General features: G+C 46.7%; 3 protein-coding genes across 3 annotated transcripts; all 3 read right to left on the reverse strand.

Annotated features, from left to right (window-relative positions):
* Positions 1 to 25,249: 25,249 nt before the first annotated feature.
* LOC134624019 (mucin-12-like) lies at positions 25,250 to 50,214 on the reverse strand (the record flags this gene model as incomplete). The annotated part of the gene is made up of 12 exons (XM_065470248.1): positions 25,250 to 25,568; positions 25,909 to 25,970; positions 26,434 to 30,830; positions 31,165 to 32,569; positions 32,611 to 33,298; positions 34,946 to 38,783; positions 39,346 to 39,490; positions 41,323 to 41,674; positions 41,768 to 43,790; positions 43,849 to 44,852; positions 45,216 to 45,545; positions 45,722 to 50,214. Coding segments are annotated over 12 exons (19,056 nt in total), but the record flags the coding sequence as incomplete, so codon positions are not given.
* A 21,430-nt stretch (positions 50,215 to 71,644) lies between these two features.
* On the reverse strand, positions 71,645 to 101,012 carry LOC134624020 (mucin-2-like). The gene is made up of 17 exons (XM_065470249.1): positions 100,702 to 101,012; positions 87,247 to 87,842; positions 84,927 to 86,927; positions 83,586 to 83,813; positions 81,194 to 82,832; positions 80,665 to 81,125; positions 79,303 to 80,588; positions 79,183 to 79,187; positions 78,865 to 79,085; positions 77,407 to 78,720; positions 76,526 to 77,189; positions 75,380 to 76,177; positions 74,923 to 75,323; positions 73,453 to 74,738; positions 72,619 to 72,683; positions 72,380 to 72,528; positions 71,645 to 71,655 (listed from the first exon to the last, which is right to left on the reverse strand). The coding sequence occupies exons 1-17, from the start codon at positions 101,010 to 101,012 to the stop codon at positions 71,645 to 71,647; spliced, it is 11,436 nt and encodes a 3,811-aa protein (XP_065326321.1).
* A 7,648-nt stretch (positions 101,013 to 108,660) lies between these two features.
* LOC134624021 (mucin-2-like) lies at positions 108,661 to 119,719 on the reverse strand. The gene is made up of 11 exons (XM_065470250.1): positions 119,248 to 119,719; positions 118,265 to 119,204; positions 115,818 to 117,826; positions 114,891 to 115,709; positions 113,384 to 114,797; positions 112,856 to 113,116; positions 112,173 to 112,576; positions 110,485 to 112,073; positions 109,642 to 109,706; positions 109,403 to 109,551; positions 108,661 to 108,671 (listed from the first exon to the last, which is right to left on the reverse strand). The coding sequence occupies exons 1-11, from the start codon at positions 119,717 to 119,719 to the stop codon at positions 108,661 to 108,663; spliced, it is 8,133 nt and encodes a 2,710-aa protein (XP_065326322.1).
* Between the last annotated feature and the right edge of the window lie 21,287 nt (positions 119,720 to 141,006).

Below are 141,006 nucleotides of genomic sequence, written 5' to 3' on the forward strand. Positions count from 1 at the left end.
GAGGTGAGAATGAGAGAAGAAGAGGCAGCTGACAGCGCAAAGACAGAATAATTCCAGCTTTGTGTCTTTTTCCATTCTAGCTGAACTACGGGACAAACTGTTCCTTTTCAGCTCAATACGAAACACGTAATATTTTCTCTGAATACGGGACGATTCCATTTTTAACGGGACGGTTGGCAACTCCACTAACTAACCTTATGAATAAAAAAAAGTTCACTATCAGTAACATCATAGCACCCACCCAGCTGTATAGAAACTCCGTCATGCTAGTACGCAGTACAAGTTGTTGTAACTGATTGTAAAAAGTCAGCACAACGAAAATAAACTACACCTAAACTTGGTTTATATCTGACCCAGATAGACTGCAGGTCATAACTTCTTACCTGAAGTTCAGTTCACCTGACACTCGGACCGGCGGCCGCCTCGTGTCTCTCCTCCTCCTGCCTCCACTTTCCCTCATCCACCTGCTGGCCTCTATGGAAGCTCCGCCACAGCCACCACATCGGCCAGCATCTGGCCAATCCACCACCTTTCATTGTTTATACCGTTACAAAACAAACAAACAAACAAACAAAAAAACCATCGGCCCACCGGGCAAATGCCCGGTATATGCCTGGTGGTCAGTCTAGCTATGTTCGTGCCATCAGTTAAACCAGGGTTGCCAACCCCTGTTATATAGGCTCCAAAACAGGCAACATCATGTTCTTTATTAGACGTGAGTAGCTCTGAATTTGAACCTGAAAACAAGGAAATAAAAATAGGGCTAACAACCAATACCAAGAAGTCCGGAGCCTTTACATTAGATTTAATCCCTGACTAGCCAAATCAACAAAACTACAAAGACTAATAGTTATCCTCTGCTCTCATTGAAAAGACTTGATAAAATGAGACTGGCCTCTCATTTTAACCTCCCAGACTAGCTCCTGATGCTAATTTTAAACTGAAAGAATTTAACAGGTCCTTGTTAACGAACAAATTTCCACTAAGATTGTGTCAAGCTCTGTTTCACCTTGGACTGTGTTCTGTCACCCCTTCTTTTATTATGTACACTGACAGCTGAAGGATGTCTTATGAGAACAGATTTATAGTTAGGTTTTCTGATGACACTGTGCTCTTGTCCTTGCTTCAAGGTTCTAAGTCCTTCAATGGTCCTGTTTTACCTGAATTTGTAAAGTGGTCTGATGATAACAATCTGGACTTAAATGTGTCAAAAACAAAGGACCATTGATTTCATACACTGAAACACTGCACTGTTAGACTTTTCATCTCCACTTTACGGTAACATACTGGCGTCACTGTTGCCAGCGTCATACCGTGACGCCGTGTTACGGTAACTTACTGTTCTGCAGGATGATACCGTTTTTTGCTGTTGTGGTATAATACTCTTGGACAAATTATGGTAACGCACTGTAGCCTTTTTACGGTATCCCACTGGCAACAGTGACACCAGTGAGATACCGTTATGTCGTAATGTCGTAATGTCGTAAATTACGTCAACAAAGTAACATCATACTGTGTTTGGTATACTACCGTTTATTCACGTATGTCACTGTAAGCCCGCTGCAAGGTAATAAACTGCAATATATTTACCAGTAACTTGCTGATGATGCGTGATAAAGGTACCAAAAATATTCATCTCTGCTAGAGGATACCGTGTTCGGCCACTACAAACAAAAGGAACAGGTGAAAAGCCGCGGCAGGGAATTAAAAGGAACGGACTTCAGCGTGAACGACCAGTTCCCCAAAGAGATCCTGGAACGACGCAGGGTCCTCTTCCCAATCCGACGCAGCTTTATCCAGAAGGGCTCCCGCGCTGTCATCGCTGTGGACCGGCTGTACGTGGACGGACAGCTCCACCGCAACCCCGACATCACTCCGTGGCTGTATTAACTTCACACCAGATAAGAATCCGCTACACCCTTTCCCCACCCACTCACACTAACTTGCATTAACATCTGTTTAACTTACTAGTATCAAATCACATCTTAGGTGTGATTTCATAGCAGAATTAACACCGTCACTCTCCGTCAATGGTTTGATCGGAATGTTTCTGGATTTTTTTTTTTCTTCTCGTTTTTTGTTCTCTTTTTTCCCCCTCTTGTTTTTATGCTGCTCACCCTTGTCCTTGGTTTCTTTCTTTCTTTTTTCTTTCTTTCACTGCTTCGATTACCTGCTTCCACACTCATCCACAAACAACATCCTTTATTTGGACACATACGCACAGCACGATCACGCACAGCCATGCGCTCAACGGCAGCACATTTACATCAGACAGCGCACACAGTCGTATAGGATACACACACTTAAACCAAGCGTACTCATATTAGTAAATATGCACACACATAGTCAGACTCAGGGAGCATCTCACCACACATTTTTTCTCTCTCCCCCTCTTTTTATTTACAAACAAGTGATGTACTCTCTCCACCTGTCTAAGCGACACACACAGCGCACACCCCTAGTTATACACAGACATCTATGGGTGCACTAAGATTCGTTACATGGAATGTAAATGGAGCTGGCTCCAGAGAAAAGAGGTTAAAAATATTTAACCAACTCAAAAAACTACAGGCAGATGTTGTCCTTTTACAAGAGACCCACAGACCTCTTAGAGGTTCGAATGAACTTAAAACACCTGAGTTTCCTAATGTGTTCTCAGCTTGTTATAATTCTAGACAAAGGGGAGTAGCAATTTTAATACATAAAAAAATTAATTTCACAGTACTCGATACAGTTATAGATCCAGAGGGCAGATTCTTAATCATTAAACTATCTATACCTGATAAAAAGCTATGTATTGTAAGTGTATATGGTCCAAATGTTGATGATCCCTCATTCTTTCACGGTTTTTTCAGTGCACTCTCTGAACACTTAGATGGCACACTTGTTCTTGGAGGCGACCTCAACCTTGGACTAAATGAAGAAATGGATAGGCTCAATACAGCAGGAACTCAGCGTAATTGGCAGTCCATAAATATAATCAAACAGTATATGAGCGACTTTGGTCTTTGCGATGCATGGCGCTCCCTTCACCCCACCAGTAAGGAATATACTTTTTTCTCACATGTCCATCACTCCTACTCCCGTCTGGATTATTTTTTAGTCAGCAGCTCACTGCTGAGGGACATTTCAGACACTGAGATTCACCCTATAGCTGTCAGCGATCATGCTCCTGTATCTTTAACACTAATGCACAAGAATAATACTACGCCTAGTAAAAACTGGAGATTTAATACATCACTGCTTAAAGATGAAGACTTTATTAAATATTTAAAAAAAGAGTGGACTTCATATTTAGACTTTAATGACACTCCCGGAACATCAGCTTCTGTTCTATGGGAAGCAGGGAAAGCTGTGATGAGAGGTAAAATAATTTCTTTCTCATCACATAAAAAGAAAAAAGAAAACAAAAATATTCAGGAATTAGAAAAAACCATCAAATCACTAGAAGAAGCCTATGCGTCCGACCAAGATCAGGAAACATTGAACAAAATACGCAAAACAAAACTAGAATTAAATGAGATAATTGATAAAAAAACAAAATTCTTAGTACAAAGACTACGCTTACAAAATTATGAACATGGTAATAAATCCGGTCAATTTCTAGCAAACCAGCTAAAAATAAATAAAGAAAAAACAACTCTATGTGCTGTTCAAGACTCATCTGGGAACACAGTATATGACCCGAAACAAATAAACAACATCTTCAGGGATTTCTATAAAACGTTGTATTCACCACAAATAAACCCATCTAAAAAGGAAATTGATCAGTTTTTAGACAACATAACTCTCCCAAAATTATTAGACTCTCAAGCAATGGCATTGGATTCGCCACTGACACCAGGTGAACTCCAGGAAGCCCTGATAAGTATGCCCAATAATAAGGCTCCAGGTCCAGACGGCTTTCCTGCAGAATTCTACAAAGAATTCTGGACGATTTTAGCCCCAATTTTTTACAGAACGCTGTTGGAAATCAAAGAAAATGGCAGACTCCCATCAAATATGAATTCTGCAAACATTAATCTCCTGCTAAAACCAGGCAAAGACCCTGTATATCCCTCAAGCTATCGTCCAATATCCCTTATAAATGTAGACCTTAAAATAATCTGCAAAGCTCTCTCAAAGAGATTAGAGAAAATAACCCCCCTCTTAATTCATCCTGACCAAACTGGTTTCATAAAAGGTAGGCACTCATCAACAAATACACGTAGATTACTTAATTTGATAGACTACTCATACAGTAAAAACCTTGAAACTACAATATTTTCTTTAGATGCAGAAAAAGCGTTTGACAGAGTTAACTGGAAATTTCTATTTGCAACTTTACACAAATTTGGTTTTGGATCTTCTTTCATCAACTGGTTAAAAATATTATATAATTCCCCAACAGCTTGTGTCAGAACAAATGACCAGACATCCTCCAGCTTCTGTCTCCTGAGGGGCACCAGGCAGGGATGCCCACTCTCCCCTTCACTGTTTGCAATTTTTATTGAACCACTAGCAGCAGCAATTAGACAGAATTCAGTAATTAAGGGCATAAAATGCAAGAACGTGGAACATAAAATCAGCCTTTATGCGGATGATGTGCTACTCTTTCTCCAAAATTCACAAACCAATATCTCTGGGGTGATTGAATTGATAAACTCTTTTGCAAGAATATCAGATTACTCAATTAACTGGTCAAAATCTACAGTCCTTCCGATTAATTGCTCCTTCCATAATTCCTCTTCTACTCCACTGCAATCGGGAAATATAAAATATTTAGGTATTAATGTTTCTCCCAAGCTTGCAGATCTAACTAAATTAAACTATATCCCACTTTTAAAGAAAGTAGAAGGCGATCTGGCTAGGTGGAAATGTCTACCCATATCACTCATGGGAAGGGTTGCCGCTATAAAAATGATGGTCTTACCAAAAATAAATTATTTATTCTCAATGATCCCAACTAAACCGCCACAAGATTGGTTCAGATCTCTAGATTCTTATATGTCCAAATTCCTTTGGAAAAATAAGCCCCCACGTATAAGCTTAAAAACACTACAAAAGACCAAGGATAAAGGAGGATTAGAACTACCTAACTTCCAGCACTACTTCTTAGCCAACAGGCTCCAATTTATCTCAGGATGGCTAAAACATACCCTCTTAGATGAACCTTGGCTAGATGTAGAACAAGCACTTTGCAATAATCTAGAGATTTCAGATCTACCATTTATCAGCTCAAACATTCAACGACATGAATGCTTCAAAAGCGTCAACATTAGCTCCTCTCTGACAGCATGGTGGGAGTTTCTGAAGTTGACAGAGTCTTCATTAATCCCATGCAAACGTACACCTATCTGGAACAACCCTGACATATTACAAAACAATAATATGATAAACTTTTCAGATTGGAATGGTAAAGGAATCAAATATTTAGAACATATACTAGAAGGAACAGAATTTATTTCATTTGACAGACTAGTTACACAATATGGGATCAACAAGAAAAGATTTTTAGAATATCAACAAATTAAATCCATAGTAAAAAAGAGATTTAAACCGGGTCAAGTTGAACTACAAACACCACCAAGTGTGGTTCAATTTCTTACTCTTAAAACCCCCAAATTACTATCCAAAATATACAGAATGCTTTCTAAAATAGATGAATCAATATCACTTCCTATTGCAAAATGGGAAGCGGATTTATCAGTTAACTTAGACCAAAACTTCTGGTCTCAGATTTGCTTAAAAACCTTTCATCTAATTAGAAATCCCAGTCTTCAATTAATTCAATACAAAATACTACATAGAGTGCACTATACAGGTCATCGGATGTTCAAGATGGGCTTTACGTCTACCAACAACTGCTCACACTGCCAAACCAATTCACCGGACAATTATATCCACGCTCTTTGGTTCTGTCCACCAGTTCAGAAGTTTTGGCATGAGATATGTGAAGACTTATCGAAGTGTCTGAAATGTAACATTCCAACTTCCCCTTTAGTGTGTTTGTTGGGCAGCTTAGATAATGTCACTTCAGAAAAGAATATAGCCCACATGGTTTTCACTGCCTTATGCATAGCCAAGAAAACAGTCCTCATGAACTGGAAAAATAAAAATAATCTTAATTCTAACCAGTATAGAAATTATCTATTAGATTACATTAGTCTTGATACAGCCTCTGCCACCACATCAGATCAATTGCTCTGGGCTCCTTTGATCAGCTCCATCACCTAGTGGGGGTGGGGGGTCATAGTTTGGTCCCACCTTCACTGTTGTGATTGGTGTGGGGGTAGGGACAGGCTTAGGGCGTCAGGGGGTTCCCCAGGAGCATCTTCCTTGGGGGGCTCAACCCGGGGTAGCGGTCATGGCCAATTAAGGGCTCTGTTGGCTCTTAGGTGACGGTTTCCTCGTGGCTGCGTGCAGCGGGGCTAGGGGAGGGTCTGTGCTGACGGACGTGGGTTACTGACCTGGTAGCCTGGCTGCCCCTGGGTGGGTCCGGGACGGGCGTGAGGTTCTGGGGGCGCTCCGTCTCTGGGCTGGGGCCCTGGCCGGGCCTCGGGGGCTCGGGTCCTGGTTGGTGTGTTGCTGGGGTTGTGGGCGGGTGGGTATATGGGGGCCCAGCCCTGGCGCAGGGCGCCGCCAGTGCATCAAGCCACCTGGGGGACTCTTCAACTGGTGGGGGAGGTTGTCACATCTTGCAGGAGCTTTCCTCTCCTCAGGAATTCTCTCTGCAGGAGGGGGAGATATAGGAGAGGTGGAGTAAGATCTCAGCCTGGGCGTCTATTGTCTTGTGTAGTCTGGAAGATGAGTGGATGGTGGGGTGGGTGCAGTTTTCTCTGTAGTGGGGTCGGGTGGGCTGTCCCGGGCTCTGTGGGGCCAGGCGGCGCTGCTGCACTGGGCCCTGGTCCGGATTGGCCTGGGCCCCCTTTCCCTGGCGGGTTGCAGAGTATGGGGGTGCCTACTGGGGTCAGCGGGGGAGCTGGCCCCAGGGAGGGGTCACTTGCCCCTCCCTTCCTTCCCTCCCCATCTCCAGCTGCCTCCCTCTTCCCGCTCCACCACAATCACCCACACATGCAGGGCCTTGGGGTAGGGGTGTGTCACCAGGGTGCAGAGGAGGCATCCCCCCCCTCTGTCCCCTTCTGGCTGCCTCTGCCTCAATTTCATCTCACAACTTAGACATTCACATTACTCACACTCTCATAACACATACATATAGGATCTTGGGGGTGGGCTCACAACACGGACTCCAAATTACCATCAGGGTGTACACCTCACCCCTGGCGTCGTTGCCCACCTCTCAATTTTAAATACACGTAGACATTGAGGGCTAGCAGGAGGGGCTATGCGCTTACCTGCTGCTCTCTGGCAGGTAGCTCCATGCCCTCCTGGGTTTTAATTGCACCTTAGAACACATATACATCAACACTACATATGAGCGGGTAGAGGGAGGTTTGGAGTCTTCTCACACCCCCGGTCTCTGCGTCCTGCTGGAGCGGGGGGGGGGGGCTAGGAGGAGGAGTTGGCCGTCCGACTGGGGTCTGGAATGTGGGGCCTCCCTGCTGCTGTGGAGTCGGGGCAGTCTGCTTCTCCCCACTGCAGGGAAAAGGGTAACACCACCTGGGTCTGCGTGCAGTTTCCCCCTCCAGGGGCAAGGGTACCTAGACCCGGTTCTTAGAGTACGCTTGGGGAGTGTGATTGTGCGTACAGCGTCTCTTTATGTCTGTCTCCACGTTGGTTGAGTGTGGAGTAATTGCCTATGAGAGCATGAGGGTGGGAATGGATGTTTGTATCTGTGTGTGCCTGTATGTCTGTGTCTATATGTCAGGTTGGGTATCAGACGCCACCTCTCTGGGGACATCTCAGGCCCTCCAAGGTTTGGAGGCCTATCTCCCCCCACCACTTCCCCTGCCGGTGGCAGGCGCCCTCAGACATCGGTGCGTTGGTGGTTCCTTGTGTCCGGGGGTGGGCGTCCGGGTACACACCGGCTCACTCCTTGGTGGCTGCTTATCGGGGCCTGGAGCCTGGGGCTCGCTCGGGCCACTTCGGGGGTGGGGTGCCCTCGGCCTCTCGGCCTGGGGCTCGGTCACTCAGGCACAGCTGGCTGCCGGCGGAGCTCACGGGCACGTCACTGCAACCCCCCCTGGCTTCTGCTCCGCGGCTGCTGAGTGACCCCTCATCTGGGACTCTCCTCAGCTCTTTCTGGGATAGTGGCGCGGCTGCCCCTCTGTTGGTCTTCCTTGGTCTCTTGTGTTCTGGGGGCCTCTGGATGTCTGGAGTTTTGATCTCCTCCATACCTGCTTCATGCCCTGGAGGATGGGACTGTGGCCCCCCACACCCTCTAGCAGATCATTACATTAAGGAACCTTTTAAATACAAGCGCGCTCATGCTCACAGGTGTACACACGGGTGATCACACACACAAACTACACCCTTTTTGGCTCCTACCTCAAAGCACACTGTGCGCTGTCGATCTTACGTGCTGCACAATAATGTTTAATATTTAGTATTTACTGCCATTTTCCCATATATCATTGTGATGTTGCTTATTCTATTACTCTCGTTTTCTTCTGCTTGTTTTCTTTTTTCTTTCTCAACAGGTGACCCAGGTGATCGATATATGTATTTTTTGTCTGCTTATTTTGTTGGTTTTTGTTTTTTGCCCTTTATCCCCGTCCCTCTTCTCCGATGTTTTTTTTTTCTTTTTTTTTCCCCCTCTTTCTTTCTCCCTTTTCTTTTCCCCTGTCCCGTATCTAGCAAGTAAAAAAAAAAATAAAATAAAATAAAATAAAATAAACAATAAAAGGTAAATCAAATGGACCATTACGGCAAGGCTGGGATGGTCCATTTGGTAAAGTAAATCCGTTGGGCATCTTTCTTCGCCTTTAGACAATAATTCTGATGGCAAAAGAACCAAACGGGACAGGCAAAAAAAAAGAAAAAAAAAGAAAAAAAAAAAAAGAGGATACCGTGTTCCTACATATAAAATATATATATATATATATATATATATATATATATATATATATATATATATATATATATATATATATATATACACACACACACACACACACACACACACACACATATATATATATGTATATGTATATATATATATATATATAAATTCACTTCTGATTTTCCTCTGCAGAAATGCACATTTCCAAAAGCAAAAACTGAAAAAAATGAAAACATATTTGATTGAGGAAGCACTTGTTTTTACTAAACCATTTAACCCATGTATTTTCTCAGATGGTTGTACAAACAATAACGATATTATGTCATATCCATATCATAACGGACAACATATGCTCAAGTGATGAGTTTTCTTAGTTATATTTTGTAGGGTCTTAAACCTACACCGTGAAGTGCTTTGGCATTCATTTTGTTGGCACCATACAAATAAACTGAATTGAAATGAATAGAATATCAAGCCCCACACTTCTGCCTCTATATACACTTTGTCCAAAATACTGGCTCACACCACCAAATCAATGCACAAAGCAGGGTCCACAAGGACATGGATGAGCATGTGTGGTGTGAAGGAACTTGACTGACCTGCACTGAACCCTGACCTTGCTTTGTGGACTGAGTTCATTGAGTTGTAGGGTGAGCCAATACATGTGACAATAAAAGCGTAAGTACCTGAAATAAATTTTAACAAATGGGTAAAAGAAGGGGGGAAAAAAAATCAAAACTGTTGCACTCAAAAAACCTATTGGACAGAGAGAGCTTCTTGCAAGATGGCGAAAGAGCTTGTCTTCATTAATGTTTGCCTCGTGTAAATGTCCAGAAAGCATGGGCCATGGATCGTCTGTGGAGACACAGGTAACAACACATTGTTCACTTAAATTATACAAGAAATTCACTATGAATGGCAACAACAGTTACCTAATTTGAAGTTTTCCACTCAAATTCAGTAAGCCGCTGGAGGAAAGTTGTGACATGAGGGTTAATGTTAACAACCTTTCGCTTCACAGTGGTCCCAGTCTTTCTGCTTGTCCCAACCTTGGAGGTACATTTTGTTTCCTCTTCAGGGTTTATCCTTACAAAAACCTTAAAGCATGCCACAATAAATAGTAACATACAGTAACATTAAGTTGTGATGTGACTTTGTCCTTAAATGTATAGGGGCAACATTGTCATTATGCAACATAAATTAATTTCAATACTTCACTTCTTCACACTGTCTAGATAATCATAAAGGAAATAGCTACGTACAGTTAATTATTAATGGCCTCATGTAGTCCGTGTTAATATATTATAATTGTACATAATTGGGAATTATTCTGCACATTAAACACACCTGACAAAGAGTCAGCCCAATTAAATTACCGGAGTTCCATCAACTGTATGGTTATTTTGGAGTTTATAGTTTGTGCTGCTGTTAAACTTTACAGTATTGACTTCAGTATTTCTGCTGTTATTGTAGCTAGACTACCATGTTGATCAGTAATATGTAATGGGAAATTTGATATTGTTACTTTGCTGGATTCACTGAGACACATGTCCAACAACCTTGGTTAATAAAGGAAATTACAGAAATGTGAGCTAAATAAACAGAGACTGGATACCTGTCTCCACGAAAAGCTCCTGTGCCAAACAGAAATTGTAATATGGTCTAATCAGCTCTATTTCATAAATGACTTCTTACCAAGCATAATCAGCCTTGGGGTGATTGGCAGGTTGCTCTCTGCTTCAGCGGACATCCTGGTAGATGTTTCCTGCCAGATAAAGGACCAGGACATTTTACGTAATGTAAAAAGCAGGACAGCAAGCAACAGCATTAAACCTAGAGCTATATGAAAGAAGCTTACATCTGCTAAGACAAAGAGGGAGTCTTCATTTTCCTTGTAATACTTCATCATGAGAATTATGGCTGCTGTGCCAACCTTGTTGTTGGTCAAAACTTCCTCACTTTCTATCTGCTGGAGAAGTGTCCTTATACCAAGATTCATTTGAGCTTCTGGCTGGAAAAATAGTTAACAATCCTTCTGCCTTTGGTTATGAGGGCCTGACTTAAGTGCTCACTGATATCAATACCTGTGAGTTTGTGAAAGTGGTTCGAAAGATCTTTCCGAGTAAACAAGAATGGCCACTGCTCCTGAATTTCAGCTACTGAAAGTGAGGGGCAACTGTTGATAAGGTGCCGCTGAGAAATATATGTGAGGTACATGTAGTCATCCACATCAGGTCTCTCCACAGCTCCAGGTTCTTGTGAATTAAAATTTTTTAACAGGATGTCTTTCTTTTCCTCTAAAGAAGCTGGCGTTTCCCCCTCAGGAAGTTCAACTGGCTGCCAATTATTACAACCATAGCTATCAACAAGGCATCTAACTTTTTTAGGTGAGGTTGCATTACTGTTGGGACTGCAATCTTCCTCATTCCTGGTTCTCTTTGTTTGATGAAGTCTATGTGTTGTATTATCTCGATTAACATGTTCAACTCTAGATTTAATGCTTCTTAGTAGTGAATAATGTCCACAACCCAGTCTTTCTCCCTTTTCAGTAAAATCTGCAAATGTTTGAGGGTATCTGTTTACAATGATCTTAGCAACCTCTTCACAAGATGCACGTTTTAGGGTTTCTGCAGAGAACTTGCATGGCCTCCACAACAATTCTAACCATACTTCTCCTGTCCTCTGGATAAGCTCTGTCTCCTCTTGTGATTGCATGATTTACATGATCAAAATTATTCACAAAAGGCTTCAATGAACAGAAAATGTGTGCCGACAAAAAGCACAGTAAAGACAAGTGAGCAGTGCACAAAAATGAAAAGATATTTGAGCTCGACGCTTAAACGGGTTTAGCTTGACTAAGTCAGCACCCCATACCGTACAGGTAGTACAAGCACACCTAAAAACACTGACCAGCTAGCAGCTTTAAGCATTCGGGCGCAACCTCGGTAGTTCACCGATTCACCTGTTGCAAATGTCCAAGTTTCTATCAAGTCTCATAAATCTATCGGCAACTATTAACTAACTAGTCTTTTGAGTCTCCACATTCATAGCTATTGACATTTTGTCATAGCATTTGAATGAAAATAACCTAATAAGAACGCATTTCTGACTTCTCTTGAATAAGTGAAAAAACAATTACCTTCAGACTGATTAGCTGGTGTCAATCCAACTTTAATGTGTCCCATGTCAGTCAGTTTTAGGGAAAAGTGTTAAGTTTAGATGCTTCATTTACTTTTGAGATACTCCCACATGGACGAGAAATTTGGAGTCTAGCAGAGTTGTCAAAAATAGCATACAATCTTCAGATATAATCTAATCAACCGTGCATTTAACCTGACTGAACTCCATCCAGTTACCTCTGACTACTTCTAAGTTGCACATGTTAACGGTCCGTAAATTGTCTCTGTTGTTCTTCCACCATCTCATCATCACTCTGTGCTGCAGCGAACTGGATCTGTGGCACAGAATAGTTGATGGTCCTGCTTTGCATCTTTGTTTGAGTCTGAATTGCGTCTTAAACGTGCAAAACTAATAAAAGTAGATCAATATTTTCTTCTTCTTTAATGGTGATTGGCAACCAGCGAAAGGAGCATTAAACGCCTCGATCAATATTTTCTATCCCCCATTGTTGTTTTGAAAGTGAATACACGACGCGTGCGTCATACGTCACGTTGTAGTCAGGTGAAGGTGTGGTGTGGGTATCGCTCTCCCATTGAGATGTGTAACAAGTGCTACACACACCTGTCGCATAAAAACGCTTTAAAAACGTAACATTCGCTTTAAAAACACAACCCAACGCGCTAAACATGAACAAACATGAACACCCGTGTTACATTATCATGTAAATCAAGGACATCTCTTCTGAACCAAGACGAAGTGGTGCTACAAAGGAATTATTTCTTTAGGATAGTGCATTTAATAGCAGTCTGGCCTGCCACAAAATGTACCGCTAAAAATACAGTTTCTGCTTGTCCCAGAATTTATTAATTTTGAGAGTGGAGTTGTAGGACTGATGTGACACCTGAACTTGTGTAAAATGACCACCAGAGCATATTCCGAGACTTTTGGTTAGTTCACTGTAGTTAGGCAGAGGTGTCTTAAAAAGTACCACCTTATACAAAACAAATGAAGTTCCAGTATAAGAAAGAATAAGAAGAGAAAAAAGCAATACCCTGCTAAATGAAGTTATTTTAAACATTACTCTAAATATAACAATTAGTCTTTGTTGCTAGCCATACAAAAAATAAGTATACTTTAAGTTCATATCATGAAGTATACTTCAAGTATATTTCCCAAGTATACGTTACCTAGTACGTATACTAATAATGCTTCTTGGGACTATATTGGCCCCCGTTTTAGTACATAAAAGTATACTTGAAATTAACTTTTAGATGTACTTTTTGTTCACCATAAATGTACTAGCAAAATGTCCTTTCCAGTCTATAAGAGTATACTTAAAATATACTCTACTCTAACACAGTACTAACCTTACAAGTATACTATTAATTTACTTTTTAGTTTATATTCGAGTTACTTCTGATTGAAACAGTAATTAAAATGCAGTTGAAACTTATTTTTCACATGTAACAAATCCCTTCATTCCCCAGACAGTCAGATAACAGTTCCAACTATTGGAAGGCTTCCTTTGCAGACAACTACACTCATAGCTGAAGTACCAGAATTATATTGTAAACAGGTGAGAAAAAGTCTTTTAACATTTTCTTTTATCTGCCGGTTTAGAGTTTTGTCTATTAAGGATAGAAACTTCCTCAGCAGTATTGTTAATGCTTACTCCAAAATCATGGGGGTCAAGCAGAGAAATTTGTGTTCACTTCGGGAAAATCAGGTGATAAAGAAAGCAAAACAACATCATTATCCATCCCGAACATGTTTTGTCATCTGAGTTCATGAAGCTTCTCTCAGGTCGCTGTTACCTTTTACCTCAGTGTAGAACAGATACTTAAAATCTTTCATTCCCTTGGCTTTTAGATCACTTAACGCTGACAGGGGTCATTTAGATTAATCTTTCTGTGATTGTTCATTTTTAGACATTTTCCCTGTTATTCTACTTTTATTTTACTTTTTATTTATTTATTTTTACCTTATTGTTTGTTGATCTCTGCCCTGATGTGTAACAGTGTTTGTGATTAGTGGTTAAATACTGTAGATTGTGTGAGTTTGACTGTGGGAGTAGGTTGTGTAGGTAAACACACTAATTTAGAAGATCATTGTTTAGCAAGTTTGCTGCTTTATAAAAAAAAACATCTGCAAAGCTAGAACATCTTACTATTCATCAGAGATTGAAGAAAATATGAGCAGCCCTAGGTTTCTTTTCAACACTGTAGCCAGGCTGACAGAAGTCAGAGCTCTGTTGAGCCAAGGATTCCTTTAATGTTAACTAGTAATGACTTAATGAATTTCTTACTATTAGAGAAACAATTACCCGCAACCATCTCACTGATATAACATTATGTATAGCGACTATGGATGTGCAATACCACTGATTTCCTTTTCGATCTGATTCCAAGGCTGGTATTGATGATATTATCCAATACAGATACTTTGTATAAAATCTCAATGTGTTTGGAAAATCAAAATCAAAAGTAATGCATTTCAAATTATACCTCAGAATTATGCTGAAAAACTATGCATTTATTACTTATAAGCCTAACTATGGGAGGCAGAGCCTTCAGCTTTCAGGTCCCTCTTCTGTGGAATCAGCTTCCAGTTTGGATTTGGGAGACAAACTGGAAGCTCTCTACTTTTAAGATCAGGGTTAAAATTTTCATTTTTTGATGAAGCATATAGTTTGGGCTTGATCACTTAGTTACGCTGCAATAGGTCTAGGCTGCTGTGGCATTCACATGATGCATTGAGTATTTCATCTTCCGTTTCACTCACCCTGTATTTATGCACTGTAGAGATTAGGAAATTATTTTGCTGTTACTATTCATGTTGCATTAGTTATCATTTCATCAGAGCATTTTTTGAAGCTGTTGATGTTACATTAAAGTCTGTATTTCAGGGGTTGTCATAATCACATGATGATCTTTCATTGCAGGTGCAACTGTAATCATGTTATCTATATTGCATTTTGTGCTTATTAGAGAGTTGAAGCTGGGTTAGGTCAATTAAGGGTCTGAAGCTACGGGCAGCGTGAGGTCTGGCCGATCAATGGAGAAAGTTAAGGTGACCCAAGCTACTAAAGGATTCCATATCTGCTTAGAATACAACACATCACATATAATAAAATCACAGCATACAGCATGGAGATCTGTGGGCCCAGTAATCTGCTGCGGTGTGGAGTCTGCCCGGCAGGGTCAGGAGAGTAAGACACACATGGTGGGGCCTGTACATACACACACAGTTTCTCAACTTGTTTTGCTCAAAACTGCTACGTGACTTGTCCGGTGTACGTGACCGTTTAGCAATAACAGAGAACATCTGGAGTAGGGAGTAAAGGGTGTCAAGGGTCCGATGTACTGGAGTGTTCTTAGATTACGAGAATTGATACTTAGATTTCCAGTAAATCCAACTGCTTTGACGCATAATGCTCGTCATCAACTGTTATAAATACAACTGTTCATCTGTTGTTCTGGGGAGATCGGCTTTGGATGTGTGATGATGCTCATCTTCCCCACATGTATATGTGTTTAATAAAATCACTATTTTGACATCTACTGGGACCTCCAGTCGTTTGTCTCTTCCTCAAAATACGAACCATGACAGCACCTCTCTTAATTCAGTCATTAGTTATTATCATCTCTGGCTCTCCTCTACAGCATATCTTTGTACTGTCTTCCTCCCCTCACCCCCAACAAGTTCTGGAAGATGACCGCTGCTTGCTGAGGCTGTTACTGCTGGAGGTTTCTTCTTGTTAAAAGGGAGGTTTTCTTTCCCACTGTTGCCAAAGTGCTTGCTTATAGGGGCTCATGTGAAAGCTGTGTTTTTCTCTGTTTTGTACCTTACAATATAAAGTGCCTTGAGGCAACTGCTGTTGTTATTGTTGCATCCTGCAACATCTTGACCGTCCGGGAACTCATGCTAGGATCCTGTTTGTGGACTTTAGTTCGGCTTTTAACACCATTGTGCCTGAAGTCCTCTCCTCCAAACTCTCCAACCTCAGCGTGTCACCAGCTACCTGTCAGTGGATCACCAGCTTCCTGACAGACAGGAAGCAGCAAGTGAGGCTGGGAGAGATCACTTCTGAAACACGGTCCCCCAGTATTGGTGCCCCTCAACGATGTGTCCTCTCACCACTATTGTTCTCCCTCTACACCAATGACTGCACCTCCAAGAACTCGGCTGTTAAACTCCTGAAGTTTGCAGATGACACCACCGTCATTGGCCTCATTCAGAATGTTGACGAGTCTGCATACCGGCAGGAAGTTGAGCGGCTGGTACTCTGGTGCAGTCAGCACAACCTGGAGCTGAACATGCTTAAGACTGAAGAGATGAAAGTGGACTTCAGGAAAAATCCCTCAACAGTGCTCCCCCTCACCATATCAGACAATCTGTTGTCTACTGTGGAGATCTTCAAGTTCTTGGGTACCACAATCTCCCAGGACCTGAAGTGGGAGACCAACATCTCCTCCATCTTCAAAAAGACCCAGCAGAGGATGTACTTCCTGAGACAACTGGGGAAGTACAGTCTTTCACAGGAGCTGCTGATCCAGTTCTACACTGCAGTCATTGAGTCTGTCCTGTGCTCCTCCATCACAGTCTGGTATGGAGCAGTTACTAAACAGGACAAGAGCAGACTGCAGCGGACTGTATGGGCTGCAGAAAAGATCATTGGGCCCCCCCTGCATTCCATCCAGGACCTGTACCCCTCAAGAACCAGGAAACGGGCAGGGAAAATCATCACAGACCCCTAACACCCACAGTTTTTTTGACCTGCTGCCCTCTGGCAGACAGTATAGAAGCCTGCAGACCAGGACCACCCGGCACAGGAACAGTTTCTTTCCCCTCGCCATCTCACTCCTAAACAGTTGAACTGTCACACTGCCTCACACTGCTAACTTGCAACTGCACTTTATTTACACTCTGGGGTATTCATTCATTCTGTAATCCTGTATTTTTCTGTATATAAGATTTAGATTGTTTATTATATTGTTAGTCTATATGTGGATGTATGTGTGCATATGTGCATGTGTATATTTGTCTATATATTAGTGCTGTCAACGTTAATCTCGTTAAAATGACGTTAATGCCAGAACCACGTGTATAGGAATTTCTTTTATTTATGTATTAATCAAATTATTTTATTGTATGATGCCTTGGTGCTACTGGATTTTACCATGTCTCACACTCATACAGTAAGACAGATGGTGGGGGTCTAGTAAGGAAGTTGGGGGAAGCAGACAACTCCACAAGAAGAATCTTTTGTCTCTTTGAGGACTCTGGGAGGTAGCAAGGGAGTGTGAACCTTAGTGTGTGAAACAGCTGTGTACTGCCTTTTGTTCCTGAAGAAGGTATTTAACTGAGAGCCATGTTAGGCTCAGGGGAGACTCTGCTGGCCGTTTGCCCCGCGATCATGCAGGCTCCACCAAGCTTGGTCATTCTGTTCTTGTCTGTTTTGATTAAAGAATGTTAGCTACCGCTCACTGCTCGTCTGCAGGCTTTATTTAATGGAAAACTTCCACAACACACGTTAACTCGGCAAATATCCGTTAGCGAGTTAACGTAGATCGCCCCATGCGCGGGGCTGCACAGCACCAATGCGTTAGTGCGGTTAGCTCATTTAGCTTGTTAACGCGTTAGCACTGTCCACTGTGGTGGTGGTAGGAGGGGCAGTGGTCGTTGTTGTCAGAGGAGCTGTGGTGGTGGTAGTTGTTGTTGTTGTGGTGGTTGTTGTTGTTCTGGTGGTGGTGGTAGTATGGGGAGTTGTGGTTGTTGTCAGAGGAGCCATGGTGGTTGTTGTCGGAGATACCATGGTGGTGGTGGTAGGAGGGGCAGTGGTGGTGGTGATTATAGGAGGGGTAGTGGTGGTTGTTGTTGGAGGAGCAGTTGGTGGGGCAGTGGTTGTTGTTGTCAGAGGAGTCGTGGTGATTGTTGTCGGACACACCGTGGTGGTGGTGGTAGGAGGGGCAGTGGTGGTGGTGACGATAGGAGGGGCAGTGGTGGTTGTTGTAGGAGGATTCGAGGTGGTGGCTGGTGGGGCAGTTGTGGTTGTTGTCAGAGGAGTCGTGGTGGTGGTTGTCAAGGAGCATTGGTGACAGTAGTTGGTGGTGCAGTGGTAGTGGTTGGTGGTAGGAGGGGCAGTGGTGGTTGTTATCGGAAGAGGTGTAGTGGTTGTTGTCGGAGGAGCCGTAGCGGTGGTAGTAGGAGGGGCAGTGGTGGTTGTGGTCAGTGGGGCAGGGGGGGGAAATACAGTACAATGTACTGTATAAATGTGAAGGAATTTTCTGTAGGAGTCATTTACAGGTAGATTTCTGTATTTCTTAACTACTGCAATGCATTGTAGGAGCAAGAACTCCAAAAGGAGGGAAGATTAAGCAAGTGCAGCGATTACAATTCTTTCAGGCTTCATTTGGATTCTGGACTTTGGAGCTGGCAAAACTGCCTTCATATTTCTGTTGCAAATGTTAAATCTTATAATTTTTTTATTAAAGTAATGTTTTTCAAAAGATTTATTGATTTATTTAGACAGAATTGTTAATTTATTTGTGAACTGGTGTGTATCCAGATAAGTTAGGAATATTTTGCTGACTTATTTTAAAAATAATCGTCATTTAGGTTTAAGATGATGTTTTGTTAATATTAAAATTATTTTTCGCTGATAACACCAAATTTGCCCTACAGTGGCTGGACCAGTTTTCATAAATACTATAGTTAGCTGTCTGCTTCTCTCCCCACATAGCAAAATTGGTATGGCCCGGATCTGGCCCACACAGTGTGCTTACACATGGCCCACATACCGCAAAGAATGACAGCCCTTCGGTGGCCCACACATGAACCAGCACAAGGCCAGTTGCAGACACACTGGTGGTCCTGTGCTGGCCCATGTTTGGACTATATTTAATGAAGCTGTGCAATTATTCACTCTTCATTATATGACTCAAAGTATAGGTGTGGGTCACAGATTTCTATTATTCAATTCCTTGTCCATGAAAATTGTCATGATCTGGGTGAGCGGCTGGAATTTTCCATCAGCTCCTGGGCGTCCTTGGATCCACCCATGGGCAGGGCCACCATAGCTCCACTCACCTGGGGCGCAATGAAGCAATCAGGACAGGAGGATTTTAGCTCCATGCTGACAGCGGATGTAGCGTGGGCGCCGTGTTGGAACAGCGCGTCTCCGGCGTCTGGCAACCCCTTGCCTTTTTCAGTTGCACGCTCCGAGATGCTCAGCGCAAGTACGGTGTTTTTGACAGAGAGTTGTTGGCTCTGCATCTCGCGACGCGACATTTTCGATTTTGTCCTCGAGGGCTGCAATTTTACCACGTACGTTGACCATAAGCCTCTGACTTTTGCCATGTCCAAGGTTCCCGATCCTTGGAGCGTGCGTCAGCGGCGTCAGTTGGCAGCCATATCAGAGTTTACTACAGACATTCAGCAAATGACTGGTAAGTCCAACCAGGTCGCTGATTACCTGTCCCGCGCGCTGGTCTCCTCAGTGTATGTTGATGTCGACTACGCTGCCATGACTGCAGAGCAGAGCGCCGACCCGGACGTCCTCTCCCTTCGGTCCTCGCAGACGGGCCTCATGCTGGAAGGCACACCAGTGTGGGATGGTGGTCCGTGTTTACTGTGCAACGTGTCTATTGTTCACCCGTGCCTGGTCGTTATGACCCCAGGAGAGCACTTCACTCTCAGACTGCAGGCTTACTTGTTGTTCCTGGAGTATTTAAAAGTAGAATGGGGGGAAAGCCATCATCTTCTGTAGAACCAGCTTCCAGTTTGGATTTGGGAGACAAACTGCAAGCTATCTACTTTTAAGATTAGGATTAAAACATTCCTTTTTGATAAAGCATATAGATGGGGCTGGATCCCTTTGTTACGCTGCAACAGGTCTAGGCTGCTGTTGAATTCCCATGATATTGAGTATTTCTTCTTCAGTTTCACTCATTCTGTGGTTATAAGACTCTCTGAAGTCAGCCATTAGTTATTATTATCTCTCGCTCTCTTCTACAGCACGTTGTTGTTCTGTCTCCCTCCAGTCACCCCAACAGATCATGGCAGATGACCGCTGCTTGCTGAGCCTCTTACTGCTGGAGGTTCTTGTTAAAAAGGAGTTTTTCCTTCCCACTGTTGCCAAAGCACTTGCTCATAGGGGCTCATGTGAAATCTGGGGTTTTCTCTGTTTTCTTTCTATTATTAAGGGTTTTACCTTACAATATAAAGTGCCTTGAGGAAACTGCTGTTGTGACTTGGCGCTACATGAATAAAATGGAATTGAAATTTAATTTAATTTAATTGAGAGACCAATCTGCAAACCTTGCCTTTTTTTAATTAAAGCTCCTGACCTCAAAGTTTCTTGATCAACTTTCTCTTTACCCACCCAAACCGTTAAACATCACAGGAGATGGTTTTAATGTCTCATAAATTTTGTATTCTGTTCATTATGACTTTTCTTACAGAAAATGTGCAAAAAAAGAAAGAAAAAAAGAAAATAAATCTCGCAGAATATAGAAATGGAAAATTATAAAAATACACTTTGTATAAATAAGAAAAGTGACTGTGCTTTTTTGGGACACCTGTAGATCTACTTTTTACACTATTACATATAATATGTGATATATACTGTGTATTATATATATATATATGTATGTGTGTGTGTGTGTGTGTGTGTGTGTGCGCGCGCGCGTGTGTGTGTGTGTATATAAACCCAGCTTTACAAGCATTTAGAAAATAATGGATGAGTTTGACCTTTTTTTCCAGTACGAAAGAGGAACAGTTAACAGACATGAAGGCAGAGACACACTTACAGGCAAGTGACCTGGACTTAAACAGGCCAGTGTTTTCTCTGTATTATTGTAGGGTCCTTACAATAAAAGTACCTTAACATTACAACATAAAGCACCTTGAGGTGACTATTGTTGTAACTTGGCACTATATAATGAGCTCAACTGCGTAAAGTTCTAAGCCTCTACACTATAGGCCCACCCACAGGATATATTTAAAGCTTTTGTTCATGCATTCTTAGGTCAGATTTGCTGTTGATGATTAAATTAACTGGGTGGTTAAAGTCTGTGTCATTCTTTTCAGGCCAGAGTCATTCCATATTGACAAACATACCAAACAGACTATTTCCAGTGTGTTGCATTTGATCATAAGTTCATCTGAAGCCAAACAACCCTTAAGATAATCACATGGCTTGGATTTCTAATGTCATTATTTTCTTTTTCTTTTTTTTAAAATTCATTTCAGTTAAAGAGTTTGTGTTCTGCTGGCCATTCACATGGAAACCAGCACAGATGCTATTGCTGGTTTGACAGAAGCCATAACAAGAGCACCAGGGGGGAAACAGTGCTGGGATTGATCTTGTGGCATGCTCCACTTGAAGCTGTAGTTGTAGATACAGCAGTTGTAGTTGTGGAAGCTGTAGGTGCAGCAGTAGTGGAATTGGCAGTAGTTGGTGCAACAGTCGTGGCATTGACGAGAACTATAAAATATTTTTCAGAAGTAGATTAATATGTATTTGTGTACAGACTAAAATAATTTCTTTATCCTTGATTAATTCCAAAATAAATTTTGGTTACATTTTCAAATACTCACCAGAAGTTACTGATATTGTGTCAGGAACTATGGCAATGCTGAAATTGCTGCTGGAACTGTTAATAGCCTGTTTCAAAGTTTGAACAATAGTAGTATCATTTGGGACTTGTGCATTGGGCGCTGTTTGATTGAACACAAGCTCCACCTCTGCCTCAGTTCTATCCACTCGTGTTTGGACTCTAACAAGACTGTGCCATGAAAGAAAGTGAGTCAGATGTTAGATAATGATTGCAGATTATTGAATGGTTTAACTATGTTACATGGTACTTTTAACATTCAAAATTAAATTAAAATAATAATTTAGAGGAAAGTAACATAATCACTGTTAAAATTTTTTTTTTACCTGAACCGAATGACAATGGCACGGATGAAGAAAGGAAATATTGGTTTGTAGATTTTATCACACTGCAAAAAATTAACACAAAAAGAAAATGTAAACATGGTGAAACAACTTCAAAATTACATTGTCTAAAAATGCCTATTTAAATGAAATAAAATGTATGATTTCAGATTTGTTCTTTAGATAAAGTGTCAGTCAATAAAAGATATATTAAGTTGAAATATTACTCACCGTCTCTTCAACTCGTCTTTTGCGATCTTGATATACACTGCTGGTGGGGTCTGTGAGTTCAGGTACATATTGTTCAAGGAACTGTAGAAACAGAAAAACTTGGACAGGTGCAGTCGGAGCTTTTGTAGTTGTGGTAGTTGTTGGAGCAGATGTTGTTGTTGCAGCAGATGTAGTAGTTGATGGTGTTGTGTTTGTTGTTGGGGTAACTGTGGTAGTTGTTGGGATCACTGTGGTAGATTTAAAATGAGGACAAAATGGACATAAAACATTTAACTAAGTCCCTCTAAAACCTTTGAGACTTTTTGATCAAACATCACGAAATGTTACTCACATGTGTCACTGACAGTGATGGAGGCCCTTTCGATGTCAAAGCCTGTCACGTTTGAGGCTTGACTGATCAAAACACTTCTAATCTCAGTGTCATTTGGAACAGATGAGTTTACAAAATGAAGTTCTATGGTGTTAATGACTGATCCTTGACTGTAAATGCAGACACAAAAATGATAGTTTTGAATATTTAGGGCATTAGGTCAGTGCTCTTAACATTATATGTCAAAATACTGAAATTACCTGAAGCTCACAACGGCCAAGGAGAAAAAGGAAGAAGGGAACGAGTTTTTGTAAGCAGGTTCAATCTGCAGACACAAAGCAGATTTTCTTAAAATCACATTTATCTGTTTGTGTACCTGATGTATATTATATGTTAAAATACATTAACAGAAGACTATTTAAAGGAAAAAGCTGAGGTCTTGTCCCCTAAAGAGAGTAGCTCTGGTAGATCACAGAGCTAACACAGACAGAGACTGACAACCATTCACACTCATATTCACAAATGTCATGGCAAAGACTGTCAATAAAGTTTTGTAATGTGTGTAGAATTAGGAGGTGAAAATGAATATAATCCATTTTGGAATAAGGCGGTAAAATGACAAATAAAATGGAACAAGTCAAGCGCTGTGAATAATTTCAAGATGCACAGTATGGGCAATTCAGAATCACCAGTTAATTTAATTGCACTAACATGTCTTTGGTCTGTGGGAGGATGCCAGAGCACCTGGAGAAAACTCATGTTAAAATGGAGAGAACATGCAATTTCCATACAGAAAGACCTAAGATTCAAACTCAGGACCTTTTTGCCGTGAAATTGTTAGGGTCCCTTGGTCGTCGACCCAGTGTTTTGTGTTTTGGGTTCTTTGATTTTTGTTATTTCATTATATTTTAGCTTTGCTTTATGGGTTTCTGGTTTCCTGTCTGTGTTCCATGTTTGCTGTATCCCCACGTCCAGTCAGTGTCTGTGTCTGCCCTGGTCCCACGTCTCTGTTCCCTCTGGTGTAGTGCCTGCATGTGAGTCTGTGTCTTTTGTTCAGTCTGTGTTATGTGTTTCCTGTTTTACTTTGTAGGTCTCTGTCTTATCTCAGTGTGTTCAGTTTACGCTTCCTTGTCTCGTCAGTTCTGATTTGCCCCAGCTGTGTTTCCCTCCTGTTACTCATTCCCTGATTGTTCCCTCTGTGTATTTAAGCCCTGTGTTTTTCTGTGTCCGTGTCGCGATCTACCATCATTCATGCTGTGGTTTCTGTCTGTCGGCCTGCCTGTGTAAGTTTATTTTGTATTTTTCCGTTTTTTTGTTACGTTTTTGCCTTCTAGCAATAAAGCTGAGTTTTGGAAGTACACTTTTGCCTGTCGAGGAGTCTGCATTTTGGGTCCTTTTCCTGCCTTCACACAGCCGTTACATGACAGAAATAACAGTGCTTACCACCAAGCTCCTATTTTAAATTTAAGTTGTTAAATTACTGCATGCAGTTTTGCAGTGATTCTTCCTTATTCAGTGAGATAAATGTAGTGTGTTCGGTGTTGAATAAGTGCTATAAACTCAGGTTCAATGCATGAGGGGAAGATGCGAAAGACAGTAGACAGGTGAGTGAAAGAGAATCTGTATCTGGATTCATTAAACTTCATCATTGAAAATCTTTGTTCAAATATGAAGACATATTCAGTGAGAGCAAGCCTTAAGGCCACTCTTAACCAAGTTTAAGAGCTTGTCTCCTTTGAGAGAAGAAAAAAAATCCAGCAATAATACTGACTTCAAGTAAAACAGACTGTAGGTAAATGAGCTAACCACCACTGGATGAATTATCCATCCCTGGATGTGTAAAGCTTGGCAAAAAGGTTTTCCAAGTTTTATAACCTTGCTAGCAAAGGTTCTCTTGACTTGTTCCTGCTCTTAATCAGTCAAATTCTTGTACTTGTTTGAGTACTTAGGGGTTTTTTTTCAATGTGAACTATATTCTTTAAACAGACTTCTTTCTGCCTTTTATTAGGCAAGAACACGACTTTGCCTCCAACTTCAGTGACAAATGCTTAGAAGTCCAAATAATGCACATTCTGCATTGTTCTTCCTTTTTTAGTGAGAGCTGACAATGATAGCTGTGTTTGAAGTGTTTCATAAATACAACACTTTTCTGCTGGAGCTGCATGTGCCTTAAAAAACAAACACCTGCATTCAACAATAAATTTGAAAGCATATTGAATTACTTTTAGCACCATATGGTGTCCTGGTGCCTTGCATCAATTTGTCACGTAGCTGTAGTTTGAACTTCTCATTTATTCATTCAGGACAGTTGTCCTGGCACGTAGTTCTCATGGGAATTTTTGCATTTTCCCCTAAGACTTTGCACTTATTCTATATAGATTAAGTTATAACTTTTTTTTCACCACCTTCATGTGAAAAAAAAAAAAAATGAGAAGAAATTAGTATTTGAATATTTGCATTACCTTAATGATCAGATAAACTCTTGTACATTAACCTTACAGATTTGGGGGGAAATGAAAGACTTACCTGTTTCTTTATTGATGAAGATCGATTTTTAAAAGCTTCAGATGATGAATTCAACAAGTCTGCTGTAAAATTGCTTTGAATGGATCTGAAAACAACATATCTAATTGTCAGAGGTCCGGTGGTTGTGGCTACAGATGTGGTTGTTTTTCCTGCTGTTGTGATTGTTAGAGCAGATGTGGGACTACTTAAAGCAATAGTAGTGGTTGTTGGAGGTGCTTTGGTAGTTGTTGGAGCAGATGTTGTTTTTGTGGGCACTACTGTGGCAGTTGTTGTAGCTGTCATGGTAGTTGTGGGAGCAGATGTTGTTGTTGGAGCTGTGGTGGTAGTTGTGGGAGCAGATGTTGTTGTTGTTGGAGCTGTGGTGGTAGTTGTGGTGGTAGTTGTTGGAGCAGATGTTGTTGTGGGTACTACTGTGGTAGTTGTTGTAGCTGTGGTGGTAGTTGTGGGAGGAGATGTTGTTGTTGTTGTTGTTGGAGACACCGTGGTAGTTGTTGGGATCACTGTGGTAGATTTAAAATGAGGACAAAATGGACATAAAACATTTAACTAAGTCCCTCTAAAACCTTTGAGACTTTTTGATCAAACATCATGAAATGTTACTCACATGTGTCACTGACAGTGACGGACGTCGTTTCAATATCAAAGCCTGTCACATTTGAGGCTTGACTGATCAAAACATTCCTAATCATAGTGTCATTTGGAACATATGAGTTAAACTGAAGTTCTATGGTGTTGATAACTGATCCTTGCCTGTAAATGCAGACACAAAAATGATAGTTTTGAATAGTTAGGGCGTTAGGTCAGTGCTCTTACCATTATATGTCAAAATACTGAAATTACCTGAAGCTCACAATGGCCAAGGAGAAAAAGGAAGGGAACGAGTTTTTGTAAGCAGGTTCAATCTGCAGACACAAAGCAGATTTCGTTAAAACAATGTCTGTTTCTTAATGTACACAAACAGATGAATTTTATATAAATTGTAAACTTTACAGTAAGACAGAAGACTAATTAAAGGGCAAATCAAAGAACATGACCTAGAGGTCTTGTTCCATCATTGCTACTCACTATCTATAGTGAGTAGCAATGATGGTTCAGTACAAAAAAAAGTACTTGCTCTATCAATTTTTTATATTCCTGATGTTTAATGTTTTCACCTCTCTCTCTAGATAAGCAATCTGCAATTAATTTTTTTTAAACATTTATTTCACTGAGTATTTGGTGTTTTAATGTCTATTCTGTTTACACAGCACACAGCATTCATACTGCTTTCCACATAGAGGGGAGCAGATTTGCCTCGGACGATGGAAAAAAACTAATTACATGCCTAATAAATACTATGTATTAGTGGGAAAAGTAAAAGATTACCTGTGTCTTTATAGATAAAGATCGGTCTTTAAAAGCATCAGATGATGAATTCGACAAGTCCTTGGTAAAACTGCTTTGAAGGGATCTGAAAACAACATATCTGGTGGTTGTTGTTGCTGAAGGAGCCGTTGTGGTGATTGTTGTCAGAGGAACCGTGGTGGTGGTGGTGGTGGTCGGTTGGCCAGTGGTGGTGGTTGTAGGAGGAGCCGTGGTGGTGGTCGGTGGGGCAGTGGTGGTTGTTGTAGGAGGAGCCGTGGTGGTGGTCGGTGGGGCAGTGGTGGTTGTTGTAGGAGGAGCCGTGGTCGTGGTGGTTGTCGGTTGGGCAGTGGTGGTTGTTGTAGGAGGAGCCGTGCTGGTGGTTGGTGGGGCAGTGGTGGTCGTGGGAGGTGCCGTTGTGGTCGTTGGGGTAGTGGTGATTGTTGTCAGAGGAACCGTGGTGGTCGTTGGGGCAGTGGTGGTTGTTGTCAGAGGAACCGTGGTGGTGGTGGTCGGTTGGGCAGTGGTGGTGGTTGTTGTAGGAGGAGCCATGGTGGTTGTGGTCGGTGGGGCAGTGGTGGTTGTTGTAGGAGGAGCCATGGTGGTTGTGGTCGGTGGGGCAGTGGTGTTTGTTGTAGGAGGAGCCATGGTGGTTGTGGTCGGTGGGGCAGTGGTGTTTGTTGTAGGAGGAGCCATGGTGGTTGTGGTCGTTGGGGCAGTGGTGTTTATTGTAGTAGGACCTGTGGTGGTCGGTGGGGTAGGGGTGGTGGTTGTCAGTCGAGCCGTGGTGGTGGTGGTGGTGGTCGGTGGGGCAGTGGTGGTGGTGGTCGGAGGAGCCGTGGTGGTGGTGTTTGTCGGTGGGGCAGTGGTGGTTGTTGTTGGAGAAGGCGTGGTGGGTTGTGGGGCAGTGGTGGTTGTTGTCGGAGGAGCCGTGGTGGTGGTCGGTGGGGCAGGGTTTGTTGTTGTAGGAGGAGCCGTGGTGGTTGGTGGGGTACTGGTGGTTGTTGTAGGAGCAGCCGTGGTGGTGGTCGGTGGGGAAGTGGTGGTTGTAGTTGGTGCCGTTGTGGTGGTGGTTGTTGGGGCAGTGGTGGTTGTTGTCGGAGCAGCCGTGCTGGTCGGTGGGGAAGTGGTGGTTGTAGTTGGTGCCGTTGTGGTGGTGGTCGGTGGGGCAGTGGTGGTTGTTGTCAGAGGACCCGTGGTGGTGGTGGTGGTGGTGGTCGGTGGGGTAGTGGTGGTAGTCGCTGGGGCAGGGGTGGTTGTTGTCAGAGGAGCCGTGGTGGTGGTTGTCGGTTGGGCAGTGGTGGTTGTTGTAGGAGGAGCCGTGCTGGTGGTCGGTGGGGCAGTGGTGGTTGTTGTAGGAGGAGCCGTGGTGGTGGTCGGTGGGGCAGTGGTGGTTGTTGTAGGAGGAGCCGTGGTCGTGGTGGTTGTCGGTTGGGCAGTGGTGGTTGTTGTAGGAGGAGCCATGGTGGTTGTGGTCGGTGGGGCAGTGGTGTTTGTTGTAGGAGGAGCCATGGTGGTTGTGGTCGGTGGGGCAGTGGTGTTTGTTGTAGGAGGAGCCATGGTGGTTGTGGTCGTTGGGGCAGTGGTGTTTATTGTAGTAGGACCTGTGGTGGTCGGTGGGGTAGGGGTGGTGGTTGTCAGTCGAGCCGTGGTGGTGGTGGTGGTGGTCGGTGGGGCAGTGGTGGTGGTTGTCGGAGGAGCCGTGGTGGTGGTGTTTGTCGGTGGGGCAGTGGTGGTTGTTGTTGGAGAAGGCGTGGTGGGTTGTGGGGCAGTGGTGGTTGTTGTCGGAGGAGCCGTGGTGGTGGTCGGTGGGGCAGGGTTTGTTGTTGTAGGAGGAGCCGTGGTGGTTGGTGGGGTACTGGTGGTTGTTGTAGGAGCAGCCGTGGTGGTGGTCGGTGGGGAAGTGGTGGTTGTAGTTGGTGCCGTTGTGGTGGTGGTTGTTGGGGCAGTGGTGGTTGTTGTCGGAGCAGCCGTGCTGGTCGGTGGGGAAGTGGTGGTTGTAGTTGGTGCCGTTGTGGTGGTGGTCGGTGGGGCAGTGGTGGTTGTTGTCAGAGGACCCGTGGTGGTGGTGGTGGTGGTGGTCGGTGGGGTAGTGGTGGTAGTCGCTGGGGCAGGGGTGGTTGTTGTCAGAGGAGCCGTGGTGGTGGTTGTCGGTTGGGCAGTGGTGGTTGTTGTAGGAGGAGCCGTGCTGGTGGTCGGTGGGGCAGTGGTGGTTGTTGTAGGAGGAGCCGTGGTGGTGGTCGGTTGGGAAGTGGTGGTTGTTGTCAGAGGAACCGTGGGGGTGGTGGTCGTTGGGACTGTGGTGGTTGTTGTCAGAGGAACCGTGGTGGTGGTAGTGGTCGTCGGTTGGGCAGTGGTGGTTGTTGTCGGAGCAGCTGTTGTGGTTGTGGTCATTGGGGCAGTGGTGGTTGTTGTCAGAGGAGCCGAGGAGGTGGTCGTTGGGGCAGTGGTGGTTGTTGTCAGAGGAGCCGTGGTGGTGGTGGTCGGTTGAGCAGTGGTGGTTGTTGTAGGAGGAGCCGTGCTGGTGGTCGGTGGGGCAGTGGTGGTTGTTGTCAGTGGAGCCGTGGTGGTGGTGGTGGTCGGTTGTGCAGTGGTTGTTGTTGTAGGAGGAGCCGTGGTGGTGGTCGGTGGGGCAGGGGTGGTTGTTGTCGGAGCAGCTGTTGTGGTGGTGGTCGCTGGGGCAGTGGTGGTTTTTGTCAGAGCAACCGTGGTGGTGGTGGTGGTGGTCGTGGGAGGTGCCGTTGTGGTAGTGGTCGGTGGGGTAGTGGTGGTTGTTGTAGTCGGAGCCGTGGTGGTGGTTGGCGGGGCAGTGGTGGTTGTTGTCAGAGGAGCCGCGGTGGTGGTGGTCGTTGGTTGGGCAGTGGTGGTTGTTGTAGGAGGAGCCGTGGTGGTGGGGGTCGGTGGGGCAGGTGTGGTTGTTGTCGGAGGAGCCGTGGTGGTGGTGGTGGTCGGTTGGGCAGTGGTGGTTGTTGTAGGAGGAGCCGTGGTCGTGGTGGTTGTCGGTTGGGCAGTGGTGGTTGTTGTAGGAGGAGCCGTGCTGGTGGTTGGTGGGGCAGTGGTGGTCGTGGGAGGTGCCGTTGTGGTCGTTGGGGTAGTGGTGATTGTTGTCAGAGGAACCGTGGTGGTCGTTGGGGCAGTGGTGGTTGTTGTCAGAGGAACCGTGGTGGTGGTGGTCGGTTGGGCAGTGGTGGTGGTTGTTGTAGGAGGAGCCATGGTGGTGGTCGGTGGGGCAGTGGTGGTTGTTGTAGGAGGAGCCATGGTGGTTGTGGTCGGTGGGGCAGTGGTGTTTGTTGTAGGAGGAGCCATGGTGGTTGTGGTCGTTGGGGCAGTGGTGTTTATTGTAGTAGGACCTGTGGTGGTCGGTGGGGTAGGGGTGGTGGTTGTCAGTCGAGCCGTGGTGGTGGTGGTGGTGGTCGGTGGGGCAGTGGTGGTGGTTGTCGGAGGAGCCGTGGTGGTGGTGTTTGTCGGTGGGGCAGTGGTGGTTGTTGTTGGAGAAGGCGTGGTGGGTTGTGGGGCAGTGGTGGTTGTTGTCGGAGGAGCCGTGGTGGTGGTCGGTGGGGCAGGGTTTGTTGTTGTAGGAGGAGCCGTGGTGGTTGGTGGGGTACTGGTGGTTGTTGTAGGAGCAGCCGTGGTGGTGGTCGGTGGGGAAGTGGTGGTTGTAGTTGGTGCCGTTGTGGTGGTGGTTGTTGGGGCAGTGGTGGTTGTTGTCGGAGCAGCCGTGCTGGTCGGTGGGGAAGTGGTGGTTGTAGTTGGTGCCGTTGTGGTGGTGGTCGGTGGGGCAGTGGTGGTTGTTGTCAGAGGACCCGTGGTGGTGGTGGTGGTGGTGGTCGGTGGGGTAGTGGTGGTAGTCGCTGGGGCAGGGGTGGTTGTTGTCAGAGGAGCCGTGGTGGTGGTTGTCGGTTGGGCAGTGGTGGTTGTTGTAGGAGGAGCCGTGCTGGTGGTCGGTGGGGCAGTGGTGGTTGTTGTAGGAGGAGCCGTGGTGGTGGTCGGTTGGGAAGTGGTGGTTGTTGTCAGAGGAACCGTGGGGGTGGTGGTCGTTGGGACTGTGGTGGTTGTTGTCAGAGGAACCGTGGTGGTGGTAGTGGTCGTCGGTTGGGCAGTGGTGGTTGTTGTCGGAGCAGCTGTTGTGGTTGTGGTCATTGGGGCAGTGGTGGTTGTTGTCAGAGGAGCCGAGGAGGTGGTCGTTGGGGCAGTGGTGGTTGTTGTCAGAGGAGCCGTGGTGGTGGTGGTCGGTTGAGCAGTGGTGGTTGTTGTAGGAGGAGCCGTGCTGGTGGTCGGTGGGGCAGTGGTGGTTGTTGTCAGTGGAGCCGTGGTGGTGGTGGTGGTCGGTTGTGCAGTGGTTGTTGTTGTAGGAGGAGCCGTGGTGGTGGTTGGTGGGGCAGGGGTGGTTGTTGTCGGAGCAGCTGTTGTGGTGGTGGTCGCTGGGGCAGTGGTGGTTTTTGTCAGAGCAACCGTGGTGGTGGTGGTGGTGGTCGTGGGAGGTGCCGTTGTGGTAGTGGTGGTTGTTGTAGTCGGAGCCGTGGTGGTGGTTGGCGGGGCAGTGGTGGTTGTTGTCAGAGGAGCCGCGGTGGTGGTGGTCGTTGGTTGGGCAGTGGTGGTTGTTGTAGGAGGAGCCGTGGTGGTGGGGGTCGGTGGGGCAGGTGTGGTTGTTGTCGGAGGAGCCGTGGTGGTGGTGGTGGTCGGTTGGGCAGTGGTGGTTGTTGGAGGAGCCGTGGTGGTGGTCGGTTGAGCAGTGGTGGTTGTTGTAGGAGGAGCCGTGGTGGTGGTCGGTGGGGCAGTGGTGGTTGTTGTAGGAGGAGCCGTGGTGGTGGGGGTCGGTGGGGCAGGTGTGGTTGTTGTCGGAGGAGCCGTTGTGGTGGTGGTGGTCGGTTGAGCAGTGGTGGTTGTTGTAGGAGGAGAAATGGTGGTGGTGGTGGTCGGTGGGGCAGTGGTGGTTGTTGTCAGAGCAGCTGTCGTGGTGGTGGTCATTTGGGCAGTGGTAATTGTTGTAGGAGGAGCCGTGGTGGTGATGGTGGTCAGTGGGGCAGTGGTGGTTGTTGTCGGAGGAGCCGTTGTGGTGGTGGTCGGTGGGGCAGTGTTGGTTGTTGTCGGAGGAGCCGTGGTGGTGGTGATCGGTGGGGCAGTTGTTGTCGTGGGAGGTGCCGTTGTGGTAGTGGTCGGTGGGGCAGTGGTGGTTGTTGTAGGAGGAGCCATGGTGGTGGTCGCTGGGGCAGGGATGGTTGTTGTCGGAGCACCTGTTGTGGTGGTCTGTGGGGCAGGGGTAGTTGTTGTAGGAGGAGTCGTGGTGGTCGGTGGGGCAGTGGTGGTTGTAATCGGAGGAGCCGTGGTGGTGGTGGTCGGTGGGGCAGTGGTGGTTGTTGTAGGAGGAGCCGTGCTGGTGGTCGGTGGGGCAGTGGTGGTTGTTGTCAGTGGAGCCGTGGTCGTGGTGGTGGTCGGTTGTGCAGTGGTTGTTGTTGTAGGAGGAGCCGTGGTGGTGGTCGGTGGGGCAGGGGTGGTTGTTGTCGGAGCAGCTGTTGTGGTGGTGGTAGCTGGGGCAGTGGTGGTTGTTGTAGGAGGAGCCGTGGTGGTTGTGGTCGTTGGGGCAGTGGTGGTTGTTGTCAGAGGAGCTGTGGTGGTGGTGGTCGGTTGGGCAGTGGTGGTTGTTGTAGGAGGAGCCGTGGTGGTGGCCGGTGGGGCAGTGGTAGTTGTTGTCACAGGAGCCGTGGTGGTGGTGGTGATGGTGGTCTGTTGGGCAGTGGTGGATGTTGTAAGAGGAACCGTGTTGGTGGTGGTGATGGTGGTCGGTTGGGCAGTGGTGGTTGTTGTAGGAGGAGCCGTGGTGGTGGTGGTTGGTGGGGCAGTGGTGGTTGTTGTAGGAGGAGCCGTGGTGGTAGTCGCTGGGGCAGGGGTGGTTGTTGTCGGAGCAGCTGTTGTGGTGGTGGTCGGTGGGGCAGTGGTAGTTGTTGTTACAGGAGCCGTGGTGGTGGTGGTGATGGTGGTTTGTTGGGCAGTGGTTGTTGTAGGAGTCGTCGTGGTGTTGGTGGTTGGTGGGGCAGTGGTGGTTGTTGTAAGAGGAGCCGTGGTGGTGGTGGTTGGTGGGGCAGTGGTGGTTGTTGTCAGAGGAGCCGTGGTGGTGGTGGTTGTCGGTTGGGCAGTGGTGGTTGTTGTAGGACGAGCCGTGCTGGTGGTCGGTTGGGCAGTGGTGGTTGTTGTAGGAGGAGCCGTGGTGGTGGTCGATTGGGCTGTGGTGGTTGTTGTCGGAGCAGCCGTGGTGGTGGTCGTTTGGGCAGGGGTGGTTGTTGTCGGAGCAGCTGTTGTGGTGGTGGTCGCTGGGGCTGTGGTGGTTGTTGTAGGAGGAGCCGTGGTGGTGGCGGTCGGTTGGGAAGTGGTGGTCGTGGGAGGTGCCGTTGTGGTAGTGGTCGGTGGGGTAGTGGTGGTTGTTGTCAGAGGAACCGTGGGGGTGGTGGTCGCTGGGACTGTGGTGGTTATTGTCAGAGGAACGGTGGTGGTGGTAGTGGTGGTCGGTGGGGCAGTGGGGGTTGTTGTAGGAGGAGCCGTGGTGGTGGTTGTCGGTTGGGTAGTGGTGGTTGTTGTCGGAGCAGCTGTTGTGGTGGTGGTCGCTCGGGCTGTGGTGGTTGTTGTAGGAGGAGCCGTGGTGGTGGTCGGTGGTGCAGTGGTGGTTGTTGTCAGTGGAGCCGTGGTGGTGGTCGGTTGTGCAGTGGTTGTTGTTGTAGGAGGAGCCGTGGTGGTGGTCGGTGGGGCAGGGGTGGTTGTTGTCGGAGCAGCTGTTGTGGTGGTGGTCGCTGGGGCAGTGGTGGTTGTTGTAGGAGGAGCCGTGGTGGTGGTGGTCGTTGGGGCAGTGGTGGTTGTTGTCGGAGGAGCCGTGGTGGTGGTGGTGGTGGTGGTCGGTTGGGCAGTGGTGTTTGTTGTAGGAGGAGCCGTGGTGGTGGCCGGTGGGGCAGTGGTAGTTGATGTCACAGGAGCCATGGTGGTGGTGGTGATGGTGGTCTGTTGGGCAGTGGTGGTTGTTGTAGGAGGCGCCGTGGTGGTGGTGGTGATGGTGGTCGGTTGGGCAGTGGTGGCTGTTGTCAGAGGAGCCATGGTGGTGGTCCGTGGGGCAGTGGTGGTTGTTGTCAGAGGAGCCGTGGTGGTGGTGGTGGTGGTAGTCGGTTGAGCAGTGGTGGTTGTTGTAGGAGGAGCCGTGGTGGTGGTGGTCGGTGGGGCAGTGGTGGTCGTGGGAGGTGCCGTTGTGAAAGTGGTCGGTTTGGTAGTGGTGGTTGTTGTAGGAGGAGCCGTGGTTATAGTCGTTGGGGCAGGGGTGGTTGATGTCGGAGCAGCTGTTGTGGTGGTGGTCGGTGGGGCAGTGGTAGTTGTTGTCACAGGAGCCGTGGTGGTGGTGGTTATGGTGGTTTGTTGGGCAGTGGTGGTTGTTGTAGGAGGAGCCGTGGTGGTGGTGGTGATGGTGGTCGGTTGGGCAGTGGTGGTTGTTGTAGGAGGAGTCGTGGTGGTGGTGGTCGGTGGGGCAGTGGTAGTTGTTGTCAGAGGAGCCGTGGTGGTTGTCGGTTGGGCAGTGGTGGTTGTTGTAGGAGGAGCCGTGCTGGTGGTGGTGATGGTGGTCGGTTGGGCAGTGGTGGTTGTTGTAGGAGGACCCGTGGTGGTGGTGGTCGGTGGGGCAGTGGTGGTCGTGGGAGGTGCCGTTGTGGTAGTGGTAGGTGGGGTAGTGGTGGTTGTTGTATGAGCCGTGGTGGTAGTCGCTGGGGCAGGGGTGGTTGTTGTCGGAGCAGCTGTTGTGGTGGTGGTCGGTGGGGTAAGGGTGGTTGTTGTAGGAGTCGTGGTGGTGGTGGTGGTCGGTGGGGCAGTGGTGGTTGTTGTAAGAGGAGCCGTGGTGGTGGTGGTTGGTGGGGCAGTGGTGGTTGTTGTCAGAGGAGCCGTGGTGGTGGTTGTCGGTTGGGCAGTGGTGGTTGTTGTAGGAGGAGCCGTGCTGGTGGTCGGTGGGGCAGTGGTGGTTGTTGTAGGAGGAGCCGTGGTGGTGGTGGTCGGTTGGGCAATGGTGGTTGTTGTCGGAGCAGCCGTGGTGGTGGTCGGTTGGGCAGTGGTGGTTGTTGTAGGAGGAGCCGTGGTGGTTGTCGGTGGGGCAGTGGTGGTTGTTGTCGGAGGAGCCGTGGTGGTGGTGGTGGCGGTTGGTTGGGCAGTGGTGGTTGTTGTAGGAGGAGCCGTGATGGTGGTCGGTGGGGTAGGGGTGATTGTTGTAGGTGCCATTGTTGCAGTGGTCATTGGGGCAGTGGTGGTTGTTGTCGGAGGAGCCGTGGTCGTGGTGGTCGGTGTGGCAGTGGTGGTTGTTGTCAGAGGAGCCGTGGTGGTGGTGGTGGTCGTCGCTTGGGGAGCGGTGGTTGTTGTAGGAGGAGCCGTGGTGGTGGCCGGTGTGGCAGGGGTGGTTGTTGTCGGAACAGCTGTTGTGGTGGCGGTCTTTGGGGCAGTGGTGGTTGTTGTCAGAGGAACCGTGGGGGTGGTGGTCGCTGGGACTGTGGTGGTTATTGTCAGAGGAACGGTGGTGGTGGTAGTGGTGGTCGGTGGGGCAGTGGTGGTTGTTGTAGGAGGAGCCGTGGTGGTGGTTGTCGGTTGGGTAGTGGTGGTTGTTGTCGGAGCAGCTGTTGTGGTGGTGGTCGCTCGGGCTGTGGTGGTTGTTGTAGGAGGAGCCGTGGTGGTGGTCGGTGGTGCAGTGGTGGTTGTTGGCAGTGGAGCCGTGGTGGTGGTCGGTTGTGCAGTGGTTGTTGTTGTAGGAGGAGCCGTGGTGGTGGTCGGTGGGGCAGGGGTGGTTGTTGTCGGAGCAGCTGTTGTGGTGGTGGTCGCTGGGGCAGTGGTGGTTGTTGTAGGAGGAGCCGTGGTGGTGATCGTGGGAGGTGCCGTTGTGGTAGTGGTCGGTGGGGTAGTGGTGGTTGTTGTCAGAGGAACCGTGCGGTTGGTGGTCGTTGGGACTGTGGTGGTTGTTGTCAGAGGAACCGTGGTGGTGGTAGTGGTGGTCGGTGGGCCAGTGGTGGTTGTTGTAGGAGGAGCCGTGGTGGTGGTGGTGGTTGTCGGTTGGGTAGTGGTGGTTGTTGTCGGAGCAGCTGTTGTGGTGGTGGTCGCTCGGGCTGTGGTGGTTGTTGTCGGAGGAGCCGTGGTGGTGGTGGTGGTGGTCGGTTGGGCAGTGGTGTTTGTTGTAGGAGGATTCGTGGTGGTCGGTGGGGCAGTGGTGGTTGTTGTCAGAGGACCCGTGGTGGTGGTGGTCGGTGGGGCAGTGGTGGTCGTGGGAGGTGCCGTTGTGGTAGTGGTAGGTGGGGTAGTGGTGGTTGTTGTAGGAGCCGTGGTGGTAGTCGCTGGGGCAGGGGTGGTTGTTGTCGGAGCAGCTGTTGTGGTGGTGGTCGTTGGGGTAAGGGTGGTTGTTGTAGGAGTCGTGGTGGTGGTGGTGGTCGGTGGGGCAGTGGTGGTTGTTGTAAGAGGAGCCGTGGTGGTGGTGGTGGTGGTTGTCGGTTGGGCAATGGTGGTTGTTGTTGGAGCAGCCGTGGTGGTGGTCGGTTGGGCAGGGGTGGTTGTTGTCGGAGCAGCTGTTGTGGTGGTGGTCGCTGGGGCTGTGGTGGTTGTTGTAGGAGGAGCCGTGGTGGTGGTGGTCGGTGGGGAAGTGGTGGTCGTGGGAGGTGCCGTTGTGGTAGTCGTCGGTGGGGTAGTGGTGGTTGTTGTCAGAGGAACCGTGGGGGTGGTGGTCGTTGGGATTGTGGTGGCTGTTGTCAGAGGAACCGTGGTGGTTGTAGTGGTGGTCGGTTGGGCAGTGGTGGTTGTTGTCGGAGCAGCTGTTGTGGTTGTGGTCGTTGGGGCAGTGGTGGTTGTTGTCAGAGGAGCCGTGGTGGTGGTCGGTGGGGCAGTGGTGGTTGTTGTAAGAGGAGCCGTGGTGGTGGTGGTGGTAGTCGGTTGAGCAGTGGTGGTTGTTGTAGGAGGAGCCGTGGTGGTGGTCGGTGGGGCAGTGGTGGTTGTTGTCGGAGGAGCCGTGGTCGTGGTGGTCGGTGGGGCAGTGGTGGTTGTTGTAGGAGGAGAAATGGTGGTCGTTGGGGCTCTGGTGGTTGTTGTCCTAGGACCCGTCGTGGTGGTGGTCGGTGGGGCAGTGGTGGTTGTTGTCAGAGGAGCCGTGGTGGTGGTGGTGGTTGTCGGTTGGGCAGTGGTGGTTGTTGTAGGAGGAGCCGTGCTGGTGGTCGGTTGGGCAGTGGTGGTTGTTGTAGGAGGAGCCGTGGTGGTAGTCGCTGGGGCAGGGGTGGTTGTTGTCGGAGCAGCTGTTGTGGTGGTGGTCAGTGGGGCAGTGGTAGTTGTTGTCACAGCAGCCGTGGTGGTGGTGGTGATGGTGGTTTGTTGGGCAGTGGTGGTTGTTGTAGGAGGAGCCGTGGTGGTGATGGTGGTCGGTTGGGCAGTGGTGGTTGTTGTAGGAGGAGTCGTGGTGGTGGTGGTCGGTGGGGCAGTGGTAGTTGTTGTCAGAGGAGCCGTGGTGGTGGTCGTGGTTGTCGGTTGGGCAGTGGTGGTTGTTGTAGGAGGAGCCGTGGTGGTGGTGGTGGTCGGTTGGGCAATGGTGGTTGTTGTCGGAGCAGCCGTGGTGGTGGTCGGTTGGGCAGTGGTGGTTGTTGTCGGAGCAGATGTTGTTGTGGTGGTCGCTGGGGCTGTGGTGGTTGTTGTAGGAGGAGCCGTGGTGGTGGTCGGTGGGGCAGGGGTGGTTGTTGTCGGAGCAGCTGTTGTGGTGGTGGTAGCTGGGGCAGTGGTGGTTGTTGTAGGAGGAGCCGTGGTGGTCGTTGGGGCAGTGGTGGTTGTTGTCAGAGGAGCCGTGGTGGTGGTGGTCATTGGGGCTCTGGTTGTTGTTGTCAGAGGAGCCGTGGTGGTGGTGGTGGTTGTCGGTTGGGCAGTGGTGGTTGTTGTAGGAGGAGCCGTGCTCGTGGTCGGTGGGGCAGTGGTCGTTGTTGTAGGAGGAGCCGTGGTGGTGGTCGGTTGGGCAGTGGTGGTTGTTGTCAGAGGAACCGTGGGGGTGGTGGTCGTTGGGACTGTGGTGGCTGTTGTCAGAGGAGCCGTGGTGGTGGCCGGTGGGGCAGTGGTAGTTGTTGTCACAGGAGCCGTGGTGGTGGTCGGTGGGGCAGTGGTGGTTGTTGTCAGAGGAGCCGTGGAGGTGGTGGTGGTGGTGGTAGTCGGTTGAGTAGTGGTGGTTGTTGTAGGAGGAGCCGTGGTGGTGGTGGTCGGTGGGGCAGTGGTGGTCGTGGGAGGTGCCGTTGTGGTAGTGGTCGGTGGGGTAGTGGTGGTTGTTGTAGGAGGAGCCGTGGTGGTAGTCGCTGGGGCAGGGGTGGTTGTTGTCGGAGCAGCTGTTGTGGTGGTGGTCGGTGGGGCAGTGGTAGTTGTTGTCACAGGAGCCGTGGTGGTGGTGGTGATGGTGGTTTGTTGGGCAGTGGTGGTTGTTGTAGGAGGAGCCGTGGTGGTGATGGTGGTCGGTTGGGCAGTGGTGGTTGATGTAGGAGGAGTTGTGGTGGTGGTGGTCGGTGGGGCAGTGGTAGTTGTTGTCAGAGGAGCCGTGGTGGTGGTGGTGGTTGTCGGTTGGGCAGTGGTGGTTGTTGTAGGAGGAGCCGTGGTGGTGGTCGGTTGGGCAATGGTGGTTGTTGTCGGAGCAGCCGTGGTGGTGGTGGAAGCTGGGGCAGTGGTGGTTGCTGTAGGAGCAGCTGTTGTGGTGGTGGTCGGTGGGGTAGGGGTGGTTGTTGTAGGAGTCGTCGTGGTGGTGGTGGTCGGTGGGGCAGTGGTGGTAGTTGTAGGAGGAGCCGTGCTGGTGGTCGGTGGGGCAGTGGTGGTTGTTGTAGGAGGAGCCATGGTGGTGGTGGTGGTGGTCGGTTGGGCAATGGTGGTTGTTGGCGGAGCAGCCGTGGTGGTGGTCGGTTGGGCGGGGGTGGTTGTTGTAGGAGGAGTCGTGGTGGTGGTGGTGGTTGTCGGTGGGGCAGTGGTGGTTGTTGTCAGAGGACCCGTGGTGGTGGTGGTCGGTGGGGCAGTGGTGGTCGTGGGAGGTGCCGCTGTGGTAGTGGTCGGTGGGGTAGTGGTGGCTGTTGTAGGAGGAGCCGTGGTGGTAGTCGCTGGGGCAGGGGTGGTTGTTGTCGGAGCAGCTATTGTGGTGGTGGTCGGTGGGGTAGGTGTGGTCGTTGTAGGAGTCGTCGTGGTGGTGGTGGTCGGTGGGGCAGTGGTGGTTGTTGTAAGAGGAGCCGTGGTGGTGGTGGTCGGTGGGGCAGTGGTGGTTGTTGTCAGAGGAGCCGTGGTGGTGGTGGTGGTGGTTGTCGGTTGGGCAATGGTGGTTGTTGTCGGAGCAGCCGTGGTGGTGGTCGGTTGGGCAGTGGTGGTTGTTGTCGGAGCAGCTGTTGTGGTGGTGGTCGCTGGGGCAGTGGTGGTTGTTGTAGGAGGAGCCGTGCTGGTGGTCGGTGGGGCAGTGGTGGTTGTTGTAGGAGGAGCCGTGGTGGTGGTGGTGGTGGTGGTCGGTTGGGCAGTGGTGGTTGTTGTCGGAGCAGCCGTGGTGGTGGTCGGTTGGGCAGGGGTGGTTGTTGTCGGAGCAGCTGTTGTGGTGGTGGTCGCTGGGGCTGTGGTGGTTGTTGTAGGAGGAGCCGTGGTGGTGGTGGTTGGTGGGGAAGTGGTGGTCGTGGGAGGTGCCGTTGTGGTAGTCGTCGGTGGGGTAGTGGTGGTTGTTGTCAGAGGAACCGTGGGGGTGGTGGTCGTTGGGACTGTGGTGGCTGTTGTCAGAGGAACCGAGGTGGTTGTAGTGGTGGTCGGTTGGGCAGTGGTGGTTGTTGTCGGAGCAGCTGTTGTGGTTGTGGTCGTTGGGGCAGTGGTGGTTGTTGTCAGAGGAGCCGTGGTGGTGGTCGGTGGGGCAGTGGTGGTTGTTGTCAGAGGAGCCGTGGTGGTGGTGGTGGTAGTCGGTTGAGCAGTGGTGGTTGTTGTAGGAGGAGCCGTGGTGGTGGTCGGTGGGGCAGTGGTGGTTGTTGTCGGAGGAGCCGTGGTCGTGGTGGTCGGTGGGGCAGTGGTGGTTGTTGTAGGAGGAGAAATGGTGGTCGTGGTGGTCGTTGGGGCTCTGGTGGTTGTTTTCGGAGGACCCGTTGTGGTGGTGGTCGGTGGGGCAGTGGTGGTTGTTGTCAGAGGAGCCGTGGTGGTGGTGGTGGTTGTCGGTTGGGCAGTGGTGGTTGTTGTAGGAGGAGCCGTGCTGGTGGTCGGTTGGGCAGTGGTGGTTGTTGTAGGAGGAGCCGTGGTGGTAGTCGCTGGGGCAGGGGTGGTTGTTGTCGGAGCAGCTGTTGTGGTGGTGGTCAGTGGGGCAGTGGTAGTTGTTGTCACAGGAGCCGTGGTGGTGGTGGTGATGGTGGTTTGTTGGGCAGTGGTGGTTGTTGTAGGAGGAGCCGTGGTGGTGATGGTGGTCGGTTGGGCAGTGGTGGTTGTTGTAGGAGGAGTCGTGGTGGTGGTGGTCGGTGGGGCAGTGGTAGTTGTTGTCAGAGGAGCCGTGGTGGTGGTCGTGGTTGTCGGTTGGGCAGTGGTGGTTGTTGTCGGAGCAGATGTTGTTGTGGTGGTCGCTGGGGCTGTGGTGGTTGTTGTAGGAGGAGCCGTGGTGGTGGTCGGTGGGGCAGGGGTGGTTGTTGTCAGAGCAGCTGTTGTGGTGGTGGTATCTGGGGCAGTGGTGGTTGTTGTAGGAGGAGCCGTGGTGGTCGTTGGGGCAGTGGTGGTTGTTGTCAGAGGAGCCGTGGTGGTGGTGGTCGTTGGGGCTCTGGTTGTTGTTGTCAGAGGAGCCGTGGTGGTGGTGGTGGTTGTCGGTTGGGCAGTGGTGGTTGTTGTAGGAGGAGCCGTGCTCGTGGTCGGTGGGGCAGTGGTCGTTGTTGTAGGAGGAGCCGTGGTGGTGGTGGTGGTGGTCGGTTGGGCAGTGGTGGTTGTGGTCAGAGGAACCGTGGGGGTGGTGGTCGTTGGGACTGTGGTGGCTGTTGTCAGAGGAGCCGTGGTGGTGGCCGGTGGGGCAGTGGTAGTTGTTGTCACAGGAGCCGTGGTGGTGGTCGGTGGGGCAGTGGTGGTTGTTGTCAGAGGAGCCGTGGAGGTGGTGGTGGTGGTGGTGGTGGTAGTCGGTTGAGCAGTGGTGGTTGTTGTCGGAGGAGCCGTGGTGGTGGTGGTCGGTGGGGCAGTGGTGGTCGTGGGAGGTGCCGTTGTGGTAGTGGTCGGTGGGGTAGTGGTGGTTGTTGTAGGAGGAGCCGTGGTGGTAGTCGCTGGGGCAGGGGTGGTTGTTGTCGGAGCAGCTGTTGTGGTGGTGGTCGGTGGGGCAGTGGTAGTTGTTGTCACAGGAGCCGTGGTGGTGGTGGTGATGGTGGTTTGTTGGGCAGTGGTTGTTGTTGTAGGAGGAGCCGTGGTGGTGGTGGTGATGGTGGTCGGTTGGGCAGTGGTGGTTGATGTAGGAGGAGTCGTGGTGGTGGTGGTCGGTGGGGCAGTGGTAGTTGTTGTCAGAGGAGCCGTGGTGGTGGTTGTCGGTTGGGCAGTGGTGGTTGTTGTAGGAGGAGCCGTGGTGGTGGTCGGTTGGGCAATGGTGGTTGTTGTCGGAGCAGCCGTGGTGGTGGTCGGTTGGGCAGGGGTGGTTGCTGTCGGAGCAGCTGTTGTGGTGGTGGTCGCTGGGGCTGTGGTGGTTGTTGTAGGAGGAGCCGTGGTGGTGGTCGGTGGGGCAGTGGTGGTTGTTGTCAGTGGAGCCGTGGTGGTGGTGGTGGTCGGTTGTGCAGTGGTTGTTGTTGTAGGAGGAGCCGTGGTGGTGGTCGGTGGGGCAGGGGTGGTTGTTGTCGGAGCAGCTGTTGTGGTGGTGGTAGCTGGGGCAGTGGTGGTTGCTGTAGGAGGAGCCGTGGTGGTGGTGGTCGTTGGGGCTGTGGTGGTTGTTGTCAGAGGAGCCGTGGTGGTGGTGGTCGGTGGGGCAGTGGTGGTTGTTGTCAGAGGAGCCCTGGTGGTGGTGGTGGTTGTCGGTTGGGCAGTGGTTGTTTGTGTAGGAGGAGCCGTGCTGGTGGTCGGTTTGGCAGTGGTGGTTGTTGTAGGAGGAGCCGTGGTGGTGGTGGTGGTTGGTTGGGCAGTGGTGGTTGTTGTCAGAGGAACCGTGGGTGTGGTCGTCGTTGGGACTGTGGTGGCTGTTGTCAGAGGAGCCGTGGTGGTGGCCGGTGGGGCAGTGGTAGTTGTTGTCACAGGAGCCGTGGTGGTGGTGGTGATGGTGGTTTGTTGGGCAGTGGTGGTTGTTGTAGGAGGAGCCGTGCTGGTGGTGGTGATGGTGGTCGGTTGGGCAGTGGTGGTTGTTGTAGGAGGAGTCGTGGTGGTCGGTGGGGCAGTGGTGGTTGTTGTCAGAGGACCCGTGGTGGTGGTGGTCGGTGGGGTAGGGGTGGTTGTTGTAGGAGTCGTCGTGGTGGTGGTGGTGGTTGTCGGTTGGGCAGTGGTGGTCGTGGGAGGTGCCGTTGTGGTAGTGGTCGGTGGGGTAGTTGTGGTTGTTGTAGGAGGAGCCGTGGTGGTAGTCGCTGGGGCAGGGGTGGTTGTTGTCGGAGCAGCTGTTGTGGTGGTGGTCGGTGGGGTAGGGGTGGTTGTTGTAGGAGTCGTGGTGGTGGTGGTGGTCGGTGGGGCAGTGGTGGTTGTTGTAAGAGGAGCCGTGGTGGTGGTGGTCGGTGGGGCAGTGGTGGTTGTTGTCAGAGGAGCCGTGGTGGTGGTTGTCTGTTGGGCAGTGGTGGTTGTTGTAGGAGGAGCCGTGCTGGTGGTCGGTGGGGCAGTGGTGGTTGTTGTAGGAGGAGCCGTGGTGGTGGTGGTCGGTTGGGCAATGGTGGTTGTTGGCGGAGTAGCCGTGGTGGTGGTCGGTTGGGCAGGGGTGGTTGTTGTAGGAGGAGTCGTGGTGGTGGTTGTCGGTGGGGCAGTGGTGGTTGTTGTCAGAGGACCCGTGGTGGTTGTGGTCGGTGGGGCAGTGGTGGTCGTGAGAGGTGTCGTTGTGGTAGTGGTCGGTGGGGTAGTGGTGGCTGTTGTAGGAGGAGCCGTGGTGGTAGTCGCTGGGGCAGGGGTGGTTGTTGTCGGAGCAGCTGTTGTGGTGTTGGTCGGTGGGGTAGGTGTGGTCGTTGTAGGAGTCGTCGTGGTGGTGGTGGTCGGTGGGGCAGTGGTGGTTGTTGTAAGAGGAGCCGTGGTGGTGGTGGTCGGTGGGGCAGTGGTGGTTGTTGTCAGAGGAGCCGTGGTGGTGGTGGTTGTCGGTTGGGCAGTGGTGGTTGTTGTAGGAGGAGCCGTGCTGGTGGTCGATGGGGCAGTGGTGGTTGTTGTAGGAGGAGCCGTGGTGGTGGTGGTGGTTATCGGTTGGGCAATGGTGGTTGTTGTCGGAGCAGCCGTGGTGGTGGTCGGTTGGGCAGGGGTGGTTGTTGTCGGAGCAGCTGTTGTGGTGGTGGTCGCTGGGGCTGTGGTGGTTGTTGTAGGAGGAGCCGTGGTGGTGGTGGTCGGTTGGGAAGTGGTGGTCGTGGGAGGTGCCGTTGTGGTAGTCGTCGGTGGGGTAGTGGTGGTTGTTGTCAGAGGAACCGTGGGGGTGGTGGTCGTTGGGACTGTGGTGGCTGTTGTCAGAGGAACCGTGGTGGTGGTAGTGGTGGTCGGTTGGGCAGTGGTGGTTGTAGTCGGAGCAGCTGTTGTGGTTGTGGTCGTTGGGGCAGTGGTGGTTGTTGTCAGAGGAGCCGTGGTGGTGGTCGGTGGGGCAGTGGTGGTTGTTGTCAGAGGAGCCGTGGTGGTGGTGGTGGTAGTCGGTTGAGCAGTGGTGGTTGTTGTAGGTGGAGTCGTGGTGGTGGTCGGTGGGGCAGTGGTGGTTGTTGTCGGAGCAGCTGTTGTGGTGGTGGTCGCTGGGGCTGTGGTGGTTGTTTTAGGAGGAGCCGTGGTGGTGGTGGTGGTTGTCGGTTGGGTAGTGGTGCTTGTTGTAGGAGGAGCCGTGGTGGTGGTCGGTGGGGCAGTGGTGGTTGTTGTCAGTGGAGCCGTGGTGGTGGTGGTCGGTTGTGCAGTGGTTGTTGTTGTAGGAGTAGCCGTGGTGGTGGTCGGTGGGGCAGGGGTGGTTGTTGTCGGAGCAGCTGTTGTGGTGGTGGTAGCTGGGGCAGTGGTGGTTGTTGTAGGAGGAGCCGTGGTGGTGGTGGTCGTTGGGGCAGTGGTGGTTGTTGTCACAGGAGCCGTGGTGGGGGTGGTGATGGTGGTTTGTTGGGCAGTGGTCGTTGTTGTAGGAGGAGCCGTGGTGGTGGTGGTGATGGTGGTTTGTTGGGCAGTGGTCGTTGTTGTAGGAGGAGCCGTGGTGGTGGTGGTGATGGTGGTCGGTTGGGCAGTGGTGGTTGGTGTCGGAGGAGTCGTGGTGGTGGTCGGTGGGGCAGTGGTGGTTGTTGTCAGAGGACCCGTGGTGGTGGTCGGTGGAGCAGTGGTGGTTGTTGTCGGAGGAGCCGTGGTGGTGGTCGGCGGGGCAGTGGTGGTTGTTGTTAGAGGAGCCGTGGTGGTGGTGGTGGTCGTCGGTTGGGGAGTGGTGGTTGTTGTAGGAGGAGCCGTGGTGGTGGCGGTCGGTGGTGCAGGCGTGGTTGTTGTTGGAGGAGCCGTGGTGGTGGTGGTTGGTTGGGCCGTGGTGGTTGTTGTTGTAGGAGGAGCCGTGATGGTGGTCGGTGGGGTAGGGGTGATTGTTGTAGGTGCCGTTGTTGCAGTGGTGATTGGGGCAGTGGTGGTTGTTGTCGGAGGAGCCGTGGTGGTGGTGGTCGGTGGGGCAGTGGTGGTTGTTGTCAGAGGAGCCGTGGTGGTGGTGGTCGGTTGGGGAGTGGTGGTTGTTGTAGGAGGAGCCGTGGTGGTGGCCGGTGGGGCAGGGGTGGTTGTTGTCGGAACAGCTGTTGTGGTGGCGGTCGGTGGGGCAGTGGTGGTTGTTGTCGGAGGACCCGTCGTGGTGGTGGTCGGTGGGGCAGTGGTGGTTGTTGTCAGAGCAGCTGTCGTGGTGGTGGTCGTTTGGGCAGTGGTAATTGTTGTTGGAGGAGCCGTGGTGGTGGTGGTCATGGTGGTCAGTGGGGCAGTAGTGGTTGTTGTCGGAGGAGCCGTTGTGGTGGTGGTCGGTGGGGCAGTGGTGGTCGAGGGAGGTGCCATTGTGGTAGTGGTCGGTGGCGCAGTGGTGGTTGTTATAGGATGAGCCATGGTGGTGGTCGCTGGGGCAGGGGTGCTTGTTGTCGGAGCAGCTGTTGTGGTGGTGGTCGGTGGGGCAGGGGTAGTTGTTGAAGGAGGAGTCGTGGTGGTCGGTGGGGCAGTGGTTGTTGTTGTCGGAGGAGCCGTGCTGGTGGTGGTCGGTGGGGCAGTGGTGGTTGTTGTAGGAGGAGCCGTGGTGGTGGTGGTGGTTGTCGGTTGGGTAGTGGTGGTTGTTGTAGGAGGAGCCGTGCTGGTGGTCGGTGGGGCAGTGGTGGTTGTTGTCGGAGGAGCTGTGGTCGTGGTGGTCGGTGGGTCAGTGGTAGTTGTTGTCAGAGGAGCCGTGGTGGTGGTGGTGGTGGAGGTGGTCGGTGGGGCAGTGGTGGTTGTTGCAGGAGGAGCCGTGGTGGTGGTCGGTGGGGTAGTGGTGGTTGTTGTCGGAGCAGCTGTTGTGGTGGTGGTCGTTTGGGCAGTGGTAATTGTTGTAGGAGGAGCCGTGGTGGTGGTGGTGATGGTGGTCAGTGGGGCAGTGGTGGTTGTTGTCGGAGGAGCCGTGGTGGTGGTGGTCGGTGGGGCAGTGGTGGTTGTTGTAGGAGGAGCCGTGGTGGTGGTGGTTGTCGGTTGGGCAGTGGTGGTTGTTGTAGGAGGAGCCGTGCTGGTGGTCGGTGGGGCAGTGGTGGTCGTGGGAGGTGCCGTTGTGGTAGTGGTCGGTGGGGCAGTGGTGGTTGTTGTAGGAGGAGCCATGGTGGTGGTCGGTGGGGCTGGGGTAGTTGTTGTAGGAGGAGTCGTGGTGGTCGGTGGGGCAGTGGTGGTTGTGGTGGTTGTTGTCGGAGGAGCCGCGGTGGTGGTGGTTGTTGGGGCAGTAGTGGTTGTTGTCGGAGAAGCCGTGGTCGGTGGGGCAGTGGTGGTTGTTGCAGGAGGAGCCATGGTGGTGGTCGGTGGGGCAGTGGTGGTTGTTGTCGGAGCAGCTGTTGTGTTGGTGGTCGCTGTGTCAGTGGTGGTTGTTGTCAGAGGAGCCGTGGTGGTGGTGGTGGTCGGTTGGGCAGTGGTGGTTGTTGTCGGAGCAGCTGTTGTGGTGGTGGTCGCTGGGTCAGTGGTGGTTGTTGTCAGAGGAGCCGTGGTGGTGGTCGGTTGGGCAGTGGTGGTTGTTGTAGGAGGAGGCGTAGTGGTGGTCGGTGGGGCAGTGGTGGTTGTTGTAAGAGGAGCCGTGGTGATGGTGGTGGTGGTCGGTTGGGCAGTGGTGGTTGTTGTAGTAGGATCTGTGGTGGTGGTGGTCGGTGGGGCAGTGGTGGTTGTTGTCGGAGGAGCCGTGGTGTTGGTGGTCGGTTGGGCAGTGGTGGTTGTTGTCAGAGGAGCCGTGGTGGTGGTGGTGGTGGTCGTTTGGGGAGTGGTGGTTGTTGTAAGAGGAGCCGTGGTGGTGGCCGGTGGGGCAGGGGTGGTTGTTGTCGGAACAGCTGTTGTGGTGGCGGTCGGTCGGGCAGTGGTGGTTGTTGTCGGAGGACCCGTCATGTTGGTGGTCGGTGGGGCAGTGGTGGTTGTTGTCAGAGCAGCTGTCGTGGTGGTGGTCGTTTGGGCAGTGGTAATTGTTGTAGGAGGAGCCGTGGTGGTGGTGGTCATGGTGGTCAGTTGGGCAGTGGTGGTTGTTGTCGGAGGAGCCGTTGTGGTGGTGGTCGGTGGGGCAGTGGTGGTCGTGGGAGGTGCCGTTGTGGTAGTGGTCGGTGGGGCAGTGGTGGTTGTTATAGGAGGAGCCATGGTGGTGGTCGCTGGGGCAGGGGTGGTTGTTGTCGGAGCAGCTGTTGTGGTGGTGGTTGGTGGGGCAGGGGTAGTTGTTGAAGGAGGAGTCGTGGTGGTCGGTGGGGCAGTGGTGGTTGTTGTCGGAGGAGCCGTGGTGGTGGTGGTCGGTGGGGCAGTGGTGGTTGTTGTCGGAGCAGCTGTTGTGGTGGTGGTTGCTGGATCAGTGGTGGTTGTTGTCGGAGTAGCCGTGGTGGTGGTGGTCGGTGGGGCAGTGGTGGTTGTTGTAGGAGGAGCCGTGGTGGTGGTAGTGGTTGTCGGTTGGGTAGTGGTGGTTGTTGTAGGAGGAGCCGTGCTGGTGGTCGGTGGGGCAGTGGTGGTTGTTGTCGGAGGAGCCGTGGTCGTGGTGGTAGGTGGGTCAGTGGTAGTTGTTGTCAGAGGAGCCGTGGTGGTGGTGGTGGTGGAGGTGGTCGGTGGGGCAGTGGTGGTTGTTGCAGGAGGAGCCGTGGTGGTGGTCGGTGGGGTAGTGGTGGTTGTTGTCGGAGCAGCTGTTGTGGTGGTGGTCGTTTGGGCAGTGGTAATTGTTGTAGGAGGAGCCGTGGTGGTGGTGGTAATGGTGGTCAGTGGGGCAGTGGTGGTTGTTGTCGGAGGAGCCGTGGTGGTGGTGGTCGGTGGGGCAGTGGTGGTTGTTGTAGGAGGAGCCGTGGTGGTGGTGGTTGTCGGTTGGGTAGTGGTGGTTGTTGTAGGAGGAGCCGTGCTGGTGGTCGGTGGGGCAGTGGTGGTCGTGGGAGGTGCCGTTGTGGTAGTGGTCGGTGGGTCAGTGGTGGTTGTTGTAGGAGGAGCCATGGTGGTGGTCGGTGGGGCAGGGGTAGTTGTTGTAGGAGGAGTCGTGGTGGTCGGTGGGGCAGTGGTGGTTGTGGTGGTTGTTGTCGGAGGAGCCGCGGTGGTGGTGGTTGTTGGGGCAGTAGTGGTTGTTGTCGGAGGAGCCGTGGTCGTGGTGGTCGGTGGGGCAGTGGTGGTTGTTGTCAGAGGAGCCGTGGTGGTGGTGGTGGTCGGTTGGGCAGTGGTGGTTGTTGTCGGAGCAGCTGTTGTGGTGGTGGTCGCTGGGTCAGTGGTGGTTGTTGTCAGAGGAGCCGTGGTGGTGGTGGTGGTCGGTTGGGCAGTGGTGGTTGTTGTAGGAGGAGCCGTAGTGGTGGTCGGTGGGGCAGTGGTGGTTGTTGTAAGAGGAGCCGTGGTGATGGTGGTGGTGGTCGGTTGGGCAGTGGTGGTTGTTGTAGTAGGATCTGTGGTGGTGGTGGTCGGTGGGGCAGTGGTGGTTGTTGTCGGAGGAGCCGTGGTGGTGGTGGTCGGTTGGGCAGTGGTGGTTGTTGTAGTAGGATCTGTGGCGGTGGTGCTCGGTGGGGCAGTGGTGGTTGTTGTCGGAGGAGCCGTGGTGGTGGTGGTCGGTTGGGCAGTGGTGGTTGTTGTAGGAGGAGCCGTGGTGGTGGTCGGTAGGGCAGTGGTGGTTGTTGTAGGAGGAGCCGTGGTGGTGGTGGTTGTTGGGGCAGTGGTGGTTGTTGTCGGAGGAGCCGTGGTCGTGGTGGTCGGTGGGGCAGTGGTGGTTGTTGTCAGAGGAGCCGTGGTCGTGGTGGTGGTGGAGGTGGTCGGTTGGGCAGTGGTGGTTTTTGTCAGAGGAGCCGTGGTGGTGGTCGGTGGGGCAGTGGTGGTTGTTGTCGGAGCAGCTGTTGTGGTGGTGGTCGCTGGGTCAGTGGTGGTTGTTGTCAGAGGAGCCGTGGTGGTGGTGGTGGTCGGTTGGGCAGTGGTTGTTGTAGGAGGAGCCGTAGTGGTGGTCGGTGGGGCAGTGGTGGTTGTTGTCGGAGGAGCCGTGGTGGTGGTGGTTGGTTGTGCCGTGGTGGTTGTTGTAGTAGGATCTGTGGTGGTGATGGTCGTTGGGGCAGTGGTGGTTGTTGTCGGAGGAGCCGTGGTGGTGGTGGTTGTCGGTTGGGCAGTGGTGGTTGTTGTAGTAGGATCTGTGGTGGTGGTGGTCGGTGGGGCAGTGGTGGTTGTTGTAGGAGGAGCCGTGGTGGTGGTCGGTGGGGCAGGGGTGATTGTTGTAGGAGGAGCCGTGGAGGCGGTGGTCGGTGGGTCAGTGGTGGTTGTTGTCGGAGCAGCCGTTGTGGTGGTGGTCGGTGGGGCAGTGGTGGTTGTTGTCGGAGCAGCCGTTGTGGTGGTTGTCGGTTGGGTAGTGGTGGTTGTTGTAGGAGGAGCCGTGCTGGTGGTCGGTGGGGCAGTGGTGGTTGTTGTCGGAGGAGCCGTTGTCGTGGTGGTAGGTGGGTCAGTGGTAGTTGTTGTCAGAGTAGCCGTGGTGGTGGTGGTGGTGGAGGTGGTCGGTGGGGCAGTGGTGGTTGTTGCAGGAGGAGCCGTGGTGGTGGTCGGTGGGGTAGTGGTGGTTGTTGTCGGAGCAGCTCTTGTGGTGGTGGTCGTTTGGGCAGTGGTAATTGTTGTAGGAGGAGCCGTGGTGGTGGTGGTGATGGTGGTCAGTGGGGCAGTGGTGGTTGTTGTCGGAGGAGCCGTGGTGGTGGTGGTCGGTGGGGCAGTGGTGGTTGTTGTAGGAGGAGCCGTGGTGGTGGTGGTTGTCGGTTGGGTAGTGGTGGTTGTTGTAGGAGGAGCCGTGCTGGTGGTCGGTGGGGCAGTGGTGGTCGTGGGAGGTGCCGTTGTGGTAGTGGTCGGTGGGGCAGTGGTGGTTGTTGTAGGAGGAGCCATGGTGGTGGTCGGTGGGGCAGGGGTAGTTGTTGTAGGAGGAGTCGTGGTGGTCGGTGGGGCAGTGGTGGTTGTGGTGGTTGTTGTCGGAGGAGCCGCGGTGGTGGTGGTTGTTGGGGCAGTAGTGGTTGTTGTCAGTGGAGCCGTGGTCGTGGTGGTCGGTGGGGCAGTGGTTGTTGTTGTTAGAGGAGCCGTGGTCGTGGTGGAGGTGGTCGGTTGGGCAGTGGTGGTTGTTGCAGGAGGAGCCGTGGTGGTGGTCGGTGGGGCAGTGGTGGTTGTTGTCGGAGCAGCTGTTGTGGTGGTGGTCACTGTGTCAGTGGTGGTTCTTGTCAGAGGAGCCGTGGTGGTGGTGGTGGTCGGTTGGGCAGTGGTGGTTGTTGTCGGAGCAGCTGTTGTGGTGGTGGTCGCTGGGTCAGTGGTGGTTGTTGTCAGAGGAGCCGTGGTGGTGGTGGTGGTCGGTTGGGCAGTGGTGTTTGTTGTAGGAGGAGCCGTAGTGGTGGTCGGTGGGGCAGTGGTGGTTGTTGTAAGAGGAGCCGTGGTGATGGTGGTGGTGGTCGTTTGGGCAGTGGTGGTTGTTGTAGTAGGATCTGTGGTGGTGGTGGTCGGTGGGGCAGTGCTGGTTGTTGTCGGAGGAGCCGTGGTGGTGGTGGTCGGTTGGGCAGTGGTGGTTGTTGTAGTAGGATCTGTGGTGGTGGTGCTCGGTGGGGCAGTGGTGGTTGTTGTCGGAGGAGCCGTGGTGGTGGTGGTGGTGGTCGGTTGGGCAGTGGTGGTTGTTGTCGGAGCAGCTGTTGTGGTGGTGGTCGCTGGGTCAGTGGTGGTTGTTGTCAGAGGAGCCGTGGTGGTGGTGGTGGTCGGTTGGGCAGTGGTGGTTGTTGTAGGAGGAGCCGTAGTGGTGGTCGGTGGGGCAGTGGTGGTTGTTGTAAGAGGTGCCGTGGTGATGGTGGTGGTGGTCGGTTGGGCAGTGGTGGTTGTTGTAGTAGGATCTGTGGTGGTGGTGGTTGGTGGGGCAGTGCTGGTTGTTGTCGGAGGAGCCGTGGTGGTGGTGGTCGGTTGGGCAGTGGTGGTTGTTGTAGTAGGATCTGTGGTGGTGGTGCTCGGTGGGGCAGTGGTGGTTGTTGTCGGAGGAGCCGTGGTGGTGGTGGTGGTGGTCGGTTGGGCAGTGGTGGTTGTTGTAGGAGGAGCCGTGGTGGTGGTCGGTAGGGCAGTGGTGGTTGTTGTAGGAGGAGCCGTGGTGGTGGTGGTTGTTGGGGCAGTGGTGGTTGTTGTCGGAGGAGCCGTGGTCGTGGTGGTCGGTGGGGCAGTGGTGGTTGTTGTCAGAGGAGCCGTGGTCGTGGTGGTGGTGGAGGTGGTCGGTTGGGCAGTGGTGGTTGTTGCAGGAGGAGCCGTGGTGGTGGTCGGTGGGGCAGTGGTGGTTGTTGTCGGAGCAGCTGTTGTGGTGGTGGTCGCTGGGTCAGTGGTGGTTGTTGTCAGAGGAGCCGTGGTGGTGGTGGTGGTCGGTTGGGCAGTGGTGGTTGTTGTAGGAGGAGCCGTAGTGGTGGTCGGTGGGGCAGTGGTGGTTGTTGTCGGAGGAGCCGTGGTGGTGGTGGTTGGTTGGGCCGTGGTGGTTGTTGTAGTAGGATCTGTGGTGGTGATGGTCGTTGGGGCAGTGGTGGTTGTTGTCGGAGGAGCCGTGGTGGTGGTGGTTGTCGGTTGGGCAGTGGTGGTTGTTGTAGTAGGATCTGTGGTGGTGGTGGTCGGTGGGGCAGTGGTGGTTGTTGTAGGAGGAGCCGTGGTGGTGGTCGGTGGGGCAGGGGTGATTGTTGTAGGAGGAGCCATGGAGGCGGTGGTCGGTGGGTCAGTGGTGGTTGTTGTCGGAGCAGCCGTTGTGGTGGTGGTCGGTGGGGCAGTGGTGGTTGTTGTCGGAGCAGCCGTTGTGGTGGTGGTTGGTGGAGCAGTGGTGGTTGTTGTCGGAGGAGGCGTGCTGGTCGTTGCTCCTGTCAGTGCCGTTTGTATCCCTGTAGATGTAGGAGATAAGTTCACATACTCTTAAATATGAACATATGTAACGTAATGTATGTATTAAGTACAATTTTTAAATTCATAAAACCTTTTTCATTACCATTCCCAAATGAATCCTTAATGTACTATAACTTCCTAATGCAAAAATGCCAAAAATTAATTCCAACTTCAGTTTTTGCAACAATTTTCACCCTTACTGTAGTACATCAATATAATTTATAGAGTAGAACATTTTTGGTTTGATGGTGTTTTTAGTAGACAAGTTGAATGGCTTAGACACAAATTGAGCTGCAGTTTGGGGAAAGCCTAGGAGGGGATTGATCCCCATGTATTAATGAGAAGTGAAGAAGTGAAAGCTGTAACGGTCTGGAGGTTCAGCTGCTCGCTGATCAGCTGTTTCTCTCTCTATCTCTCTATATCTCTCTCTCTCTCTCTCGCCAGGGCGGAACTCATTATGGGTTCACGCCCTTGGCCCACACCCTCGGAGGAAGAAACAGCTGTGCCTCATTAGTGTGACAGGCATTTGAGCCAGGAAGCAACGGTTATTCTCCGCTGGATCGTTGTGTGAATCGCGTCAGTGAAAGTCGAGCATCTAGCAAGTGTTTTTCCGTATAGTTGTGTGTTTGAAACTTACAAGCGTTTCTTTGTGCACAGACCCTCTGGACTGTTTTCCCTAGTTTTTCCTGAGCGGCGAGTGTTCGAAGAGAGAGACTGGATTCGTGTGTGGATTGCTTGGAGAAAGACGTGAACTCGTGTGTGGATTGTTTGGAGAGAAATGAGAGTGTTCCCCTGTATTTCTCCCGGAGCCCTGCCCCTCTCACCTTTTGTATATAGCACTGCCCCGCACCTTTTGTATATACACTTGTTGGACATTGTACGTTAATAAATTCTCTTGTGTGCATCAATCCCCAGAGTCCAGCGCGTGAGTCCACCTTGTACACCGTGACAAAAGCATTACAAAAGGGGAGGGAGGGTGGGGCACTAAAAGGAGAACAAAGTGCTTGTAGAACTGGGGAATCATGTATAGATAAAAACTGGAAAGATTGTGTTTGGAGGCATGGGCCCGCTCCTGAAATTCAGATACTTTATCCCCAACAAAAGCATCCATGAGCAGTCAGGCTGGATCCTTCATATCTGTTCATGTCTTTTCAGTATAATCACTGTGGCAATTGCCACTCTTTGTGCTGGTTTTTATTTTGCTTTGCATTTATACATAAATGATGAAAAATATATCACGTGTTCTCATTAGGATAGTGATTTGGTTGGTGTGTGGGAATAGAGCCTATAGGTTTATATTGTTAAATGTTATCTTACAACATATGTTTCAGGTCATTATACAGAGAAATTCAAAAGTAATGTAAAGAGTAGTGCAACAAAATACTTCCTCCTTGGAGTAATTAAGTGATGTACTGCATTAAGTATGTTACTTAAGTACTTAATAAATTTAGTACTTAAAGTATGCTTTTAAGTAAAATGTTCTGTGTAATATACTTAACACATTACTCTTTTTTTAAATAATGAACCCAACACTGATAGGGACAAGAATTGATAATAATTTTGCAATTTCGATTCCATTATCATGATCATTTATTGATTATGTAGTAATTTTTCCCGGCTCCACTTTGTTGTCAGGTCTGCAGACCTGGTGGAATAGTGGACCCAAATGCAGACAAAATGTAGCGTGGAAACAAATTTCATTTAACCTAGCCTAACCCAAACTGAAAAAGAGCCGTTTTATTTGAGGCTGAGCAAACCAATAACAAACAGTAAATGTGAAGTCTACTGAGGCAGATGATGTGGAGCGGAGAGTGTGCGGACCCAAATGCAGATAGAGTGAAATATTAACCAAAAAAATGGGCCTTTATTTTGTATTGAACAAAACACACAAAAACCAAAGGTGAAGCAAGACTAAAATAAACTAACAAAACTAAACTGGGAAAAGCTAAAACACAAAACACTAAGAAAAAACAGTTAACTGTCATAAACCATATGAGGATCTATCAAAATTAAACAGGAAACATGAGACAGACTAAGACGCAGACTTCACACTGAGACATGACTGACTGGGGAGCCAGAGGGAACATGGAATACAGAACAAAGAGTGACTAAACTAGAAACATGGAACACAAGGAACACAGGGAAACAGAACCATGAACAACAGAAAAATCAAAGGCACAAGGTGAACAGATGTCCTGACAATGAACAGAGAGAAACTAACACAATAAATATACGAGGGAAATGAGAACACATGGGGAACAAAGCAGGGTGTAACATAAAGATGCAGACTAACTAACACAGTTTGGCATAGGAGCTGGGTGAAACACGGAAACAATTAAGGCAGACGAGACAAAGAGAGAGAGGGTGATGGACACGGAGGGAGAGAGAACAAGAAAGAGCGAGAGAAGAAGAGGGAGATGACGAGCTGGGGAGAACATACGTGAACACATGGCAAACAGGGAAGACACAGAGTGAAACAAAAGGAGGGAATATGTAAGCAGGAAAGGGTATATAAGACACAACAACACAGAGGACATCACAGCCTCGGGCAGGGAATGAGACAGCGGCAAGAAAACATGAAACACAAATTACCTCAGAAAACAAAAGAGAACTAAAACTCAGTGCTGAATAATAGAAAACTAAAACATTACAACATAAAGCAATAAAAACCCCCACAATAAACTCAACATGCTGGGTGAAATGACCCAGAACCATGGCATTTTGAGAGTCACCACTATCTCTAAGCAGCATAACAAAGACATTACATCAATGCAAATTAAGTACATGCTGCATGGTCAAATGTTTTACATGTTGGAGGTATTTCCTCTCTTTATTGTGATCAGTGTTGGGTCATTATTCCAAAAAAGTAAAGTAAGAAAAAACTGTAAAACGATCTGAAACACACTTTCTCATAATTACCAATTACCAACTTAAACCTACAGGCTACAGCCCCACACACAAACACAAATCCCTACCTAATGAGAACACGTGATATTTCTCTTAGTGTTTAGGCATGAACACAAAGCTGACAGCACAAATCAAAGATGAAAACCAGCACAAAGACAGTGTAAAGCGATCGTCACAGTGATTCTACTGTAGAAACATAAACAGGTAGAAACGGAGGCTGCAGTCTGACTGCTCATTGGTTTGCTACCTGTTGAAGCAGCTTTACTGCAAATGACGGGTCACTTTATCATGTTGCTGAGCTGGAATCAGCATTTACACAGCTTTAATATCACTCTGAGTTCTTGGCTAGTTTAGCGTTAGCATGCTTTCTGTACAGGTACTTGCAAAGAGTCAAAGTTGTGTTAACAGTATAATGCAGTTGTTTATGTCCTGGAGAAATATCCACTTTACCATCGCACTCTCATCCTTTTGTGCATTAAAAATAGAAGTAATGTCCACCACGAATGAATGGGAATTGATAAGGAATTGAACCGATAAGTGAAATTGATAATGGAATGGAAATCATAAAATTCTTATCAATTCCCGTCCCTGATTGTGCTTCTTATTAAAGTTTTTTTTAATTGATTTGATTTGTTCCTTGAGTTAGGTATTTAGTTTGTTTCTTTGAACTGCTTACTTTTGAGTTAAAGTAACTAATAAACCAACTGATTGTTTATTTTCCTTTGTTATTTAATTGTTTGCTCAACTCGGTGTCTGGATTGGTCTGATAAGCCAGTATTTAAGCTCCTGGTTTGTCAAATTTGGAATATTTTCTTTTTTATTTTAATGTTCTGTTTCACTTTGTTTGAGTGGCCAGTTTTATTTGTATGCTACCAAATAAAAAAGCTTCATAAAAAAGCAGTATAATTATGAGTTTTATTTAAAAAGGAATGACTACAGTTAAGCATGTCAAATGTTTCCGTTGTTGAAACATGCATTATGTAGAGCAGGGGTGTCGAACTCCAGGCCTCGAGGGCCGGTGTCCTGCAGGTTTTAGATGTTTCCTTGATCCAACACAGTTGATTCAAATGGCTAAATTACCTCCTCAACATGTCTTGAAGTTCTCCAGAGGCCTGGTAACGAACTAATCATTTCATTCAGGTGTGTTGACCCAGGGTGAGATCTAAAACCTGCAGGACACCGGCCCTCGAGGCCTGGAGTTTGACACCCCTGATGTAGAGACTTGATTTTGAATCTTTCAGATTGATGTCTGTGTTGTTCATTGTTGAAAGACTGATGACAAATTTCTGTTGACAGAAATGTTAAAGATAAAGGATCGATGACAAACTATATGAATCTTTGTGACCAGTGACCAGTGGTGGTTATATATACCATAAATTCTGTATATTTAATTATATGACTCAAAGTATAGGTGTGGGTCACAGATTTTGCTTGTTTAATTCCTTTTCCATGGAATTATTTAACACCCTTATATTTAAATATCAAAATCTAAAGTCAAAATTTAATTTTTGTTTAGCACATTATTTTCCTATAACCAATACAAGTTTTAATATCGTAAGATATTCCATAGTTCTAAACGCAAAACTGCACAACGTTGATCTATAGCAGGGGTCCCCAATCCCAGTCCACGTCCACGAGGGCCGGTGTCCCGGCAGGTTTTAGATCTCACCCTGGGTCAACACACCTGAATCACATGATTAGTTCATTATCAGGCCTCTGGAGAACTTCAAGACATGTTGAGAAGGTAATTTATCCATTTAAATCAGCTGTGATGGATCAAGGACACATCTAAAACCACGGGAGACAGAGACAGAGCTAACGTCACCGAAAGACCAGAGGGTGAAAAGAGTCCTCGCCGCACTGCATGTGACCTCCACAAGTGAGAAGCCACCTCCACCCACCCAGCCTCCACAGCCTTCGGGGGATATGGAGATCGAGGTCATGGACCTCACACAGGGGGAATCCACCGCCACCAAAACCGAGGGAGGCAGAACAACGACGGTGCCCAAACCTCCGAAGGCTTCTGCCACGCATTAACCCTCTCAGGCTCAAATTAAGTTTTAGTTGCTAATGCACAACCAAGTCCTGCAGTGGTACTTCTGAGTAAAAAAACCTCATAAAATATGTATGTGGGGTAATCAGGTTGTTAGTGTTTTAACTGTTGCAAATCTGCAATGCCTGCCTTGAGAGGGTTAATCTGGATAGACTGAAGTCCTGCGTGCAGACCCGCCTCCAAACGAGGAGAGCTGAGGAATCCTCCTCTTCTTCCTCGTCTCCTCCGGCTTCACCAGCGTCACCGGTTCAACAAGCGCACGCTCCCATGAGACACCCGAACACGCACAGGAAGCTACAAGACTGGAATCTTCACATGAAGGAAACATTGTTTATCGTTGGTGATTCCAATGTAAGCAAACTACCATCCTTTTCGGCATGTGGCATGCAAATCGACAGTTTTCCAGGTGCAAAATGGTGTCATGCACAGACCCTGCTGGAAAAAGCAACCTGCGATGTACCAGTGGAACAGCTGGTGTTATCCTTCGGCCTAAATAACAGGTCACAAAGGGACAAGAACATGCCAGTCATGGAGCTGAAAAAGGCGTTGAAGACAGCCCAGGAAAAGTTTCTGGATGCTGACATCCGTATTCCGGTTGTTAACTTTTCCTCAGCCCTGCCCCAGAATGAGCAGGAGACATTGCTGCACTTGAACACTTTCATTTCAGGTTTGGACAATCACATCCCTGCTCTTCCTGCCTCAATGTTCAACACGGAGAAGGACAATATCCACTGGACTGATAAGACAGCAATGTGTATGTTGAGACACTGGAGTGATTATGTAAATGGGGAGTCCCCATAAGCGCGGCAAAAAGGGAAGGTAAAAGTAGTGGTGTCATTAACCTGTCAAACTTTCAGCCTTCCACTGCTCAGCGGACCCTATTGAATAGGGGCCTCAATTTTATTCCAACAAAAGGTTATAATAAAAATTTCTTGTTGCAATGCAAAAATGATATCCAACAATACCACAGAAGAGTCAAATTGGCTATACATTATGGGGAAAAGTCTGACACAGAACCCCAGCCTTTCACTCCCAAATCTGACTGGTCTCCTCCCATGGGTCAGCTTCCACCTGAGGTATCCACCTTGGTGAAAGCTGATTATGAATATTTTCAAAATCATTTTCATATTGATGGCATCAAACCTAATTTGATGGGAGAAGAAACCAAAGCTCTAAAAGAACTAAGAGAAAACAAACAAATATATTATAAAGGGAGTGCTGTTGTCATCCTAGACAGAGATCAGTATCTCCAGGAGGGCTACATACAACTGAATGATGCAACATATTATTCAAAATTAAAGAAACCCATTTATTTAGAAACTTTGCCTATGGTGGAGAAAATAATTAATAACTTGTATCAAAAGAAATTCATTAATATGAAGCAAAAAAAACCCTATTTATTAGGCTCCTCTGAGCCCAGAGGAAGGCTGTTTTATCTTTTACCCAGAATCCATAAAGATCCAGCTAAGTGGTCTGTGCCATTCCAAGTGCCCCCCAGGCGTCCCATCGTGTCTGACTGTGAAAGTGAAACTTACCACACAGCAGAATATTTGGACTTTTTCTTAAATCCTTTGTCCACAAAACATGACAGCTACATTAAAGACACCTATGATTTTGTGGAAAAGGTGAAACAAATAGAAGTACCCGCTGAATCATTTCTTTTCTCAATTGACATTGACAGCCTTTATACTAACATTGATATTAAGGAAGGAATTAATTCAATCAGGAATATTTTCCATAAGTATCCAGACAAGAAAAGGCCAGAAAAAGAATTATTACAATTATTAGAAATTAATCTCACCAGAAACAATTTTGAATTCAATGGGGACTTCTTTTTGCAAATAAAAGGGATGGCCATGGGCAAGAAATTTGCCCCTGCATATGCCAACATATTCATGGCTGAATGGGAAACTGCAGCCCTGGCAAAATGTGTCAAAAAACCATTACATTACTACAGGTTTTTAGATGATATCTGGGGAGTGTGGCAACATTCTGAACAGGATTTTGAAATGTTTCTGAGCACTCTGAATAACCACAATGCTTCATTCAAACTCAAATCTACAATTAACAAAAGCACAATTGACTTCTTGGATACAACCACCTTCAAAGGCCCAAATTTCTCACAAACCCATAAATTGGACATTAAAGTATTCTTTAAACCCACGGACACACATGCTCTGTTATATAAAACAAGCTTTCATCCAAAACACACGTTTGCTGGTTTAATTAAGTCCCAGTTATTAAGGTTTCATAAAATTTGCACCCAGCAAACTGACTTCAGAGCAGCGACCAAAATTCTATTTCCAGCTCTCGCCACTAGAGGGTATTGTCTTTCCTTAGGAAATGCCTTAACTCATTCCTAAAGACCAAACCCATTGATTTAGCTCCTATTCTGCCAGCGGTTGTCACATATGCCCCATCAACATGCAAATTGGTCAGAGTGATTAAGAACCACTTTCAAAATCTTGTCCAGAAAACCCAAATGATGGGAGACTATAAGGTAATTGCTGCCTTTAGAAGGAACAGAAACCTGAGGGATTTCCTCATCAAGGCAAAAGTTTCACCTCTCTCTGAGCCCAAACTCAGGGACCAGGGGCAATTTTTTCAGCACCAAAAATGGTTGCGCAGCTTTTCAAATGGCAATGTGTTCCTCTCACAGTGTAATGGTACTCCACGCTCTAAGAACTGTGTTAATTTGATTACCTACAGTAAATGTGGTATCCAGTATGTTGGTGAGACAGGTACACACTCCTGACCAGATTCACCCAGCACAGATATAATGTGTTAAGAAGAAAGAACACACACACATATCTGTTAAAACACTTCCTATCACATGGCTGGCTGGCTCTCTCTTTTTACACAGACAATGATATTGTTTCTTGCAAAAAAAAATTAAATTTATTTCAGTAATTAACAGAGCCCAAATAGATTTTCTAAGCCTTGAAAAAGTCACAAGACTATCCTATAGTGTAATGTTATGAGGGGTCAAAAGCATTGGACAAAAATAAGATTTATTGAAAAGTGCACAATATCAGCCTAGTACTTGCATTTTAAGTTCCAGATAGTTTTAAAGTATGAAGGTAATCTTTTGCATGGCTTCATTTAATATGTTAAAGTTATATAAAAGCTGATTATGAGGAGGTTAAGTGGAAACCTTTCAACCTTTTTCAGAAATGAGTGCTTTTAAAGGGAATGATCTATGTGTGCTGTGACACTGAGTATGAGGAAAACCAAATGCTTCAGCCTCAAGAAGGAAAGAGACAGTTTTTCAAAGCAAAACTATCCCCATGTATGCAAAATTTCCTCATCTCAGCCAAACTCAAAGTTGCTCAAACCCACATTTTGTAGAAATTAAAATATTTTAGAATTTTGGCTTCATCTTGCATCATTAGGTACAACTCACCTAGATTTACTTCACTCAAGTTAATATGTGCATAACCATTAAAGTATTATAGCATTCATCATTAATACAGTCTACATATTTTCTATAACAATTATTCATGACATTATATACAGCTATGCAAAAGCAGTTCATTTATTTTATATCACTAGTAAGATTGGCATCACTTAGCTTACCTGTTAGAAGCAAGGAAATTGATATCATCAGTCCAATCCCCATTGTTTAATCAATTAAATCTGTAAAAGAAACATATGTCAAAGCTATACACGACGATTAAAACAAAAACTTGAAAAACGAGTTAAAAACCCAGTAAAATAAAATGTGACAAAAATGCAAAATAATTATTATTAACTGTACTCATCATTATACTTTTTATATGTGAACATTTTGAAATAATATGGGTAAAATACTTAATTAGCATTAGTTTAATAAGTAAGTGAAAGAAACAAAAAGTCATATTCACAGTACATAAAATCGGTTTTGTACATTGTACTTACAAAAACTGAGATCAGATGAAAATGTATTAATTCTCCCCCTTTTTAATCCTTTTTTTAGATATTTTATTTAAATGATTATGTTTTAAACAGTGCAGTTCACCTCTTCACTCTGTTAAATCTTATGTTCACACCTCTTGTGGCCTTATATATTTCAGAAGAGTGAGGGCTAATGACGTATGTAAAAGAAGATAGAGGAGTCTGTGACATCCTGAGGAACAAAGTCACATCACAGGACTCACAGGTTTGTCAAGCGATCAACCTGAAAGTTTCCTGGCTCAGGATAACAGCCTCTCCCTTCTTTTTGCTTGTGACCTGAGTTATTTGTAGACATCAAGGCAGGCAAACAAATAATGAATTCCAGTAGAGTGAAAAACATTTGGGAAATATGTCGCATGATATACTGTATGAGTTTTCAAAGATTTTTCACTGTACCATGTAATACAGAACTAAGTGATACATTCTAATAATAATAATAAAATGTTGTGAACTCACAGCATTGCAGTTAATATTCCTCCTGTTTTTCCAAGTAACTGAAAGCTTATGAAGTCAATATTATCTGGTGCAAAATGATGATATTTAAAAAATGGGACATCTCTGCACTGTGCTTTTAGTCAAATTTTGGCAAAAATACATTAAATACCACACTGCTTCCATTCATTCACTATCTTGTCTCTGTTTACTGCATTGAGCTGACATGGTATTATTTTTGAATACTGGTTCAATTCTCGTCACTTTTTCCCTCAAGCCAAGACAAGGAAGCTTTGTAAATCTGGCATTGAGGAGCCATGGACTAGAAATTAATCTAGCTGTGTATGTGTCTTACATCAAGACCTTAGTTGGATCATTTTGGGAATATTTTTCCTGTTGTTTTTTTTTTTTTTCACTATGCATTTTCTGCAGCTTATCTGCCCAACAATGGAGAATGATGATGTATTCATATGCTTCCTCATATTTTCAAATTACAGTTCTGCTGAAGAGTTAAAAAATAAGGATAAACAAACAAAGAAATATAAACAAGATTTCAAGAATATTGGCCCAGCTTAACATTTTGTTTCTTCTAAATGTATTTTCTCCACTGCTACATAAACTCAATAAGCAGCCTACTTACTTAATCACTAAGTAGGCTGCAGGTGTAGTGCTACTGTCATAAAAAATAGTAACCATTGTCCATTGTCTCCATTTGCTTTTTTTTAAAGTCTATTTTGACAGAAGAAATGTACTGCAATCTTGTACTGTGGCATGTTAAAACATTTTTCTGCGTATTGATTTGTATTTTCTATGTAGTCTTCACATAGACACAATGTATAACCTGCATATTCTGGTGCTTTCCAGACTCAAGGAAACAAAAAAGTAGTATTTTGTACACTAAAGTAAATGCCAAAATATTAGGTCTACCTTGTACCTGCCTGGAAGTGTACAGTTTCTTATATACTCATATAAAACCTACATGAGCCTACAAGAACAGCTTGGTCTGGAAATTTTTGCCACCAGCTCCTGGTGCATTGTTTTTTGTGTTAATGTTTATTCAAAAGAAGATTTGGAAATGTAGTTATTGAGTCAGCAGAGCCTTTGAGACCTTCGTGCACTATGTTTCAACATTAGACAACTGCACTCTGTAACTTTACATGATCTGCCACTTTGTAGCTGAATTCCTGTGGTTCCTAAACACTTCCACTTTGCCATAATACCACTTACAGTTGATCATGTGATATCTAGGACAGAAGAAATTTCACAAACTGGCTTGTTGCAAAGGTGGCATTGTACATTTGAACTGATGTTGGCAAACAGCGAAATCAGTTGATCTGCAAAGATTGCAGCTGAGTCTCTCTGCCAGACCTGCCGGAAATAACTCTGTTCTTGATTGGTGGCTTCAGTACGTTATGGAATCTGTTCCACTTTTGCAGACTGAGTTACTGAACCTCATTATGTGGGTTTGAATCAGCCAAGGAATGGACAAATTATGGTGTTGCCAATCAAAGCTTGCATAAACTGCCTAACAATAAGGTTCAGGACTGATTTAATACCATAAACACTTGAACAAACATAAAGAAAGGCCTTTTGTCTGGATAAAAGTAATCATCCTTTATTAACAAGCATTATTTATCCATGAATGCTGTTTGAGATCTAGTATGTTATGTAACCAGATCTTTTCACATTTATTTTTAGAATCGAGCAGGTACATGTGCGTCACTTTCAATATTGTTTATAACAAGGTGGGGTTCTTTCTTGTGAAACAGCTTCATGCCAGTGAACAATCATGTAGACAAATGGCATCTATCACATTGTTTTTACATTTCTAATCCACTCAGGTTAATTCTGACCCTTTAGTGATTTAAGTACATCTAACTTACACTGGTAGATGTGATGACATTTTCTACAAAGAAAAATCCAACTTAATTAGAAATATAGATACCTGTAATACATGTAGCACTTGGTACACTTTAATTAAATCCTCTCAAGTGCTGAAATGGAGAATATTTTAAGTCAAAGTGCAGCAAATCACAGAATATGAAAGAAAAAGAAATCTGCAGACAAGGATACATTTTAACATAAATGAAAAGTCTAAGATTAAATCAGTTTAAATCAGTTATTTTTCAAATCAGGTGAACAAAACAAAGGCAACAAAGAGAACAAAAGAATTATTGTAAAATCTTAAAAATATGAGGGAAATTTTATTGAAAAGTAACTATAAACATTAATAATAACTTTTGGGTAAATGAACAAATATTAATATGAATATTAATATTTTTTGTGGTAACAAAAACATAAATGCTTTAAAGGTCATTGTCTACGTCAGCTACATGCCATTGATGCCACATTCTCAGACTATTTTTCAGAGCAGCTTCAGTAAAAGCTAAACTAATAATGAAACAGGAAGCCTCCATCAGTACATATCGTTCTCAAATGAAAAATGCACGGGGAGTGTCCAGCACACCCACACATTTTCACCAAGTATATGATGGACATTGTTTAATCTGTGACATTAAAGGTAATAAAGTTATTGCTGTATTATCTGCATATATGACAAAATGTAACTTTTTCACTTTTTAATGGGCATGCTGCAGAATTTCTCCAATCAAATATTAACATGTTAATAACTTTTCAACAAGACAGCTTGAGATTGCTGACATGAAACAAAATGTTTCACATATACAAAACCAAACCTAATAAATTATACTTAGAAGCTTACAGCTGCAATTTGTTTGAAGTTTGTTTGAAGTTTTTCCTTTTATCATTTAACAGGACCTTTTGAATCATTAAATGTAAAAATAAAATTGACACAAAAGAAACTGAACTGCCCAGACTACCAAGATTACTGAAGAGGAAGAAGACTAGGGGAATGTTTTGCTGCAACCATGGTGAAAAAACAAAAGCAAAAACATTTAACATACTTGGCCTTTCTCATTTAGACATAATGAAACACACACATACACACAAACACTTGATCTGTGGTGCTTCAGTCATTAATCTTGTACAAACACAGACAGAACACTAACAAAAATATAAATGCTATAAAGTTCATTGTCTTTGTCACTGCACATTTGATTGATGTCTCATTGTCAGACTGTGTTCCAACGCTACAGATTATACAATAGGTTTATTAATCTGAGCTGTTTAATGTTGATGGACATCAATTAGCCTATGACTTTTAACTTGTGACTATTGTGTTTTCTACAGAATGTATGATAAAAACGATAAAAATAAATTACATTTTTGCTGCACACTTTTCAGAATCAAATAGCTATAGGTATATAGCACCTTGCTGCTTTGTCATCTTGAAGTGGTCATGTTTACCACGGCTACTTTAATCTTCCTCAGCCAAACAGCAGCACTCATGCGATTGTTTTGCCCTTTTGCCCCAGGTGTTGTGCCAAAAAGTGATCGTCTGCCAGAAAGTGATTGCCGACCGTGGGAGCGCGGGCAGCTGCACAAAGCTGTAGCACCCAGATTACTTATGTAGACAGCTACTTCGGTGCAACTGATATAAGGTGTGGTAAGCTGAAGACAGCTTCAACCATTTGTTGAAAAATAGTACCGTGACCGCCCCGCATTTTCTTGTTAGTAATGGTAACCGCATTGTAACGATAGAAATAGTAATTAATTTGAAGATTACTCGTTACTGAAAAAAGTAACGCTGTTACTTATAACGCTGTTATTCCCATCACTTTACATAAATAGCGCAATAACAGATAGTTAATAGTTAGAGTTTATTCCTGGTGCTCCAGCTCACCCTGCTGGATACTACATCACTTGTCCAATGCACATTTACAATCACACTGACTGTATTCATCCATCAGTATTTTTTTCAGTGTTCTTTGGATATGTGTGGTAGCCTTGGTGTGTGTGTGTGTGTGTGTGTGTGTGTGTGTGTGTGTGTGTGTGTGTGTGTGTGTGTGTGTGTGTGTGTGTGTGACCTAACAGATATTTCTCGTGCGGTGGCGGGTAGGATTTTCTCACAAGGACATTAACAGCTTATGCAAGATAAGGGAGGAGCAAACTTATAAAAGCTTCCATTACCCCCTTCTATTTAAATCATTAGTCTTGGTGCACTGTGTACTCTGCAATCTGTATGCTCCCTAAAAAAAATTCCTCTGGGAACAGATTTACTGTCAATGAAATTTTGGCACAAGTCTTTGACAGTGAAAGTGACATAGAGGCGAATGTGTTTGAGACAGAGGATTGTGTTGAGGAGGACGCTGATTTTGCCGGACTAGAGCATCACCCCCCCGCCCACACACACACAAACACACACACACACCCTCTCACATCATCCATAAGTGACTGAGACAGGACCCTCTTCCAGACACTCTAAACCCACCGGCACAATGTACATTTCAAATTCCTTTAATTTTAAATATGTTTATATTGTCTATTCTGTAAAATAGTCAGATTGTCTGTTCTTATTTAATTCACTTAATGTACAGAGTTCACCTGCTTGCTGCATACATGCTACTACTGCACATTCACCTAATGATATATTATATATATAATGTTCCTCCTCTACTCCCCCCCCCCCCCCCCCTTTGCACAAGTCGAGGAGCGTATCAGGTTACATTTCACTGTGTGTTATACTTATATAACTATGCTTGTGACAAATAAAGAACCTTGAACCTTGAATGATAGTGTTAACCCTCCTGTTGTCTCTCAACCACGGCAGACACAATCCCTTCCAAAAGTAGAAAGATAATATGGTCCCTATCCCAAATCCAACTACAGGGAAGACTTATTGCTGCCAATTATTATCAAAATGGTTCCAGTCACCACCAGATACACAGTCAGCCATCTCTTCAAAAGATGGGGCAGGGTTCAGCAACCTTAAACACCCAAAGAGCCTTTTGGAACTGGTTTCCACAGAAAAGAAAACACTGGGAGCCGCAAATACTTTTTGACATCTAAAATGAAGATAACACTGTATATGTTGTTTTTGTTTTTGTTTTTTTTACCTTTATGCTTTGTATAAACAACTATAGTGTGTTGTTTATGAAACACATGAAGTGTTACAGAGAAAATTACATTTTATTTATGTAATGAACATATTTTGAACATTTTGAACTCTTAAACAAATAATAACAAAAAGGAAAAACACCCAGAGTTGGAGGTCTGTTTCAAATGAATTGAAAAGCTGAACTTAAATTATCCATGTAGCAGACAAAAAATGTAGTGAGCCGTCATCCTTATATTTCCTGTGGGCTTTTGGAGCATATAGCGGAGCCTTGACCTGAACTTAAAAAATAAATTGGAAAAAGCACTATGTCACTAAATACTGAAAATAATATTTGTAAAATATCTGCATAAATATTTATTTTACCTGGTTAATGGGACTTCTGCTCCTGAACCTCTGCGCACAGCGTCTGCAAATCGGGGCTGTACAAAGTCACTTTCATCTTTACGCAGGACTGTAAACTGTCGTCTGTGAGGCGTGAGCGGTGTTTGTTTTTAACATAGTTCATGGTGAAAAATAGCTGCTCACATACATTGTTAGATTTGTATTGTTGGTTGTCATTTATGCTTAGAAATATCTACTCATATATGCTTAGAGTTGTATAATCAATGTCATGTTGGTAGAGGGTTGATCCTTAATAGTCTGCAAAGAATTTGTGTGCATTCCAGAGTGTTCTGGCATTCACACCCGCATCCTGGGAGCATGGGAGAGGGCATACCTTCTCTTATTGTTTTATGGTAGGATAAACGTATCTATGTCTGTTTTAGTCTAAGTGCCTTTTGTTTAGATGAACTGCTGGACTTCCAGACCAGCAGGGTTAGGGAAGTTGTTTATGGGGTCACATTCTGACCCACACACACACACACACACACACACACACACGCATGCTTGCACACACACAGACAGTACTCTTTGTTCACGTGTATACCTATGTAAGACGTCATATGTTAATGAACCTATGCATATTCATGTAACCTCAATAAAAGATCAGTGTTACGGGGGAGCGGACGAGAGCAACTGGTGTCAAGCGAAGGAACGGCGTTTGTCCAGTTCTCTCCCGTGCACGAGAAACATAAAGAACTTTGCCTACTAGTGTCTTGCTTTTGTTGTGTAGTTGAATTGTCTTGAACATTCCAGCGAATAGGTTTATGCTACAAACCTATCATACGTATGTGGATCCGAAGATCGACAGGACTCCAAATGCATATTTCTTCATGTTTATGTAGGTGTTGGGGATGGCATTCCATGTTTCAAATACAAGTTTGTCCGGTCGTTGAAGGTTCTCAATATCACTCCATTTGTGATTCTGAATGGTAGTCAGGTCAGGGGAGTGACGGGGGAAGGATAATGTGGTTTTTTTTTCTCTTCTCTGATCACAAATGATGCTTGCATTGTGATGACTGCAGACTGCAAATTCTCCAAATTTATCACCTCTGATCTCCCTTAAAAGAGGGGAAGTGAGACAGTGTGCCTCCCTGTAAATGGCTAAAACTGTCAGTTTGTGCTCAGACACTAACACCTCCTCCAGCATGTGTAGCGCTGTGCCTCCTCTCCCCTGAAGAGTTGTATTCAGCTTGTTCAGGCTCGCTGTCATGTCCACCATGAACTGCAGCTTTTCCAGCCACTCTGGCTGTTCCAGCTCAGAAAAGGTGAGCCTTTTGGTGCTCACCTGCTCATGAAAGTTTTCATGAGCAGCAAAGGGCATGCAGCAAAGCATTTCAGCACCTCTCCTCTGGACAGCCACAGGACTCTGTTATACAGGAGGAGATCAGAGTACGTGCTCTCCACCTCATCCAGCAAACCTTTTGCCATTATTTTATAGATAATCTGAATGACAACATTTATGGCCTCTGTGCATTCTGGAGGAAAGGTTTGCGCGAACAAAGCCTTTTGGTGCAGGATGCAGTGAAACTGCCATTTTTATGGTTCTGTCTTTGACAGTCTTCACAGAGAGAGGCGTCTCGCTGATTTTCTGTACAATTTCACTCTTGTTTTTAAAGTCCGTGAATAGGTGTTCTAAAATCTTAATGAATGATTCCTTCATATATTCTCTGTCCGTGAATGGATTCCCATGCCTGACTGCCTGGCAACAAAACTTGCATATGTAGTTGAATTTGCAGACTTCATCCACTTCTTGAATTGATTTTTCCTCAGATCAGCCTTCCTCATTAGTCCCAAAATGCCTTTTTTCCCCTCTCTTCTCCCCCCGGATATTTTTCAGCAAAGGCTGTGTGTTTATTTTGGAAATGTCTTGCGATATTTGACCTTTTATTGTTAGCCAGTCCCTCTCCACAAATTAGGCATACTGGTAGGCCACTCTCGTCAGAAGTAAATGCAAATGAATCTGCCCAGGCATCATTAAATGTTCTATTTTCTTCAGATATTATTCTTTTCTTACATTTCTCCATACTTGGCCTACCCGGGGTTGAAAGACTCGATAAATGCATGGCATTTTGGCGGGTATACTGGCTTCCGCGAGTGTGATGCTCATTTTGAGCGATGAAATAAATAAAATATAATTTTATTTTAATATTTCAAGATCACAATAATCTTCCAATTTAGAACTACAATTTTAAAAAAGAACTAAAACAAATAAAATACACTTCAATTAAATCCTAATTTATTTTCCCAAGCCAGGTGGAGCCACAGGATGAAAGAGCCGCATGTGGCTCCGGAGCCCCGGGTTGCCAACCTCTGGTTCAGGGTTACAATAATCAGAAGGATTCATTCTAAAGGGCATGGATGTGCACCAAAAAATTAGAAAAGAATTGGATGAAAGAGTTTGAAGATACAATAAATCTAAAATTGAAAATTTGACCTGATGGTGGCGCTAGAGAAAAGGTCATGTCATCACCAAAAAATAGGGTTCATCCTTGTCATCATTAATGTTGTCAGTAATTTTAAAAAGATTTGAATTCAAACTTTTCAAGATACATTTATTCTAAATTAAAAGTTTTGCCTGACTAGCCTTATTAAGGGGCTATTTATGTATTCAATAAATAAACAAAGTGCCCGACACAACAATTGTTGGTCAACACTTGTATGTAAACCTTTTTCTTGTGGAAAATATTACCAAGAGTAAAATGTGTTAGTAATATTTGAGAAGAATAGGGGGGTTAAAGGTAAAAGCAGTAAAGTTACTGTCAGAATGGCTGTTTGGTTCATCAACTGACATTCTGGGCAAGATGCACACCACAAAAACCTGTATAATGAATAACCTATACTTACCATTCATCTTGGACATACAACATAATAGCAGTTTATCAGAAAATAACCTCCCCAACAATTCCCAGTCCAACTGAAAATTGTTGCTATGGATCTCCCTAGCCAACATGCCGATTTCAAACTTTCTCACCGAAAGAATTTAAGATGTCCTTCTTAATGAACAAATAATCCAGTAGGACTGTGTCAAGCTTTGGTTCTCCTCAGGACTGTGTTCTGTCACCCCTTCTTTTTATTATGTACACCGAAAGCTAGAGGACATCTTATGAGAACAGATTTATAGTTACGTTTTCTGATGACACTGTACTCTTGTCGTAGCTTCAAGGTTCTGAGTCTGTCCATGGTCCTCTTTTACCTGAATTTGTGAAATGGTATGACAATAACTATCTGGACTTAAATGATTAAAGGAAGTGATTATTGACTTCAGACACTGAAAAACTGAGTATAAAGCCAGAGTTACTCAAAACACTGATGTCCAGATTTAAAAGACTGCACTATCTTTGACCATCAACTCAAGTTTGATGTGAAGACAGATTTCATCGTAAAATAGAGTCAATAAAGAATATATTTGTATAGGAGACTGAACTCTTGTAATAAGAAAAATTTTTATTGTTCATTTGTTGAAAGTCTTTTAACATTTTCTTTTATTTGCAGTGTTTTGTCTAGTAAGGCAGTAAGGATACAAACTCCCTCAGCAGTATTGTTAACACCTGGTCCAAAATCACAGGGGTCAGGCAGACAGATAATGAATGACAGAAAATCAGGTGATAAAGAAGGCAAAAAACATCATTATCCATCCTGAACATGTTTTGTCATCTGAGTTCATGACTTCCTTCTCACAGCTAGAGAGGCAACCACGTGAAGATGAGAGAAGTGGACCCAAATGCAGACAAAGGAGATGAAGGTGGATGTTTAACTGAACATAAGCCTTTATTTGTGGCTGAAATGAAACACTACAAAACAACTAGTTAAAACCTAAACTGGGGACAGCTAAACAAGAAACTGGAAACATAGAACTAAACAACCTGAAACCTGGAAACATAGCTGGTAAGACCCTGGGTAAGAAGAATAGAATGATGAAACACCAGGGATGATACAGAGATGCTCCGATGAAGAACAGAGGTAAACACAAACCAAATATACACACAAAGTAATGAGGTGAATGCACAACAGGAGGAAGACATGGCTGATCCTAATAGACATGACGAGACAGGGAGGAAGCAAAATAGAATACAATGACATAGGACACGGACTTTGCTTTTTTAGAAAGGATCGAATCAGAAGAACTTCCTGGTATAACTCTGAAATGCACCCCTTGAAGCAGAAAACTGGTAAGCTGGACAGGAAATGGCATCTCACTAATTTAGACAATCCTCACTTGGCTTGGAAAAGTTGGCTGCTTTATTCAAAAAAAGCCATCTGTGAAACTAAAACATCTCACTATTCATCACAGACTGAAGAAAATAAGAACAATCCTATGTTTCTCTTCAGCACTGTAGCAAGGCTGAATTTTAGCATGTATATTTTCCTTTCCATCCAAAGATACAAAATCATATGAGACAAAAGGTGCATGCATCTCATCAATACAAGCAGGTGGCTATATACTGTTGGCAGTTGTACCGTTGACTTCACATACACAGAGGAATCTACAGATATGCAGGGAAGCTTAATTAATGGACATTCGTCTTCTCAATGTCTGTTACTGATACAGCAGTGACTGATTTTAGTAGGATCAAACTTTCCAGTCATTTCACCAGAACATCTTGCAGCAATGAGTAGACTCACAGGACCCCTGAAGATCTATTACATGTACACCTAAAATTCTCCTTTTGCTTCCATTCTGGGTGCTATTTTCTCATCATTTGTCAAAAAATATTAATTGATCATAACAGAAGCTGTGTTCACCATACTTTCTTTAATATAAGTGAAGCAGGTGAGCAGGCAGAGTCCCCATGCAAAATACACCATGGACAACACATAAAAAACAAACAGCCTTGGAAAAAAAGAAAAAAGAAAAACCAGCAACTATTGCTTATGAAATAATTGCTGTTATTACTTGTCGGCAAACACAACAATTTGCCCGCCAGACAGAAAAAGATGCAAAACTATCACCAGTGCTGTATAATGAATAACCAATTTATTCATTATAAACTGAAAAAAGAACAAAAGAACAAGTTGAGTCTTTACATTAGATTCAATCACAGAAGTCCACCTTTATACAGTCTAGGTGTTGAAAACTAGCCATGACATCTGTTCTCATAGCTTGGTGAATTCAACTGGCTAAATCCACAAAGAAAAGCAGCACAGGTCAGATGATCAGGACTGAGCCGAGCAGCATGGAACTGAAAAGCTACCGATCTAAATCACTATAACTCAAACATGCAATCTTCCATAACGCTGCCTGTGTAGCCCCTTTGTATCAATGTGGTGCCAAAACCCAGGCTTGGCATGACAGATCATTTGACTAGAGTGCACAGGGCAGTGCCCTTACACACCATTTCTGCAAATAATGAGATGCAGATGCACATGCACAGCAGATGAACATGTTTCAGGTAATCTTCCAAGTTGGCATCTCGAAAAAGATACTGACTGAGTAGGGCACATTATTTATGTCTTACTCTTTAAAGAAGCTGTACAGGTGACTAGGCATCAAGACTCTTCTGACTCTAGGGTTTAGTCAGAAATTGTATACCTTTAGGTTATTTCAACCTTATCTTTACCTACTCAAACAGCAAAACATCACAGGAGACAGTGTAAATTTCTTATACATTCTATATTCTGGTTATTGTGACTTTCTTACAGAAAATGTAAAAATTAAAATACATTTCACAGAATATAAATCTTTTTATAAACATACAATTGGTATAAATAAGAAAAGTGCCAGTGCTTTTTTTTGGGGTGGGGGGGGGAAGAGAGACCACATGTAGATCCACTCTTTGCACTTTATTATACATTTTTTGTGATATATATACTGTGTATGCTCTATATGAAGGGAGACCCAAAACATTTAATTTACAAGCATTTAAGAAATATAAGAAGAGCTGATGGGGATAATGTTGTTACAAAGTTAAGAAGTTGTTTCTATATATTTTTAATGTTTAGTCTTTTTCTGTATAAAAGAGGAACAGTTAACAGACATGTAGGCAGAGACACACTTAAAAGCAAGAGGGTCTTTGTAGGGTCTTTACCTTAACAATTTAAAGCACCTCGAGGTGACTGTTAGTGTGGTTTGGTGCCATATAAATAAACTTGAATTGAATTAAACTGAACAGCATAAACTACTAAGCCTCTAAGATAAAGCACCCATTTTGTTTTATCTTTTGCCTGTGTGTCGTTAGTTCAGTTTTTCTATTTATAATTCAATTAACCGCATGCATAAAAGAAGTCTGTGTCATTCTGTTCACTGCAGGGTCATTCCCACCAAGAAATATTTTCATATTGACAAACATAGCAATTCTACTCTTTCCGATGTGTCCAATAAATAAAGAGCTGCAGTGAAAGAGATCATCTGCTGCTTGTCTTTCACATGAAAACCAGCACAGATGCTATTGCTGGCTTGATAGAAGCCATAACAGCAGCACCAGGGGGAAAACAGTGCTGGAATTAATATTGTGGCATACTCCACTTGAAGCTGTAGTTGCAGTAGTTGTAGATGTTGTTACAATAGCTTTAGTAGTTGATGTAGTAGTTGTTGCACTAGGTGTAGTTGTTGGTACAACAGTTGTAGTAGTTGATGCAGCAGCTGTGGTAGAAAAAATGTACAAAACATTTTTAACCAAGTCACTCTAAAACATTTGAGACTTTTTGATCAAACATAACGAAATGTTACTCACCTGTGTCATTGACAGCGATGGAGGCCCTTTCAATGTCAAAGCCTGTAACGTTTGAGGCTGTACTGTTCAAAACATTTCCAATCTCAGTGTTGTTTGGTACAGATGTGTTTACAAACTGAAGTTCTATCGTGTTGATGACTGATCCCTGCCTGTAAATGCAGAGACAAAAATTATAGATTGGAATATTTAGGGCTTTAGGTGAGTGCTCTTTACATTATATGTCAAAATACTGAAATTACCTGAAGCTCACAACATTCAAGGAGACAAAAGAAGAAGGGAACGCCAATCTGTAAGGAGGTTCAATCTGCAGACACAAAGGAGAATTTTCTTAAAATTCAAGCTCAAAACCATCCTGCTGTGAGGCAACAGCGATAACTCACTAACTAAAAAAACTGGGGAAAACTTCCACAGATTTTAAATTGATGCAGTTTAATTACTTTATACAGTGTTATCGTAAGTATATTATCCATCTTCTAGTGAGAGAAATGCAGTGCTTTTTGTCATGAATATGTCCCGTAAAGTCAGGTTCAATGCATGAGTTGGAGATGAGAAAGACAGTAGACAAGCGAAAGAAAGAGAATCTGTATCTGTATTTGTTAAAGTGAAAAGGTTTGTTCAAATATGAAGTGAGAACCAACATCTTAAGAGCTTGTCTCCTTTGAGACAAGAATAAACATCCAGCAATAATACTGACTTAAAGTGCTTTGCCACAAGTACAAAAGACTGCGGATCAATAGCTCAAAAGCACATGTGTAAATCTTGGGACAAAGTGTTCCAATGTTTTTAACAGTGCAAGCAAAGCTCCAAAAGTTGATTCTGTTCATCTGGATGTAGCGTTTTGGATGAGTGACGAAACGTTTCTCCCACAAAACGCTACATCCAGATGAACAGAATCAACTTTTGGAGATTTACTTACCTGGATGATTGAGCATTCATCAAAATGCAAGCAAAGATTCTATAGTTGACTTGTTCCTGCTGTAATTCAGTGAAATGCTGTATTGAGCATTTAGTACTTTAATGGCTGTTCTTTAGACACATCGTTCATTCTACTTTCCACAAAGTAAAACACTTACCTGTGCCTTTATAGATGCAGCTCGCGTTTTGAAAGCTTCAGATGATGAATTCAACAAGTCAGTTGTAAAATTGCTTTGAATGGATCTGAATACAACAAATATGGGGGTGGTGGAGGACGTCGCTGACGTGGAGGTCAGGGCTAAGGTGGTGGTGGCAACTGTAATTGAGGTAGTGGCGGGGGCCGAGGTGGTGGTAGAAGCCGTAGTTGATGTAGTGACTGGGGCTGTGGTGGTGGTGGCAGCTGTGGATGTCGTGGCTGCCGTCGTTGATGCAGTTGTTGGGGCTGTGGTGGTAGTGGCTGTCGTCGTTGTTGTTGTGGTTGGGGCTGTGGTGGTGGTGGCTGCCGTCGCTGATGTAGCGGCTAGGGCTGTGGTGGTGGTGGCTGCCGTCGTTGTTGTAGTTGTTGGGGCTGTGGTGGTGCTGGCAGCAGTCGTTGTTGTAGTTGTTGGGGTTGTGGTGGTGGTGGCTGCCGTCGTTGTTGTAGTGGTTGGGGCTGTGGTGGTCGTTGCTGCCGTGGTGGTGGTGGAAGCCGTCGTTGTTGTAGACGCTGGGGCTGTGGTGGTGGTGGCAGCCGTCGTTGTTGTAGTTGTTAGGGCTGTGGTTGTGGTGGCAGCTGTCCTTGTTGTAGTGGCTGGGGCTGTGGTGGTGGTGGCTGCTGTGGTGGTGGCAGCCGTCGTTGTTGTTGTGGTTGGGGCTGTGGTGGTAGTGGCTGCCGTCGTTGTAGTGGCTGGTGCTGTGGTGGTGGTGGAAGTTGTAGTGGTAGTGGCAGCCGTCGTTGTTGTAGTCATTGGGGTTGTGGTGGTCGTCGCTGCAGTCGTTGTTGTTGTGGCTGTCGTGGTGGTGGCTGCCGTCGTTGTTGTAGTTGTAGGGGCTGTGGTTGTGGTTGTGGTTGCAGCCGTCGTTGTTGTAGTGGCTAGGGCTGTGGTGGTGGTGGCAGCCGTGGTGGTGGTGGCAGCAGTCGTTGTTGTGGCTGGGGTTGTGGTGGTCGTGGCTACTGTCGTTGTTGTAGTGGCTGGGGCTGTGGTGATGGTGACTGCTGTCGTTGTTGTATTGGCTGGGGCTGTGGTGGTGGCTGCTGTGGTGGTGGTGGGAGCAGTCGTTGTTGTAGTGGCTGGGCTTGTGGTGGAGATGGCTGCTGTCGTTGTTGCAGTGGCAGGGGCTGTGGTGGTGATGGCTGCCGTCGTTGTTGTAATGACTGGGGCTGTGGTGCTGGTGGCTGCTGTCGTTGTTGTAGTGGAAGGGGCTTTGGTTGTGGTGGCAGCCGTCGTTGTTGTAGTGGCTGGGGCTGTGGTGGTGGTGGCAGCCGTCGTTGTTGTAGTGGCTGGGGCTGTGGTGGTGGTGGCTGCCGTCGTTGTTGTAGTTGCTGGGGCTGTGGTTGTGGTGGCAGCCGTCGTTGTTGTAGTTGCTGGGGCTGTGGTGGTGGTGGTAGCCGTCGTTGTTGTAGTTGTTGGGGCTGTGGTGGTGGTGGCAGCGGTCGTTGTTGTAGTGGCTGGGGCTGTGGTGGCGGTGGCAGTTGTTGTTGTTGTTGTGGCTGCCGTTGTTGATGTAGTTGCTGGAGCTGTGGTGGTGGTGGGAGCCGTCGTTGTTGTAGTGACTGGGGCTGTGGTGGTGGTGGCTGCCGTCGTTGTTGCAGTGGCTGGGGCTGTGGTTGTGGTGGCAGCCGTCGTTGTTGTAGTTGCTGGGGCTGTGGTTGTGGTGGCAGCCGTCTTTGTTGTAGTTGCTGGGGCTGTGGCGGTGGTGGGAGCCGTCGTTGTTGTAGTTGCTGGGGCTGTGGTGGTGGTGGGAGCCGTCGTTGTTGTAGTGACTGGGGCTGTGGTGGTGGTGGCTGCTGTGGTGGTTGCTGCAGCTGTCGTTGTTGTAGTTGCTGGGGCTGTGGTGGTGGTGGGAGCTGTCGTTGTTGTGGGTGCTGGGGCTGTGGTGGCAGACGTCGTTGTTGTAATGACAGCGGATGTGGTTGTTGTGGCAGCCGTCGTTGTTGTAGTTGCTGGGGCTGTGGCGGTTGTGGTAGCCGTCGTTGTTGTAGTTGTTGGGGCTGTGGTGGTGGTGGCAGCTGTCATTGTTGTAGTTGTTGGGGCTGTGGTGGTGGTGGCAGCCGTCGTTGTTGTAGTGGCTGGGGCTGTGGTGGTTGTGGCTGCTGAAGTGGTGGTGGTAGGAGCTGTCGTTGTTGTAGTGGCTGGGGCTGTGGTGGTGGTGGGAGCTGTCGTTGTTGTAGTTGCTGGGGCTGTGGTGGTGGTGGGAGCCTTCGTTGTTGTAGTTGCTGGGGCTGTGGCGGTGGTGGTAGCCGTCGTTGTTGTAGTTGTTGGGGCTGTGGTGGTGGTGGCAGCCGTTGTTGTTGTAGTGGCTGGGGCTGTGGTGGTTGTGGCTGCTGAAGTGGTGGTGGTAGGAGCTGTCGTTGTTGTAGTGGCTGGGGCTGTGGTGGTGGTGGGAGCTGTCGTTGTTGTAGTTGCTGGGGCTGTGGTGGCAGCCGTCGTTGTTGTAGTGACTGGGGCTGTGGTGGTGGTGGCTGCTGTGGTGGTGGTGGTAGCTGTCGTTGTTGTAGTTGTTGGGGCTGTGGTGGTGGTGGGAGCCGTCGTTGTTGTAGTGACTGGGGCTGTGGTGGTGGTGGGAGCCGTCGTTGTTGTAGTTGCTGGGGCTGTGGTGGTGGTGGCAGCCGTCCTTGTTGTAGTGACTGGGGCTGTGGTGGTGGTGGCTGTGGTGGTGGTTGTTGCAGCTGTCGTTGTTGTAGTTGCTGGGGCTGTGATGGTGGTTGGAGCTGTCGTTGTTGTAGTTGCTGGGGCTGTGGTGGCAGCCGTCGTTGTTGTAGTTGCTGGGGCGGTGGTGTGAGCCGTCGTTGTTGTAGTTGCTGGGGCTGTGGTGGTGGTGGGAGCCGTCGTTGTTGTAGTTGCTGGGGCTGTGGTGGTGGTGGCAGCCGTCGTTGTTGTAGTGACTGGGGCTGTGGTGGTGGTGGCTGTGGTGGTGGTTGTTGCAGCTGTCGTTGTTGTAGTTGCTGGGGCTGTGGTGGTGGTGGGAGCTGTCGTTATTGTGGGTGCTGGGGCTGTGGTGGCAGCCGTCGTTGTTGTAATGACAGGGGATGTGGTTGTGGTGGCAGCCGTCGTTGTTGTAGTTGCTGGGGCTGTGGCGGTGGTAGTAGCCGTCGTTGTTGTAGTTGTTGGGGCTGTGGTGGTGGTGGTAGCCGTCGTTGTTGTAGTTGTTGGGGCTGTGGTGGTGGTGGCAGCCGTCGTTGTTGTAGTGGCTGGGGCTGTGGTGGTTGTGGCTGCTGAAGTGGTGGTGGTAGGAGCTGTCGTTGTTGTAGTGGCTGGGGCTGTGGTGGTGGTGGGAGCTGTCGTTGTTGTAGTGGCTGGGGCTGTGGTGGCGGTGGGAGCTGTCGTTGTTGTAGTTGCTGGGGCTGTGATGGTGGTGGGAGCTGTCGTTGTTGTAGTTGCTGGGGCTGTGGTGGCAGCCGTCGTTGTTGTAATGACAGGGGATGTGGTTGTGGTGGCAGTCGTCGTTGTTGTAGTTGCTGGGGCTGTGGCGGTGGTAGTAGCCGTCGTTGTTGTAGTTGTTGGGGCTGTGGTGGTGGTGGTAGCCGTCGTTGTTGTAGTTGTTGGGGCTGTGGTGGTGGTGGCAGCCGTTGTTGTTGTAGTGGCTGGGGCTGTGGTGGTTGTGGCTGCTGAAGTGGTGGTGGTAGGAGCTGTTGTTGTTGTAGTGGCTGGGGCTGTGGTGGTGGTGGGAGCTGTCGTTGTTGTAGTTGCTGGGGCTGTGGTGGCAGCCGTCGTTGTTGTAGTGACTGGGGCTGTGGTGGTGGTGGCTGCTGTGGTGGTGGTGGTAGCTGTCGTTGTTGTAGTTGTTGGGGCTGTGGTGGTGGTGGGAGCCGTCGTTGTTGTAGTGACTGGGGCTGTGGTGGTGGTGGGAGCCGTCGTTGTTGTAGTTGCTGGGGCTGTGGTGGTGGTGGCAGCCGTCGTTGTTGTAGTGACTGGGGCTGTGGTGGTGGTGGCTGTGGTGGTGGTTGTTGCAGCTGTCGTTGTTGTAGTTGCTGGGGCTGTGATGGTGGTGGGAGCTGTCGTTGTTGTAGTTGCTGGGGCTGTGGTGGCAGCCGTCGTTGTTGTAATGACTGGGGCTGTGGTTGTGGTGGCAGCCGTCGCTGTTGTAGTTGCTGGGGCGGTGGTGGGAGCCGTCGTTGTTGTAGTTGCTGGGGCTGTGGTGGTGGTGGGAGCCGTCGTTGTTGTAGTTGCTGGGGCTGTGGTGGTGGTGGCAGCCGTCGTTGTTGTAGTGACTGGGGCTGTGGTGGTGGTGGCTGTGGTGGTGGTGGGAGCTGTCGTTGTTGTGGGTGCTGGGGCTGTGGTGGCAGCCGTCGTTGTTGTAATGACAGGGGATGTGGTTGTGGTGGCAGCCGTCGTTGTTGTAGTTGCTGGGGCTGTGGCGGTGGTAGTAGCCGTCGTTGTTGTAGTTGCTGGGGCTGTGGTGGTGGTGGGAGCCGTCGTTGTTGTAGTTGCTGGGGCTGTGGTGGTGGTGGCAGCCGTCGTTGTTGTAGTTGCTGGGGCTGTGGCGGTGGTGGTAGCCGTCGTTGTTGTGGTTGCTGGGGCTGTGGTGGTGGTGGGAGCCGTCGTTGTTGTAGTGACTGGGGCTGTGGTGGTGGTGGCTGCTGTGGTGGTGGTGGTGGGAGCTGTCGTTGTTGTAATGACTGGGGCTGTGGTTGTGGTGGCAGCCGTCGTTGTTGTAGTTGCTGGGGCTGTGGCGGTTGTGGTAGCCGTCGTTGTTGTAGTTGTTGGGGCTGTGGTGGTGGTGGCAGCTGTCGTTGTTGTATTTGTTGGGGCTGTGGTGGTGGTGGCAGCCGTCGTTGTTGTAGTGGCTGGGGCTGTGGTGGTTGTGGCTGCTGAAGTGGTGGTGGTAGGAGCTGTCGTTGTTGTAGTGGCTGGGGCTGTGGTGGTGGTGGGAGCTGTCGTTGTTGTAGTTGCTGGGGCTGTGGTGGTGGTGGGAGCCTTCGTTGTTGTAGTTGCTGGGGCTGTGGCGGTGGTGGTAGCCGTCGTTGTTGTAGTTGTTGGGGCTGTGGTGGTGGTGGCAGCCGTTGTTGTTGTAGTGGCTGGGGCTGTGGTGGTTGTGGCTGCTGAAGTGGTGGTGGTAGGAGCTGTCGTTGTTGTAGTGGCTGGGGCTGTGGTGGTGGTGGGAGCTGTCGTTGTTGTAGTTGCTGGGGCTGTGGTGGCAGCCGTCGTTGTTGTAGTGACTGGGACTGTGGTGGTGGTGGCTGCTGTGGTGGTGGTGGTAGCTGGGGCTGTGGTGGTGGTGGGAGCCTTCGTTGTTGTAGTTGTTGGGGCTGTGGTGGTGGTGGGAGCCGTCGTTGTTGTAGTGACTGGGGCTGTGGTGGTGGTGGGAGCCGTCGTTGTTGTAGTTGCTGGGGCTGTGGTGGTGGTGGCAGCCGTCGTTGTTGTAGTGACTGGGGCTGTGGTGGTGGTGGCTGTGGTGGTGGTTGTTGCAGCTGTCGTTGTTGTAGTTGCTGGGGCTGTGATGGTGGTTGGAGCTGTCGTTGTTGTAGTTGCTGGGGCTGTGGTGGCAGCCGTCGTTGTTGTAGTTGCTGGGGCGGTGGTGGGAGCCGTCGTTGTTGTAGTTGCTGGGGCTGTGGTGGTGGTGGGAGCCGTCGTTGTTGTAGTTGCTGGGGCTGTGGTGGTGGTGGCAGCCGTCGTTGTTGTAGTGACTGGGGCTGTGGTGGTGGTGGCTGTGGTGGTGGTTGTTGCAGCTGTCGTTGTTGTAGTTGCTGGGGCTGTGGTGGTGGTGGGAGCTGTCGTTATTGTGGGTGCTGGGGCTGTGGTGGCAGCCGTCGTTGTTGTAATGACAGGGGATGTGGTTGTGGTGGCAGCCGTCGTTGTTGTAGTTGCTGGGGCTGTGGCGGTGGTAGTAGCCGTCGTTGTTGTAGTTGTTGGGGCTGTGGTGGTGGTGGTAGCCGTCGTTGTTGTAGTTGTTGGGGCTGTGGTGGTGGTGGCAGCCGTTGTTGTTGTAGTGGCTGGGGCTGTGGTGGTTGTGGCTGCTGAAGTGGTGGTGGTAGGAGCTGTCGTTGTTGTAGTGGCTGGGGCTGTGGTGGTGGTGGGAGCTGTCGTTGTTGTAGTGGCTGGGGCTGTGGTGGCGGTGGGAGCTGTCGTTGTTGTAGTTGCTGGGGCTGTGGTGGTGGTGGGAGCCGTCGTTGTTGTAGTGGCTGGGGCTGTGGTGGTTGTGGCTGCTGAAGTGGTGGTGGTAGGAGCTGTCGTTGTTGTAATGACTGGGGCTGTGGTTGTGGTGGCAGCCGTCGCTGTTGTAGTTGCTGGGGCGGTGGTGGGAGCCGTCGTTGTTGTAGTTGCTGGGGCTGTGGTGGTGGTAGGAGCTGTTGTTGTTGTAGTGGCTGGGGCTGTGGTGGTGGTGGGAGCTGTCGTTGTTGTAGTTGCTGGGGCTGTGGTGGCAGCCGTCGTTGTTGTAGTGACTGGGGCTGTGGTGGTGGTGGCTGCTGTGGTGGTGGTGGTAGCTGTCGTTGTTGTAGTTGTTGGGGCTGTGGTGGTGGTGGGAGCCGTCGTTGTTGTAGTGACTGGGGCTGTGGTGGTGGTGGGAGCCGTCGTTGTTGTAGTTGCTGGGGCTGTGGTGGTGGTGGCAGCCGTCGTTGTTGTAGTGACTGGGGCTGTGGTGGTGGTGGCTGTGGTGGTGGCTGTTGCAGCTGTCGTTGTTGTAGTTGCTGGGGCTGTGATGGTGGTGGGAGCTGTCGTTGTTGTAGTTGCTGGGGCTGTGGTGGCAGCCGTCGTTGTTGTAATGACTGGGGCTGTGGTTGTGGTGGCAGCCGTCGCTGTTGTAGTTGCTGGGGCGGTGGTGGGAGCCGTCGTTGTTGTAGTTGCTGGGGCTGTGGTGGTGGTGGGAGCCGTCGTTGTTGTAGTTGCTGGGGCTGTGGTGGTGGTGGCAGCCGTCGTTGTTGTAGTGACTGGGGCTGTGGTGGTGGTGGCTGTGGTGGTGGTGGGAGCTGTCGTTGTTGTGGGTGCTGGGGCTGTGGTGGCAGCCGTCGTTGTTGTAATGACAGGGGATGTGGTTGTGGTGGCAGCCGTCGTTGTTGTAGTTGCTGGGGCTGTGGCGGTGGTAGTAGCCGTCGTTGTTGTAGTTGCTGGGGCTGTGGTGGTGGTGGGAGCCGTCGTTGTTGTAGTTGCTGGGGCTGTGGTGGTGGTGGCAGCCGTCGTTGTTGTAGTGACTGGGGCTGTGGTGGTGGTGGCTGTGGTGGTGGTTGTTGCAGCTGTCGTTGTTGTAGTTGCTGGGGCTGTGGTGGTGGTGGGAGCTGTCGTTATTGTGGGTGCTGGGGCTGTGGTGGCAGCCGTCGTTGTTGTAATGACAGGGGATGTGGTTGTGGTGGCAGCCGTCGTTGTTGTAGTTGCTGGGGCTGTGGCGGTGGTAGTAGCCGTCGTTGTTGTAGTTGTTGGGGCTGTGGCGGTGGTGGTAGCCGTCGTTGTTGTAGTTGTTGGGGCTGTGGTGGTGGTGGCAGCCGTTGTTGTTGTAGTGGCTGGGGCTGTGGTGGTTGTGGCTGCTGAAGTGGTGGTGGTAGGAGCTGTCGTTGTTGTAGTGGCTGGGGCTGTGGTGGTGGTGGGAGCTGTCGTTGTTGTAGTGGCTGGGGCTGTGGTGGCGGTGGGAGCTGTCGTTGTTGTAGTTGCTGGGGCTGTGATGGTGGTGGGAGCTGTCGTTGTTGTAGTTGCTGGGGCTGTGGTGGCAGTCGTCGTTGTTGTAATGACAGGGGATGTGGTTGTGGTGGCAGCCGTCGTTGTTGTAGTTGCTGGGGCTGTGGCGGTGGTAGTAGCCGTCGTTGTTGTAGTTGTTGGGGCTGTGGTGGTGGTGGTAGCCGTCGTTGTTGTAGTTGTTGGGGCTGTGGTGGTGGTGGCAGCCGTTGTTGTTGTAGTGGCTGGGGCTGTGGTGGTTGTGGCTGCTGAAGTGGTGGTGGTAGGAGCTGTTGTTGTTGTAGTGGCTGGGGCTGTGGTGGTGGTGGGAGCTGTCGTTGTTGTAGTTGCTGGGGCTGTGGTGGCAGCCGTCGTTGTTGTAGTGACTGGGGCTGTGGTGGTGGTGGCTGCTGTGGTGGTGGTGGTAGCTGTCGTTGTTGTAGTTGTTGGGGCTGTGGTGGTGGTGGGAGCCGTCGTTGTTGTAGTGACTGGGGCTGTGGTGGTGGTGGGAGCCGTCGTTGTTGTAGTTGCTGGGGCTGTGGTGGTGGTGGCAGCCGTCGTTGTTGTAGTGACTGGGGCTGTGGTGGTGGTGGCTGTGGTGGTGGTTGTTGCAGCTGTCGTTGTTGTAGTTGCTGGGGCTGTGATGGTGGTGGGAGCTGTCGTTGTTGTAGTTGCTGGGGCTGTGGTGGCAGCCGTCGTTGTTGTAATGACTGGGGCTGTGGTTGTGGTGGCAGCCGTCGCTGTTGTAGTTGCTGGGGCGGTGGTGGGAGCCGTCGTTGTTGTAGTTGCTGGGGCTGTGGTGGTGGTGGGAGCCGTCGTTGTTGTAGTTGCTGGGGCTGTGGTGGTGGTGGCAGCCGTCGTTGTTGTAGTGACTGGGGCTGTGGTGGTGGTGGCTGTGGTGGTGGTGGGAGCTGTCGTTGTTGTGGGTGCTGGGGCTGTGGTGGCAGCCGTCGTTGTTGTAATGACAGGGGATGTGGTTGTGGTGGCAGCCGTCGTTGTTGTAGTTGCTGGGGCTGTGGCGGTGGTAGTAGCCGTCGTTGTTGTAGTTGCTGGGGCTGTGGTGGTGGTGGGAGCCGTCGTTGTTGTAGTTGCTGGGGCTGTGGTGGTGGTGGCAGCCGTCGTTGTTGTAGTTGCTGGGGCTGTGGCGGTGGTGGTAGCCGTCGTTGTTGTGGTTGCTGGGGCTGTGGTGGTGGTGGGAGCCGTCGTTGTTGTAGTGACTGGGGCTGTGGTGGTGGTGGCTGCAGTGGTGGTGGTGGTGGGAGCTGTCGTTGTTGTAATGACTGGGGCTGTGGTTGTGGTGGCAGCCGTCGTTGTTGTAGTTGCTGGGGCTGTGGCGGTGGTGGTAGTCGTCATTGTTGTGGTTGCTGGGGCTGTGGTGGTTGTGGCTGCTGTGGTGGTGGTGGTAGGGGCTGTCGTTGTTGTAGTGACTGGGGTTGTGGTGGTGGTGGCTGCTGTGGTGGTATCCGTCGTTGTTGTAGTGGCTGGGGCTGTGGTGGTGGTGGCAGCCGTCGTTGTTGCAGTTGCTGGGGCTGTGGTGGTGGTGGAAGCTGTTGTTGTTGTCGTTGTGGCTGACGTTGTTGTTGTAGTGGCTGGGGCTGTGGTGGTGGTGGCAGCCGTCGTTGTTGTAGTGGCTGGGGCTGTGGTGGTTGTGGCTGCTGTGGTGGTGGTGGTAGGGGCTGTCGTTGTTGTAGTGACTGGGGTTGTGGTGGTGGTGGCTGCTGTGGTGGTTGTTGTAGCCGTCGTTGTTGTAGTTGCTGGGTCTGTGGTAGTGTTGGGAGCTGTCGTTGTTGTAGTTGCTGGGGCTGTGGTTGTGGTGGCAGCCGTCGTTGTTGTAGTTGCTGGGGCTGTGGTGGTGGTGGGAGCCGTCGTTGTTGTAGTGACTGGGGCTGTGGTGGTGGTGGCAGCTGTAGTGGTTGTTGCAGCTGTCGTTGTTGTAGTTGCTGGGGCTGTGGTGGTGGTGGGAGCTGTCGTTGTTGTGGGTGCTGGGGCTGTGGTGGCAGCCGTCGTTGTTGTAATGACAGGGGATGTGGTTGTGGTGGCAGCCGTCGTTGTTGTAGTTGCTGGGGCTGTGGCGGTGGTGGTAGCCGTCGTTGTTGTAGTTGCTGGGGCTGTGGTGGTGGTGGGAGCCGTCGTTGTTGTAGTTGCTGGGGCTGTGGTGGTGGTGGCAGCCGTCGTTGTTGTAGTGGCAGTGGCTGTGGTGGTTGTGGCCGCTGTGGTGGTGGTGGTGGGAGCTGTCGTTGTTGTAATGACTGGGGCTGTGGTTGTGGTGGCAGCCGTCGTTGTTGTAGTTGCTGGGGCTGTGGCGGTGGTGGTAGCCGTCGTTGTTGTGGGTGCTGCGGCTGTGGTGGTGGTGGGAGCCTTCGTTGTTGTAGTTGCTGGGGCTGTGGTGGTGGTGGCTGCCGTCGTTGGTGTAGTGGCTGGGTCTGTGGTGGTGGTGGCTGCTGTTGGTGTTGTTGTGGCTGCTGTTGTTGCTGTAGTTGCTGGGGCTGTGGCGGTGGTGGGAGCCGTCGTTGTTGCAGTTGCTGGGGCTGTGGTGGTGGTGGAAGCTGTTGTTGTTGTCGTTGTGGCTGACGTTGTTGTTGTAGTGGCTGGGGCTGTGGTGGTGGTGGCAGCCGTCGTTGTTGTAGTGGCTGGGGCTGTGGTGGTTGTGGCTGCTGTGGTGGTGGTGGTAGGGGCTGTCGTTGTTGTAGTGGCTGGGGCTGTGGTGGTGGTGGCAGTTGTTGTTGTTGTTGTGGCTGCCGTTGTTGATGTAGTTGCTGGGGCTGTGGTGGTGGTGGGAGCCGTCGTTGTTGTAGTGACTGGGGCTGTGGTGGTGGTGGCTGCTGTGGAGGTTGTTGTAGCCGTCGTTGTTGTAGTTGCTGGGTCTGTGGTAGTGGTGGGAGCTGTCGTTGTTGTAGTTGCTGGGGCTGTGGTTGTGGTGGCAGCCGTCGTTGTTGTAGTTGCTGGGGCTGTGGTGGTGGTGGGAGCCGTCGTTGTCGTAGTGACTGGGGCTGTGGTGGTGGTGGCTGCTGTGGTGGTTGTTGCAGCTGTCGTTGTTGTAGTTGCTGGGGCTGTGGTGGTGGTGGGAGCTGTCGTTGTTGTGGGTGCTGGGGCTGTGGTGGCAGCCGTCGTTGTTGTAATGACAGGGGATGTGGTTGTGGTGGCAGCCGTCGTTGTTGTAGTTGCTGGGGCTGTGGCGGTGGTGGGAGCCGTCGTTGTTGTAGTTGCTGGGGCTGTGGTGGTGGTGGAAGCTGTTGTTGTTGTCGTTGTGGCTGACGTTGTTGTTGTAGTGGCTGGGGCTGTGGTGGTGGTGGCAGCCGACGTTGTTGTAATGAGTGGGGATGTGGTTGTGGTGGCAGCCGTCGTTGTTGTAGTTGCAGGGGCTGTGGCGGTGGTGGTAGCCGTCGTTGTTGTAGTTGCTGGGGCTGTGGCTGTGGTGGGAGCCGTCGTTGTTGTAGTTGCTGGGGCTGTGGTGGTGGTGGAAGCCGTTGTTGTTGTCGTTGTGGCTGACGTTGTTGTTGTAGTGACTGGGGCTGTGGTGGTGGTGGCAGCCGTCGTTGTTGTAGTGGCAGGGGCTGTGGTGGTTGTGGCTGCTGTGGTGGTGGTGGTGGGAGCTGTCGTTGTTGTAATGACTGGGGCTGTGGTTGTGGTGGCAGCCGTTGTTGTTGTAGTTGCTGGGGCTGTGGCGGTGGTGGTAGCCGTCGTTGTTGTAGTTGCTGGGGCTGTGGTGGTGGTGGGAGCCGTCATTGTTGTAATGACTGGGGCTGTGGTGGTCGTGGCTGCTGTGGTGGTGGTGGCAGCTGTCGTTGTTGTAGTGGCTGGGGCTGTGGTGGTGGTGGCTTCCGTCGTTGTTGTAATGACTGGGGCTGTGGTGGTGGTGGCTGCTGTGGTGGTGGTGGTAGCTGTCGTTGTTGTAGTGGCTGGGGCTGTGGTGGTGGTGGCAGCTGTTGTTGTTGTTGTGGCTGCCGTTGTTGTTGTAGTTGCTGGGGCTGTGGTGGTGGTGGTGGGAGCCGTCGTTGTTGTAGTGGTAGGGGTTGTGGTGGTTGTGGCTGCTGTGGTGGTGGTGGTGGGAGCTGTCGTTGTTGTAGTTGCTGGGGCTGTGGCGGTGGTGGTAGCCGTCGTTGTTGTAGTTGCTGGGGCTGTGGTGGTGGTGGGAGCCGTCGTTGTTGTAGTTGCTGGGGCTGTGGTGGTGGTGGCTGCCGTCGTTGTTGTAGTGGCTGGGGCTGTGGTGGTGGTGGCAGCTGTTGTTGTTGTTGTGGCTGCCGTTGTTGTTGTAGTTGCTGGGGCTGTGGTGGTGGTGGGAGCCGTCGTTGTTGTAGTTGCTGGGGCTGTGGTGGTAGTGGCTGCCGTCGTTGTTGTAGTTGCTGGGGCTGTGGTGGTGGTGGGTGCCGTCGTTGTTGTAGTGGCAGGGGCTGTGGTGGTTGTGCCTGCTGTGGTGGTGGTGGTTTGAGCTGTCGTTGTTATAATGACTGGGGCTGTGGTTGTGGTGGCAGCCGTCATTGTTGTAGTTGCTGGGGCTGTGGCGGTGGTGGTAGCCGTCGTTGTTGTGGTTGCTGGGGCTGTGGCGGTGGTGGTAGCCGTCGTTGTTGTGGTTGCTGGGGCTGTGGCGGTGGTGGGAGCCGTCGTTGTTGTAGTTGCTGGGGCTGTGGTGGTGGTGGCTGCTGTCGTTGGTGTAGTGGCTGGGTCTGTGGTGGTGGTGGCTGCTGTAGTTGTTGTTGTGGCTGCTGTTGTTGCTGTAGTGGCTGGGGCTGTGGTGGTGGTAGGAGCCGTCGTTGTTGTGGTTGCTGGGGCTGTGGTGTCAGCTGTCGTTGTTGTAGTGGCTGGGGCTGTGGTGATGGTGGCAGCCGTCATGGTTGTAGTGGCTGGGGCTGTGGTGGTGGTGGCTGCCGTCGTTGTTGTAGTGGCTGGGGCTGTGGTGGTGCTGGCTGCTGTGGTGGTGGTGGTGGGAGCTGTTGTTGTTGTTGTGGCTGCCGTTGTTGTTGTAGTTTCTGGGGCTGTGGCGGTGGTGGTAGCCGTCATTGTTGTAGTTGCTGGGGCTGTGGCGGTGGTGGTAGCCGTCGTTGTTGTAATGACTGGGGCTGTGGTGGTGGTGGCTGCTGTGGTGGTTGTTGGAGCTGTCGTTGTTGTAGTTGCTGGGGTTGTGGTAGTGGTGGGAGCTGTCGTTGTTGTGGTTACTGGGGCTGTGGTGGCAGCCGACGTTGTTGTAGTGGCTGGGGCTGTGGTGGTGGTGGCTTCCGTCGTTGTTGTAATGACTGGGGCTGTGGTGGTGGTGGCTGCTGTGGTGGTTGTTGCAGCTGTCGTTGTTGTAGTTGCTGGGGCTGTGGTAGTGGTGGGAGCTGTCGTTGTTGTGGTTGCTGCGGCTGCTGTGGCTGTGGTGGCAGCCGACGTTGTTGTAATGACTGGGGATGTGGTTGTGGTGGCAGCCGTCGTTGTTGTAGTTGCTGGGGCTGTGGCGGTGGTGGTAGCCGTCGTTGTTGTAGTTGCTGGGGCTGTGGCTGTGGTGGGAGCCGTCGTTGTTGTAGTTGCTGGGGCTGTGGTGGTGGTGGAAGCTGTTGTTGTTGTCGTTGTGGCTGACGTTGTTGTTGTAGTGGCTGGGGCTGTGGTGGTGGTGGCAGCCGTCGTTGTTGTAGTGGCAGGGGCTGCGGTGGTTGTGGCTGCTGTGGTGGTGGTGGTGGGAGCTGTCGTTGTTGTAATGACTGGGGCTGTGGTTGTGGTGGCAGCTGTCGTTGTTGTAGTTGCTGGGGCTGTGGCGGTGGTGGTAGCCGTCGTTGTTGTAGTTGCTGGGGCTGTGGCGGTGGTGGGAGCCGTCGTTGTTGTAGTTGCTGGGGCTGTGGTGGTGGTGGCTGCCGTCGTTGTTGTAGTGGCTGGGGCTGTGGTGGTGGTGGCAGCTGTTGTTGTTGTTGTGGCTGCCGTTGTTGTTGTAGTTGCTGGGGCTGTGGTGGTGGTGGCAGCCGTCGTTGTTGTAGTGGCTGGGGCTGTGGTGGTGGTGGCTTCCGTCGTTGTTGTAATGACTGGGGCTGTGGTGGTGGTGGCTGCTGTGGTGGTGGTGGTGGTAGCTGTCGTTGTTGTAGTGGCTGGGGCTGTGGTGGTGGTGGCAGCTGTTGTTGTTGTTGTGGCTGCCGTTGTTGTTGTAGTTGCTGGGGCTGTGGTGGTGGTGGTGGGAGCCGTCGTTGTTGTAGTGGCAGGGGCTGTGGTGGTTGTGGCTGCTGTGGTGGTGGTGGCTGCTGTCGTTGTTGTAGTTGCTGGGGCTGTGGCGGTGGTGGTAGCCGTCGTTGTTGTAGTTGCTGGGGCTGTGGCGGGAGCCGTCGTTGTTGTAGTTGCTGGGGCTGTGGTGGTGGTGGCAGCCGTCGTTGTTGTAGTGGCAGGGTCTGTGGTGGTGGTGGCTGCTGTAGTTGTTGTTGTGGCTGCTGTGGTTGCTGTAGTGGCTGGGGCTGTGGTGGTGGTGGGAGCCGTCGTTGTTGTAGTTGCTGGGGCTGTGGTGGTAGTGGCTGCCGTCATTGTTGTACTTGCTGGGGCTGTGGTGGTGGTGGCTGCCGTCGTTGGTGTAGTGGCTGGGTCTGTGGTCGTGGTGGCTGTTGTGGTGGTGGTGGCAGCCGTCGTTGTTGTAGTTGCTGGGGCTGTGGTGGTGGTGGCAGCCGTCATTGTTGTTGTAGTTGCTGGGGCTGTGGTGGTGGTGGCAGCCGTCGTTGTAGTTGCTGGGACTGTGGTCGTGGGCGCTGCCGTCGTTGTTGTAGTGGCAGGGGCTGTGGTGGTGGTAGCAGCCGTCGTTGTTGTTGTGGCTGGGGCTGTGGTGGTGGTGGCTGCTGTGGTGGTATCCGTCGTTGTTGTAGTGGCTGGGGCTGTGGTGGTGGTGGCAGCCGTCGTTGTTGTAGTTGCTGGGGCTGTGGTGGTGGTCGCTGCCGTCGTTGTTGTAGTGGCAGGGGCTGTGGTGGTGGTGGCATCCGTCGTTGTTGTTGTGGCTGGGGCTGTGGTGGTCGTGGCTGCTGTGGTGGTATCCGTCGTTGTTGTAGTGGCTGGGGCTGTGGCGGTGGTGGCAGCCGTCGTTGTTGTAGTTGCTGGGGCTGTGGTTGTGGTGGCTGCCGTCGTTGTTGTAGTTGCTGGGGCTGTGGTGGTGGTGGAAGCTGTTGTTGTTGTTGTGGCTGCCGTTGTTGTTGTAGTGGCTGGGGCTGTGATGGTGGTGGCTGCTATGGTCGTGGTGACATCCGTCGTTGTTGTAGTTGCTGGGGCTGTGGTGGTGGTGGCAGCCGTGGTTGTTGTAGTGGCTGGGGCTGTGGTTGTGGTGGCAGCCGTCGTTGTTGTAGTTGCTGGGGCTGTGGTTGTGGTGGCAGCCGTCGTTGTTGTAGTGGCTGGGGCTGTGGTGGTGGTGGCAGCCGTGGTTGTTGTAGTGGCTGGGGCCGTGGTGGTGGGAGCTGTCGTTGTTGTAGTTGCTGGGGCTGTGGTGGTGGTGGCTGCTATGGTCGTGGTGACATCCGTCGTTGTTGTAGTGGCTGGGGCTGTGGTGGTGGTGGCAGCCGTCGTTGTTGTAGTGGCTGGGGCTGTGGTCGTAGTGTCCGCCGTTGTTGTTGTAGTTGCTGGGGCTGTGGTAGTGGTGGCTGCCGTCGTTGTTGTTGTGGCTGGGGCTGTGGTGGTGGTGGCTGCTGTTGTTGTTGTAGTGGCTGGTGCTGTGGTGGTGGTGGCAGCTGTGGTGGTAGTGGCTGCCGTCGTTGTTGTTGTGTCTGGGGCTGTGGTGGTGGTGGCAGCCGTCGTTGTTGTAGTGGCTGGGGCTGTGGTGGTGGTGGTGTCAGCCGTCGTTGTGGTTGGGCCTGTGGTTGTAGTGACAGCATTTACATGTAGTCATACAAATTTAAATTAATCTATTCTGAGTCACTATTCCCAGATCAGTCCGTAATATGTTTATGTCTTCCCAATTCAATTATCATGTCATGAAATCATTGCAACAGTTAACACAAGAAGTTTTAGCAATGCTTGTGTTTCATATAAATTGCCCACTCAAGTAATCTAAGATAACCTGTAGATCTAAATCATTTGTACAGTAGAACCAATACTGCTGTTAAAAATGAGTGAATGCTGACCCAAAGCCAGCAGCCACACCCTGTGCTTCAACACGTAACAACAGCAGCCATGCGCACTCAGGCCTTTCCATGTTTTTTCAGTAGAATTACTGTGGCAATTGTTTTGAAGTCTCTTTGTGTTGCTTTTTATTTTTGTTTTGTCATATTGGTTTTGTGTTTATACATAAATAATAAGAGATCATACGTGTTCTCATTAGGATAAGGATTTGGTTGTTGTGTGGGAACATCGCCTATAGTTTTATATTGTTAAATGTTATGTTACAATGTGTTTTAAGTCATTTTACAGAGAAACGCAAAAGTAATGTAAAGAGTAGTGCAACAAATACTTCCTCCTTGGAGTAATTAAGTGACATACTGCATTAAATACATTACATAATGCCTTTTAGTACTTAATATATCAAGTATGCTTTTAAGTAAAATGTTCTGTGTAATATATGTAATGCATTACTCTTTTTTCAGTAATTACGCAACACTGATACGGGCGGGAATTGATAAGAATTTTGCAATTGTGATTCTATTATTGTTATCACTTATCGATTCCTTATTCATTCCCTCTGGCTCCACTTCACGATCTGCAGACCATGTGGAATGGAGAATAGTGGACCCAAACGCAGACAAAACAAAGTGTGGAAACAAACTTCATTTAACCTAGCCTAACCCAAACTGAAAAAGAGCTGTTTTATTTGATGCTGAGCAAACCAATATCAAACAGTAAATGTCAAGTCTACTGAGGCAGCATGGGTCAGAGAGAGTGTGGAGCCAATTGCAGTTGATATCATATGGTTTCTCGTCTACTAAAGAATCAAGAGGCGGTTTTTGCTGCTTTAGACAAACTAAGGCACGAGCTAGTCATTTTAACTCCATTAGAGCTGGTACAACTCCAAAAGCTGGGGGCTGTCCTTGACCCATGCAGATATTTTTTAACTTATTGGTACTGTTTCTCCAAAAAGCTCTGTAGTTGACAATTATTGCGTAGATTAATAATTACTTTCTTGAACTGTCTACTACAGGTTTGTGACTGAGCTTCTTGGAGGTGAGACATGTGTCTCATGTTCAGTGGTTTTACCTGCTTTCTGCCACCTGCATCACACCATCGAGGTCTCCTTTGATGACTTAAACTACATGGTGAAATTTAAGACTGCCTTCACAAAGGACCTATCCCAATGTGTAGCTACACTCAACCATCAGTGGCTCAAGATAGCTACTGTGCTTGACCCATGCTTTAAAGATTTAAAGTGACTTGCAAGGGGAAGAGGTTTGGACCAGCCTTGAGGCCCTGCTGCAGGAACAGTGTAAAGATGCCACCACAAAGGAGCCAGCAAAGGCAAAGAGCCTCCTCCTCTCTTCATTGTCTTCAGACTCTCATTCAGATGAGGAAGCCCTGTGTAACAGGGCCCTGAGTTTGTACAGAACAGAATCCACCATTAGCAAGAAAGACTGCCCGCTGCAGTGGTGGTCCAGTCGAGCAGGGACCCACCCACAGCTGTCTGTCCTGGCCCACAAGTATTTGATTAGTCCTGCCACTTCTGTCCCATGTGAGAGACTGTTCTCACTTGCAGGTCACATAGTAACAAAAAAGAGAGGTGCCTTGAGAAAATGTGAACAGACTGGTTTGTCTAAGTAACTGGCTGAAATAGACAGTAAATAAGCATGGACGTACTGTGAGTCCAATGGGTTTGCTATTTTTTGTCACGGACCCGGTTCCAGGGACTCGGGGTCCGTGAGCAGTGTGGACTATGATTATTATTATTATTATTATTATTATTATTATTATTATTATTATTATTATATGGGTGTGTTCTGCTCTGCTGCTTTTCCTGCGCTCCATGTTTGTGTTGTAGCAGGTGTGTGTGCGTGTGTGTTTGTGGGCGCGCGGTCGTGACAGGCACCTTCAGGCCTGGTGGGTGTGGCCCTGCCAGTTGAGCGGTCACACCCAAGGATCTCCACACACACCTGGCGCCGATCAAGCCTCGTCAGAGGAGCTACAAAGCAGTGTGGCTGAGAGCTCCTCAACGCTGGATTGTTGAGTAACTACCCGTCAGTGTTTCCAGCAAAGTCAGTGCATGCTAAGTCTATCGCTGTTGAGTTGTGGGTTAACGGCTGCCTTTGTGGTTTTCCAGCAGGAGTGCGGGAACGAGAGAGCAGCGAGCACAAGTTTCACGGGAGCGGAGACACGGAGCATGGGCACTGAGAAGGAGACACGGCACGGGAGTTGGGGACGCATGGGGAATTTATTGTGTACTATGTACTTCACTGTAAATAAACGCACTGTTTGCATCGCAGAGTCCTGCATCTTGGGTCCTCCTTCCCCACACACCCACACTGTCTGCCACACAGACCGCGACATTTTTTGCACTAAAATGTTCGATGATCACACTGTTTTAGCCTAATGTACAAAATAATTTTGGCTAAGGTTACTCAGAGTTTAAAGGTGAAGCTGTCCAAATACCCTTTTATGTTTCTGGCTTATTTTGTTTAAAAAGAAAAACTGCACTTTATGTTGACAGTTTTTCATTATTATTTAAAGACAATACCATTTTGAAAATGTACTTAAACTACTTAAAATAGCACTTTATTTTTAAGTCTGCCCAATTTTGGCCAGGGATATTATTTTTGTTTCTCTGTTTTGCAGTTTAAATATTTTTCCCCATAAATTAAAAGAGCTTGAGTTTACAATATTCATGTCCATATCTATTATTTGATTCTGTCGCGCACTAAATCCCTTTTAAATTAAAAAAAAAAACATTTGCGCTTTGGGGCAAATTTTCTTGTGCGATTAAATGCGATTAATCATGGTTAATTAATTACAACAACTTCTATAAAGTAGAGTAAGAGAAATATGGTACCCTAAATATTATTATCGGCTCTCTGACAATTCACTGCGTTAGAAAGTCATAAAGTGAAGTTTGGTTAAACTTTCAAGGGTCATATCACATTGTGGCATAGATAGCTTGTCACGGACCCGGCTCTGGAGGACTCGGGGTCCGTGAGCAGGATGGACCTTTATTGTTATTATTATTATTATTATTATTATTGTTATGGTTATTATTTGGGGATGTGTGTTTGTCTGCACAATGCTGTGTTATTCTGTGGTCCACTCGTTATATGTATAGGCAGGGTGTGGATGTATAGGTGTGGCTGTAGGATGGAGGACAGCCACCTGCAGGCCTGATGGGTGTGGCCCTGCTGGAGGACTGGCCACACCTGAAGTCCCTGCCACACACCTGCTGCTGATCAGGGCTCGTCGGGGGAGCTATTTAGGAGAGTGTTGGAGCTCCCACCGGCGCGGGATCATTAAGCTAGACTTCAAGTCAGTGTGTGTAGCATTTGGAAGTACGGATCGTGTGTACGCGCGGGGTCAGTGTTAACGGCTGCTTCTGTCCTGCAGGTGGAACGAGGGACCAGAAGGGCAGCACGCACAGGGTGTGCAGAAACACAACTGCCGAGAGCACGAGCACGGACGTCAGAGGGGAACACACACGGGAGTCTAGGGAGCAAAGGGGGTTTATTGTGCATCTGTTACAGCCTTCACTGTAAATAAAGTGCACTGTTTGCACCGCAGAGTCTGCGTTTTGGGTCCTCCTTTCCCCACATCCCCACGGTCTGCCATGCCGAACCGTGACATAGCTGGCCAAAATTCATTGTACTACATGAAAGGTCTCACTTCTATCCACATTTTCATGGAAAGCAACCTTTACCTGTTATTCCTTCTGTAACACTCTAAAATAATCTCTTAATATAATTACTTTTACACTGAATTATATTGTTTCTTAAAATTGTAAAATAATAATAAGAAATTAATTAATTGATTACAGTAATTAACAGAGCCGAAATGGATTTTTTCAGCCTTGAAATTGTTACAAGGTTTTATTTTATAGCTCAATGTTATGAGAGCTCAAAAACATTGGACAAAAATAGGAAATTTCAGCCTAGTACTTACATTTTAAGTTGTGGTAACTCCAAATACTTTAAAAGTATGAAGGCAATATTTTGTACTGCTTCATTGAATATGATAAGGCTGTATCAAAGCCTTATGAGGGGGCTTAGTGGGAACCTCTTAACCTTTTTCAGAAATGGAATGATCTATGTGTGCTGTGGTACTGCATACTGCATACTGAGTATGAGGGACACCACTCAAGAGAGAGTAGCTTTCTCTCTTGTCTCTCACAGACAAGAGCGAAAGAGACAGACAGAGAAACTACACTGTTTTTTTTTAAAGCAAAACTTTCAACAAGTATGCAAAATGTCCACATCTCATCTATACCACACTCAAAGTTGTTACTAAACCCACTTTTTGTAGAAATAAAAAAAAAAGTACAATTCACCTAGATTGTACACATTGCACTCAAGGTAATAAGTGCCTAACCATTAAAGTATTATAACAATCAGTGTTAATACAGTCTACATATTGTCTGTAGCAATTATTCATGAGGGTATATATAGATATGCTAAAGCAGTTCATTTATTTTGTATCAACAGTAAGTTTAGCATCAATTAACTTACCTATAAGAAGCAACAAAATTGATATCATCAGTCCAACACCCATTGTTTAATCAGTTAAATCTGTAAAAGAAACATATGTCAAGGTTATGCGCACAGATTAATAAACAAATTTTAAAAAAATGAGTTAAAAACTCAGGATAACAGAATTTTACAAAAATACAAAAGGTTTTGATCATTAACTCATCATAACACGTCTTAATAAAAAAACTATGTATGACAATTTTAAAATAAGATATGTAAAATAATTCATTAGGATTAGTTTAACAACGTAGTGAAAAAAATGAAAAGTCATATTCACAGTACATGAAATCAATTTTGTATATTGTACTTACCAAAACTGAGATCAGATGAAAATGTATTAATTCTCTTTTTTTATCTCCTGTAGATGTTTTAAAAACTATTACGTTTTAAACAGTGCAGTTCACCTCTTTGCTCTGTTAAACCTTATGTTCACACCTCTTGTGGCCTTATATATTTCAGAAGAGTGAGGGCTAATGACGTATGTGAGAGATGATAGAAGAGTCTGTGACATATTGAGGAACAACGTCACATCACAGGATTCACAAGTTTGTCAAGTGATCAACCTGAAAGTTTCTTGGCTCAGGATCACAGCCTCTCCCTTCTTTTTGTTAGTGACTTCAGTTACTCATAGATGTCAAGGCAGACAAACATGTAATGAAATCCAGTAGAGCGAAAAGCAGTTGGAAGAAATGTAACATAATCAAAGTAAGCAGACATCTTTGTTTATTATAGAGTATGAGTTTTCAAAATGTTTTCGCTGTACCTTGTAATATGAAACTTTTTTTTTTAAATGGCCTCTTTCTGGCTTTATTTGATATATGCAGTGAAGAGTGACAGGAAAGCAGACAGAGAGAGGAAAACGAATTTCCACAGGTCAGATTCAAACCCAGCCTGCTCGCTCTCAACCATGTGGCAGCCTGCTCATCCCAGTAAGCTAAACCAGCAACCCAATACAGAACTTTTAAACAAAGTGATATAAGTCTGATAATATGTTGTGAGCTCAAAACATCACAGGTAAATTTCCTCATATTTTTCCAAGTAACTGAAAACTTATGAAGTCAATATTATCAAGTGCAAAATTATAATATTTAACAAACTGGATGGCCGGTACTTTGCTTTTAGTCTGTATAGTGAAAAAAACAGCATTTTTATATTTCCATTCTAATAGTGTTTTTACTATTAGAAATATTTGTCTCAAAAGTTGCCTCAGCTATACATATATACCACACTCATTTGCCCAAAAATGAGGACTGATAATGCATTCAAATTTAACTCCTTTCTCATATTTTCAAACGACATTTTTCTTGAAGAGTTAAAAAATGAGGATAAAATATACAAAGAAACAAGAACAAGACATTCAGAATATTGGTCCAGCCTAACAATTGTTTGTTTTTTCATGTATTTTCTCTATCGCTACATCAACTCAATAAGCAGTTTACTTATTAAATCATTAAGTAGGCTAAAGGTTCAGTGTTATTGTCATCTAAAAAAAATAAAAAAAAAAACAAACCCCAAAAAAACCAGTAAATCTTTTCTTGAAATTCCATTGTCTCCAGTTAAGCCTTTAAAGTACTAATGCATCATTAAAAAAAATAGTGGAAATATTTGAGTTATGTGTAGTCTTCACATAGACAAAATGTATACCCTGCTTACTCTGGTGCATTCCACACTCAAAGAAACAAAAAGGCAGTATTTTGTACAATAAAATAAATACCAAATTATTAGGTCTACCTTGTACCTTGACTGCCTTTTTTTTAATGCATTGGCACATGGCTCACAATATCTCAAACTCTAACATGCAGTATAAAAATTATATATATCTTCCAAAAGACTGTAACTACTCCAGAACATCATTTGTCAAAGATAGGTTTTCGTATTCATAAGTAAGCCATTGCTACTATAATGACACATTCATTCAAACTGGGGTGGAAGTGAAACACTTTCTTACATACTCATATAAAACCTACATGAGCCTACAGGAACAGCTTAGTCATGGAAATCTTTGCCATGAAGCTCCTGGTGCATTTTTTGTGTTAATGTTTATGCAAAAGAAAGTTTGGAAATGTGGTTATTGAGTCAGCAGAGCATTTGTGACCTTCGTGCACTATGTCTCAGCAGTAAACAACCACTCTCTGAAAATTTAAATGATCTGTCACTTTGTAGCTGAATATGTGTGGTTCCTAAACACTTCCATTTTGCCATAACACCACTTACAGTTGATCATGTAATATCTAGAAAGCAGGAAATTTCACAAACTGACTTGAGATCAGTTGATCTGCAAAGATTGCAGCTGAGTCTGTCTGCCAGACCTGCCGGCTTCAGTACGTTATGGAATCTGTTCCACTTTTTGCAGACTGAGTTACTGAACCTCATTAGGTGGGTTTGAATCAGCCAAGGAATGGACAAATTATGGTGTCGCCAATCAAAGCTTGCATAAACTACCTAACAATAAGGTTCAGGACTGATTTAATACCATAAACACTTGAACAAACATAAAGAAAGGCCTTTTGTCTGGATAAAAGTAATCATCCTTTATTAACAAGCATTATTTATCCATGAATGCTGTTTGAGATCTAGTATGTTATGTAACCAGCTCTTTTCACATTTATTTTTAGAATCGAGCAGGTACATGTGCGTCACTTTCAATATTGTTTATAACAAGGTGGGGTTCTTTCTTGTGAAACAGCTTCATGCCAGTGAACAATCATGTAGACAAATGGCATCTATCACATTGTTTTTACATTTCTAATCCACTCAGGTTAATTCTGACCCTTTAGTGATTTAAGTACATCTAACTTACACTGGTAGATGTGATGACATTTTCTACAAAGAAAAATCCAACTTAATTAGAAATATAGACACCTGTAATACATGTAGCACTTGGTACACTTTAATTAAATCCTCTCAAGTGCTGGAATGGAGAATATTTTAAGTCAAAGTGCAGCAAATCACAGAATATGAAAGAAAAAGAAATCTGCAGACAAGGATACATTTTAACATAAATGAAAAGTCTAAGATTAAATCAGTTTAAATCAGTTATTTTTCAAATCAGGTGAACAAAACAAAGGCAACAAAGAGAACAAAAGAATTATTGTAAAATCTTAAAAATATGAGGGAAATTTTATTGAAAAGTAACTATAAACATTAATAATAACTTTTGGGTAAATGAACAAATATTAATATGAATATTAATATTTTTTGTGGTAACAGAAACATAAATGCTTTAAAGGTCATTGTCTACGTCAGCTACATGCCATTGATGCCACATTCTCAGACTATTTTTCAGAGCAGCTTCAGTAAAAGCTAAACTAATAATGAAACAGGAAGCCTCCATCAGTACATATCTTTCTCAAATGAAAAATGCACGGGGAGTGTCCAGCACACCCACACATTTTCACCAAGTATATTTTGAAGGGGAACAAAGGGGGAAATGTCGTCACACCAAACTGTGATTGTTGGGGTGATTAGAATTTCAGTAGACTGACAGTCTGTTGACAGTCAGACAGTCATACCACTCAGTAATCCTCATGCACTACTGAGTTTATTAATCTTAATACATATTGATGGACATTGTTCAATCTGTGACATTAAAGGTAATAAAATTATTGCTGTATTACCTGCATATATGACAAAATGTATAAAAAAATAAACTTTTTCACTTTTTAATGGGCATGCTGCAGAATTTCTCCAATCAAATATTAACATGTTAATAACTTTTCAACAAGACAGCTTGAGATTGCTGACATGAAACAAAATGTTTCACATATACAAAACCAAACCTAATAAATTATACTTAGAAGCTTACAGCTGCAATTTGTTTGAAGTTTGTTTGAAGTTTTTCCTTTTATCATTTAACAGGATCTTTTGAATCATTAAATGTAAAAATAAAATTGACACAAAAGAAACTGAACTGCCCAGACTACCAAGATTACTGAAGAGGAAGAAGACTAGGGGAATGTTTTGCTGCAACCATGGTGAAAAAACAAAAGCAAAAACATTTAACATACTTGGCCTTTCTCATTTAGACATAATGAAACACACACATACACACAAACACTTGATCTGTGGTGCTTCAGCCATTAATCTTGTACAAACACAGACAGAACACTAACAAAAACATAAATGCTATAAAGTTCATTGTCTTTGTCACTGCACATTTGATTGATGTCTCATTGTCAGACTGTGTTCCAACGCTACAGATTATACAATAGGTTTATTAATCTGAGCTGTTTAATGTTGATGGACATCAATTAGCCTATGACTTTTAACTTGTGACTACTGTGTTTTCTACAGAATGTATGATAAAAAGATAAATTACATTTTTGCTGCACACTTTTCAGAACCAAATAGCTATAGGTATATAGCACCTTGTTGCTTTGTCATCTTGAAGTGGTCATGTTTACCACGGCTACTTTATTCTTCCTCAGCCAAACAGCAGCACTCATGTGATTGTTTTGCCCCTTTAGCCCCAGGTGTTGTGCCAAAAAGTGATCGTCTGCCAGAAAGTGATTGCCGACCGTGGGAGCGCGGGCAGCTGCACAAAGCTGTAGCACCCAGATTACTTATGTAGACAGCTACTTCGGTGCAACTGATATAAGGTGTGGTAAGCTGAAGACAGCTTCAACCCTCTGTTTGTTAATAAATAGTAACGTGACCGCCCCGCATTTTCTTGTTAATAACGCTAACGGCGTTGTAACGATAGATATAGTAATTAATTAGAAGATTACTCGTTACTGAAAAAAGTAACGCCGTTACTTCTAACGCTGTTATTCCCATCACTTTACATAAATAGCGCAATAACAGATAGTTAATAGCTAGAGTTTATTCCTGGTGCTTCAGTCACCCTGCTGGATACTACATCACTTGTCCAATGCACATTTACAATCACACTGACTGTATTCATCCATCAGTATTTTTTTCAGTGTTCTTTGGATATGTGTGGTAGCCTTGGTCAAGGATCAAATAATTATGGGGACAAATGCCCATCCCCATGTGTTTGAAGGCATTTTTGAGGCTCAAAATGTGGTTTTAATGTCAGGGTTACAATTAGGTTAAGGTTAGATATAGGCTAAGGGTTAGGGAAAGCCATTCAATTTTGATGGTTAGGGTTAGGGTAAACAGCTAGGGAAAGGATTATGTCAGTTATATGCCCTGACTAAGATATGAAAATGCGCGTGTGTGTGTGTGTGTGTGTGTGTGTGTGTGTGTGTGTGTGTGTGACCTAACAGATATTTCTCGTGCGGTGGCGGGTAGGATTTTCTCACAAGGACATTAACAGCTTATGCAAGATAAGGGAGGAGCAAACTTAAAAAAAATTCCTCTGGGAACAGATTTACTGTCAATGAAACTCTTTGACAGTGAAAGTCACATAGAGGAGAATGTGTTTGAAACAGAGGATTGTGTTGAGGAGGACACTGATTTTGAGGAATTCTCATCTGATGAGAATTCCTCAAAATTCTGCAATCCTGCAGCAGAATGCCGCTGCAGGATTGATCTCCCCCCGCTGTATAGGACACCTACACCAGGAGATGCCGGACTAGAGCAGTGCAGATACTGAAGGACCCGTCCCATCCTGGCAACACACTGTTCCAACTTCTGCAATCCGGTAGAAGGTTCCGCATCATCCGGGCAAGGACAGAGAGACTCAAGAGGAGCTTCTATCCCCAAGCCATCCGGGCCCTAACCCCATCCGAGTTGAAGGTCTGTTTCAAATGAATTGAAAAGCTGAACTTAAATTATCCATGTAGCAAACAAAAAATGTAGTGAGCCGTCATCCTTATATTGCCTGTGGGCTTTTGGAGCATATAGCAGAGCCTTGACCTGAACTTAAAAAATAAATTGGAAAAAAGCACTATGTCACTAAATAATGAAAAATAAATATTTGTAAAATATCTGCATAAATATTTATTTTACCTGGTTAATGGGACTTCTGCTCCTGAACCTCTGCGCACAGCGTCTGCAAATCGGGGCTGTACAAAGTCACTTTCATCTTTACGCAGGACTGTAAACTGTCGTCTGTGAGGCGTGAGCGGTGTTTGTTTTTAACATAGTTCATGGTGAAAAATAGCTGCTCACATACGTATGTGGATCTGAAGATCGACAGGACTCCAAATGCGTATTTCTTCACCTTTACGTAGATGTCGGGGACGGTATTCCATGTGTTACGTTCTCAGTCTAGGCGTGTATGAACGCAACAAGAAGTTGGCCCACTCACGCTCCACCAAAGCAAAAACACAAACAACAATGTCTTCTAAAATGCTAAGCAGCCATTTATTAGCTTCAGCAGTGAGCAGTGCCAAAAATAACAAACAAAACTCCCTACTGGTCCCTGTGCTTTCCTACACAAAAATAAACACCAACCAAAAGACAATCCACTTACCTAACTATCTAACAAAAAACAGGAGAAAACTTAATCAACAAAAATGGCTTCTCACGCCTACTAGGCTGCTGCAGTGAAGAATATGTACAAGGTGAACAAAATACAGACTATTTACAAAACTAAAACACTAACACCAGACACACAAGTGGACCATGGTGGATACCCAGACAGACCTGCCCCCCACAACAAAGACAGAGGACGCGACTTAAATACACACAGGGAAACACAGGGAGATTGCACACAGGTGGGGAACACAGCTGGGAATAATCAACAAGACGAGACAGAGGTAAAACTGAACACACTCACATGAGACGCAGACCTTCACAATAAAACAGGAAACGAGAACAAATCCTTAAACATAACATAAAACAAAACACTGACAACATTAAACCGTAACACATGTTTCAAATACGAGTTTGTGTGGTCTTTGAAGGTTCTCAATATCACTCCATTTGTGATTCTGAATGGTAGTCAGGTCAGGGGAGTGACGGGGGAAGGATAATGTGTTTTTTTTTTCCTCTCTGATCACAAATGATGCTTGCATTGTGATGACTGCAGACTGCAAATTCTCCAAATTTATCACCTCTGATCTCCCTTAAAAGAGGGGAAGTGAGACAGTGTGCCTCCCTGTAAATGGCTAAAACTGTCAGTTTGCGCTCAGACACTAACACCTCCTCCAGCATGTGTAGCGCTGTGCCTCCTCTCCCCTGAAGAGTTGTATTCAGCTTGTTCAGGTTCGCTGTCATGTCCACCATGAAGTGCAGCTTTTCCAGCCACTCTGGCTGTTCCAGCTCAGAAAAGGTGAGCCTTTTGGTGCTCATGAAGGTTTTCATGAGCAGCAAAGGGCATGCAGCAAAGCATTTCAGCGCCTCTCCTCTGGACAGCCACAGGACTCTGTTATACAGGAGGAGATCAGAGTATGTGCTCTCCACCTCATCCAGTAAAGAATGGAACTTACGGTGATTTAAACCTTTTGCCATTATTCCATAGATAATCTGAATGACAACATTTATGGCCTCTGTGCATTCTGGAGGAAAGGTTTGCGCGAACAAAGCCTTTTGGTGCAGGATGCAGTGAAACTGCCATTTTTATGGTTCTGTCTTTGACAGTCTTCACAGAGAGAGGGGTCTCGCTGATTTTCTGTACAATTTCACTCTTGTTTTTAAAGTCTGTGAATAGGTGTTCTAAAATCTTAATGAATGATTCCTTCATATATTCTCTGTCCGTGAATGGATTCCCATGCCTGACTGCCTGGCAACAAAACTTGCATATGTAGTTGAATTTGCAGACTTCATCCACTTCTTGAATTGATTTTTCCTCAGATCAGCCTTCCTCATTAGTCCCAAAATGCCTTTTTTCCCCTCTCTTCTCCCTCCGGATATTTTTCAGCAAAGGCTGTGTGTTTATTTTAGAAATGTCTTGCGATATTTGACCTTTTATTGTTAGCCAGTCCCTCTCCACAAATTAGGCATACTGGTAGGCCACTCTCGTCAGAAGTAAATGCAAATGAATCTGCCCAGGCATCATTAAATGTTCTATTTTCTTCAGATATTATTCTTTTCTTACATTTCTCCATACTTGGCCTACCCGGGGTTGAAAGACTCGATAAATGCATGGCATTTTGGCAGGTATACTGGCTTCCATGAGTGTGATGCTTATTTTGAGCAATGAAATAAATAAAATATAATTTTATTTTAATATTTCAAGATCACAATAATCTTCCAATTTAGAACTACAATTTAAAAAAGAACTAACACAAATAAAATACACTTCACTTTTAAATACTAACTTATTTTCCCAAGCCAGGTGGAGCCACAGGATGAAAGAGCCGCATGTGGCTCCGGAGCCCCGGGTTGCCAACCTCTGGTTCAGGGTTACAATAATCAGAAGGATTCATTCTAAAGGGCATGGATGTGCACCAAAAAATTAGAAAAGAATTGGATGAAAGAGTTTGAAGATACAATAAATCTAAAATTGAAAATTTGACCTGATGGTGGCGCTAGAGAAAAGGTCATGTCATCACCAAAAAATAGGGTTCATCCTTGTCATCATTAATTCAATTCAATTCAATTCAATTCAATTTTATTTATATAGCGCCAAATCACAACAAAAGTCGCCTCAAGGCGCTTTATATTGTACAGTAGATCGCACAATAATAAATACAGAGAAAAACCCAACAATCATATCATATGACCCCCTATGAGCAAGCACTTTGGCGACAGTGGGAAGGAAAAACTCCCTTTTAACAGGAAGAAACCTCCGGCAGAACCAGGCTCAGGGAGGGGCGGCCATCTGCTGCGACCGGTTGGGGTGATGTTGTCAGTAATTTTAAAAAGATTTGAATTCAAACTTTTCAAGATACATTTATTCTAAATTAAAAGTTTTGCCTGACTAGCCTTATTAAGGGGCTATTTATGTATTCAATAAATAAACAAAGTGCCTGACACAACAATTGTTGGTCAACACTTGTATGTAAACCTTTTTCTTGTGGAAAATATTACCAAGAGTAAAATGTGTTAGTAATATTTGAGAAGAATAGGGGGGTTAAAGGTAAAAGCAGTAAAGTTACTGTCAGAATGGCTGTTTGGTTCATCAGCTGACATTCTGGGCAAGATGCACACCACAAAAACCTGTATAATGAATAACCTATACTTACCATTCATCTTGGACATACAACATAATAGCAGTTTATCAGAAAATAACCTCCCCAACAATTCCCAGTCCAACTGAAAATTGTTGCTATGGATCTCCCTAGCCAACATGCCGATTTCAAACTTTCTCACCGAAAGAATTTAAGATGTCCTTCTTAATGAACAAATAATCCAGTAGGACTGTGTCAAGCTTTGGTTCTCCTCAGGACTGTGTTCTGTCACCCCTTCTTTTTATTATGTACACCGAAAGCTAGAGGACATCTTATGAGAACAGATTTATAGTTACGTTTTCTGATGACACTGTACTCTTGTCGTAGCTTCAAGGTTCTGAGTCTGTCCATGGTCCTCTTTTACCTGAATTTGTGAAATGGTATGACAATAACTATCTGGACTTAAATGATTAAAGGAAGTGATTATTGACTTCAGACACTGAAAAACTGAGTATAAAGCCAGAGTTACTCAAAACACTGATGTCCAGATTTAAAAGACTGCACTATCTTTGACCATCAACTCAAGTTTGATGTGAAGACAGATTTCATCGTAAAATAGAGTCAATAAAGAATATATTTGTATAGGAGACTGAACTCTTGTAATAAGAAAAATTTTTATTGTTCATTTGTTGAAAGTCTTTTAACATTTTCTTTTACTTGCAGTGTTTTGTCTAGTAAGGCAGTAAGGATACAAACTCCCTCAGCAGTATTGTTAACACCTGGTCCAAAATCACAGGGGTCAGGCAGACAGATAATGAATGACAGAAAATCAGGTGACAAAGAAGGCAAAAAACATCATTATCCATCCTGAACATGTTTTGTCATCTGAGTTCATGACTTCCTTCTCACAGCTAGCGAGGCAACCACGTGAAGATGAGAGAAGTGGACCCAAATGCAGACAAAGGAGATGAAGGTAGATGTTTAACTGAACATAAGCCTTTATTTGTGGCTGAAATGAAACACTACAAAACAACTAGTTAAAACCTAAACTGGGGACAGCTAAAAAAGAAACTGGAAACATAGAACTAAACAACCTGAAACCTGGAAACATAGCTGGTGAGACCCTGGGTAAGAAGAATAGAATGATGAAACACCAGCAGGGCCGTGCAGAGACGTTTAAAGGGGCGGGTGCTCAAAATTAAAAATTGGCACATTGAACCAGGCTGAATAACAACAACACACATTCATCAAGAATCTAATATGGGATCGCATCATACTATATCACTGTTGTGAAGTGGCGACAAGGCAAAGCAAATGTAGCCTATGTTTTACCTGATGGGTACAATGTTGCTGTTGAGGGGTTTCTGCTGCTCCTACTGCTGATAGTGCTGGAGTGCAGGGCTGTGCTGATCTGAGACTGTAGACATTAAAAAGTCCATAGGAGAAATGGTAGCTGTTTAAACAAGTCTCATGAGATAATAACAAAATGCAAAGAACATAACAAAATGCGCTTGGAACCATAAGGCAACAAAAAACTGTGAGAAATAAACTAGGCTCTGCCTGTAAATCTCTCTTTGCTTCTCTTCTTCCTTCCATCCCCTCATTTCATATAACAGTCTCCACTTGCTGTCTATCTGAGAATAAGGCACAACTTGCTATTGCAATAAACTATAATTTAATTATTCACACTTAACAACTCCTGCACTTAATCTATAATAAAATGATGACAGAAAAATGTTATAGAAGCAAAACATTCCAGTTGTGCTTATTATTATTTTTATACTGGAATACCTCTCCAACAACTGGTACATGTGTTAATGTTACCTGTGCTCTTTGTAATCCAGCTGCTGAGGGATCCACTGCCTTCAGCTCCTACCGTTTCCTCCTCATGTCCTTATCAGGCATGTCTGGACAATGTTATATCATCGGTAATTATTTTTAAAAATCCATATAAATAAAACACACACATGCACTCACACACAGTGACATTTTAGACCTTCTTCAGAATACTGTATACACTATGGGCATCATGGTGCTGATCCAGAATCCTTCCCTTATTATTTATTACTAGAGCTACAATAATAAAGCAATGAGGGGAAAAAAGTAATAAATATGAAATAATGTATTTATGATGATTCCATTTGTTTCACTATCAACTCTGTGCAGGCAGAAAGTTTATTAAATGTTTAAACTGCAGAGATACAATAATTTTACTGCTGTAAAATTAGCATTTTAAAATATAAATCTAATATAATCTGTGTCTTAATGTATGTTCTTTAAAATACAGCATATGTTTTTTTTAAATATTATAATTATAATAATCCATAATTATGTGGACATGCATATTAGATCGTTTTTAGTGAAATATAATCCCCCCAGAAAGGCAGGAAAAGCCCTGTAACTTGCTTTAAAACTAAATATGTTCCCTAAAACGGTGACAGAGCTACAGACCCATGACAGCCTTACCCAGTTAGCCAGCAGCTATGACCAGCACTACTTGTACAGTTAATAAAAGGACAGGTAATGTTTGTCGCGCTGTTACACACACAGCACGCTCATTTGTTTCAGTTTGTCAGTTGCAACAAGACAGCTTACCAACGTGTACATAATAAGCTAATACTCCTGTGTGCTATAGACTACAGTGTACGCTGTACACCTACTTACTGGTTTTGTCCCATCAGTCTGCGTCTCTGAGTTAATTTGTGTTTCTCCTTCAGCTCCGGACCGCTAAAAATGCGCGTGCTCTTTATGAGCTCGTTCCCGGCTCGTAACCAGCGCGTTCTGCCGTCAAGGGCGATCATTGGTTAATAGTGATCATGTGACTGATGCAAGCCAGATCCTTTTATTTAGCAAAACTGTGATTAATAGTTAAATATTATTGTTGAGGGGCACAGACAGGACTCCACACGCACACACACATTAATAAAAATAAATAAATAAATTTTTTTTAAAGTTGCCGCAACAAAAGGGCACTTTGGGCACCCATCAGGAAAGGGGCGGGTGCTCAAGCCCCTCCAGCCCCCCCCTCTGCACGTGCCTGAACATCAGGGATGATACACAGATGCTCTGATGAAGAACAGAGGTAAACACAAACCAAATATACACACAAAGTAACGAGGTGAATACACAACAGGAGGAAGACATGGCTGAACCTAATAGACATGACGAGACAGGGAGGAAGGAAAATAGAATACAATGACATAGGACACGGACTTTGCTTTTTTAGAAAGGATCGAATCAGAAGAACTTCCTGGTATAACTCTGAAATGCGCCCCTTGAAGCAGAAAACTGGTAAGCTGGACAGGAAATGGATCTCACTAATTTAGACAATCCTCACTTGGCTTGGAAAAGTTGGCTGCTTTATTCAAAAAAAGCCATCTGTGAAACTAAAACATCTCACTATTCATCACAGACTGAAGAAAATAAGAACAATCCTATGTTTCTCTTCAGCACTGTAGCAAGACTGAATTTTAGCATGTATATTTTCCTTTCCATCCAAAGATACAAAATCATACGAGACAAAAGGTGCATGCATCTCATCAATACAAGCAGGTGGCTATATACTGTTGGCAGTAGTACAGTTGACTTCACATACACAGAGGAATCTACAGATATGCAGGGAAGCTTAATTGATGGACATTCGTCTTCTCAATGTCTGTTACTGATACAGCAGTGACTGATTTTAGTAGGATCAAACTTTCCAGTCATTTGACCAGAACATCTTGCAGCAATGAGTAGACTCACAAGACCCCTGGAGATCTATTACATGTACACCTAAAATTCTCCTTTTGCTTCCATTCTGGGTGCTGGTTTCTCATCATTTGTCAAAAAATATTAATTGATCATAACAGAAGCTTCAGAAGCTGTGTTCACCATACTTTCTTTAATATAAGTGAAGCAGGTGAGCAGGCAGAGTCCCCAAGCAAAATACACCATGGACAACACATAAAAAACAAACAGCGTTGGAAAAAAAGAAAAGAGAAAAAAAAGCAGCAACTATTGCTTATGAAATAATTGCTGTTATTACCTGTCGGCAAACACAACAATGTGCCCGCCAGACAGAAAAAGATGCAAAACTATCACCAATTGTCACGGACCCGGCTCTGGGGACTCGGGGTCTGTGAGCAGTGGGGACTGTTATTATTATTATTATCATTATTATTATTATCATTTGGTGTGTCGTCTGCACTGCCTCTGATCTCTGTCCACATCTGTATGTAGGCAGGTATGTGTGTGTGTGTGTGTGTGTGTGTGTGTGTTGCTGTTTTCTGTGGCCAAGTTACAGGCATCTTTAGGCCTGAGGGGCGTGGCCTGCCTTGAGGACTAGCCACACCTGAAGTCCTTGCCACACACCTGCTCCTCATCTGGGCTCGTTGGGGGAGCTATTTAGAGGAGCGATGGAGCTTTCACCAACGCTGGATTATTGCGTTTGACTTCACGCCAGTCTTCTAGCATAGTCTGAAAGTCTGTGAGTGTATGCCTGCTGGGATAAGGTGTGTTAACGGCTGCCTCTATTGTTTTCCCTCAGGAGGAATGTGGGACAAAACAGAGCAGTGAGCACGGGGAGTGCAGAGACACTGAGCAGACAGCACTACACTGGGACTTTTGGGAAGAAGACACGACACGGGAGTCTGGGACACTAGGGGATTTATTGTTGCTTGCTTCACCACCCTTGTAAATAAGCACTGTTTGCACTGAAGAGTCCGGCGTTTGGGTCCTATTTCCCCACCTCCCCACGGTCTGCCGACACAGACCGTGACACCAATGCTGTATAAGGAATAACCAATTTATTCATTATAAACTGAAAAAAGAACAAAAGAACAAGTTGAGTCTTCACATTAGATTCAATCACAGAAGTCCACCTTTATACAGTCTAGGTGTTGAAAACTAGCCATGATATCTGTTCTTATAGCTTGGTGAATTCAGCTGGTTAAATCCACAAAGAGAAGCAGCACAGGTCAGATGATCAGGGCTGAGCCGAGCAGCATGGAACTGAAAAGCTACGGATCTAAATCACTATAACTCAAACATGCAATCTTCCATAACGCTGCCTGTGTAGCCCCTTTGTATCAATGTGGTGCCAAAACCCAGGCTTGGCATGACAGACCATTTGGCCATTTGACTAGAGTGCACAGGGCAGTGCCCTTACACACCATTTCTGCAAATAACGAGATGCACATGCAGATGCACATGCACATGCAGATGAACATGTTTCAGGTAATCTTCCAAGTTGGCATCTTGAAAAAGATACTGACTGAGTAGGGCACATTATTTATGTCTTACTCTTTAAAGAAGCTATACAGGTAACTAGGCATCAAGACTCTTCTGACTCTAGGGTTTAGTCAGAAATTGTATAACTTTAGGTTATTACAACCTTATCATCATTCTTTTAGTATTCATTGTTAAAAAAAATTTCAACTTTGGTATGATTCAAACTGTGTGACACTGAATAAAATTGAATCCCAGAGCCAAAACAATAAAACTACAAAGACTACTAGCCATTCTTTGTCCTCTCTGAGTAAACTTGATTGTTCAACATAATTAACGATGTCAGGTTGTGAAACATTATTGCAAAAATAATTAAGGACAATGAAACAACAGAGACCAATTTGTACAAAATTGCTTTTGCTTTCATTAAAGCTCCTGATCTTCCATGAACCCCTTTTTCTTTACCTACTCAAACAGCAAAACATCACAGGAGACAGTGTAAATTTCTTATGCATTCTATATTCTGGTTATTGTGACTTTCTTACAGAAAATGTAAAAATTAAAATACATTTCACAGAATATAAATCTTTTTATAAACATACAATTGGTATAAATAAGAAAAGTGCCAGTGCTTTTTTTGGGGGGGTGGGGGGGGGGACCACATGTAGATCCACTCTTTGCACTTTATTATACATTTTTTGTGATATATATACTGTGTATGCTCTATATGAAGGGAAACCCGAAACATTTAATTTACAAGCATTTAAGAAATATAAGAAGAGCTGATGGGGATAATGTTGTTACAAAGTTAAGAAGTTGTTTCTATATATTTTTAATGTTTAGTCTTTTTCTGTATAAAAGAGGAACAGTTAACAGACATGTAGGCAGAGACACACTTAAAAGCAAGAGGGTCTTTGTAGGGTCTTTACCTTAACTTAGGAAAATTTAAAGCACCTCGAGGTGACTGTTAGTGTGGTTTGGTGCCATATAAATAAACTTGAATTGAATTAAACTGAACAGCATAAACTACTAAGCCTCTAAGATAAAGCACCCATTTTGTTTTATCTTTTGCCTGTGTGTCGTTAGTTCAGTTTTTCTATTTATAATTCAATTAACCGCATGCATAAAAGAAGTCTGTGTCATTCTGTTCACTGCAGGGTCATTCCCACCAAGAAATATTTTCATATTGACAAACATAGCAATTCTACTCTTTCCGATGTGTCCAATAAATAAAGAGCTGCAGTGAAAGAGATCATCTGCTGCTTGTCTTTCACATGAAAACCAGCACAGATGCTATTGCTGGCTTGATAGAAGCCATAACAGCAGCACCAGGGGGAAAACAGTGCTGGAATTAATATTGTGGCATACTCCACTTGAAGCTGTAGTTGCAGTAGTTGTAGATGTTGTTACAATAGTTTTAGTAGTTGATGTAGTAGTTGTTGCACTAGGTGTAGTTGTTGGTACAACAGTTGTAGTAGTTGATGCAGCAGCTGTGGTAGAAAAAATGTACAAAACATTTTTAACCAAGTCACTCTAAAACATTTGAGACTTTTTGATCAAACATAACGAAATGTTACTCACCTGTGTCATTGACAGCGATGGAGGCCCTTTCAATGTCAAAGCCTGTAACGTTTGAGGCTGTACTGTTCAAAACATTTCCAATCTCAGTGTTGTTTGGTACAGATGTGTTTACAAACTGAAGTTCTATCGTGTTGATGACTGATCCCTGCCTGTAAATGCAGAGACAAAAATTATAGATTGGAATATTTAGGGCTTTAGGTGAGTGCTCTTAACATTATATGTCAAAATACTGAAATTACCTGAAGCTCACAACATTCAAGGAGACAAAAGAAGAAGGGAACGCCAATCTGTAAGGAGGTTCAATCTGCAGACACAAAGGAGAATTTTCTTAAAATTCAAGCTCAAAACCATCCTGCTGTGAGGCAACAGCGATAACTCACTAACTAAAAAAACTGGGGAAAACTGGGAAAACTTCCACAGATTTTAAATTGATGCAGTTTAATTACTTTATACAGTGTTATCATAAGTATATTATCCATCTTCTAGTGAGAGAAATGCAGTGGTTTTTGTCATGAATATGTCCTGTAAAGTCAGGTTCAATGCATGAGTTGGAGATGAGAAAGACAGTAGACAAGCGAAAGAAAGCAAATCTTTATCTGTAATTGTTAAAGTGAAAAGGTTTGTTCAAATATGAAGTGAGAACCAACATCTTAAGAGCTTGTCTCCTTTGAGACAAGAATAAACATCCAGCAATAATACTGACTTAAAGTGCTTTGCCACAAGTACAAAAGACTGCGGATCAATAGCTCAAAAGCACATGTGTAAATCTTGGGACAAAGTGTTCCAATGTTTTTAACAGTGCAAGCAAAGCTCCAAAAGTTGATTCTGTTCATCTGGACGTACCGTTTTGGATGAGTAACGAAACGTTTCTCCCACAAAACGCTACATCCAGATGAACAGAATCAACTTTTGGAGATTTACTTACCTGGATGATTGAGCATTCATCAAAATGCAAGCAAAGATTCTATAGTTGACTTGTTCCTGCTGTAATTCAGTGAAATGCTGTATTGAGCATTTAGTACTTTAATGGCTGATCTTTAGACACATCGTTCATGCTACTTTCCACAAAGTAAAACACTTACCTGTGCCTTTATAGATGCAGCTCGTGTTTTGAAAGCTTCAGATGATGAATTCAACAAGTCTGTTGTAAAATTGCTTTGAATGGATCGGAAAACAACAAATATGGGGGTGGTGGAGGACGTCGCTGACGTGGAGGTCAGGGCTAAGGTGGTGGTGGCAACTGTAATTGAGGTAGTGGCAGGGGCCGAGGTGGTGGTGGAAGCCGTAGTTGATGTAGTGACTGGGGCTGTGGTGGTGCTGGCAGCTGTGGTGGTCGTGGCTGCCGTTGTTGTTGTTGTGGCTGGGGCTGTGGTGGTGGTGGCTGCCGTCGTTGCTGTAGTGGCTGGGGCTGTGGTGGTGGTGACTGCTGTGGTGGTGGCAGCCGTCGTTGTTGTCGTGGTCGTGGCTGCCGTAGTTGTTGTAGTTTTTGGGGCTGTGGTGGTAGTGGCTGCCGTCGTTGTAGTGGCTGGGGCTGTGGTGGTGGTGGCAGGTGTAGTGGTAGTGGCTGCTGTCGTTGTTGTGGTTGTTGGGGTTGTGGTGGTCGTGGCTGCCGTTGTTGTTGTTGTGGCTGGGGCTGTGGTGGTGGTGGCTGCTGTCGTTGCTGTAGTGGCTGGGGGTGTGGTGGTGGTGACTGCTGTGGTGGTGGCAGCCGTCGTTGTTGTTGTGGTTGGGGCTGTGGTGGTGGTGGCAGCTGTGGTGGTGGTGGAAGCAGTCGTTGTTGTAGTTGTTGGGGTTGTGGTGGTGGTGGCTGCCGTCGTTGTTGTTGTGACTGGGGCTGTGGTTGTGGTGGCTGCCGTCGTTGCTGTAGTGGCTGGGGCTGTGGTGGTGGTGACTGCTGTGGTGGTGGCAGCCGTCGTTGTTGTAGTTGTTGGGGCTGTGGTGGTAGTGGCTGCCGTCGTTGTAGTGGCTGGGGCTGTGGTGGTGGTGGCAGGTGTAGTGGTAGTGGCTGCTGTCGTTGTTGTGGTTGTTGGGGTTGTGGTGGTCGTGGCTGCCGTTGTTGTTGTTGTGGCTGGGGCTGTGGTGGTGGTGGCTGCTGTCGTTGCTGTAGTGGCTGGGGGTGTGGTGGTGGTGACTGCTGTGGTGGTGGCAGCCGTCGTTGTTGTTGTGGTTGGGGCTGTGGTGGTGGTGGCAGCTGTGGTGGTGGTGGAAGCAGTCGTTGTTGTAGTTGTTGGGGTTGTGGTGGTGGTGGCTGCCGTCGTTGTTGTTGTGACTGGGGCTGTGGTTGTGGTTGCTGCCGTCGTTGCTGTAGTGGCTGGGGCTGTGGTGGTGGTGACTGCTGTGGTGGTGGCAGCCGTCGTTGTTGTTGTGGCTGGGGCTGTGGTGGTGGTGGCAGGTGTAGTGGTAGTGGCTGCCGTCGTTGTAGTGGTTGGGGCTGTGGTGGTGGTGGCAGGAGTAGTGGAAGTGGCTGCCGTCGTTGTTGTAGTTGTTGGGGTTGTGGTGGTCGTGGCTGCAGTCGTTGTTGTAGTGGCTGGGGTTGTCGTGGTCGTGGCTGTCGTCGTTGTTGTAGTGGCTGGGGCTGTGGTGGTGGTGGCAGCCGTGGTGGTGGTGGCAGCAGTCGTTGTTGTAGTGGCTGGGGCTGTGGTGGTGGTGGCAGCCGTCGTTGTTGTAGTAGCTGGGGCTGTGGCTGGGGCTGCTGTGGTGGTAGTGGCTGCCGTCGTTGTTGTTGTGGTTGGGGCTGTTGTAGTTGTTGGGGTTGTGGTGGCAGCTGTGCTGGTGGTGGAAGCCGTCGTTGTTGTAGTGGCTGGGGCTGTGGTGGTGGTTGCTGCCGTCGTTGTTGTAGTTGTTGGGGCTGTGGTGGTGGTGGCTGCTGTGGTTGTGGCAGCCGTCGTTGTTGTAGTGGCTGGGGCTGCTGTGGTGGTGGTGGCAGCAGTCGTTGTTGTAGTGGCTGGGGCTGTGGTGGTGGTGGCAGCCGTCGTTGTTGTAGTAGCTGGGGCTGTGGTGGTAGTGGTTGCCGTCGTTGTTGTTGTGATTGGGGCTGTTGTAGTTGTTGGTGTTGTGGTGGCAGCTGTGGTGGTGGTGGCTGCCGTCGTTGTTGTAGTTGTTGGGGCTGTGGTGGTGGTGGCAGCCGTCGTTGTTGTAGTTGTTGGGGCTGTGGTTGTGGTGGCAGGTGTAGTGCTAGTGGCTGCCGTCGTTGTTGTAGTTATTGGGGTTGTCGTGGTCGTGGCTGCCGTAGTTGTAGTAGTTGTTGGGGCTGTGGTGGTAGTGGCTGCCGTCGTTGTAAGGGCTGGGGCTGTGGTGGTGGTGGCAGCCGTGGTGGTGGTGGCAGCCGTCGTTGTTGTAGTTGTTGGGGTTGTCGTGGTCGTGGCTGCCGTAGTTGTTGTAGTTGTTGGGGCTGCTGTGGTCGGGGCAGCCGTCATTGTTGTAGTGGTTGGGGCTGTGGTTGTGGTGGCTGACGTCGTTGTTGTAGTGGTTGGGGTTGTGGTGGTGGTGGCAGCAGTGGTGGTGGTGGCTGCTGTCGTTGTTGTAGTTGTTGGGGCTGTCGTGGTCGTGGCTGCCGTTGTTGTTGTAGTTGTAGGGGCTGTGGTTGTGGTTGCAGCCGTCGTTGTTGTAGTGGCTGGGGCTGTGGTGGTGGTGGCTGCCGTCGTTGTTGTAGTGGTTGGGGTTGTGGTGGTGGTGGCAGCAGTGGTGGTGGTGGCAGCAGTCGTTGTTGTAGTTACCGGGGCTGTGGTGGTGGTGGCAGCCGTGGTGGTGGTGGCAGCCGTCGTTGTTGTAGAGGCCGGGGCTGTGGTGGTGGTGGCAGCCGTGGTGGTGGTGGCAGCCGTCGTTGTTGTAGAGGCCGGGGCTGTGGTGGTGGTGGCAGCCGTGGTGGTGGTGGCAGCCGTCGTTGTTGTAGAGGCCGGGGCTGTGGTGGTGGTGGCAGCCGTGGTGGTGGTGGCAGCCGTCGTTGTTGTAGAGGCTGGGGCTGTGGTGGTGGTGGCAGCTGTGGTGGTGGTGGCAGTCGTCGTTGTAGTAGTTGTTGGGGTTGTCGTGGTCGTGGCTGCTGTAGTTGTTGTAGTTGTTGGGGTTGTGGTGGTAGTGGCTGACGTCGTTGTAGTGGCTGGGGCTGTGGTGGTGGTGGCAGGTGTAATGGTAGTGGCTGCTGTCGTTGTTGTAGTTGTTGGGGTTGCGGTGGTCGTGGCTGCAGTTGTTGTTGTTGTGGCTGGGGCTGTGGTGGTAGTGGTTGCCGTCGTTGTTGTTGTGATTGGGGCTGTTGTAGTTGTTGGGGTTGTGGTGGCAGCTGTGCTGGTGGTGGAAGCCGTCGTTGTTGTAGTGGCTGGGGCTGTGGTGGTGGTTGCTGCCATCGTTGTTGTAGTTGTTGGGGCTGTGGTGGTGGTGGCAGCCGTCGTTGTTGTAGTGGCTGGGGCTGTGGTGGTAGTGGCTGCTGTGGTCGGGGCAGCCGTCGTTGTTGTAATGGTTGGGGCTGTGGTTGTGGTGGCAGGTGTAGTACTAGTGGCTGCCGTCGTTGTTGTAGTTATTGGGGTTGTCGTGGTCGTGGCTGCCGTAGTTGTTGAAGTTGTTGGGGCAGTGGTGGTAGTGGCTGCCGTCGTTGTTGTAGTTGTTGGGGCTGTCGTGGTCGTGGCAGCCGTCGTTGTTGTAGTTGTAGGGGCTGTGGTTGTGGTTGCAGCCGTCGTTGTTGTAGTGGCTGGGGCTGTGGTGGTGGTGGCTGCCGTTGTTGTTGTAGTGGTTGGGGCTGTGGTGGTGGTGGCAGCGGTCGTTGTTGTAGTTGCTGGGGCTGTCGTGGTCGTGGCTGCCGTCGTTGTTGTAGTTGTAGGGGCTGTGGTTGTGGTTGCAGCCGTCGTTGTTGTAGTGGCTGGGGCTGTGGTGGTGGTGGCAGCAGTCGTTGTTGTAGTTGCTGGGGCTGTGGTGGTGGTGGCAGCCGTCGTTGTTGTAGAGGCCGGGGCTGTGGTGGTGGTGGCAGCTGTGGTGGTGGTGGCAGCCGTCGTTGTTGTAGTAGTTGGGGCTGTGGCTGGGGATGCTGTGGTGGTAGTGGCTGCCGTCGTTGTTGTAGTTGTTGGGGCTGTGGTGGTAGTGGCTGCCGTCGTTGTAGTGGCTGGGGCTGTGGTGGAGGTGGCAGGTGTAGTGGTAGTGGCTGCTGTCGTTGTTGAAGTTGTTGGGGCTGTGGTGGTAGTGGCTGCCGTCGTTGTTGTAGTTGTTGGGGCTGTCGTGCTGGTGGCAGCCGTCGTTGTTGTAGTTGTAGGGGCTGTGGTTGTGGTTGCAGCCGTCGTTGTTGTAGTGGCTGGGGCTGTGGTGGTGGTGGCAACCGTGGTGGTGGTGGCAGCCGTCGTTGTTGTAGTGGCTGGAGCTGTGGTGGTGGTGGCAACCGTGTTGGTGGTGGCAGGCGTCGTTGTTGTAGTGGCTGGAGCTGTGGTTGTAGTGGCTACTGTGGCCGGGGCAGCCGTCGTTGTTGTAGTGGTTGGGGCTGTGGTGGTAGTGGCTGCCGTCGTTGTACTGGCTGGGGCTGTGGTGGTGGTGGCAGGTGTAGTGGTAGTGGCTGCCGTCGTTGTTGTAGTTGTTAGGGTTGTGGTGGTCGTGGCTGCAGTCGTTGTTGAAGTGGCTGGGGTTGTCGTGGTCGTGGCTGCCGTCGTTGTTGTAGTGGCTGGGGCTGTGGTGGTGGTGGCAGCCGTGGTGGTGGTGGCAGCAGTCGTTGTTGTAGTTGTTGGGGCTGTGGTGGTGGTGGCAGCCGTCGTTGTTGTAGTAGCTGGGGCTGTGGCTGGGGCTGCTGTGGTGGTAGTGGCTGCCGTCGTTGTTGTTGTGGTTGGGGCTGTTGTAGTTGTGGTGGCAGCTGTGCTGGTGGTGGAAGCCGTCGTTGTTGTAGTGGCTGGGGCTGTGGTGGTGGTTGCTGCCGTCGTTGTTGTAGTTGTTGGGGCTGTGGTGGTGGTGGCTGCTGTGGTTGTGGCAGCCGTCGTTGTTGTAGTGGCTGGGGCTGCTGTGGTGGTAGGGACTGCCGTTGTTGTTGTAGTGGCTGGGGATGTGGTTGTGGTGGCAGCCGTGGTGGTGGTGGCAGCAGTCGTTGTTGTAGTGGCTGGGGCTGTGGTGGTGGTGGCAGCCGTCGTTGTTGTAGTAGCTGGGGCTGTGGTGGTAGTGGTTGCCGTCGTTGTTGTTGTGATTGGGGCTGTTGTAGTTGTTGGTGTTGTGGTGGCAGCTGTAGTGGTGGTGGAAGCAGTCGTTGTTGTAGTGGCTGGGGCTGTGGTGGTGGTTGCTGCCGTCGTTGTTGTAGTTGTTGGGGCTGTGGTGGTGGTGGCAGCCGTCGTTGTTGTAGTGGCTGGGGCTGTGGTGGTGGTGGCTGCCGTCGTTGTAGTTGTTGGGGCTGTGGTGGTGGTGGCAGCCGTCGTTGTTGTAGTTGTTGGGGCTGTGGTTGTGGTGGCAGGTGTAGTGCTAGTGGCTGCCGTCGTTGTTGTAATTATTGGGGTTGTCGTGGTCGTGGCTGCCGTAGTTGTTGTAGTTGTTGGGGCTGTGGTGGTAGTGGCTGCCGTCGTTGTAGTGGCTGGGGCTGTGGTGGTGGTGGCAGCCGTGGTGGTGGTGGCAGCCGTCGTTGTTGTAGTTGTTGGGGTTGTCGTGGTCGTGGCTGCCGTAGTTGTTGTAGTTGTTGGGGCTGTGGTGGTAGTGGCTGCCGTTGTTGTTGTAGTGGCTGGGGATGTGGTTGTGGTGGCAGCCGTGGTGGTGGTGGCAGCAGTCGTTGTTGTAGTGGCTGGGGTTGTGGTGGTGGTGGCAGCCGTCGTTGTTGTAGTAGCTGGGGCTGTGGTGGTAGTGGTTGCCGTCGTTGTTGTTGTGATTGGGGCTGTTGTAGTTGTTGGTGTTGTGGTGGCAGCTGTGGTGGTGGTGGAAGCAGTCGTTGTTGTAGTGGCTGGGGCTGTGGTGGTGGTTGCTGCCGTCGTTGTTGTAGTTGTTGGGGCTGTGGTGGTGGTGGCAGCCGTCGTTGTTGTAGTTGTTGGGGCTGTGGTGGTAGTGGCTGCCGTCGTTGTAAGGGCTGGGGCTGTGGTGGTGGTGGCAGCCGTGGTGGTGGTGGCAGCCGTCGTTGTTGTAGTTGTTGGGGTTGTCGTGGTCGTGGCTGCCGTAGTTGTTGTAGTTGTTGGGGCTGTGGTGGTAGTGGCTGCCGTCGTTGTAGTGGCTGGGGCTGTGGTGGTGGTGGCAGCCGTGGTGGTGGTGGCAGCCGTCGTTGTTGTAGTTGTTGGGGTTGTCGTGGTCGTGGCTGCCGTAGTTGTTGTAGTTGTTGGGGCTGCTGTGGTCGGGGCAGCCGTCGTTGTTGTAGTGGTTGGGGCTGTGGTTGTGGTGGCTGACGTCGTTGTAGTGGCTGGGGCTGTGGTGGTGGTGGAAGCAGTCGTTGTTGTAGTGGCTGGGGCTGTGGTGGTGGTTGCTGCCGTCGTTGTTGTAGTTGTTGGGGCTGTGGTGGTGGTGGCAGCCGTCGTTGTTGTAGTGGCTGGGGCTGTGGTGGTGGTGGCTGCAGTCGTTGTAGTTGTTGGCGCTGTGGTGGTGGTGGCAGCCGTCGTTGTTGTAGTTGTTGGGGCTGTGGTTGTGGTGGCAGGTGTAGTGCTAGTGGCTGCCGTCGTTGTTGTAATTATTGGGGTTGTCGTGGTCGTGGCTGCCGTAGTTGTTGTAGTTGTTGGGGCTGTGGTGGTAGTGGCTGCCGTCGTTGTAGTGGCTGGGGCTGTGGTGGTGGTGGCAGCCGTGGTGGTGGTGGCAGCCGTCGTTGTTGTAGTTGTTGGGGTTGTCGTGGTCGTGGCTGCCGTAGTTGTTGTAGTTGTTGGGGCTGTGGTGGTAGTGGCTGCCGTTGTTGTTGTAGTGGCTGGGGATGTGGTTGTGGTGGCAGCCGTGGTGGTGGTGGCAGCAGTCGTTGTTGTAGTGGCTGGGGCTGTGGTGGTGGTGGCAGCCGTCGTTGTTGTAGTAGCTGGGGCTGTGGTGGTAGTGGTTGCCGTCGTTGTTGTTGTGATTGGGGCTGTTGTAGTTGTTGGTGTTGTGGTGGCAGCTGTGGTGGTGGTGGAAGCAGTCGTTGTTGTAGTGGCTGGGGCTGTGGTGGTGGTTGCTGCCGTCGTTGTTGTAGTTGTAGTGGCTGGGGCTGTGGTGGTGGTGGCAGCCGTCGTTGTAGTAGTTGTTGGGGCTGTGGTGGTAGTGGCTGCCGTCGTTGTAAGGGCTGGGGCTGTGGTGGTGGTGGCAGCCGTGGTGGTGGTGGCAGCCGTCGTTGTTGTAGTTGTTGGGGTTGTCGTGGTCGTGGCTGCCGTAGTTGTTGTAGTGGTTGGGGCTGTGGTGGTAGTGGCTGCCGTCGTTGTAGTGGCTGGGGCTGTGGTGGTGGTGGCAGCCGTGGTGGTGGTGGCAGCCGTCGTTGTTGTAGTTGTTGGGGTTGTCGTGGTCGTGGCTGCCGTAGTTGTTGTAGTTGTTGGGGCTGCTGTGGTCGGGGCAGCCGTCGTTGTTGTAGTGGTTGGGGCTGTGGTTGTGGTGGCTGACGTCGTTGTAGTGGCTGGGGCTGTGGTGGTGGTGGCAGGTGTAGTGGTAGTGGCAGCAGTCGTTGTTGTAGTTGTTGGGGCTGTGGTGGTGGTGGTGGCAGCCGTCGTTGTTGTAGTAGCTGGGGCTGTGGCTGGGGCTGCTGTGGTGGTAGTGGCTGCCGTCGTTGTTGTTGTGGTTGGGGCTGTTGTAGTTGTTGGGGTTGTGGTGGCAGCTGTGCTGGTGGTGGAAGCCGTCGTTGTTGTAGTGGCTGGGGCTGTGGTGGTGGTTGCTTCCGTCGTTGTTGTAGTTGTTGGGGCTGCTGTGGTTGTGGCAGCCGTCGTTGTTGTAGTGGCTGGGGCTGCTGTGGTGGTAGGGACTGCCGTTGTTGTTGTAGTGGCTGGGGATGTGGTTGTGGTGGCAGCCGTGGTTGTGGTGGCAGCAGTCGTTGTTGTAGTGGCTGGGGCTATGGTGGTGGTGGCAGCCGTCGTTGTTGTAGTAGCTGGGGCTGTGGTGGTAGTGGTTGCCGTCGTTATTGTTGTGATTGGGGCTGTTGTAGTTGTTGGTGTTGTGGTGGCAGCTGTGGTGGTGGTGGAAGCAGTCGTTGTTGTAGTTGTTGGGGCTGTGGTGGTGGTGGCAGCCGTCGTTGTAGTAGTTGTTGGGGCTGTGGTGGTAGTGGCTGCCGTCGTTGTAAGGGCTGGGGCTGTGGTGGTGGTGGCAGCCGTGGTGGTGGTGGCAGCCGTCGTTGTTGTAGTTGTTGGGGTTGTCGTGGTCGTGGCTGCCGTAGTTGTTGTAGTTGTTGGGGCTGTGGTGGTAGTGGCTGCCGTCGTTGTAGTGGCTGGGGCTGTGGTGGTGGTGGCAGCCGTGGTGGTGGTGGCAGCCGTCGTTGTTGTAGTTGTTGGGGTTGTCGTGGTCGTGGCTGCCGTAGTTGTTGTAGTTGTTGGGGCTGCTGTGGTCGGGGCAGCCGTCGTTGTTGTGGTGGTTGGGGCTGTGGTTGTGGTGGCTGACGTCGTTGTAGTGGCTGGGGCTGTGGTGGTGGTGGCAGGTGTAGTGGTAGTGGCTGCTGTCGTTGTTGTAGTTGTTGGGGCTGTCATGGTCGTGGCTGCCGTTGTTGTAGTGGCTGGGGCTGTGGTGGAGGTGGCAGGTGTAGTGGTAGTGGCTGCTGTCGTTGTTGTAGTTGTTGGGGTTGTGGTGGTCGTGGCTGCAGTCGTTGTTGTAGTTGTTGGGGCTGTGGTGGTCGTGGCAGCCGTCGTTGTTGTAGTGGCTGGGGCTGTGGTGGTGGTCGCTGCCATCGTTGTTGTAGTGGCTGGCGCTGTGGTGGTGGTGGCAGCTGTGGTGGTGGTGGCAGCTGTCGTTGTTGTAGTGCCTGGGAGTGTGGTGGTAGTGGCTGCCGTTGTTGTTGTAGTGGCTGGGGCTGTGGTGGTGGTGGCAGCCATCGTTGTTGTAGTGGCTGGGGCTGTGGTGGTGGTTGCAGCTGTGGTGGTGGTGGCAGCTGTCGTTGTTGTAGTGCCTGGGAGTGTGGTGGTAGTGGCTGCCGTTGTTGTTGTACTGGCTGGGGATGTGGTTGTGGTGGCTGATGTCGTTGTTGTTGTGGCAGTCGTCGTTGTTGTGGCTGGGGCTGTGGTGGTGGTGGCAGCCGTCGTTGTTGTTGTGGCTGCCATTGTTGTTGTAGTTGCTGGGGCTGTGGTGGTGGTGGTGGCAGCTGTGGTGGTGGTGGTGGCAACCATCGTTGTTGTAGTTTCTGGGGCTGTGGTGGTAGTGGCCGCCGTCGTTGTTGTAGTTGCTGGGGCTGTGGTGGTGGTGGTGGCAGCCATCGTTGTGGCTGGGTCTGTGGTTGTAGTGATGGCATTTACATGTAGACATACAAATTTAAATTAATCTATTCTGAGTCACCATTCCCAAATCAGTCCGTAACATGTTTGTCTTCCCAATTCAAATATCATGTCATCAATTCATTTCAACAGTTAACACAAGAAGTTTTAGCAATGGTTGTGTTTCATATAAATTGCCCACTCAAGTAATCTAAGATAACCTGTAGATCTAAATAATTTGTACAGTAGAACCAAGACTGCTGTTAAAGATGAGTGAATGCTGACCCAAAGCCAGCAGCCACACCCTGTGCTTCAACATGTAACAACAGCAGCCATGCGCACTCAGGCTACAGCCTTCATATCTGCCTTTCCATGTTTTTTCAGGAGAATTACTGTGGCAATTGTTTTGAAGTCTCTTTGTGTTGCTTTTTAGTTTTGCTTTATCATAATGGTTTTGTGTTTATACATAAATGATAAGAGATCATACGTGTTCTCATTAGGATAAGGATTTGGTTGTTGTTTGGGAACATCGCCTATAGTTTTATATTGTTAAATGTTATGTTACAACGTGTTTTAAGTCATTTTACAGAGAAACGCAAAAGTAATGTAAAGAGTAGTGCAACAAATACTTCCTCCTTGGAGTAATTAACCCTCTTCCTTTAAGTGACATACTGCATTAAATACATTACATAATACATTTTAGTACTTAATATATCAAGTATGCTTTTAAGTAAAATGTTCTGTGTAATATATGTAATGCATTACTCTTTTTTCAGTAATTACGCAACACTGATACGGGCGGGAATTGATAAGAATTTTGCAATTGTGATTCTATTATTGTTATCACTTATCGATTCCTTATTCATTCCCTCTGGCTCCACTTCACGATCTGCAGACCATGTGGAGTGGAGAATAGTGGACCCAAACACAGACAAAACAAAGCGTGGAAACAAACTTCATTTAACCTAGCCTAACCCAAACTGAAAAAGAGCTGTTTTATTTGATGCTGAGCAAACCAATAACAAACAGTAAATGTCAAGTCTACTGAGGCAGCATGGATCAGAGAGAGTGTGGACCCAATTGCAGTTGATATCATATGGTTTCTCGTCTACTAAAGAATCAAGAGGCGGTTTTTGCTGTTTTAGACAAACTAAGGCACGAGCTAGTCATTTTAACGCCATTAGAGCTGGTAAAACTCCAAAAGCTGGTGGCTGTCCTTGACCCATGCAGATATTTTTTAACTTATTGGTACTGTTTCTCCAAAAAGCTCTGTAGTTGACAGTTATTGCGTAGATTAATAATTACTTTCTTGAACTGTCTACTACAGGTTTGTGACTGAGCTTCTTGGAGGTGAGACATGTATCTCATGTTCAGTGGTTTTACCTGCTTTCTGCCACCTGCATCACACCATCGAGGTCTCCTTTGATGACTTAAACTACATGGTGAAAATTAAGACTGCCTTCACAAAGGACCTATCCCAATGTGTAGCTACACTCAACCATCAGTGGCTCAAGATAGCTACTGTGCTTGACCCATGCTTTAAAGATTTAAAGTGACTTGCAAGGGGAAGAGGTTTGGACCAGCCTTGAGGCCCTGCTGCAGGAAAAGTGTAAAGATGCCACCACAAAGGAGCCAGCAAAGGCAAAGAGCCTCCTCCTCTCTTCATTGTCTTCAGACTCTCATTCAGATGAGGAAGCCCTGTGTAACAGGGCCCTGAGTTTGTACAGAACAGAATCCACCATTAGCAAGAAAGACTGCCCGCTGCAGTGGTGGTCCAGTCGAGCACCCACCCACAGCTGTCTGCCCTGGCCCACAAGTATTTGATTAGTCCTGCCACTTCTGTCCCATGTGAGAGACTGTTCTCACTTGCAGGTCACATAGTAACAAAAAAGAGAGCTGCCTTGAGAAAATGTGAACAGACTAGTTTGTCTAAGTAACTGGCTGAAATAGATGGACAGTAAATAAGCATGGACGTACTGTGAGTCCAATGGGTTTGCTATGTTTTGCACTAAAATGTTCGATGATCACACTGTTTTAGCCTAATGTACAAAATAATTTTGGCTAAGGTTACTCAGAGTTTAAAGGTGAAGCTGTCCAAATACCCTTTTATGTTTCTGGCTTATTTTGTTTAAAAAGAAAAACTGCACTTTATGTTGACAGTTTTTCATTATTATTTAAAGACAATACCATTTTGAAAATGTACTTAAACTACTTAAAATAGCACTTTATTTTTAAGTCTGCCCAATTTTGGCCAGGTATATTATTTTTGTTTCTCTGTTTTGCAGTTTAAATATTTTCCCCCATAAATTAAAAGAGCTTGAGTTTACAATATTCATGTCCATGTCTATTATTTGATTCTGTCGCCCACTAAATCCCTTTTAAATTAAAAAAAAAAACATTTGCGCTTTGGGGCAAATTTTCTTGTGCGATTAAATGCGATTAATCATGGTTAATTAATTACAATAACTTCTATAAAGTAGAGTAAGAGAAATATGGTACCCTAAATATTATTATTTGCTCTCTGACAATTCACTGCGTAAGAACGTCATAAAGTGAAGTTTGGTTAAACTTTCAAGGGTCATATCACATTGTGGCATAGATAGCTGGCCAAAATTCATTGTACTACATGAAAGGTCTCACTTCTATCCACATTTTCATGGAAAGCAACCTTTACCTATTATTCCTTCTGTAACACTCTAAAATAATCTCTTAATATAATTACTTTTACACTGAATTATATTGTTTCTTAAAATTGTAAAATAATAATAAGAAATTAATTAATTGATTACAGTAATTAACAGAGCCGAAATGGATTTTCTCAGCCTTGAAAATGTTACAAGGTTTTATTTTATAGCTCAATGTTATGAGGGCTCAAAAACATTGGACAAAAATAGGAAATTTCAGTCTAGTACTTACATTTTAAGTTGTGGTAACTCCAAATTAGAGATGGCACGATACCACTTTTTTATGTCCGATACCGATATTATAAATGTGGATGTCTGCCGATACCGATATGAATCCGATATAGTGTGTTTTTTAATCAATAAAACTGTTTTTTTAATATCTTGCTGCATTTTGTATAAGTTCACACTCAAGTTTAAATAAACAACAACACTAAAGCTATTCTGTTATACCTGTGTGTAAAAAATACACTGCACCCAAAATATTTCATAGTACAGCAATACTGATCAATCTAATAAACTTAAACCTACTCCATCCTTCCTATTCTGGTATTTTAAAGGGTACTTAGCAGAAATATTAAGCAACCTAACTAAAAGGGTTGCAAACTCCCAGCAAAAAAAAATAGGGACCCACCCCCCACCCCATGATGCTTAATCGACGTAATCAACTTTAATTTGTTGCAGTGTGAAAAAAAATGCACATTTTTCAAGAATAATTAAATAGATTCAACATCTTTCTTCAACAGAATTGCAGACTGCACAGATGGTATCTTCCCAAAGGAAAAAGTAGTATAGCTTACTAGGTTAGACTTAACAGTTACTATATACAGTAATGGATTTCTATACATTTTACATCAGATTAAAACTTTGGGTGTAAGATTCAGATAATTATTTATTAAAAGCTAGACATTTTAAATGACAATAAGAAAGAAAAGTATGTCTTTGTGCCCCCCTTTTCCCTGTTAATGCCCTATCGGCCCCCCTGGCTAAACTTTGCTACATCCGCCCCTGCACAGTTACCAGCCGTCAGCTACATAGAAAAGGATCCTGGTGTAGAAAGTAATATTAAATAAATTCTAACAACAGCTTATCAAGCTTAAACATGCTGCTGTTGTTTAGCCGCTGGTTTCCTCTTTCTGGTGCAAAGTGGGCCAAAAACAAAGAGAGACGGACTCGCGACAGAAAAGCCGATCAGCTGATCATTAATCAGTTTCACGATTGAAGTAGCAGCAGGAGAGGGAGGGAGAGAGAAGAGGCACTCGCTCCATATATCGGTTGTTAAGCTTAACGCGGGAATGCTTTACAAACTTTCAGAGATGAACTTACACACTTGCTTTACTTCTCTCTGGGATCACTTCCTCGGAGATGAAATGCCGGTTTGGTAGCGAGGCTACAAATACACACAGCCGCTCTATCACATGAGCACACTCCTCCGACGTGCTACGGTTATGAGCCGAGTTACGCCGTGTCGCAAGTTTTGTGAGGTGCTTTTTTGATATTTAATGGATCGGATTACATTTTTTATTTCTCTCCGATATCCGATCCAGTAATTTACGTCAGTATCAGACCGATACCGATACGTAATATCGGATCGGTCCATCTCTACTCCAAATACTTTAAAAGTATGAAGGCAATATTTTGTACTGCTTCATTGAATATGATAAGGCTGTATCAAAGCCGATTATGAGGGGGCTTAGTGGGAACCTTTTAACCTTTTTCAGAAATGAGTGATTTGAAATGGAATGATCCATGTGTGCTGTGGTACTGCATACTGCATACTGAGTATGAGGGACACCACTCAAGAGAGAGTAGCTTTCTCTCTTGTCTCTCACAGACAAGAGCGAAAGAGACAGACAGAGAAACTACACTGGTTTTTTTTTAAAGCAAAACTTTCAACAAGTATGCAAAATGTCCACATCTCATCTATACCACACTCAAAGTTGTTACTAAACCCACCTTTTGTAGAAATTTAAAAAAAAAATGTAGAAATTTGGCTTCATCTTGCATCACTAAGTACAATTCACCTAGATTGTACACATTGCACTCAAGGTAATAAGTGCCTAACCATTAAAGTATTATAACAATCAGTGTTAATACAGTCTACATATTGTCTGTAGCAATTATTCATGAGGGTATATATAGCTATGCTAAAGCAGTTCATTTATTTTGTATCAACAGTAAGTTTAGCATCAATTAACTTACCTATAAGAAGCAACAAAATTGATATCATCAGTCCAACGCCCATTGTTTAATCAGTTAAATCTGTAAAAGAAACATATGTCAAGGTTATGCGCACAGATTTATAAACAAATTAAAAAGAAACGAGTTAAAAACTCAGGATAACAGAATTTTACAAAAATACAAAAGGTTTTTATCATTAACTCATCATAACACCTCTTAATAAAAAAACTATGTATGACAATTTTAAAATAAGATATGTAAAATAATTCATTAGGATTAGTTTAACAACTTAGTGAAAAAATGAAAAGTCATATTCAGAGTACATGAAATCTATTTTGTATATTGTACTTACCAAAACTGAGATCAGATGAAAATGTATTAATTCTCTGTTTTTTTTTTATCTCCTGTAGATATTCACCTCTTTGCTCTGTTAAACCTTATGTTCACCCCTCTTGTGGCCTTATATATTTCAGAAGAGTGAGGGCTAATGACGTATGTGAGAGATGATAGAAGAGAGGAACAACGTCACATCACAGGATTCACAAGTTTGTCAAGTGATCAACCTGAAAGTTTCTTGGCTCAGGATCACAGCCTCTCCCTTCTTTTTGTTAGTGACCTCAGTTACTCATAGACGTCAAGGCAGACAAACAAATAATGAAATCTAGTAGAGCGAAAAGCAGTTGGAAGAAATGTAACATAATCAAAGTAAGCAGACATCTTTGTTTATTATAGAGTATGAGTTTTCAAAATGTTTTCACTGTACCTTGTAATACGAAACTTTTTTTTTTAAAATGGCCTTTTTCTGGCTTTATTTGATAGATGCAGTGAAGAGCCAAAACACTTCCACTTTGCCATAACACCACTTACAGTTGATCATGTAATATCTAGAAAGCAGGAAATTTCACAAACTGACTTGAGATCAGTTAATCTGCAAAGATTGCAGCTGAGTCTGTTTGCCAGACCTGCCGGAAATAACTCTGTTCTTGATTGGTGGCTTCAGTATTTAATGGAATCTGTTCCACTTTTGCAGACTGAGTTACTGAACCTCATTATGTGGGTTTGAATCAGCCAAGGAATGGACAAATTATGGTGTCGCCAATCAAAACTTGCATAAACTGCCTAACAATAAGGTTCAGGACTGATTTAATACTGTAAACACTTGAACAAACATAAAGAAAGGCCTTTTGTCTGGATAAAAGTAATCATCCTTTATTAATAAGCATTATTTATCCATGAATGATGTTTGAGATCTAGTATGTTATGTAAGCAGCTGTTTTTACATTTATTTTTAGAATCGAGCAGGTACATGTGCGTCACTTTCACTGTTGTTTATAACAAGGTGGGGTTCTTTCTTGCGAAACAGCTTCATGCCAGTGAACAATCATGTAGACAAATGGCATCTACCACATTGTTTTCACACCATTTCTAATCCACTCAGATTTAATTCTGACCTTTTAGTTTGTGATTTAAGGACAACTGACTTACTGGTAGATGTGATGACGTGTTCTACAAAGAAACATGAAACTTAATTAGAAATATAGCTACATGTAGCACTTAGTGCACTTTAATTAATTCCTCCTAACTGCTGGAATGGAGAATTTTTTAAGACAAAGTGCAGCAAATCGGAGAATATGAAAGAAAAAGAAATCTGCAGCAGACAGTCAGTCATACCACACAGTAATCCTCATGCACTACTGAGTTTATTAATCTTAATACATGTTGATGGACTCAAGACGTTTTAAGACTCAAGAGGTTTATTGTCATTTAAAATGGTGTCACATGACTTTGACTCGACTCGAGTCATTAATTTTATTACTTTAGAGTTGACTTGAAAAAATGTTCCAAGACTTGTGACTTGACTTGGACTTTTGTACCAATGACTTGGGATTTGACTTGGACTTGAACCTGTTTACTTGAAAAGACTTGATATTTTACCCCAAATCTAAAATTTAACACACATATTATATAAAAAGTGCACACCATTAATTTATTTCATTATTTCATTCATTCTTTCCACACTCCGTATGTATGTGTGTGACATGCAAGAAGAGAATCACAGACGGAGATGGAACAACTTCCAACTTTGTCCGACATTTGAAGTTGCATAAAGAATGGTAGGTGGTACTTTTCTTTTGCTACGATGAGATAGCTGACATAGCTAACTTCATCTTATTAGCAAATGTTCTCTGGGCGACATTGATGATACTGTTTGGCTTTAACATGTATGATCTTTTTGTCATGCTATTTTAAATCCGGTCTTAAAGGCTCATTCAAGAATAACATGCAGCTTGTTAGTTCAGAATTGTCAGTGAATGGTGAGCGGGGGTCGACCAGAAAGTGGGTTCTGTACCTGAACTCAGGTAAGAGAGTTTCTCTCTGTCTCCTTCCCATCATTAACCCCATAGATTTAACCCCGCTTAGACTGAAAAATATTTATTTTACCATCACATCAAAATTCTAAACCACTTAATTTGCAATTAGTGCATGGCAGTGTTTAACTTTTGCATGGCTTTTATCTGTTACGGACAGGCCAAATGCAATCTTTGGCCCAGTGAAATGTCTTGGTTAAAAAATCTGGCCCATCTTAGTGTGTAATTGAGTAGCCTACTATACATGGGCTTTTTCTTCTATCATTTATGCCATACATCACATAAAATACTTTGAGTGCCCTTATTGTATTAGCTGTTGTTTCATTTGCAAATGTCAGTTATTCTTAATAGGGATGCTAAACATTGCTTATTTGAAGTGTATGCAGAGTTTTGAGAAAAGTTTTTTAATAAACTAATAATCAAGTCTACGTGACTTGATTATTGGTTCCAACCTGCCCCTGTCTATTGTGGAAAACACAAAGCACTTTCCGACAGTAGTTGACAGCAAATACAGCATATATGTTGCAGAACAATTACATCAAAAACAGAGAACCTTGCTGCTGAGAAACGTTCAATGTTAAAAACTCAGTTGAGCGACACTGATCATGTTTCAGTTACTGTGGACATTTGGTTGGACCAACAGATGAGGGGTTTCCTTGGTATCACTGTGCACTGGATACAGAAAGAGACAGAGAGGATACAGCTGAAATCCAAACCGCTCCAAAGGATTACACACTGGTGAGAGAATCTGTGAGAAATTTTAAGCTAAATGTGACGAATACAACATCAAAGACAAACTAGATTATATTATTAGTAACAATGCTGCCAATATATGAAAAGCATTCACTGTGTACTTCCTCACTGAGCAAGGTGAGAAACATGATGATGATGGTGATCATCTTGACAATCCAGAGCTCTGGCATGATTGTGAAGACAGTTAAACTTGTCAGGTAGTGACAGCTCCTGAAGCATTTGAAGTGTTGGAATGTGGAAATTTCAACATTGCTTGAAAAAACTGCCAGCTAGCAACGTCCCTCTCACCGGTAGGCTAAGTTATTTTTAGCCAATTACAAGTTGAATCTGGAAGTTGGGGTTGTTAGCTAAGATACCGTCATTAAGAAGCGGCACAACTAATGTTTCTATGCGAGCTAATTTGCGATGTGCACCGCTGGCCCGGCCATTTATTTTTTAATGCACCCTCTCACTTAACTCGCACCCAGGGCTGGACTGGTGAAAAAATCGGCCCGGGCATTTTGACTAGAGACTGGCCCGCCAGGTATTAAAGCCATAAAGCCTTTGAATGAAAGCAAACACTGTTGTGACAGTGATGTACACTGTCTTATTGGTATATGTATGATTTCTATACATTTTACATCAGATAAAAACTTTGGTTGTAAGATTCAGATAATTATTTATTAAAAGCTAGACATTTTAAATGAGAATAAGAAAGAAAAGTATTTCTTTGTGCCCCCCTTTCCCTGTTAATGCCCTACCTGGCCCCCTGGCAAAACTTTGCTAGACCCGCCCCTGCACAGTTACCAGCTGTCAGCTACATAGAAAAGGATCCTGGTGTTATTTGTCTCTCAGAAACAGTTCATAACTTCCCTTCAACTCATTCATGTCACCTAAAAGGTAAACCTGTTTCTCCATCACCTGTTCAGCTCTGATGATTCAGTAAGGACATCTCCTGGTTTCATCAAACAGCGCCTGCAGTGTTTTGCGCACACACTTCAGCATGTTTCCCTCTCACCAGATATCCAAACCGATATCATGACCAGCAGCTTTTACAGCTGTGGCTCCAGCAAACATCAGCTGATACTAGAAATTAATATTAAATAAATTCTAACAACAGATGACCAAGCTTAAACGTGCTGCTGTTGTTTAGCGCGACATCCGGCTGTTTCCTCTTTCTGGCGCAAAGTGGGCGATAAACAAACAAGAGAGAAAAGCCGATCAGCTGATCATTGATCAGTTTCATGATTGAAGTAGCAACAGGAGATGGAGGGGAGAGAATGAGAGAAGAAGAGGCAACTGACAGCGTAAAGACACAGAATAATTCCAGCTTTGTGTCTTTTTTCATTCTAGCTGAAGTACGGGACAAACTGTGTTCCTTTTCACCTCAGTACGAAACGCGTAATATTTTCTCTGAATACGGGACGATTCCGTTTTTTTACGGGACGGTTGGCAACTCTACTAACTAACCTTATGAATAAAATAAAGTTCACTATCAGTAACATCATAGCACCCACCCAGCTGTATAGAAACTTCGTCATGCTAGCTAGTACGCAGTACGAGTTATTGTAACTGACGGTAAAAAGTCAGCACAACGAAAATAAACTACACCTAAACTTGGTTTATATCTGACCCAGATAGACTGCAGGTCATAACTTCTTACCTGAAGTTCAGTTCACCTGACACTCGGACCGGCGGCCGCCTCGTGTCTCTCCTCCTCCTGCCTCCCCTTCCCTCATCCACCTGCTGGCCTCTGTGGCAGCTCCGCCATAGCCACCACCAAACAACTGAGTTATTTTTACACATCGACCAGCATCTAGCCAATCCACCACCTTTCATTGTTTATACCGTTACAAAAAAAAAAATCATCGGCCCATAAAAACGAAAAATCACCATCGGCCAGTCCAGCTATGGTTGTGCCATCAGTTAACCCTTCGCGTGCCACGGCTGGCACGCGTGCCCAGGGTTGCCCCCTGCAGTAGGTGCTGCTATGGCAAAGAAACAGCGCCTGCAGTGTTTTGCGCACACACTTCAGCTGGTGGTGAGAGATGGGTTGTCAGAGTCCAAAGTGGCATCTCCTTCTCTTTCGAAGTTATCTAAGCTCAGCTCTCTACTGCACACAAACACAACATTCAAAGATGTGTTTGAAGCTGAATTTGGTGAACAGGAAGCGATCCCTGCTGTTGTCACAAGATGGAATTCAACACTGAGACAAGTAAAGACAGTTCTCCAATGTGAACATCTAAAATTCTGTGATGTTCTTGGCTGGACACAAGGAGTTATTATTCACAGCACGAGAGTGGAACATGTTGAAGGAGATGGTGGAGATCTAGAAGCCTTTCGGAGAAGCAACAGACTTCACACAAGGTGAGAAAATAGTCACGATCAGTGCTGTTGTTCCATCCGTGCTATCCCTCAATCACCACCTTGAGAAACTGAAGCCTCAAGTCCATTTCCTGAATGGTCTGGTCAGGAGTCTCCAAGCATCTTTGAACAAAAGCCTTCTTGGAACCTTTATCAGTGTGAGAATGGCTAGAGCAGAAGATGGATCATTGCCCCCTTTTCAGATCCAGTGTACCTCAAAACAGCTGCTTTGGATCCAGCATTTTCTCTGTTGCGGGTGGAAGACCATGTGTTGGGCAGTTGTGACATAAAGACAGAGGCGACACAAAAAGTTAAAGACTGGTAAAGACTGAATTTTGTGTATATTTTTTCTGTATTTGTTGTCTAAAATTGTAATGAGGGCTCTTTTGCTGTTGTTAATTTGTTTTGCCAGATCTGATCCTGCAAGATGCTGAGGATCCTGCAAAGTCAGAGCAACATGTGAGGATCCTCCTGGTGAGGAACATCAGGAGGACTGTGAAGATAGAGGACTCTTTGCTGCTTGCTGTAAGAGGCAGAAAAAGGATGTGGGGACCAGTCCAGCGCTACAGCTAAGTCACTACCTGGATATTGCTGATGGACACAATGCCCTCTTGTTCTGGGCAATGAACATGCAGACTCTTCCTTCACTGTTTCATGTGGCCACCAGAGTTTTGACAGTACTTGCATGGAGTGCTCCAGTGAAGCGAGTTTTCAGCTAAGGTGGCATCATTCTATGGCCTCATCGTGCACAAATGTCTAACATATATATTATATATAACATAATATTGTCTTATTGCATGTGTACTGCTAAGACGAGTAACTAGTTTGGTTCCTTTTACATTGTTTGATCGAGGAAAGTCGGGAATTAGAGACGGCGCCATTTCATCATTCCTGCGCCATCTCGCGCATTCTTTTTTGAGATCGGTGAGCAAAGTGTTTTAATTGTTCATTGTTTATCTGCACTTTTCATGAGTACATTGTAAGCAAAATGTTCTAGTATTTATTGGGAAATTGTTTACAATGTTTTGTGGAAAACTTCATTTTATTTATTGGAAAAAAAAACATTTGAAACCGATGCACAGATTATTACGTGTTTTACTGTTATTTTCAATTTGTAACATGGGTACAAATAGTACATCTTAGGTGATAGTGAATTGTGAACTGTGATTATATGGGAACTTAATATTTTCTATGACACTGTCGTTGACAGGTCTGGGGGGTTTTTTCTCCTTTGATGCATTCGAATGGATCTAATATTGATGGGGAGCCAATCCCACTGACGGACCAGTTGATTTTGTTCCTGTGCTGCACGGCAGAGTGTAGTAGGCCAGCTGCAACAAAAAAAAAACACGCCAATTTGAACTTGCTGTCCCCTTACACACACACACACACACATTCCCCTGGACTTTTGGACGTTGTACTATAAGAACTTTTACAGACTCTAGACATCATCCACACACAGGAAGTGGCAAGTTGAACTTGTTCCTCCAATTTATGGGTTTTGTTGCAATCAGTTAACAAAGTCTACGCAATGTCAAATAGATGTTGTCCTTTGGACTTTTGTCATTGAAATTGAATTTCATTTTGAATTGGAAACCTAAATTCTACATTCAGAAGGGTGCACCCAGGAAAGATTTTTAAGGTGATTACTGTGATTGTGCTACAAGGTTGTCAGTGAGAAGAAACATTGGTACCAAAAAGAGAAACTTTTATTTGAAATATTTTTATTGGTTGTTTTGTTAGAAAATTTTCTTTTCTTTTAATGAGGAAAATATACAAGCCGACATTTCCAAAAATTCAAAGCTGTCTGAGTCTCATTCACTTCACTTCTTCAGTATGTAGCCGAACCTTCTGGTCCAAATCATTTGAACCCCTTTGCCTCAGATTTTGGTGAAGCACATCTTGAGCTAAGGGTCTTTTAAGTAACGAGAGGGTTACATGTCCTTTTATTAACTCCATATCCACATAATTATGGATTCTTATAATTACGATACTATGAAAAAACAGTGTATTTTTAAAAAAAGCTTAGTTAAGTGTGGATAATTAAATACTTTATACAATAGCAAATTGTGCCTTTTTCTCAGATGGACAGAAGTGGAGAGTGATAGATGAGATGAGGAGATGGAAGCAGGAAGACAGGCAAAGAGTGAGTCACAGGCAGAGCCTAGTTTATTTTAAATCTGTTACCTTACGGTTCCAAGCACTATCACCAATCTTTGCATTTTATAATGATCTCATAACATTTCTTTAACCAGCTACATTCTCTCCTATGGACTTTTTAATGTCTACAGTCTCAGATCAACACAGTCCTGCCCTCCAGCACGCTCAGCAGCAACCCCTCAACAGCAACATTGTACCCCATCAGGTAAAACATAGGCTGTGTTTGCTTCACATTGTCCCCACTTGATGACAGTGATATAGACTGTGTCCAAATTTGGTGGAAGGATGCTTCAAATGCCGTATTTGTAGGAAATTATGTCACAGCGACGCAATGAAGGCTGTCCAAATTCGAAGAGTCCTCCAAATGTGGCGACAAATGCATCCTTCATTTTCCTGAATTTGAAGGATGGGTAGGCTGTATCCTTCATGTCCTAGAATATCCCAGGATTCATTGCGGGCCATACAGGAGATTTTTGTCTGATAACGATGGTGGTCGAAGTGGGAGTTAATGCGGGAAAGGAAAACACTTTCAAATAGGGATGGGTATCGTTTAGGTTTTATCCGATACCAGTACCAAACCGGTACTTTTGAAACGGTGCCGGTGCTTAAACGGTGCTCGAACCGGTGCTTAAAGAATGGAGAACACACACTTTGTCCAAAAACCTCTCATGTTTAGCTGTTTTTTTGTAAAAAGATAACAATGTTAGCCTTTTCTGCAGCTATAGGGCATATATGGTATCACTCTTGGCTGGAAGCAGTGCTTAAACAATGGAAAAAAAACACAAACTTTGTCCAAAAACCTCTCATGTTTAGCTGTTTCCCTCTTTTTTTTTGGTCATTTTAGCCTTTTTGGCCAGGGTGAAGGGAGTATCTGCCATCGAACAAGAAGACAGCCGCATGTAACTACGACGGTGTTTGCTAGTTCACCTTACATGCATTAATTTAATAACGTGGTTAGCCTACTCAACGTAAATTACACACGAACAACATCAAGCTACTTGCCCAGAGAAGAACGGCTGCTGCTGCCATCATCATCCGTCATCATTTCTGCTACACTGGCAGGGCTAGGGGCCAGGACTCTACTCTTCGGGTTCTTGGGGGATGTTGCTAACTCCGGGTCCGATAACAGGCAACCCACCCGCAGTAGATGTGCTCGGTGTGAGGTCTCGCAGCAAGCTATCAAATACGGTGCATTTCTCGGCTTTTAACAAATTGCTATACGTTGCTAGGTGTTTCATCAGATTCGAGGAGTTACCTCCTTTGCACAGTATCACCTTAAAGCACTTGTTGCAGGCTGCTGAGTTTGCATATTTTGCTGTGAAGTACAGCCAGACTTTTGACCGCTTCGCCTTGGGCATTTTTAATCTGTAGCTCTGCTCTAAAAGAACCTACGTACCTGGGCCCGCCTACTACGCTTGCAAAGGTAAAATGATTGGCTAGAATCCAAAGTGTATGACATCTCAGGGAAAAAAAAGCACCGAAATGAAGCACCGAAATGTGCGCTGCTTTTCGGTCTGGTTACTACCGTTTACCCATCCCTACTTTCAAATGTAAGTATATGAAAATCTGGTGGTACAAAAGTTACATTTTTATAGCGGTTGTGTTGTTAAGCTTTGGGTATCTGCATAGACATGTTTTTTGTTTAGTTAAAATAATCGTAAACTAGCTTGTATGGTGGGTCCTGCAGTTTTTTCATGTATTGCCGCTTACATACAGCCAATTTAAATTTTTTCAAATTAACCTTTTATTGATCATTTTTAGGGAACAAAGACCAAACAGCTCAATTTATTAAAATGGGGAGATAACAATCACCTCTTCACAGGGGTGAAGAATTCGGCCACTGTGGCATGGAGGTACAATAATAAATCAATTTACACATCATATTCACAAAACCTGTGATGTCCAGAAGGTATTCCTCTTGTGTTCTGCTGTGAAAACTTTTGGATTTAGGGATTAACATAGTTCCCATGGTTTTCTCTCTTCTCTTATTTTTTGTGTGTGATCAGGACAATTCTGGAGAAGATGGGTCACCCCCTTGCAGGCCAGAAAGAATGGGATAACTTAAAAAAAATATACAAAGTACGTATGTGTGTTATCAAGAAGATAATTCTTAAGAACGCAAGTTAATAAATGTGCAATTACTAAGAGTTGCGTTGTTTTTATTTGTCTACTGTCATTTTTGATTTCCTCTGCTTTTAGGATTGCAAGTATCCAGGGTCAAGAATGAGGTGATAGGACAAATGCCTTCCATTAGGCCTCCTGTCCTAATTTCCTCTCTCTCTGAGAACACTGGCAGGCAGGCAGCACTCAAATGCAGGACTCCCGATTAAAGTTCAGTGAATACAATAGTGAATACAAGTATTTGAATCAGCTTCACTAACTTTTTGCTATTAACAATCCAGCAAAGATTGAAGATCAGCTATTACCTTAAGTAGTGGCTTCAAAACTAGAACATTAGGAACACGTGCTCACTTACCTGTTCCTCACACAGTGGTGTGGGAACTGTAATGGAAAATCTCTTTATTCTATTTATTGATCACATATTTTAACAATATCACTTTAGCCCTTTGTATGCATGTAGAATGTTATCACAAGTGGACCTTGTGATTATCACACCTTCACAGTGGGGCCATTGTGTGGGGTCAGAGACATCCAGACGCCACATGAAAAGGAGGTGGCGGGTGGTTGTAATTTTACTTACAGGGGGAGAGGGTCAAGGATGAGCTGAACTAAAGGTATAAAACTACGGGATGTGCTGCGGAATTTCCTTTGTTGGTGTGGGTATAAAAAAGTCAGGATGGCGCCCGTCTTCAGAGACCATTCGTGATGTGAGACGTGATCTGAGTGTTCTCTCCACTGCAGTGTTTACAATAAACTCCACTTCAAAAAGACGCTCACCAGGTGTTTGCAGGTTATTTAAAATTTCCACAACAGAACCTCAGATGAGTCCTGCCCCTGCACAAAAACAATCTCTCTCTCTCTCTCTCTCTCTCTCTCTCTCTCTCTCTCTCTCTCTCTCTCTCTCTCTCTCACACACACACACACACACACACACACACACACACACACACACATATACACACAGGGGAGAGGTGTAATTGAATTTGTGACTTCTTAAAGAACAGAATAATTCATGTTATGGTAGTAAATGACAATGGTGGAACCCCACAGGAAAGTGCATTTAGATCAGTGCTCAGGGGTAAAACCTGAACCATAAATAGCTGATGTGGTACTATTGTTGCTCCACCGGGCAGGCAATAACTAATGAGTTAATGCAATAACTCAAAAATGAGGTGATGTAGGATTCTGAGTGATATCATCATAGGGGAGCCTATTAAAATCTTGGAAAGTTTGAATCTTAGTGACCTCGACCTCAAGGTCAGAGGACAAATTTTCTGAAAATCAAGTGAATATGATAACTCAAGAAGGAAGTCACATAGGATTTTCCACAGAAAATGTTCTCCACAATAAGGCTCTCAGTCTAATCTTGCAAAATTTTAGCATGTACCTTTTCCTTGCCATCCAAAGATACAAAATCACCTGAGACAAAATGTGCATACATCTCACTAATACAAGTAGGTGGTGCACTATTTAAAGGAAGTTGATCAGTTTTATCAGACAAGTCTATATACACAAGTTCAACTGACTTGACAGAGGAGTCCATAGATATGCAGGAAAACTGACTTACTGGACATTCTTCATTTCAATGTCCCTTGTTTTTACAGGAGTGACAGATGTTAGTAGGATTAAACTTACCTGTCACGCTTATGAATGCAGGACTCAAACGCTGGACTCACTCTGAATGAAAGGTCAAAAGGTGGTTTGTTCACAAAGGTGTCACCAGGTGAGATATATACATATATATAGTGCTGGGGGGAGGAAACGGGGTCCAGGGCAGCCAGGGGAAAGTCCAAGGGAGGGAAGGTCCAAACTCGTCTTCACACACTCAGTGACTCACGGAAATCCACACAATTATCCAGTCCAAACTCACTCACACTTATCCACACAGGCTCCACAGGGAAGGAGAAAAGGCCAAGGTCAAGGGAATGGAAGCAGCACAATGATCCAGCGAGGAATCAGGCTCCAGTAGCGTGGGGAGCGGTCAGTGATGATGAATGGCAGGTGAGTAACCATCCGTGACAGATGAGAAGGTTGCACAGGTGAACACAGAGGCGGGAACCTGGGCCAGACTCCGCCCTGGCAATGAGGAGCAAAGGAGAGACCACAACAAAACAGTCCAGAAAACCCTGGAACCATGACATTTCCATTCATAACCTTTCAAACTTTAAAAAAAAATAAATAAATTAAAAAAAAAAATAAATAAAAAAAAAAAATAAAATAAAAAAAATAAATAAATAAAAAATTTAAAAAAAAAAAAAAATTAAAAAAAAAAAAAAAATTAAAAAAAAAAAAAAAAAAATAAATAAATAAAATAAATAAATAAATAAAAAAAAAAAAAAAAAAAAAAACCTTTCAAACTTTCCATGCTCTAGACAGACCGAAAAAGGTACAATCCAGCAAAAAAACCATCACCAGTGTTGTATGATGAATAAATAACACTTCAACAACCATTCATCTTGAACACACAACCTTATGTCATTTATAAGAAAAATCAAACATAAAACTGTTGCTATGTATCTCTCAGGCCAATTTCACAGCCTTAAAATTAAAGGATTTTGCAGATTTAGCAATAGATGAGCCCTCACTTGTTATGCCCAGGATATAAAGGGAGACACAGTAACAGTTTTCATCAACCAAACTTGTTAATCATAAACTGAAAAAAGTATAGATCCTAACCCTATAACCAACATTTGACTTAAATTAGGACTGACTATAACACAAATAGAAAGAAAACCAAGTCGGGTGCCTGAAATGAACCAGCCTTCCAGGAAGAAAGAGAGCCTTCCTTGAAGGAAACCATCTTATAGAGATCGAAAATGTGACATCACTTCCGGGGTAAAGCCGCAAAGGACTGTAGGTACAAGTGGCAAGTGGTGCTAGCACGCACGGGCTATTACAAGACAACAGTCACACAGAGATAAACAGAGACACAAAGAATGGCAAGAAGCTGTTGTATTATTAACGGGAAGCCGACGGTTAAAGAGATCGGTTTTTATCGGATTCCTTCGTGGAAGTCATGTTTCCGAAGTCACGAAGAGGCGACGGATGGCCTGCATTGCAGCTATTCGAAGACCAAATATAACGCTCCAGAACACTCCAGCTGTTAGTCTGCTCCAAGCATTTCCACAAAGGTAAGTCTTTTGTTGTAGTTAATACGTAATTTATCATAACATAATTGTTGATGTAGGTTACAAATAAGTCTTATATTGATTTGAACTGAATTCTTTGCGCTATGCTGCTTTGTTTACTGTGGCTTTGCAGGCTAATGTTTGTTGTGTTTTGTAGGAAAACCAGCCAACAAAATGCAGGAATGCGATCCAGACTGGGTACCCTCTATCAACCTGGGTCATACCGAGTTTAAAGCTGTTACCACAGCGAGATTTGATCGGTTAAGAGAGAGAGCGATATCAAAACAGCCACGAAAAGTCCCGCATATATGTGCCCAAGTGTTGTATTGAAGCAATCAAGTGATGAATAACTGTTTTCCAGTATGTTGTTTTGAAAAGTTTTTTTTTTTTTTTTTTGCATTGTTGATTTGTTTTTCACCGAAGCAGCTAATAAAGCACATTGGAATACAATTTTGCCTCTTTCTTGTAAGATTCTATAATAAAATGAAACAATAATGCCAGTTATAAATAAAGACAATACATTGAATGAATTATGAAACACTTATTTTATTTCTATTGGATCTGAAAATGTTGTGTAATACTACAACCTGAAAAGACAAATAGATTGTGTTGGCCTGTACAGGAGATAAACAAAACATTTTGATGACAGCTGTAAAATGAAATAGTCCAAATCACAAAATAGATACACCAAAGTAAACTGGACCTGGGCTTGTTGCAAGGATCTGAAGTTAATAAACATTTTGTGAGTGTATGCACTCACACTTAGGACCATATAATTATAAATATGAGCGTGATGAAAGTTGGGCAGCACGCTAATGTCTTTAGTCCACTCTGTATGCTCGTATGGGTCTAACCCTTTCGCTCCTTTGATTGTTTTCCTTGTACTTTTTTTTTTTTTTTGCCTTTCCTCAAGTCTCAAGTTGTACAGACCCGCCGTGTTCTCCTTCGTTTTGTACATAACTGTTTTTGGGGCAAATAAAATGCAAGTAGGGATTAAAACCGCAGAATTAATGATTACCGGTGCTGGAAATGCTAGCGCTTGATGCAGTGATTTGATTTTGCTGCCACTCGTACCTACAATGCAATGCGCGAAAGTCACGCGGTCTGTCGATCTCTATATAGGTTCTCCAACAGGTATGTTCTTTATTAGATGGGGGGAGCTGTTAATTAGCACCTGAAAAGGAGGATGCAAAAACAGTTCCACTAACCAATACTAACAAGACCAGAGTCTTCACATTAGATTCAATCACAGAAATCCATCTGCCTAAATAACCAAAACAATAAAACATAACCAAGCCTGACATATTTAGGTTGTGAGACGTTATTGCAAAAGTTAATTTGAGGAAATGACACAACAGAGACCAGTATGTTAAAATTGCTTTTGCTTTTGTTACACCTCCTGACTTCAAAGTTCCCTGACCCCCTTTCTCTTTACCCGCCCATACTGTTAAACATCACAGGAGACATTGTTAATTTCTCATAAATTTTGTATTTTTGTAACTTATCTTGTCATTGTAACGTATCTTACAGAAAATGTGCAAATTAAAAAGAAATCTCACATAATGTAGTTATAGATAATTATAAAAATAAACTTTGTATAAATAAGAAAAGTGATAGTGCTTTTGTGGGGACACCTGTAGATCAGTTCCTTACACTATTACATATAATTTGTGATATATACTAAGTATGAACTATATGAAGTGAAACCCAATTTGTATAGGAATTTAGAAATGATGAAGAGTTGTTGATAATTTCCCTAAAAATTTAAAACAATTTGTTTGCGTATTTTGGCCTTTTTTTGTATTCAAAAGAGGAACAGTCTGGAGAACGAGGTGCATCTACTAAAAATCTTGAATAAATTCAAATCTCAGGGACCTCGACCTCATAGTCAAGGTCAGAGGTCAGTTTTTCTGATAATCTTGTGAATGCAATAACTCGAAAAAGAAGTCACCTAGGATTTTCAAACTGATACAATAGGTACATCTACTGAAAATCTCAGACGTGGCCTACCACTTTGTGGCAAAATTGCTGTTGTTCGTGTGGTTCCTTCTATAATGTTAGAAGCAACCATATGAGCGACCTATTCTTTCACAAATGTTTGGAGAAGCAGTCTGCATACCTAGGAGCTTGATTTTGTACACATGTGGCCATGGAAGTGACTGGAAGACCTGAAATGTCGCATCAGAATTTAATGAAATTTGCTCCACTCTTGCAGGTTGAGTTATCAAACCTAATTACATAGGTTTGAATCAGGCAGGGAATTAACAAATTAAAAGATCACCAATCAAAGCTCACATAAACTGCCTAACAGTAAGGTTAATAGCATAAACACTTGAACAAACAGAAAGAAAGGCATTTTGTCTTGATAAAACTAATCATCCTTTATTACAGTTTTTTTCAGTCGCTAACAAGCGTTTGTCCAAACAGTTGTCACATTTGCAAAACTCTAAACACAATTAGCACAGCATCGGTCTGTCGTGGCCATACCATTCACACATTTCATGTCGTGTTCACCCAATATGCAGTCAGTGAACACATTTCCACAATGCTTACATTTTCTTAACAGACAAGCTATACCTCCCAACAAAATTATGGACTGTGTTTGTAGTATTTACGAATGTTAACACACAACATCCCACAATAGCAAAAACAATATTCCAAACCTTAGATACAGTATAAAAACCTCTGCTTCTGCAATGATATCAGTACAAAAACAATATCAATATCAAAAATATATCTCAGCTGATAATAAACAAACAATTGAATAATTGACACACAGCTGATTTATGTTGGGTAAATTGGGCCAACCACAGCTTATTCCAGTCTGGCTTAGACTCAGTGGGGTTTATAAGGCAAGACCTTGAGGAGTGATGTTTTTGGAAACAAAAAAAAGACAAACACTGTAATGTCTGGTCGAGGAAGAGTAAGAGCAAGGGGCCCAGGGAGAAGAGCAGGCCCAAGGAGAGGGCAAGGTAGAGGTGTAAGAGTGCGTGGTGGTGGCATTCCAAGGGCTGCAAGAACAGTAGTCAGTGATGAAATTCGTGCCACTATCATTGACCATGTAATCAACCATGGTCTTTCACTAAGAGAGGCTGGTGAAAGAGTGCAGCCCAATTTGAGGCGGTCAACGGTTGCCTCCATTATACGCATCTTTCAACAAACCAACAGGTAAGTATTGCATTTCACATGGATTGTTTCTATTCTCACTTGACATGTCAATATGGTCATACAGTAATGCATATGTTGAATTTTTTGTCTTTCTAAAGAATGCAACGTCTTCCACCCTCTGGGGGGAGCCCGTTCTCACTCCCGAGGCGTAACATCCCGACGTTTTGTCACGTCCTGCGGCGTTCCTGAGGAACGCGAAAGGTGACCTTCCACGTTGTTATGGTACGCGGCGGTTTCCAGCCCTGTACTGCAGCCCTAAACTTAACCTTATCACTAAGCCTAAGCATAACCTTATGCCTAACCTTAACCATAACCTTATGCCTAACCATAACCTTATTCCTAACCTTAACCATAACCGTATCCCTACGCCTAAACCTAACCTTATCCCTAAACCTAACCATAACCTTATGCCTAAACCTAACCATAACCGTATAC

This window comes from Pelmatolapia mariae, linkage group LG3_W, assembly GCF_036321145.2.
Source record: "Pelmatolapia mariae isolate MD_Pm_ZW linkage group LG3_W, Pm_UMD_F_2, whole genome shotgun sequence".
Classification (NCBI taxonomy): domain Eukaryota; kingdom Metazoa; phylum Chordata; class Actinopteri; order Cichliformes; family Cichlidae; genus Pelmatolapia; species Pelmatolapia mariae.

Bases quoted from the DNA above. Each gene is read 5' to 3' on its own strand.
- LOC134624020 (XM_065470249.1), bottom strand. From the start codon at position 101,012: ATGGCAAAAGGTTTAAATCACCGTAAGTTCCATTCTTTACTGGATGAG. The intron at 87,843-100,701 runs GTTAGTGTCTGA...CCACCACCACAG, and splicing joins CTACACATGCTGGAGGAGGT to CCCCAGCCACAACAACAACG. The intron at 78,721-78,864 runs GTCACTACAACA...ACAACAACGAAG, and splicing joins CCACCACCACCACAGCCCCA to GCTCCCACCACCACCACAGC.
- LOC134624021 (XM_065470250.1), bottom strand. From the start codon at position 119,719: ATGTCTACATGTAAATGCCATCACTACAACCACAGACCCAGCCACAAC. The intron at 119,205-119,247 runs GCAGCCACTACC...CAACAACGACAG, and splicing joins CAGCCACTACAACAACAACG to CTGCCACCACCACCACAGCT. The intron at 112,074-112,172 runs GCACAGCTGCCA...CCACAGCCCCAG, and splicing joins AACGACGGCTTCCACCACCA to CTACTACAACAACGACGGCT.